This window comes from Protopterus annectens, chromosome 3.part0 (genome assembly GCF_019279795.1).
Source record: "Protopterus annectens isolate FY-2018-M chromosome 3.part0, PAN1.0, whole genome shotgun sequence".
Classification (NCBI taxonomy): domain Eukaryota; kingdom Metazoa; phylum Chordata; order Ceratodontiformes; family Protopteridae; genus Protopterus; species Protopterus annectens.
The window spans coordinates 273,996,464-274,140,642 of NC_056731.1; positions in this window are offsets into that span (position 1 = coordinate 273,996,464).

Here is a 144,179-nt window from a genome sequence, read left to right on the forward strand (position 1 = left end):
AGGGATTGGGATTTCTTTAAGTGGAGCATGTCCAACAGCTCTGAGTTTGACATAGCTTTGTATGTTAGGCAGAGATCACCTCTGAGTAGGCAATATGCAACGGAGTACAGCTAGAGTTTTTTGAGAAGGTCTGCATAGGGCATCTGTTTGAGGCCAGTAATCCTCTTTGTGAGGTATTTCTGTGGCCTTTTCAGTTGTTGTAGATGTCTTGTGACGTACATACCAAAAGGGGCATTGTACTCTATAATGGGTCTAACGAGTGACTTTCAGTGTTAAGTAGACTACCACCTATGTGGTAGCTCATGGGTACAGAGTTTTTACCAAATGGGATGACATTGCACTTTTTGGCACTGAGCTTGAGGCCATGGCTTTGATACCAGGCATCTGTCTCAGTGAGGCCCTTTTATAGGATGTCCACACCATTATGAGTTTCGGTTAGGGCTCCTAGTTTGCAGTCTGCGAACTTTGTTAGCCAAAGATCTTCTGTGTTAGCCTGTACTTCAGAAAAGTAGATGCCAAACAGGAGAGGACCCAGGACTGAACCCTGTGGTACTCCACTTGTCACTGGTCTGAAGTTGGATTTGGAGTCTGCTACTTTCACAACGTGGGTTCTGTCAGTGAGCCAGTTGGCAACCCATCTTGTGACATAGGGATTTATACCTAGTTTAGTTAGTTTATCTATAATTCCAGAGTGGGGGATGGTGGAAAAAGCCTTGGCGAGATCTAGATAGGCTGTGAGAACCACCTTACCCTCATCTACACCTTTGGTGACTGCTTCAAAGAAGTCTATCAAGTTCAGGAGACATGATCTGCCTTTCACAAACCTGAACAGGGTGGAGTCCAGAGTTTGGAGATTACCAATATCTTTGTTTATAAGTTCCATAATGATATGTTCCATGGCCTTGCAGACCAGGCTCGTTAGGATAATGGAGTGGTAGTTGCCATGGTCTGTGGTGGCTCCCCCTTTGTGGAATGGGATAACCATCACTGTGTGCCATTCAGTGGGCACAAAGCCTGAGGAGAGGCTATGATTGAACATGGTGCTTAGGTGGGGTGCCAGTTCATTCTGTAGTTCATGTAGAATGCAGCCTGGGATGTTGTCAGGTCCCATGGATGCTGTGTTCTTGGCTTTAGAGAGTGTGGTATAGAGATTGACCCTTTAGGAGGTGAGAGGGGGTAAAGTTAGCACTAAACCTATCTGCCAGGATGTTGGCAATATCAGTTAGTTCTGTATAGTTAGTACCATTGTGCTGTAACTCAGAGCAGATCTGAGTGTTGCCATCAAGATTCTTGACATAGCTATAGAATGCTTTGTGGTTGTCTTTAGAATCAGTGGTGATTTTGTTTTCATAACTAGCTTTGGAGGATTTTATGAGGGATCTCAGCTTCTTACTGAGGCTGACCAGGGAGTTCATCCAATCATGGGATTTTACTCTTTTTTGGAACAAGTTCTTTCTTCTGTTGTAGAGTTTGTTTATGGCAGAGGACCACAAGATTGGCTTCCTTTTTTGGAGGATAGCATCTTGGTTCTGTTAGGGATAGCACGATCCATGCACTCATGTAAGTGCTTATAAAGTGCATTTGTGTAGGATTCAGCAGTCATACCTCTATTGTCCATCTGCATGGGTGTTGTGAAGTTTGCCACTTCTGTCTTAAGAAGGGTGAAGTTGGCTTTGGAGAATTATTTTACATTGGTTTCCGTAATGGGGGGTGAGGGTGGGATGTGGATGTCTAGGGTGATTAGCTTGTGGTTAGATCTGACCAACGAGGAATTGACTTTTGGTGTGGAACACCAGTTGCCCATGTTGGTAATGACCAGGTCTAGGATATTGCTGCCCCTGGTGGGGGTGTGGATAAGTTGATCCAAGGTGTTGGAATTTATGAATTCCAGAAAACGTTGAGCAAAAGAGTTGGAACATAAGTAGTTTTCCCAGTTAATGGTGGGGTAGTTGAAATCGCCCATTATTAGGGTGTTGGGTTGTACCCTAATATTTTCCAGTGTATCAAGAAATGAGGAGTGGGAATCCTGGGGCATGGTGGGGGATCTGTAGCAAGTTAGAATTTGGATTGCGGTCTTGCCCAGAGTTAGTTGCACTTGGATAATCTCGGATGCATTATGCTGAGAAACTTGCCTGGAGGTGTGGATATCCTTAATGAATATAGACCTCCACCTTTAGAGTTTCAGTGTAGGTTAGGTGGCTGAAATGTGTGGTATGAATTATAGCCTCATAATGCAGGGGGTGCTTTCTGGAGCCTTGAACTAAGTCTGTGTCACTGCACAGATGTCGATGTTCTCCATTTTAAGGAGTGCCTCGAGTGAATGCATTTTGAGGTTTAGACTTCTAGCATTGAGTAGCATTACCCTCAGATTTTGCTTGCTTGTACCTGTTGTGGTGGTGAATTTGTCATTTGAAACTTCCCTAAAAAAAGGCGCTATAGTGGTACTAAGAGCCTTAGCCAGTATCCGGAATCCCAAGGGTGACAGGTGCAGGCCATCTCTGGCAAAGCATCGTGGTCTGTTGATCATGTCATCCCAGGCAGACAGATACTGGATCCCCTTAGAATGACACCAGAATCTTAGCCAATTGTTGAAGTCAATCATTTTGTCCTTGTACTGTGGTATCATTCTGGGTGATGGCAGGATGCTGCTCAGGGCTAGGGTCATATCTGCCTGGGCTACAAGATCAGAGAGATCCTCCATGTCTCTTTTCATGTAGTCCAGGGAGGTACATCTCAGGTCATTCACACCAACATGGACAATGACAAAGTCATATTTGTACTTGTTGTGGAGTGACCTGAGTGTGAGTTATGTGGTGGATCCTGGCTCCTGACAGGCAGATGACAGTAACTTTCTCCTTGTTTAGCCTGGTGAGTGGAACATCAGTGTGCCTGACTATAGAGTCACCTATGACTAGAGTGTTGGGTATGTTGTTATGCCTTATGGGCTTTGGTTGAGTGGCACACTGAGTTTGTGGGCTATGTGTCATTTGGGTTGTGTTGAGGGGTGGAGGTTGCTTGTCTTTCTGCTTTGGCGGTCTCTGTTGCTTGAGCAGATTTTTATTGAGGGCCTCCGCAAATGTAGGTGTGTTTTGTATTTCTATGTGTGTGTTTTGGTGGTATAGGTTTTGAGGGACTATGTGATGAGTGTGGCATGGTGCAAGTGTTTACCTTCTCCTCTTGACTGTCTAGTCCAGTCTTAGGTGAAGAAAGCTTTGCTTCCAGTTTGGCTATATAAGTGCATCTCTCACAGGTTGTAGTGTTGGGTGGTAGGCGGAGAGGGTTCTCTGTGTACAAGAGGCAATTGCTGCATTGTCCCAAGATGTCCAGATTCATTAGGTAGTCAGGAGAAAATACCAGGAGCTGACCCTTAGACATGTCTGGATAGGTGCTTATTTATTAAGTACTAAAAGCTGTTTTCCTCTAGACAAGTGAGGAAAGTTGAGTGCTGTAGTAATTTGTAGCTTATTTAGTGCTTACAATGAGTTCTGAACAAGTACTGAGCTCAAAGAAACAGATTTGAGTGCTAAAACTAAAAAAACTGGCTAGTTCTAAGGGAAAATTTGAAAAGCAGACTTTATGGCACCGGGAATAGTTTAACCCTAGCTAAACAGCGATGCATAAAGTGTATTTTTTTAATATAAAAGTAGCAAATAAGCAAACTGATTTAAACAAATTAACCAATTAGCCAATAAAAAGCTAACAACTGAGCCTCATTCCAGCAGTCTTGGATCAGACAATTTCTAACTGAAAACTCCTGCCACTAGGGTGCAGGGGAACCTTCTACAAAAATAGATGGTCTGGATTAGTGCTCAAGTTATACACAAAGCTAGATTCAGCATGTCTGAATTTAGTCTATGCTACAGCAAACAAGGCATACCAATTTCAGAAAGAAACAGCTCAAATAAGCAGGCACAATAAGCCTTTAACCAGAAACTCCCAGCTCAGAAGGGCAGAATCTACCCTCTCCACCCTCAAGAGTGCAGACCACACCTCCTTAATGTAAAATAACTAGCCTGAAGCCCAAGTGCTTAAACTAAAACTAATACCCTTTTAGAATAACAGACACTAAGCCTTCAATCAGCAACACCCAACTTAGAAGGATGTAAGCTACCTGTCCTGCCACAACAGTGCAGACCACAAACCTTCTTAATGTAAAACAACTGGTCTGAAGCCCAAGTGCTTTAACCAAAGGTTTAGAATAATATTTAAAATTTAATCAGGCTACTAACAAGCAGTAATAAATGCAGCAGAATAAATGCAATTAAGTACTTTTAAGAACAAGCAGCAAAGGCAAAATAAAGTAATAAAGTAGGAAGAAACACAAATACAGTAAAAGCAGATTAATAAAGTGCATTTTTTATATAACAATAGAAAATGAGCAAACTGATTTAAACAAATTACCCAATTAACCAGTAAAAAAGCTCAAAACTGAGCCCTGTTCCAACAGTCTTCAATCAGACAAGTTCTAACTGCACACTCCTGCCACTAGGGTACAAGGGAACCTTCTCCAAAAAAGATGGTCTGGATTAGTGCTCAAGTTATACAAACAAAGCTTGAGTCAGAATGCCTGAATCAAGTCTATGCTACAGCAAGCAAGGTGCACCAATTACAGAAATAAACACTTCAAATAAGCAGGCACAATAAGCCTTTAACCAGAAATTCCCAGCTCAGAAGGGCAGAATCTAGCCTCTCCTCCCACAAGAGTCCAGACCACAAACCTTCTTAATAAAAAATAACTGGCCTGAAGCCCAAGTGATTAAACCAGAATTAATGCACTTTTAGAATAACAGACACTGAGCCTTCAATCAGCGATTCCCAACTTAGAAGGATTTAAGCTACCTGTCATGCCACAACAGTGCAGACCACAAACCTTCTTAATGTAAAACAACTGGTCTGAAGCCCAAATGCTTAAACCAAAAGGCTTAAAATAACAGAATTTAATAAGGCTACTACCATGCAGTTATAAATTCAGCAGAATAAATACAACTGAGTACTTTTAAGAAGAGACAAAATAAAATAAAGTGCCTTGCTTTTCTTCTAAGAAAGCTTTGATAATGTGTTTAATATAGATAAATAATTAGTTTTTAGAGTACATGATTTACACATGAAATGTTTTGTTTTAAGCTGTATAATAACTCATTTATACAGTATTTATGATCATTTTCTTAAAGAAAGATTTTTTTTTTAAATCTGTGGTAATACATTTCATAAAAATTAACAGAGTTAGCCAGGAACCTCGAGCTACACACAAAGATTCAAAAGCACTACATATGCATTCTCTAGTTTCCTGCTGGAATCGCAAGCTGATTATACTGCTCTTTTTTGTTTTAGAACTCTTCACCTAGCTTCATGAAGCAATTCTGAAGCATGGGTTTTCCCACAGTCAAATAGAGGCACTAAAATGAAAGTAAAAGAAGCATGGTGATGTCACTGCTTAACAGCACTCAGATATAGTTGTTTCATCATTCTAAGTTCTTAAAGTGACACACTATCTCACTCTACATATACTAATAGTTTACCACAGATTATAATTTAATGATTTAGTATAACATACAGTAAAAATAAAGAAAAACAGTTTTGCTTAACAGTTTTCATGTTAGGTCTACACATTTACTGATTAAATATCTACTTTTTCATTACAATTAATTGATTTGAACGTTTTCTGTCACAAAAACAAATAGTCCAATAAGAGGATGCACTTTCATTCTGTAGTCCGAATATCTATTCCACACTGACACTTATCTGCAAACCATAAGAATAGAAGTCATGTATAAGGAAAAGTTGCTGATTACAGTTTCTGTATTTGCTGATGTTTCTTGTTAGTCTGTGAAGGATGATGTGAGTTACAGAGTTGTGTGGTCCTTTTATACTGATAGAGGAGTCATGGCATTAGATAAAGGCAATACATCTAAGGCTACAACTATCTGTAAAAGGGTAACTTTGAACATTAAAATAAGATCACATACAAGTGAAACTTTTAAAACAGTTTTAGTTTAATACAGATTGAGTTACTTAAGTAAATGTTTCTCAGTCTGTTAACTCAGAAAAGGAAACTTGCTCAATTCCACACCTTTCTGCCCCAGAACTTGAACCAAAGCTCCAAAGGCAGTGGTGTTTCCATATTAATAAAGGATGCGCACACCTCCAGACTGGAAGCCCAACATAATTCATCTGGGATACTTCAGGTGCAGCTAACATTGGGTAAGACAGCGATTCAGGTCGTAGCCTGCTATAGGTCCCCAACCATGTCCCAAGACACACACTCCATGTTCCTAAGCACCCTAGAGAATACTAGTTTCCAACCTAACACTCTCATACTCGGCAACTTCAACTACCCCTCCATTAACTGGGAAAACTACTCATGTACCAATACACTTGACCAACGTTTCCTGGAATTCATTAATTCCAATGCCCTGGACCAGCTTGTTCTTACCCCCACTAGAGGTAGCAACATCCTTGACCTGGTCATTATTAACATGGGTGACCATTGCACTACACCAGTAGTCAACTTCTCCCTGGTTAGATCTGAGCACAAAATAATCACCTTGGAAATCCACCCCCCTCCCACCCCCCCATCCCCCCGCAAAGGTAACCACCATGAAAAACTTCTCCAAAGCAAACTCTGGGCTCCTAAAAACAGAAGTGGATAACTTCACAGCACCCATGCAAATGGAGAATAGTTGCATGACCACCGAATCATACATCAGTGCACTGTACGAGCACGTACACAAATGCATGGATCTCACCATACCTAATAGAACCAAGACATGCTCCTCCAAAAAAAGGAAGCCAATCTGGTGGTCCCCTGCCATAAACAAACTCTACAACAGAAGGAGGAATCTGATGTGGAATAAGGAGAAGTCCCAAGACTGGAAAAACTCTCTTATCAGCCTCAACAAAAAGTTGAGCTCCCTCATCAAATCCTCTAAAGCTAGCTATGAAAACAGAATTGCAGCAGATAGTAAAGACAGCCACAAGGCCTTCTATAGTTATGTAAAGAATCTCCATGATAATACCCAGATTTGCTCTGAGCTACTGCACAATGGTGCCTCCTATACCGAGCCAACGTATATTGCCAATACACTGGCCGACAGATTCAGTGTCAACTTTACCCCCCCCAAAGGACCAATCACAATACCAGTAGATTGCCAGGCACCCGGTATTACTGCAGCACAGATTAAAATAGCACTGTCCAAGGCCAAGAATACAGCTTCTATGGGACCTGACAATATTCCAGGCTGTGATCTACATGAACTACAGAGTAAACTGGCACCTCACCTGTGTGCCTTGCTCAATCACAGCCTCACCTCAGGCTTTGTCCCTACCAAATGGCGCACTGCTACAGTCATTCCTCTCCACAAAGGAGGAGTGACTACAGACCCTGGGAACTATTGCCCCATTAGCCTGATGAGTCTGATATGCAAAGCTATGGAACTCATCATCATGGACCTAATAAACAAGGATATAGGGAATCTCCAAACTCTGGATTCTACACAGTTTGGTTTTGTGAAGGGTAGATCATGCCTGCTCAACTTGGTCAACTTCTTTGAGTCAGTCACCAGAACTGTGGATGAAGGCAAGGTGATTCATACAGCCTACCTTGATCTGGCCAAGGCCTTTGATACCATTCCCCACTCAGGAATAATAGAAAAACTCACTAAGCTAGGCATCAACCCCTATATCACTAGGTGGGTTGCAAACTGGCTCACAGATAGAACCTACAGTGTGAAAGTAGCTGACTCCAAGTCAGACTGCTGAGCAGTCACAAGTGGAGTCCCACAGGGTTCAGTCCTGGGTCTTCTCCTGTTTGGTATCTACTTCTCTGAAGTCCAGGCCAACACAAAGGGACTCTGACTGACAAAGTTCGCAGACGACTGCAAGTTGGGAGTTATTATTAACTCCACAAGTGATGTTGACATCTTACAGAAAGGCCTCACTGAGACCAACGACTGGTGTCAGAATCATGGCCTTAAGCTCAATGCCAAAAAAATGTGTCATCGTCCCCCTTGGGAAAAACCCAGTTCCCATGAATTACCACATCGATGGTAGCCCACTGAACACAGAAGGCATTATAAGAGATCTGGAAACACAGGTTAACAGCAACCTCTCTTTTGACCACCACATTGCCACTGTGGTCAGAAAGTCCTTCTATGTGGCACATCTCATTACTAAGGGTTTTGCATCCAGGAAGAAAGAGGTCATTGTCTCCCCTCTACTCCTCCCTCATTAGGCCAATCATTGAGTACAATGCCCCATTTGGCATGTACCTCACTAGACACCTGCAACAACTGGAGAGGCCACAAAAGTACCTCACAAAGAGTATCCTAGGCCTTAAACACTTGTCCTATATGGACAAACTCAAAAAACTACAACTATTCTCTGCCTCATATCGCCTAATTAGAGGCGATCTCTGCTTGACTTACAAAGCCATGCCTGACTCAGCTCTTTTAGAAATGCTACATCTAAAGAAATCCCAATCCCTCTGCACCACACACTCCAGAGACCTCAACTTCATTACCACAATCAACAGAACATGCTGGAGGGACAGGTTCATAACCTAGAAACTGCCCATGCTATGGAATAGTCTTCCCATACATGACAATCAGATCACCTTACTGGCTGTCTTCAAGAGAAATCTTGATGAGTGAATGGGAAATAGAAAATTCACCCCAGGGATCACTCCAGTGGCTCTACTCAACAGAGGCACTGGGAACTAAGGTCGGATGGCACGATGCCAGGGTAATCCTATGGGCTAGGCTTGTAAAGGCTCCAGGGCCGTTAGCCTAGTACACGCCTATGAACCTTACTGTTATCTATATCTGTTCAGTTATGTTGACTGCAGCATTGTTATCTGACTTTACAATTCAATGTGGATTGTTAGTGTATTAAATAATATTGTATATAAACCAAATCTTTCTATTTATAGGGTTGTTTTAAGCTTACATAAGTTACACTTCACCTTTTCAGGACTTTTAAAATGTATATAATTAGATACATATGACACTGCTACAAGTTGTATAATAACTTTTAAATAATCTACCCTAAGTAAACCAGAGAAGCAATATCCAAACGTAAGTTATACAAGCTAACTAACATATGGATTTTCATCTTGTTTTTGTGTTGCTTACACTTAGAAATGAAAAAAGAGAAGGTTTTAACACAAGAAGGAATGTTGAAAGATTTGCTCATAGTAAACATGCATTATAAAATTCACAAGTATAGCAGTGTAGCCTATATTTAAGCATAACTGTAGGTTCATAGGTGTATACCAGGCTAATGACCCTGGAGCCTTTACAAGCCTAGCCAGATAAAAAGTTGCCCTGACACACTGCCACCTGATGTTAGTCCACACTGCCTCTATCCAGTAGGGCAACTGGAGTGATCCCTGGGGTGAACATTCTGTTACCCATCCACTCATCAAGATATCTCTTGAAGAAGACCAATGAGGTGCTCTGCTTGATGTGATTGGGAAGCTTATTCTAGAGTATGGGCAGTCTTTGGGAGATGAACCTGTTCCTCCAGCATGTTCTGTTGATTGTCATAATGAGGTTGTGATCTCTTGAGTGTGTGGCACGGGGGATTGGGATTTTTTTAGGTGTAGCATTTCAAGTAGGACTGGGTCAGACATGGCCTTGTAAGTCAAGCAAAGGTCACCTCTAAGTAGATAATAAGAGACTGAAAACGGCTGAAGTTTCTTGTTTGTGTAGGACATGGGTTTAAGGCCCAGGATCCTTTTTGTGAGGTACTTTTGTGGCCTCTCCAGCTGCTGCAGGTGTCTGGCCAGGTACATGCCAAACAGGGCATTGTATTAGATGATTGGTCTAATAAGGGATGAGTAGAGAGGAATGATGACCTCTTTCTTCCTGGATAAGAAACCTTTGGCTATAAGATGTGCCACATAGAAAGACTTTCTGACCACAGTGGCAATGTGGTGGTCGAAGGTGAGGTGGCTGTCAACCTGGGTGCTGAGATCTTTTATGGCCCCTTCAATGTTCAGTGGCTCCCACTGATGTGGTAATTCATGGGAACTGAGTGTTTTATAAAGGGAATGATAACACATTTTTTTGGCGTTAAGTTTAAGGCCATGGGTCTGACACCAGTCATTGGTTTCAGAGAGGACCTTTTGTATGATGTCTGCATCACTCGGGGAGTTGATGATAATGCTTAGCTTGCAGTCATCAGCAAACTTGGCCAGCCAGAGTCTCTCTGTGTTGGCCTGGACTTCTGAGAAGTACATGCCAAACAGGAGAAGGCCCAGGACCGAGCTCTGTGGGAATCTACTCATGACTGACCGACAGTCTGACTTGGAATCAGTGACTTTCACTCTGTGGGTCCTGTCCATGAGCCAGTTTGCAACCCACCTAGTGATATAGGGATCGATGCCTAGTTTGGTGAGTTTATCAATGATACTCGAGTGGGGAGTGGTATCAAAGGCCTTGGCCAGGTCAAGGTAGGCTGTATGCACTGCCTTACTCTCATCCACAGCCTTGGTGACTGCCACAAAGTCAACCAGTTTCAGCAGGCAGGATCTCCCCTTGACAAAGCCAAGCTGTGTGGGGTCAAGAGTTTGGAGATTGCCTATATTTTTGTTAAGCAGGTCCATGATGATGCACTCCATAGCTTTGCATACCAGAATTGTCAGGCTAATGGAGTGATAGTTCCCAGGGTCTGTAGTTGCTCCCCCTTTATGGAGAGGAATGACTGTGATCATTGGTTTCCTTTTTTTGGAGCAGAGTGTCTTGGTTCTGTTAGGTATTGCAAGATCCATGCATTTGTGTATGTGCTCGTACAGTGCATAGGTGTATGATTTGGCAGTTATACAGCTATTTTCCATTGGCATGGGTGTTGAGAAATTAGCCACCTCTGTTTTTAGGAGACCAAAGTCAGATTTAGAGAAGTTCTTCAGGGTGGTCACCTTAGCGGGGGTGGGGTGGGGGTGGGGTGTAGGTGAGATGGAGATTTCCATGGTGATCAGTTTGTGATCGGATTTAACCAGGGAGGAACTGACTATAAATATGCAGCAACAGTCTCCTATGTTGGTGATAACTAGGTCAAGGATGTTGCTTCCTCTAGTGGAGGTCAGAATGAGCTGGTCAAGGGCATTGGAATTGATAAATTCCAGGAATCGTTGGGCCTGTATATTGGTACTTGAATATTTTTCCCAGTTGATGGAAGGATAGTTGAAGTCACCCAGTATGAGAGTATTGGGTTGGACTTTGACAGATTCCAGGGTGCTTAGGAACTTGGAATGAGAGTCTAGGGACATGGTTGGGGTTCTGTAGTAGGCTATGACTTGTATCGCCATCTTACCCTGTGTTAGTTGTACCTAAAGTATCTCAGATGCATTATGTCGGGCTACCAGTCTAGAGGTGTGCATATACTTTATGAATATGGAAACACCAATGCCATTGGAGCTTCTGGACATATTCTGGGGCTGAAAGATATGGAATGAGTTGTATCCTGGGAGTGCAGGGGTGCTTTCTGCCTCTTCAAACTGGGTCTCTGTTTAAGCACAGATGTCAACATTCTCCATTTTGATGACAGCTTCGAACGAGTGCATCTTGAGATTTATACTTCTAGCATTGAGCAGCATGACCCTCAGATTGCATTTGTTTGTAGCTGTTATGGTGGAATTTTGGTCTTTGGAACACTGTTTAAAAAAGGCACTATAGGGATGGCAAGAACCTTAGCCAGTAGCCAGAATTCCAGGGGCAACAGATGCAGGCTGCCTTTCTCTCTGGCAAAACATCAAGGTCTGTAGATCATGTCATCCCAGGCAGACAGATACTGGATCCCCTTAGAATGACACCAGAAACTTAGCCAATTGTTGAAGTCAATCATTTTCTGCTTGTGCTGTGGTATCATTCTGGGTAATGGTAGAATACTGATTAGGGCTAGGGTCATACCTCCCTGGGCCACATAATCCGAGAGTTCCATCACATCTCTTTTCATGTAGTCCAGGGAGGTATGTCTCAGGTCATTTACACCCTCATGGACAATCACTGAGTCATATTTGTACTTATTGTGGAGTGACCTGAGTGCATGTGTTATGTGGTGGATCCTGGAACCTGATTGACAACTGACTGTTACCTTTACCTTGTTCAGCCTAGTGAGTGGGACATCAGTGGGCCTCACAATTGAGTTTTCTATGATTAGTACATTGGGCAAAGTATTTTGCCTTAAGGGCTTAGGTTGAGGGGCACACTGTGGTTGTGAGCTATGTGTTCTGGGGTTGGTGTTGTATTGTGGTGGTCAAGTGTGCTTCTGTCTCGGGGGGTCTCTATTGTTTGGGTAAATGTTTATTGAGGGCCTCTGCAAAGGTGGGTGTATGGCTTGTAGTGAATTGCAGGTGTTGACCTTCTCCTCTTGACCAGCTAGTCTGGTCTTCGCTGGAAAGTGCAGCGCTTCCAGTTTGGTGATATAAGTGTATCTCTCAAATGTATGAGTGTTGGGAGGTAAGAGGAGAGGGTTGTCTGTGTACATGAGACAGTTGCCACACTGTCTCAGAATGCCCAATTACACCAGTTTAGCAGGAGAAATCACAGGAAATTACCATTCAATCATACCAGGAGGGGTAGTCATAGCTAATAGGTATTGGTATTGTTGCTGCATAGGCACAGCTAGTGTTGATATCGCCTAAATATGCTACAAATAAATGCTACAAAAACCTGTTAAAGTGCTATTCGATTAAGCTAATTGAAGTGCAAGAGTAAAAGAACAATCTTATTCTAAGGGAAAATTGAAGAGCAGACCTTCTGGCACCACTGCACAGTGTGCAAACCTGCACAAACATGGGCTTTTAAAACAGAAAGTTGAAAGGAATGGAAAACAGCCAATAAACTATAATTCTGGGCCAGAAACTACCCCTCTTGTGGTAGATAAGCTACCTAGTACTTACCACTCCCACTGATAAGCTAGAAGGCTTCCCTACAACACAGAAAAGTCTTGGGAGCTCAGAAACTTACAAAACAGTACTGGATACAGCAAATCTGTATCTGGATTAGACTAGTTACATGGAAGGTGGGACACAAGCTTAGAATATTTTTATTTATGAGAAAAGCAGTTAAAACAGTAGCAAAATGCTTTAAATGCAGTACAAGCTAGCACACTTGAATGGGTAGCAATATTAAAGCAAATGCAGTTTAAATAAATGCAGATAACTTAAAAACAACAAAAACAAGTGCAGAGAGCAGTAAATTATGAAAACAATCAAAATGGAAGCATTTATTGTTTCTCTTTCTCCTTTCTGTTACTCTTGTAGTCTGCAGGATGCCAAAACTGGATCTGTGGAGCTTAAACAAGCACAAACCCATGCAAACACAGGCTTTTAAACCAGAAAGTTGAAAGGGATATAAAAACTGCTGAAACAGTTAATAAACTGCACAAACATGGGCTTTTAAAACAGAAAGTTGAAGGGGATGGAAAAACTGCTCAAACAGCCAATAAACTACAATTCCTGGGCCAGAAACCACTCCTGTTGTGGTAGATAGGCTACCTACTGCTTACCACTCCTACTGGTAAGCTAGAAGGCTTCCCTCCAACACAGAAAGGTCTAGGGGGCTCAGAAACTTACAAAACAGTCCTGGATACAGCAAATTTGTATCTGGACTAGACTAGTTACAGGAAAGGTGGGAAACAGGCTTAGAGCTTTTTTTTTTTTAGCAGAAAAGCAGTTAAAACAGTGGCAAAAGACTTTAAATGCAGTACAAGCTAGCACACTTGAGTGTGATACAATATTGAGATAAATGCAGTTTAAATAAATGCAGATAACTAAAAAAAACAAAAAATAAGTGCAGAGAGCATTATATTATGAAAAAAAATCAAAATGGAGGCACTTAGAGTTTTTCTTTCTCCTTTCTGTTGCTCTTGTAGTCTGCAGGATGCCAAATCTGCATCCACGAAGCTTAAACAAGTAAGACAATTTCTTTGGTTAAAGATGGTTCATATCAACCTGTATGATTTCTTGATATGTTATTGGGATTGCTAATTCTTGTCAACCTTAGTAGACTGAATTTAGAACATATCAGACTGGATAATAATCATAAGTTTACTATTATAATTATCCTATAGAATGATAACACAATTTCTGACTAACATGTAATGACTTGTCAGGCTTGGAGTATAGTGCCTGTGAGAGGAACACTTTGATGCTTTGTCATCTTAAGTGTAGGGGTTATAATAACCCCATGGATAGAAAGGGGTTCTTGGTTCAGGTTTTGATATTACAGTGTTTCTTATGGTTTTTTTTTTACTTGCCTAAGTATATTAGTTATACTAAATGGAAACTAAAGCAGTTTTTTTATTCACAGCTGTACACAAACAAGACCTTTTATACATTATTCTGCCTAATAGAATGCAAGTTCAATTAAATTTACATATAGCAGTATTTAAATATGAAGGTGATCTCAATTAATGTTAATGGGTTGAATAATAAATGTAAGAGACTAAATTTATTTAAATATATTAAAACTATAAACCCACAACTGATATTTCTGCAAGAGACACATTTATTAACTGAAGACCTTAATTTACTCAGCTTCAATGGTTATACAGTATTAACAAGTTCATCACATAAGAAAAAAACAAGAGGGGTAATTATTTTATGGAAAAATTCTGTCATTATGCCAAAAATAATAAGATCATATCAAGATTAATTTGGGATATTTTGTATGTCAACTATCTCAATAAATGGTAAACTGTATACTTTTATTAACTTTTATTGGCTACATGGCCTGAGTATAAGTATAGTTAAACAACAGTTAGAAGAAGTAATCCAGTCCTTCAAAGGGAACTTGATAATAGCTGTGGATTTCAATTGTATACTAGATGATAAAGACACTGACTCTATAAATACCAAAAGGAAAACTGCAAAATCAAAAACACTAGCAGAATTTGTTGAACTATATAATCTTAAAAATGTTAATGAATATGCAGACAAAGATTCTCTGCATTATACATATTTTTCACATAGGTATGACACATACTCAAGAATAGATAGAGTGTATATATATATATATATATATATATATATATATCTCAAAGGAAATAACCACCTTTCTTAGCAATGATAAAGTAATCTATTGTCTATTAACAGACAACAATACTATTACCTTTGAAGGAGAAGTTCATAACAAACAAAAGGTGACAATCACTAGAATACCATCCTATATAACAAATCGAAAAGAGTTTAACAAATTTTATATAAACGAATTACAACAATTTCTTGAATTAAACATAAATGAAGACAGTTATAAATCTATGTATGGGATGCACTAAAAGCATACATATATGGAAGAACGTTAACTTGGTACAAAAATAAAAGGAACCAATAGGACAAGCAATTAATTGAACTTCAAAAGGAAATAGATATTATTAAACTTAATATACAAAAAGGAGATAGTCAATTAACTAATGATTTAGCACTGAAAAAATAAAGAATATACTGAAATATTACATCATAAAATGATAGAATTAGAAAAAAATCAAACTTCCGAAGAATCAAAGGAAAATAGCAAATAGAACTAAGAAAGTTATTAAAATGAATCAAATAAAAGAAATATATAATCCCAACATTAATAAGAAAACCTCAGACTTAAATAGCATACTAGAAACATTTCAGTCACACTATCAAAAAATTAATACTAGCAACATATAGATGAAATCGGAAGAAACAATTAGAAACTTCCTTCAGACTAATATAAATCTCAAGATATAGTAACAACAGAGCAGACACATTGACAAGCAAATAACAATGTCCAAGTTGCAGAATCAAATTAAAAAACTGAAGCCCAATAAAGCACCAGGAAATGATAGCATAACACCAGAAATGTATAAGCTATTGCCCAAATAAGCTAAACAGTTATTGTTGAAGGTGTTTAACCAGGTTAAACATGGAATATTAGTTCCACCTTCTTGGAAATATAGTTTAATCTCACCTATTCTGAAATCTGAAATAAAAATGCCTCAGAATGTTCTTCCTATAGGCCCATTTCATTGTTAAATGTAGATTACAAAATGTTTATGGCAATACAAACAGAGAGAATTAAGCATATATTACCATCATTAATTGATCATGAACAGACAGGTTTCATAAAAGATAGAAAGACCTACAATAATATTAAAAGAATTTTTGCCTTGATAGATTATGTTGATTTAAGTACAGGAGACATGACTGGTGAGTCTAGACATTAATAGCACTGGTGGTACTAAAAGAATATGTTTTCACAACAATTCACATTCTTAATTAAAACACTTTAAGAAAATTCTCTAGCCTATGTTAAGATTGGGTAATGTCTTTCTACTTCTATAACTATTAGAAAAGGAATTAAGTAAGGATGCCCACTTTCACCTTTACTATTTGCATTAGCAATTGAGCCTTTTGCTAACTATGTTAGAATGAACACAAATATTAAAGGCATAGTAATTGGGAATAACTTAGAAATTAAAATACAATTATTTGCTGATGACATCCTGTTGACAATATCTGATAAAGATAAATCATTAACTGAATTATTCCAAACAATGACCTTCTTTCAAACTATTTCTGGTCTTGTAGTTAATGAAATCAAAACTAAATTTTTATTAATTAACTCAAATAAAAGGGAATTAAATAATGACTTTGTTAAGTATTTAGCACCTGATAATAAAATTAACTACCTAGGAATCTTACTAACTAGCAACACTAGAGAAACAATAAATATTAACTATAGTCATATACTAAGTCAAATAAAATCATTAATGATGAAATGGAATAAGATGTTTTATACAATGGAAGATAGGTTGTATATAATTAAATAAATAATTTGACCAGAATTGTTATGTTATATACAATCCTTTTCCATTCCTCCTACTAAGAACATTATACAGCAATACAATAAAATGATGCTGAATTTCCTTTGGTTTAACAATAAGCCTAGAATAATGTTTAACCATTTAAAAGGGTAGGAGAAGGGTGGAATTTATCTACCAGATATAGAGATTTATTCATTGGCATCTATTACTCTATGTCTGAACTCAACCTATACAGCCAAATGGAAATTAATTCATGAATCTATATGTAATATCATTAGTAACTCAGCCCATAAACAATATAATATAAATCCAACAAAGGTCTTTTATAATGGGATAAGAGATAACATAATATTTAATAAAAGTATAAAAACAAAGTGTGTAATTATTACTGAAACAATAATATTGTTTAGAAAATATATAAACATGAACCCAGATATAAAGACATGTTTTTTATATTATATTTATTATACTTTTATATTATATCCTATAGCTTGTACACAAGAATGTATAACTACCTTTGATTCAAATGTAATTAAAGAGCTTAAAGAAAAAGAAGATATTTATTGGTATCAAATACTCAATGGCAATACATTACTCACACTAGATCAAATCAAAAGGACATTTGAGTTGGATGATAAATTGTGGCTACCAATACAACAAATAAGATGGTACATCATAAATAAGCTGGAATTGATCACACCAAGTTTTAAAAATAATATTCCTAAGTTCATAGATATTGTGATACTTTTAATCAATAATACTTATAAAAGACAAGGATATCTATCCAAAATTCATAAGACATTTAAAGAAACAGAGAACTACAACAATAATAGTTATTGGAAGTATTATAATCAGGTTATTCAAAAGGATCCTGATAAAAATGAAGACAACTCATCCTTTTATCACCAAGCCTTACCACAAAGTCAGTTCAGTGGAAACTATATGCATGGAAATTCTTACATTAATCCTTTCTAACCCCTTATAGATTAGAACTAATATATAAGAAACATATTGATTGTTGTAGGTGTAAAATGCATACAAAAGCAGAATGGGAACACGTGTTTTTGATTGTCATTCACTGAATAAATATTGGTTTGAAATTAATTATTTCTGTCAAACAATTTTTAATGATACTTTTCCATTAACCAAGTAATTAGTTTTGTTTAATGTACCCATACCACAATGTGTCACAAAAGTAAAATATCCTTTACTGTGGACATTGCTTGCCATTGCACGTAAAGAAATAACTTACTGGAAAAATAAAGCACCACCAACTTTTCAAGAGTTCAAGAAAATTGTAGTCTTCATGTCTCGAATAAAAGTAGCAAACATAAAGAAAAGAGCTGATAAGACAACATCATACATCATTTATTGGCATAAAGTTGATGAAATATTGGACAAAACAAATTGATCTGATAAGTCAGCATAGCATCTTAATACAAATTGCATATTGTATATGGAAACATGATGTTATAGATTGTATACTTAGGCAATTGCATATAGTTTCTTTTGTAAATAGTTGACTGGTTGATTATGTTATATTATTTTATGTTTCACTATTTATGGTTCAATCTATTTGAAGATATGGAAATAAAATTAATAAAAATGTCTTTGAGTAAAAAAAAAACAGTATCTATATACCAGATTCATATTTACAAGCCTCATCTCTGAAAAAAAAAATGTAAGAGTTGATAAGAAGACCAGTGTGTTCATTTCATAACCTTTCGTGTTTAACTCATCACATCTGGTATACACTGAATGTTATTTGACTATGGGAATAAAGATGTTTTTATGTCTGTTGACCTACTGTCATCAGCACTGGTTTCTAAATCAGTTAATTTCCATTTACTCCATTACCTTAACAGAACATAAAAGACAAATAACTAAAACATTTTACTGCAGACAGGTTAACATTTTTTTCTTATTCATTAGAATAATACTTTTCTCATCTTATCATCTTTAAGTACTAGTCCTGCTGATCCATCTATATCCTTTTTTCTGACCAGCTTCTTTAAGGAAAACCAGACATGAAATGCTTTCAGTATAGGTTGATCATAACATTAATATGATTATTATATGTAAATGAGTCCTAGCAATACAAATAAAACTGTATAACTCATAGAGTTCAGTCCCAGTAATGCATACACACAAACTCCAACTGCACAGTATGCATTTAGATGCAACTATGTCTATATTATAATAACCAGAAGAGATAGATCTAAAAAGGGAGGAGGGATAGCTCTTCTATATCCCTCTGCACTCAACATCACACCCTACACCAGTAATATACCCTTTTCCAATGCTGAGGTACTAATCTCCTTTTTGAACCTCAATACATCAAAAAGAATTTGCATAATAATAATATATATCCTACCAGGTAACAATATACCAGTGTTGGAAAATATTTTATCCTGGATATCCCAAACAATAAACCTTGAAACAATAATCTTAGGAGATGTAAATATAGATTATCAAACCATAGCTTCCGACTCCCCCACAAATAATATAAATCTGTATGTTTTTTCTCAGTTTATCAATGCTCCAAGAAGATACAAAAAAGATCTTACCTGCCAATCTACCTTAGACTGGATTTTAGTATCCCACCCTGCCAATTACCCCTCTTCTGGTACACTGTCTAACTCCCTGAGTGATCATCTACCAGCTTATTCCCTTAGAACAAACTCCCAACAACTATAAAATCGGTTATCAACTCAACAAATTTTTTTCAGCATAAATTCAGCAATCTCCTACAGGAAATAGACTGGACTTCCCTTAAACAACTACCCCTTAATGCTGCTGTACTACATTTTAATAACCCCTTCCTTCACATACTTAATACACCAGCTCCCATTCGTATGAAAAGAATCAAAAATAACTCTGCACCATGGCTGTCTAAGGAATGTAAACACGTGATGAAGCAAAGGGACCTAGCCTGGTCAACCTGGAAACAAAACAAAAATGAACAAAATCTTGTTAATTTCAAAACACTACGTAACAAAGTGACAACACTAATCAACAGAGATAAGAAGTCATATTATTCCCAGCTTCAACTCCAGCATAAAAATCAACTCCAGTAAATTTTGGCACTCTGTATCTTCTCTACTTAACCCTGGAAGAAATGGAGAGCACACCCTATCACCAGATACCCCTCTATCACAAATAGCCAAAAACTTTAACAAGCACTTCATAAAATCAATTTTGGACTTATTAACTAACACTCCTAATGCTGGACCCCCCCACCCACCATTCAACCTATTCAGACACCAACCCCAGGCCATCCACTACTTCTAACCCTGTCATAACTAACCCGTCAACTAAACAAAATGTCATACAAATACCATTCTCATTTCAGCCCATACCCACTGACACCATTAAGAAACTGCTACAAAAACTAAAACCCTGCTCTACCTCAGCTGATAATCTCCTCCCATACTACTTCAAACTGGCTGCTAACTCAGTCACCTACCCAATCAGTATCCTTATAAATAGGTCTTTATCCAAATCAGAAGTACCTACCATATGGAAACAGTCTCACATCACCCCCATCCACAAAGGAGGCAATTCTTTTGATCCATCCAATTTCTGTCGTATATCCATCTTGTCACCCATATCCAAAATTCTCAAGAGAAGTATCCATCAGCAGATAATGCAATATCTATTGCAAAACAACCTTTTAACAAAAACCTAACATGGCTTCCAACCTAGACACAGCACAGCTACAGCCCTATTATCTTTTACAGACACCGTGAACAAGGCCAGAGATGCAGGAGGCTATACAGACTCAGTATTCCTTGATCTCTCCAAGGCCTTTGACACAGTGTTTCACCCATTACTTTTGAACACACTGTCTAATCTAGGTTTCTCACATAACACAGTAAAATGGTTTGAGAGCTACCACAAGGATCATAAATAAGCAGTGATATGGTCCAATGAACTCTCACCCTTCCTCCACAACCCTACTGGAATCCCCCAAGGCTCCATCCTAGGACCCATACTCTTCAACATTTTCACAAACAACCTTCACACTGCCTCTCATCTTGGGACCCTCATTCAGTATGCTGATGAGTCCACCATAATCTGCACTGCTCAGTCACTACCAGAACTACTGTCAAAAACTCAACAGTCCTTTACTGCAGTCGAATCCTGGCTAAGAAATGTCCAACTCTTTCTTAATCCAAAGAAGACAAAACTAGTACTCTTTTATCCCCAAAATACCCCCCTGTCACTGATAATTTCAACATCCTTGCATCTGACAACACTGTCATTGAAATAGGGCAGAAACCAAACTTCTAGGTGTTATCGACAATACATTTTCATTTGACCCCCATATACATCAAAATATAAAAAAATCTCATCAAAAACTGGGACTCTTATATAGAAGCAAACATTCCTTTACTGCAGGAACCAAAACTACCCTTGCAAAAAGATTTTTTTCTTCCCTCCCTTCTTTATGGTGCCCCTGTCTTAACTAACTTACAAAATTCTATCCTAAGCAAGTTGGAACAGTGCTACAACAAAGTTGCAGTTTGCCACAAACTCTAAATATCACACACTCCCTTGTAAACCACTCCTGGAATTAAACTGGCTTGAACTCCCCAACCAACTTGCCTTTATTCAGCTATGCACCTTACACAACCTTATTTTCAAGCCTACTGCCTGCCCTGCACTAACCAGTCTAGTCACACCTTACACACCAAATTGATCCTTATGATCAGAAGACAAAAATCTCTTAGCTATCTCAAAACCCACAAGAAAACCTGGTCACTCTCTGTATTCATACTCTGTCTCTGTGCTTTGGAATTCATTACCTCTAGCTAGCAGGTCTATGCCTGGCCTAACCCATTTCAAAGCCTCTTTAAAAAATCATCTCAAAAATACATGTATCTGCTCTTGTATAAAGCCTGCCTAATGCTCAGGCCTTCCTCTTTCTGTCACATTTCAATCCCTCACAGACTGCAAGATCCTAAGGCTCTTCTAACTCCTTCTCTGCTTCTATACCATGTCCTTAAGCTACTGCTCAGGCTTTATTGCTTCTACTCTTCTTAACTCTCTCTCACTATCTATCTGCATCACTAACTTTCTGGCTGCTATTTTCCTAACTGAAACTAACATTCTATTTTGCTTGTACTGTTACAGTCAATGTCACACATTGTACTACCTGCGTACTACTTTTTTGGACAATGTCTACATCGTGTATGGTGAGAGTGACTATTATTGTCTGTAGTGTTTTAACTGTATAGAATAGTCTAGATGTGTAGTAATGTATTTCAACATCTTGTACCAGTTTGTTCTTTCAATTTATTTTCTGTACAGTATTTCTAATGTAATTTTTATTGTATTGGATTATACTGTATTTGTATTGTACTGTATGTGGAGCTTTTCTCCCCAGGCCTCTGCTGAAAATGGTTTCTGTAGAACCAGTCAGACCACCCCGGTAAACAAATGTCAAATAAAATAAATAAAATAAATTATTACCATAGGATAATAACAATGCTTGACAGACTTTTCTGTTTCCTTGGTCACCCCTACTATTTAGAACACAACAGTATTGGCTGTAATAAACAACAATAATCTGTTATCTCAGTAAACCTCACATCTTTCCATATTCCAGAAGATAGGTTCATGTAGACTAATTTAAGGCAATCATACTATAAATACAACAATAACCTAGCACCAAATTACCACCTCACATATCTTTCTAGATGACCTTTGGCAAACAGTCTATAGCTTTCAATTGTCTTATAATGTTTATCACATCCTGTGCTCAACATTTTTATATTCCAGTCATTACCCTCAGAGAATACATTTAGCAATGCTGCATCTTTGGTAATATTCTACTGAGAATCAATTATCTTATCTTGGGCCTAAACTTCAACTATTTTTTTGTACATTATTTTTCTGTACATTAAATCTTGATCCCCCTCAACTACAATAGATCTGCAAACTACATAAGAAATCTCACTTGGATTCTAGATCTTTACCAGTGAAACAGTTATTGGGTATCCAGACCTTTTCAAAATGGCCAAGACCTGCCATAAATCTAGGCATACATTATCATAGCAAAATCATTTTAGGGCCTGTATTATCTACACTGCATTTGAAATGTGCCAAAACGCCAAGAAGTGATCAAAAGCATTAATCAAAGTCATTAGTTTCCAGTGTGAATAAAATAACAACATATTATTTTTATTATTGCTTATATTGTTTATTTTCATCACCTTTTACTTATGCCTTAGACTACCACTACATTCTGCATAATAAATCCAGCTACAATTTCCAGCACTGCCCTCTGCTACACTACAGATTTGCCACCTTTACATGTAGTCACCCCAGTGCTTTTGGTGAAAAACGTTATATTACAGCTCTTATGTTAACAGACTTGCTATAACTTCTTGCCACTACTATGTAGGGCTTAGCTTTCCACTGTTCAGTTCTTTCAGGAAGTTACCTTAACTGCAATCATACTCATAATACATCTAAATGCCCATATCATTTCTTTATATACTGTATATCAACTGGGCTATTCACCACTTCCATCTCTAGCTTTCACTTACCAAATAGTTCACTTACAGGGGTAACCAAATCAGTTGCTTTGAACAAGGCAAGGTACATTACATTTATACATTCATCATTATAGTTAATCCAGGTGGCTGCTAATGGAAGTGGAAAACCATGCACATCTAATCTAATTAATCAAACCATGAAAACACTCCTGCACATTTCCAAGTAATTCATGCTTAGACACCACATGACACCAATAAAAACACAAAGATCTAATCATCTTAAGTAGTCACACAAGGCTACCAGACAGTTCTGAAGCAGGTTCAACAAGTATTTGTTATATGATCTTAGGTTCCCAAACCAATCTGAATATGCCTTCTTCCAGATATGCAAACTACCTGACTCTACCCTCTGTCATTTTGTGTTCTCCATTCACAATCCAATAGTCTTTTTAAACAATTCCTGAATCTAGAGACTTAAAATGTTTGCAACAATGCAGTACCTAGCAGGAATAAATAGGTATATATTCTTATATTACTCTTCTGCATGTGTTATTCAGCAAAATCTGTATTGTCAATGTACCATCATAGCTAATAAAGAAACAAAATAAATGAAATCATAAGATGAAGGCATAAATAGGGACCATAGAATATAGGAAAAAAGAAACACTGCTTAATTAATTTAATTTTGCATGCATACCTCTCAGCCCAGGGTATGATAAGTGACTATTGTAATATAACAATCACTTAAGAAATAAAACACTTTTCAGTTTTATATGAGACATGTATGCAAGCAACACATTTATCACCGAGATGAATAAGTATAAAAAATTAACAAAAGTGGGCATACAAAACATTATGATAAAGAAAGAATGTTACAAAATGTAATGCTTGGTCTGAGTCAAATGCTGAACAGTCACTCGCTATTTCTGAGAATACCTTCCTCCAATACCATCTTCTCTCTCTCTCTCTCTCTTCTAGATCCTGTGCTAGACAAATGGAGACTGGTTCTGTGCCATTGATCTCCACTGAGATTTCTCTCTCAGGTGCAAGTTAGTTTCTCCGGTCTTTGGTATTCTTCAACATAAAATCAGTAGGGACTTTCCCAAGGCTCCAAGCTAATGACATCTTTCATCTCATCTAGCTTAAAATTGCATGCACATCTCAAAACATTTTACCTATCAAGCTGTTCCAGTTGCATAGAGGGATAAAGCCCTAACCACAGCCCAGTCAGCTTGGGTATGAATAGATGATCAGGTAACTGATGGAGCAGCTGGGAGGAATGAGCATAACTGTCATGGGTGGGAGGGTGTTTATTGTTGATGGTCCCTGAAGGGAGGCACAGTCCAAAGATGGGAGTTGACCTCTGACAAATGATTGAGCTTAGAAGATGGGGCAGTGGGTTGGATACAGCATACAAAAGAACCACCTGGGACAGAAGCAGAGATGGGTAAGCCCTCAGGATGCTAATAGAATCCACAATCAGCCTCAGCAATACCAGAGTATATCCAGGGATAGCAGACAAGCTGGTAGATCCATTGTGGGTGTGGGACAGTGAGTCAGTGAAGATAATGTCCCATGGAAGGCCAAAAAAAAAAACAAACAAGCAAAACAATCTTAGCCATCAGCTCTATTGGTGCAAAAACAGATAAACCTCTCAATATGACCCAGGAGACCCAAATTTGATTAGTAGCTGAAGCATCTATTGATGCAGGCATGGCAGGATAGGTGCACCTATCCTTGATAGGGAAAGGGCAGAACTGTACCAATGTCACAATCACTTGAAGGAAAATGGTGACAGAGAGGATGACAGTGAAGCAGGCATTCAGACACCAAGATGTGTATGCGGTAGCCTTCATCCTGGGTGCACAGGGACATACACTCACATGGGGAGGCATAATAGCCCCTCAGGTCATGTGGGCCAAATGCCCCCTGCCCAGGAAAGGGCTTACGGCTTACAGAGGATGGTCTCATTTCTGCAATGCCAGAAAAGGCACAAACCTCCATCATGGCTGTCTGGATGATAACTCTTCCAGACAGTTCTTGTTTTAAAACACCTTTATTAAATTATCACTTATGACATAGGCAAACATACCTTAACATAAAAGAAAACAAACCATTTTAACACTTTTCTCATTTACATACATTATACATCACATAACTTTTCTTTCCTTGTACCTATTATTGGTCCAATATTACATAAATTGATGAATTCCAGCATTCCCTAAACTGCACTCCTCCTGAACATTCTGCATGTATTGTTCCCACAGTTTCCATTTATTTCTATATAACTTGCTCATTCCCTACTCTTCTAGTTCTTTCATCTCTTTTAGAATATTAAATACTTCACATGGATTTGGCATAGAGTTTGATTTCCATTTTTTTAGTAATTGCACTTTGCATTTCCTAATATAATTCAGTACTCTTTCTCTTATGTCAATACCTGTAAGGCCATTTACATTCTAACATATTATGGATACTGTAGCCATTATAATAAAAAGCTGTTGTTCCCACCTATTATACATGTCAGTTTTTTAATGTGCATTTCCAACTTTCATGTTACATGCACACACTAATATTTGGCAGACTGATGTTTCATACAGATGCTTTCTCATCTCCATTTGAACCTATGTCATATGTTTCAAGAATTTTTGTTTTAATGAAAACTCTCAAATGAAAAAACTAAATATATTTTCAGTGCACTCCATCCCATATTAAATTAGAACAAAACAAACAAAACTATGTACATCTTCAAAAAATGATCATTAACACTCACCCAAAGGCCAAACCTAAAATTAAGGGTACCCATACTAAGGCACATGCTACGGCCTGTGTTCTCACTTACACTGATTGCTGTTAGTTCATTTTTATATCTCTATCCCCCTTCCAGATGTGGGAAACAGCTTGTATGCTTTCAGAAAGCATTAACTTTTAGCCCAAAGAAAAAAATGTTCTGGCTATCTTTAAACAAATATAAATCATACACTCCTATTAGATGAATTAAAGTATTAAAGTTGCTAAAGATGCTACTATCTCTTATTCACTTCCCATGATTTTAAATTTTATTTTTCACTGAACAGCTTGTCATTGTACCTTGAAATTTTGCATTTCTGTCAACAACAAATACTCAGAACTATCAAGATTAATTACTTGACTCTGCAGATAGTTAATCTCCATGTAAAAGTAATCAGCAATGAATCTTTCTAAATTTCAGTCAGAACAAAATACACAGCTGCCTTCATCTGCAGACTTCTTGACTGAAAATTTGCTAATGAAAAATAAAAACAAACTTATATTTTTATGGATGTAAGAAACTCTTCACGGTTTTCATTATTATGTCTTATTTTTCAAGCCTACCTATGTACAATCTCCCCCCACTTGCTTATACTTAAGATGAGGGCATTAATTTAGATACTCACCCTTATAAAATATGAGAAAATAGCTTAATTATACATATAAAGAGTACACTTTTATACACCCACCCTCACCCCAGCAGCCTAAGATCACAGCATATTAACAATAAACTTGCTTTTATCCAGTGTTTCATCTCTTGTTATACTGCAGTCATACTCATAATACAACTAAAGAAGTACTTGTACTTGTTTACTTTAATATCTTTAGCATATACAAGAGACTCTCCCCACATTTAAAATACCACTTACAAGACACTACTCAAAACTCCTTTACTATATATAGCATGCAATAGTTACTTTTTCTCTTTTAATGTCCTTCTAAAAATTAATGACATAAAGTGAGTTATATGCTTTATAGTCTACACACAAGTTTAACAAAGTCAACAGAAGTCCAGTCTTTCTCAGCTACTTTTCTTGCAAAATCATAATGCTCTGTTGCCTCTCATTTATTCACTAATTTCAGCATTGCTTGTCTTATTCCTGTTCATCTCCATCTTCCAAAACAGACTCTTCTTCAGGTACAAAGTACTTATGATTCTTCTAATTAATGCCTGTGCTTTTTCTGTCTCCCAAGCATTTTCCTTTGGAATATTGGAAAATATTTCATTGGCAAAGTTTCGCTTTGAGCTTTATTGTTAGAAGAATGAGATGCAGAGTCTCATTCTATTTGCTGGCTCACTTTTTGTTGGATAAACATTTTTTATTTTCTCCTTAGCCTATTCTGCATTGAAAAATGTCTTTAATGCTCCAGGAAACAATATTCTGAAGGCAACTGGATAAATCAGCTTGAATCTCATGCCTGCTTCTTAACATTCTCTGATTGCTAGGAAAAATGTGCATTTATTCTGCTTAATGCACAATAAATAATCATTTTTCCACAAACACTCAGCTGTCTCAATTTTTAATACTTTTCCCCTCTGCCATAGTTTTGTCAGGATGAACTCTTTCTGCTGGTATGATTGCATTTTTACTAATATAGGTCTTGGCTGCTTTCTCATGGCCAGGTTTGGCATATACACTAATTTTGTCCTTTCAATTAACTAATCCTGCTGTGAAATACCAGTCCAGTTGCTTATTTGTATTTTAATAAAATTTATACAGTCGGTTCCTTTCAGTTTCTCCAGTAAAACAGAAAATCCCATGTTTTCTCTATGCATTCTGCCTTCTAATACTACTATTTTTTGAAACAGCTCTTCTTGAGAAGTTTCATACTCAGCCATCCCTTTCTTCATTTCAGACTCTGTGTTTTTCAGATTTATCAGTTTCTCTGAGTTGCTAGATAAAGCTTCTTCTATTTTTTCCAGCCTTTTGTTATTTGAGTTGATATGCACTTTCATTGTTTCATTTATTTTAATTATCTCTGAATACATTTGATTTATTTTTCCTCTAAATTACTGGAAGCTGTCTCTTGTACCAGGTGAAGCTTGAATTGCTTTTCACAGAACAGCTGCAGGATTCTTCCATGCCAATGTTTTGTCTTCACCTTTTCTGGTTGATTTTCTTTCAAGTTCTCTAAATTTCTTCTTTGCTGACTGACAATATCACTGCTTTATATCTCTCAGTTTCTTTTTCCACACTGGGGAAACTGAAATTAAGTTGTTGATCAGTGTGCAATCATCTTAGAAGTCTCTTCCAGACATCTTTTGTACCCTTCTTGGGGATTCCATGTATGAGTTAACAAAGGGGTTTCTAGTCAAATTAAGAGTGATTGATGGTTGTCAGATCTGGGGTCAGAAAGCATATAGAAAAAACATCTTGCACATTAATAATGGTCTTTGATGCTGTGGAAAGAAAAAAAATGAAAAAGGCTCTGAATAATATCTAGTACTCTTCAACTTCTTTATTTGATAGTCCCACATAACTATGAGACTTTTGCATTTTTTATGTGTATGAACTGAGTAGTTTTATCAAGGAAGGTTCTGTTCTCATTTATTTTATAAACTCTGCCTTGATTCCAGAGCAGAGACAAGTTTTGGTTCTTTATGTATTGAGTCTTAAGGCACACCATAACATTCTCAGGATACTTAACTACTACCATAAGTCCTAGACAAAAATTCTGCTGCGCTTTTTTAATTCTCATCCAATTTGCAGAGGGTAGCTACTTTATTTCATGAATGTGATGCAGTCCTTCCCTTCTCCCTCTCTCTCTGATTGGAATTCCAGTCACTTGCATATTCTTTTTCCTGGTGCCTTCCTCTTACTCCTTCTGCCTATATCCAAAACATTTCCAGTGTCACTTTCAAAATAATTAGTTGATCCTTCATCACACTATACTCATCCTGCTGCATTACTAAGGTGACATCCGTAGGATGCCAGCCTCATTCTTACGCCTGGATATTTTCTTCACAAAAATCCTCCTATTTACTGTCAACCTTCTGAACATTTACAAGGAATGACAGTTGTGGGGATTGATTAAACCCTGAGCATTCTTCAGAAAATGCCCTTTATCCATCTCCCCTTCAGCCATGTGATCAATTAACACTTCCAGGTTTTCCACAGTTCTGGTCTCCTTCCCAATTTTACATCTATGTTGGAATTACATATCCAGTGAGCTAGAACTTTATCAATATTTATTGACTTCCATAATAAAATAAACAATTATCTAAACTAAATATAGGAACATACTGGGAATATGCCATTTTACTTAAACACTGTGAGAGGCTACAAAGAAAGAAAGAGGTTTTGATATTCTGTCTCTAGGCTTGTCATAAAAATCAAAAACAGAAAGAGAAAGTCATGTATCATTGCATGTTGTATTTACTCTGTTCAAAAAGTGTTGTGGAATTGTTTCAACACAAAACATGCATTATTTGTTGTGTGTTAATTATAATTCTAAATGTCCAGAATTCTAAATGTCCAGAAGTCATACAGCTGAGAAATGCAATAATTCAGATGTAAATAAATGTCCTTAAATCCATTTCTAAGTGTCATGTGATATCAGATAAGGTAGTCACTGACAGTGTACAGCAGTTTACCAGTAATGAATTTCACATATTTGAAAAAGTCTGGAAATTTAAATATGTGACCTAAGTTCCAGATACCTTCAAATTCATGAATAGTGTATGTTTATGGTACTATAATAAAATCTGATAACAAAAAGTGAACATTCAAGTAGTTATGATTTTTACTATTCCAACTTGGAATATTACAATGTCACATTACAGCCAACAGATAATTACCTCAGCTTTTAGTGGGTATATATCTGAAATATGTCTCTGATCTATTACCAGATGGTAAATGATCTGCAATTCAATTACTACAAGAAAAAACAAAGTAAACAGGAAATTTACTTGGACTGAACAATGAAAAATGTGTCTGCTAAAAGAATGGGAAATATATAGCATAAACATATTGGATAAAGAATTTGGGAATAAAGAAAGAAGGTTAAGTATTTTAAGTTCTAAACTTTCCTTGCTCAAAGTGGATGCAAAGTCAAGATAACAATATCTAGAGAAGTAAGAAAAAAACTCTTTCAACTGTCTGACTCAGAGAACTGCAGAATGCTGCACAGAGAAATAATTTAAAGAAGTCTTAAAACTCTCTGTAGACATAGCATAATCTCTGCTACTCCTCATAAAACTGTTACTAGTTTTTGAGGGGGATTCATGTAGGTAACATGATATGTACACATCCGTATAGATCTTGCAGTACCTTTCTCTGAATCTGCAACCACCTTAACTTGGTACCGCATGTTCCTCTAACAGGAAGACATGCAACACCATGAAGGGCTGGCCCATTAGCCATGCTGAATGCTAAAGAAGGATTCAGGGGCAAGAGGCTTATGCTAATTAGCTATATGCTGTCTCCCTGGAAACAACAGGGATTACTGTTAAAGTGATGTAATAGCACCAATGTCACCACGGGGATTGTGGGCTGGGGAGGTACGGGAACCACTAGACACCAGGAATACATATCTTGAAGTGCCATAATAGCACCAATATCATCACAGGGATCTGGTGGGGGGACAACTAGACACAAAGTATAAATTAAAGAGTAAAGTGCCATATCACCAGCAACAGCAGTACAGGGATTGGAGGATGATGAGATACGCTAGGACAGCAGGGCCTAATAGATATGTGTTTAAAAGTAAACAAAAATACTGTAAGAAATAAAATAAACCACAAACAAAGCCAGGTCACCAACTTTAATAAAAAGACAAAAACAATCTCTAGCGCCTCAGCTATCAAGAAGCCTTCCAGGAGTAAAATACAATAACACCACTTCCTTTATAAGAACCCTCCCTATTCATCAATCATATAATTAAAACAGTCAATCAATTAATTTAATAATTAAGCTACACAAAATATTTCCAGCAACACTCAGTATTCAGCCCACCAGTGGTCAATGTAGAGTAGTTCAAAATTAACAAAGCTTCTTTATAAAGCAATTTTGTTTCATGTCACAATTTCCCTGTTTACCTTCAATTTTTTAAAACAGTTGCCTTCAAACAATGTGGGTTACTGTCATGAAAATCTTTAAAATGCTGGGGTAAATGGGCTTTCAAGTTTACAAGATTTAATATCTCTAACATGCTCTTATAGTCGAGACTTTTAGGCACTTTTAGTCTCATCCACATAAAATAAACCACAGTCACATCTTATTGCATAAACTACACACTCTGTTTGACAACAGTATTTTCCAATAGGTCTAAATAACACTCCATTTTTCCTGTCAAATGTATTAACTATATACTACAACTTATACATATGCTAATTAGCCATATGCTGTCTCCCTGGAAACACCAGGGATTACTGTTAAAGTGTTTAATAGCACCACTGTCACAACAGTGATTGGGGGTAGGGGATCCACTAGACACCAAGAATAACATATATTGAAGTGCTGTAATAGCACAGATATCATAACCGGGATCTGGTGTGGGGGACAACTAGACACCAAGTATAAATTAAGGAATAAAGTGCCATACCAGCAGCAGCAGTACAGGGATTGGGGGATGAAGAGATACTCTAGGCCAGCAGGGCCTAATATATATGTGACTGCCATAGTGGCACTTCCACTATTATGGGTGTGGGGAGAAAATGGGAGGGCAGGTAGCTTAGGGACAGGTACAAGGGTGTGTGTGTATGTGTGTGTGTGTGTGTGTGTGTGTGTGTGTGTGTGTGTGTGTGTGTGTGTGTGTGTGTGTGTGTGTGTGTGTGTCCATGTGTGCGCATGTTTGCGTTGTGTGTGTGTATGTGGGAGAGTGGGTGGGGGGGACTGCCACTGCCTACAATGAGCAGCAGTTTGCTACTATAATGCGCAGATCATCAGTGATTTGAATGTCATGGTAGTGTATGCAATTTCAAGACATGCAAATTAGCCAATAATAAGGTCTTACCTTGTTGTGGATAAAGTGTCTTTGAATCAAAAATGGGCACATCATGGGCATGAGAGAAGGGTTTCTCTAGCATGCGGTACCCAATACAATGGTTTGCACATAGTATCAAATCATATGCATGCATGCGCACAGTATCAAACCTTCATCATTGCACCAATATTGACTGTGTTATTTCACAACAGCATCTGAGAACACTGCCTATATATGTGAGTGGCTGTTGCGGCAAATGCCTTTTATTTCATGCAGTGTGGACACTGGAGTCTGTGTCAGCAATAAAAAGGTCTGAGGTTGTCTATAACTTCTTAGAGTTTTGTATTTGGAATAGACAGAAAAACCTAGTAAACACAGAGAAATCATGGTCACAGGAATACAGATTTGGGAAAGGAGATAAATTAAATGCTCGAAAGGAGAAAGCAGAAACAGAATGATAAGGCAGTGACAGAGAACAAACTGCACTTTTGGAAATAAAATAATTTATTAGAGAATTTCCTTTGTAACACCTTTCAGAAATTTGTAAGAGTGATAAATGGTAGCAACACATTTAGAAGCATATATTTAATATCCACAGGACATACTTTTAAGACTTTTTAAGAATGAACTACAGTCTGTAAATTCATCAAACTTACTTCCTGAAATATTATTGATTCTTTGACTTCTGCAGTATAACTGCAGTTTTCCAATTATCTCTATCATTCAAAATATTTAGATTTGAATAGTTCTGGCGTCTATTTTCACAATTAATGATTATATTGTTATCTTGATCATGCAAGATAGTTTCATCCAGTGTATCAAATACCACTGTATCATTTGGCACAACTATTCTGAGTCTTCCATGGTAAAGGATAAGAATTTTAATATTGTCAGCATGTTTTATTTTTTTTCCCATAGTTTTAATGAAAAAGTCATGAATAAAAATTTAGGAAGATGTGTTTATGAAATTAACCCTACTGTTGCTCTTCATTTTCTCAGGAACCCCATAAATTCTCTGACTGTTTCCTTTTCCCAGTTCTTTAAGTCGTCTAGTATATCCAAAAGCCATATGTTCTGTTTTAGTAGAAATTCATTCTGTATTTCTTTTTCTTTTAACATTTCATCAGTACCATTTAATAAAGTCTCAATGTCTTATATTTGAACTGTTTTGCTGTTGTGTCATGTTTCTATAAGTTTTAGTTGTATGAAATCCAGTTTGGAATGGAACTTTTCTTTTGCGAATTCTTGCATATAAGTATCTACTTGTGTAATACCTTTTATCAAGGACATTTCTTGCTGACAAGATTTGAAGGGTTTCATTTTCTTTGCTGATCCAGACAAACAAGTTGTAGGAAGGTTACGAAATTAGTCACAATGTCACAGAATTCCACTTTTGATAAATAACTAGAACAAATGAAGCTCGTAGAATGATATAGCTCCTTTTTATTCAAGTAGTATGAAACTTTCATGCCATCTAAAGGGAGGTGATGTAACAACACTCATTTGGGTCCCTTGTAGTGACCTTGTAGATCTAAAGTCAATGATAGTAACCGGAGTGATACTCTCAAATACTCACATTTTGTTAGACCATTTTAGCAGATTGATTAAAACACAAATATTAGGCTTTACATAGCTGAAGTAATATGAATGTGCGTGTTGAATTTTATTATCAGTAAATTGTGTTTCACTTGACTAGGACATTTTGTACACTCTGTATACTTGAGTTATATTTAAATTATTATTTTAAAGTGAGGGTGTGTCATGCAATGTAATATCTGAAGCTGTAGTAATTTTAGTAGAGCTTTTTAAGAGATCTTAGCATAGTCGAATCAGTGTGTCATGTGAGATTGCCATCTGTTCATTCTGTAGAAAACTGTACTGTTGTCACCAGCTCAGTTTGTGATAACTCCTCTTTTACTTGATTAACTCCTCTTTCATTTATGTCCTGTATCTGTAACAACTATTTTAAGTTAAAGATATAGCATGTATATAAAAAGCAAAATTTGCTTGTTCACCTTACCATTACTGGGGGTCTAAAATTTAAGAGACTAAAATATGAGCATCACTTTAAAGTCTTACACTAAGTCTATTCTTTACTCCCAATACAGGCATCTGGCCTTTAGGTCTTTTCTTACTTAGTATTCCCAATTATGGCACCTCAAATAAGAATCACTGTATCTTGCTTAGACACCAATAAAGTGGAGTTGATTTAGAACTAAAGCGATGCCTAAAATGTGGAATAATTTTCTTAACAACTGAGTCAAATCACAGAGGAATCAATTTCAAGAATTGTTAAAAATCATCTTTCCACAAAGTGGATATCTAATTGTAACATCATATAACATATGCCTCTACTTTTCCTTAAAATTTCAGGAAACTGACCACTAATCTGCTCATAGTAGAAAAGTGTAAATCTTCTAGTTTATATATTTTCTGTAAACTTTAAGATCATATTAGGTTTCATGTTTGTAGAGTATTTAATCTTGGAATGTAATTAGGTAACCATTTCAAATTCTGAGAGTCATTGGTACAAATTATGTAATGACAAGACTGAATGAGTGCAAATGTAGACTTGTATGTAATATATACAAAGTCACCTCTATGGGAAAACATTAAAAGTTAATAAATAATTTTCAACATTTGCTGTTATCTTATATTTCTGTATTTTTCTCATATTTCCAGGATTTGCAATTATGAGTCAATGAATTCCAATAGAATTATAATAGATGGCTTCCTATTAATAGAACTGATACACTTTCCTAAATAATTTTAGCTATGTTCACATCCAATAAATCTATACCATCAACTGCTCATTTCCCTTTGAAATGTGAGATATGTGCAGAGGTTTATTCATGGTTTCAGTGAGGGAAATCAACCTATGTTCATTCAACATGAAAAAAATGTAATCAATGATGGTTCCATACACTTAAAATATTGTTGATAAAGAAAGGTATATTCCCATTCTGCAAGAATAATATTAACAATAGATGGGTCCATCTTGGTTCCCATAGCTACTACTGTTAGATGGTGAAATCACTTGCCTTCAAAAATAAAATAAAATAAAATAAGATAAATAAATAACAACACCAATTCTAATAAATCACAAATTAATTCCACAGATCTACTTGCCAGGGTGGAATTTTTACTTGATTAGCAGCATCCAAAGTTGAGTGAAGCAACATCTGCTACCCCCAAACCTTTCAATAAAGCAGAATAATCAACTTCAGATCCAAGCGCCTCCTTTTGTAAGTCCATTGACTTTTGTTTCACACTGTTAATTTACCACATTTTACACTTCCCGTTTTTCTCCCCTGCAATAACAATGTTCATGTTACTGTCACATAGTCTAATATTTGATTAAACAGATTATCTTTTCTTGGTAGTTATATATACATATAATGCTATAATTTTATAAGCATGTTCTCTCCACCTAACATCCACAACAGTTAAACTTCCCATTCTTACAATGTTGCATCTAGTATTTTCACTGCTTTTTTACACAACACAGCCACTTCAGAATAGCGTTCACTTCCTAAATTCTATATTTCCTCCCCACAATCTTTCTGTTTGCAGTCTTTCTTCGTCTTTCCTTACATCCTCTAACAGAATACAATCCACATCACATTTAGTACACCATTCCAGTATCCTTATCCTTCTTATAGTGCTAGTAATACTGTTCATATTTACTGAAAGTACTCGAAAGTTGTTGCTTTTCCTTCTTTTTAAGTTTAGTGGAAACAGTCTTTAAATTTTTGTTCTTATTTTTACCATTTCCCAAACTGAATATTTTTTCTTGGGGTTATGTACAAATAATTATTGATCCTCAGATTTTTCATTGGCTAGAACTTCAAAAAAATTATTAGTATCAGTCTCCTTTTCTGACCTCTCTTCCTGCATGCACTCCCTCTTCTCATTTTCTGTTCCCTATTTTTTCTTCATAGGATCATAAGATCATAGGAGGTTACTAGGCTATTGGTCCTGAGGCCCTTATAAGCCTAGTCAAGAGTTTAGCCCATGTTTAGATAAGTCAGCACCCAATACCCCTTTCCAGCAGGGACACAGGTGGAATCCCAGAGATGCATTTTCTGTTTTAACACACCGAAATAAACAGAAATGCAAAGAAACATAAAAAAGGATATAAGCACCAATATCCACAACACCATAGAGTACAAATAGGGCACCTAATGGTACTGCAACTTCCTGCCTGAGTTCATGTAGGATGCAACCTGGGATGTTATCAGGTCCCATGGAGGCTGTATTTTTTGCCTTTGAGAGAGCAGTGATGACCTATTCCCTAGCTATAAGGGGAAGGGTGAAGGTACTGGGGATGTCCTGATGTCCTGATTTACTGATGGGGGAAACAGAGGAGTGAAGTTTTCACTGAATTTGTCAACCAGCAAGTTTACTATATCTACGGCATTTGTATATGTACTGTCCTTGACCACCAGTTCTGAACAGATCTGGGTCCTTCCTTTGAGATTACAGATATATATGAAGAAGGCCGTATGATTGTCTCTAGTAGATGTGGCCAATTTGGACTCAAAGTTTGCTTTGGAGGACTTCACTAGTGCTCTTATTTGCTTGTTCAGGCTAGGGAGAGATTGCTTCCAATTGGGCACCTGCTCCTTATCCCTGGACAGCAATTTTTTTCCCTTTGTTATAGAATTTATTTATTGCAGATGTCTACCAGACAGGTTTACTCTTCCTTGCGGAGGATGATTTAGTCCTGTTGGGGATTCCTGATTCCATGCAGTTATATAAATGCTTATATAGTGCTTTGGTGTAGTTTTGGATACTGGGGCCAGTTCCTAGAGAAGGGTAGGGGACTGTGAAGCTGTTTATTCCATATTTCAGGAGGCTATAATCAGCTTATGAGAAGTTTGTTTATTTGACCTTAGCTAGAAGAGGGGTCGGGGGAGATGGAGACTTCAAAAGTGACTTCTTTATGGTTGAATCTTACCAGGGAGGATGATACTGCAGGGACGCTCTAGTGGTTATTCCTGTTGGTTAATACCAAGTACAAGATACTATCACCTCTTGTGGGAGTATCGAATAGCTGTTCCAAGGCATTTTGCATTGACAAAATTGTTGAATCTCTGGGCATTTGTGTTCTGGCATGAGTAGTTATTCCAGTCTATGTTTGGGTAGTTAAAGTCACTCAGGATCAGGGTAAAGGGTTGAATCTTGATAGATTCAAAGAGGTCCAGATAGGCGGATTGTGCATCTTGAATCAGATTTGGGAGCCGGTAGCTAGCTATGATTTGTATAGAGGTCATGTCAATGGTTAAATGCATCTGGAGTGTCTCCTGTGCGTCATACTGTTTGACCAGCCTGGAGGTTTGCATGTCTTTAATATATATTGAAATTCCACCTCCTTTCACTTTACTGCTCTGAACCAGGTTTCTGTGACTGACCATCATTTTCCAGGGTTAAGAATGCTTGCAATGAGTGCAGTTTCATGTTTAGACTCCTAGTGTTTAGCAGCATGACCTTTAATTTGTGTTTTGTTGAAAGTTTTATGTTGGTAGTTTTAACCTCATCACTTTTCCTAAAAAATGGGGGAGGCAAGAGCCTTTGCCAGAAGCCAGAAGCCTGAAGCCCAAGTGATACAGATGCAGGCCATCTCTGCCAAAGCATCATGGTCTATTGATCATATCTTCCCAGGCTGTCAGGTACTGGATCCCCCTGGAATGACACCAGAAACTAAGCAAATTGTTAAACTCAATCATTTTCTGTTTGCATTGAGGCATCATTCTGGGTGATGGTAGAATGCTGCTTAAGGTTAGGGATATACCTGCCTGGGACACATATTCAGTGAGTTTAATCATGTCTCTTTTCATATAGTCCAGGGAGGTATGTCTCAAGGCATTCACACCAACATCGACTATGACAGAATCATAACAGTACCTGTTGTTGAGAGACTTGAGTGCGTATGTGATATGGCGGATTCTGGCCCCTGATAGAATACTAACCATGACTTTCTCCTTATCCAGCCTGGTGAGAGGCACATCTGTGTGTGTCACAATAGAGTCTCCTATAACTAATATGTTGGATTTATTGTTAAGCCTTAGTGGCTGTGGACACAGGTGTGTGGACTATGCATGGTATGTGCTGTGGAGGGCTGTGGAGATTGGATGTGTTTTTGTCTCTGAGGTCTCCTTTGTTTGGGTATGTTTTTGTTGAGGACCTCCACATATATGGGTGTGTGCTGTGTAGGTGTGGGTGATGTCTGAGGTGTAGTGATTGTGTTGACAACCTTCTCAGTGCCAGATAAACTGGCTTGTGAGGGTGAGAGCAGAGACTCTAGGTTCCTAATGTAATTGCATCTCCCGCAAATGGTGTTCCTAGGTGGTAGTAGTAGATGGTTGTCCATGTACATGAGGCAGTTGCTACACTGTCAGTTTCTTCTTTATCCTCTCCCCCAGCCTCCTGTTGTTCTTCCTTGTATATGGTTTCTTCCCTTTCCTCTTCTATTTTCATTATGTATTGCTTGCTCTTTGCAATCCATCCAAAAGTGTCCCTTTTTTTACACAACCTGCATGCAGGCACACACATTCTTGCTATTTGTCCCTTCTCCCCTCAATGGATACATTGATTCTTATCACACTCATTAATTCAAAGCAAAAAGTCCCCACAAAATAAACATGATTTAGGCTGGCCATCATACCTTAATGTCCCTCTGTGGTCAGTCACAAGAATAACGTTTGACAAGTGTTTAGCATGTTTCTTCACATTTCAAAACAGCTTCCAACCTCTGCCCTCTATTCCATATGTTTTTCTCATCTGTAACTTTTAAAATACTATCAACAATTTCACAAAGACCTTGCATTCATTTTTTTAACATTGCCTTCTTTCCGTTCATCAGTCATGAACTGCAATGTAACATTTTTTTAACTTTTAAGTTACTACCAAAAAACAAATATTTTTTTCACAAATAAATGTCATTCTTTTTGTTACTTAGTTCCAGAAATGCCATCATCACTCCATCAGTTTCAAATGTTAAGTTACAAAAAGTTTCTGTCCCATTATGTATAACAGACTGAATTTGTTGAGCTTTAAAACCCAGAACAGATACCAAATTATCCCATATGTAATATGTCTATTACAGTGTCATTTTGTTCTTACTCTCACAATTGGTCTTCTCTTCTTTTTAAAAACAGTTTTACTTACAGTTTGTTGCTGCTCTCTGTTTTTGCCTGCAGTCACTGTTGTATAAGTTTTAGTTACTGCATTATTTGCTGCCACAAAACCACATGCCTTCTCAGTTTGTTGCTTCTTTCCTCTTTTACTTTCTGTCACTGCTGCAAAAGTTTTTAACTGCTGCATTCTCTAATGCCACATCACCTGGTTCCTTTTCCACATTACCATCCTTAGCACTTCCAAAAAAGTTATCTGCCATCTCAACCCATGAAATAGCAGAACTGTCATATGGATCATGCTATGCAATTATTTTTAACAGGACATCATCTGCAAGTCCTCCTGATGTCAGTTCTGTTATGCGCACCACTGCAACAGAGTTACTTGCATTACATTACAGTTACTTAGATAAGCACTGCTCATTTGTAACGCCCACCACACAGGAATGTTTATTTACATGTTGAAGCTCCATATTGAACAATGTTTTCTAGAAATTCTCATTTTCCACCTCTAAACTCTCCATAGCTCTTCTCTCCTCCTCCATGTTGCTGTATTTCATATACTTTTTTCTTACTGCTGTAGGAGCTCTCCAGTGCCATCTAGCAGTTCCAAAGTGTAGTTTTTTTTAACTGATATATACATTACATATTATTTACATACTTACATATTTACATTATTTGCATCTTTTTACAAATCCATATATTATAACCTTCAATTTAAGCATTCCCCCAACTCTTTTATCCACAACAAAAACATTATTTTCTCCAGAATCTTTGTCAAAGTCCATTTTCCATTGTACTTAATTTCATGTAGTCAATCGTTCCATATAGTCCATGACACATAAAATGTTACTCTGTCCGTGTTCTTCACTTCTTCCTGTTTTCATTCACCATAATAACCAAACTCTATTATGTCCATATTTATTTAAGTTTTAACAAACTTTTCACCTTATTATGCTTACATATTTCTTTCCACAAATTATGAACTCTTTCACATTTCAAAAACACATCCTCAGTCGTCTCAAACTCTCCACATTTATTACATATTCTGTCTTGTATGGCATATTTGCCTTAACTGGCAATTTTCTAATAGACAATCTCTGTAAAAAATCATGACATTCTTTAATCTTTTTATAATTATTATATCTCATCATTATGGCTTTTTTCTTATCTATTTCTAAACCTTTCCATGGGTCAAGGCAATAAAATGCTTTCATAATATTAAACTACCATTCCTTTCTATTTTTCTCACATATATTCTTTTTTTATTTTCCACAACACAATTTTGTTTTGGTAATCTTTCATTTCTCCATTCACAATGCTTTTACTTCTTTTTTAACTTCCATTCCTTCCCCTAATTCTTTGTATTTATAATGTAGCACCATTTCTATGAAATGTTTATTTTCCTTCATAATTCCTTTTAATACTTTATATAACATTAAAGATGCTACATGTACTATTGGGTTTATTAAACCCAAGCCTCCTTGCTCTTCTTTCATATATAGAATACCTACATATCTTGACTGGATTCAGAAAAAGTCCTGGGTTTATATTAGCACATTGAAAGCACAAGTCAGCAAATGCCTGTTTACCAAACAATAAAGAGCAAACTATCATTTCTGCAAATGGCCACCTCAGCAAATTTTTCCTAGGGGAAAAATCGCTTGGTAAAGCAGAAACAAGACCAGATTACAAACCTATCAAAGTAGGGGCTTTGCCCCCCACACCCCTACTGTGCCCCCACACCCCCTAACTAAATATACCAACTCTGAGATTGCACTACAGTGGGGAAAAGGGCAAATCCATGATGATGGCCAAACGATGAACAAGCATTTTTTCCCCTAGGAAAAAAAATCACTGTAGTAGCTGTTTGCAGAAATGATGGTTTGCTCTTGATTGTTTGGCAAACAGGCATTCGCTGACCTGTGCTTTTGATGTGCTGATATAGACCCTAGAGCCTCATATAAAAGAAAATATAATCATCATTAGTTCCTTTTCATACTTAATAAACTAAAACAATAAGTGAGAAGGTCACTGAAAAATCAATCAGTAAAACAAAATGAAAACTCCAGCAAAGCTAGAACCTCCACTGAGTAAACTCCCAAACCTCTTGCATCAGTGGTACATGGGATATATGCAAATGATAACCAACAAAAAGGACTAATGGTGCTCACGGTAACTAGTAAATGAAAATAAGCACCACCAACCAAGTTGTAAGCACGAACAATTTATTGTATCCACACTAACGTTAAAAAAATACCACATTTTCGTCTTCAACTTCGTCAGTAAATGAAAAACCACCACAACATTTCTGTATTCATACCCTCCCTTGTTAAAAATTAATTAAGGATCTCCAATCAGCTTCAAAGAGCAACAAAATTGATTAAAATCAATTAAATGCACAATAAACCATATAATCATAAATATTCAAAATGTTTAAAACCTCCTCCACTTAAATAGATATATAATATAAGATAAATATATTTAATGCATTCGTCCAACTTATAAATCTTTCAAAATCCAATCATTTGATTAATAATGACATATTTAAAATAGTAAAAATATTTAGAACCTATTTTAGCACATTAATCAGTATGTCTCTATCTAATGGTGAAACTGAACACAACATGTAAAATGCTTTATAAATGACACCCAGTGTATATGAATAATCAGTCTGTAAACACATGAAAATAAAAAAAGTAACCCATTTTTTGTCTCAATATTAAACTAGTTCTTTTTCTACTTCAACTGGTAAAAAAATATTACTTGTTAAAGTTTAGCAGATCTCATTTTGAGCACTGGTGCTAAAGATACCATTTCATTGAGACCTGGGGATTTACTGGAGTCTAACACTAGTTGCCAGTATAACTCCCTGTACTCAACCAGTGTTTCCCACATACCACCCCTAGGACTCACTGTAACCACCTCCAAAATAAAAAATTGAAAACCAGAAGTCTTACAGGTGGTAGTGTGTTTATACAAAGCATTCTTCTCGTTCTTTGTTCTAATCTCATATAAATGTTCATATATTCTCTGCCTCAACTTTCTTTCACTTTTTCCTATATAAAATAATTCACACTCTTTACAAGTTGCAATGTATATAATCCCTTTAGTGTTACAATTAGCATACATATTTAGTATTAATTTCCTTTTTCTAGCTTGCAAGTATATAGAATCTCCAATAGATAAAAATGTGCAATAACTACAACTCCCACATTTGTATAACCCCTTCTTTTCCTTCTTAGTATTCTGTATATTGCCTCCATTGGAACCTCTCTCTAATATATTCTTGATACTGTTTCCTTTTCGATATGTATAGGTCAATCCTTTATCAAAATGTACCTTAAGTCCGAAATCTTAGAAAAATTGTTCCATTCCCTATCAAAAATTCTCCTAATAAGTTTTGAATGGCCATCATATGTAGTAATTAAACCAGAACTATAATCTTCATTAGGTTTATTTTCTTGTTTCATGTCATCCAAAATTTGTTTTTTACCTAAAATTGGGGCAAATTTGTCCTTTCTCTTTTCATTCACTTCATCCAAAATTTTATCAAAAAATTCTCTTGGATATCCCCTATTTAAAAACAATTCTCTTAATATACTAACCTCACTCAAAAAAATCTCATCATCTGAGGTCATCCTACTCAACTATACTAGTTGTCCCTTCACCACACCTCTCTTCTGGTGTGGTGGGTGGGAACTAGTATAGTGTAAGTAAGAATTCAAAAAAGTCTCTTTTCTATAAATCTTGGATGTAAAATTACCATTGTTTTTCATAATATGAACATCCAAGTAAAATAATTCATGTTGGTTGAAATTGTTAGTAAACTCAAAAAATCTGTCGTATTGTTCACATATTGTACAAATTTGTCAAAATCTTCTACTTGTCCCTTCCACAGAAAACATAAGTCATCTAAAAATCTACTATACAGTATCCAATAACATTGATAAGGTGAATTCAAAAGGTATTTGTTTTCCCAATAAACCATTATTATGTTGGCATAAGTGGGAGCACAATGTGCCCCCATAGCCACACCTTTTTCTTGTTTAAAATATTCACCCTGAAAGAATATATAATTATTTTTCAAGACTATTTCCATAAGAGTTAAAACTACTCTAAAGTCTCTGTGAGAAATTTTTTTGCTGTCCACTAACATTTCTTCAAACCATTCCATACCAAGTTTGTGTGGTATACTTGTAAAAAGATCCACAACATCTAGTGTACCAAATGCTACATTGTCACTGAACAAAGAAGGTTCCAATTTCCTCAAAAAATCCCAAGAGTCAACTAGTACATTTTTGTTTCCCTCCAACACACATTTTACCTTCAAGTCCACAAATTTTGCTAAAGGAGCCATCACAGATCCCTCAGCTGAGACAATAGGTCTCAGGGGTGGGTCCTGAGAATTTTTGTGCACTTTCGGAATTCCAAAAATACAAGGTACTTTAGGCTTCTCTACATGCAAAAATTTGTATGTTTCCATATCAATTGAACCTTCTAACAGTAAATCATTTAATGTAACTTGTATTTTTTTGTATGCAATATTAATTTCATTAATGGACGCTCTAGAATATTTATCAGAATCATTGAGAATATCCATCATTTTCCCTTCATACTGTATGCTGTCCATTAACACCACACCCCCGCCTTTATCAGGTTTCATAACTCTTACATTCCTGTTGTTACTAATATCTTTTAAAACCTCCATTTCAGCAGTGGTTAAGTTGGGGTGTACATATTGCTGGTACAAACTTGATCTTAATTCCCTTTTTACTTTTAATTCAAAATTTCTTAGTTGTGGGTGTAATGGTGGGTTAAATGTACTTCTACGTTTCAAACATTCACTTTCAGTGTTTTTACTTTTCCCATTGAAAAACAATTCTAAATTTTTCTTCCTAATAAATAATTTTATATCCACAAGCAAACTAAAAATGTTAGTTCTCCATTTGGGAATGAACCCAAAACCTTTAGAGAATAAATCAAAAAACGTTTTGTTAACTGTAACATTAGAAAAGTTAAAAATATTGAGATCTTTGTATGTCCATTTATTCCCTTCATGTGTTAGACCATTCATTGGTTCCAAACTTGCCCTTTCCTCCCCTGTGGCCTCCATCCCCTCCCCTTGTAGTTTTTTGAATAATAATCTACTGGTTCCTTGTCCATCAATCTTTCGGACCTTCTTAGTGGAGGGAACTCCGACCCATCTAAATTATTATCAATATTAACAGTTTCTTCCCATTCTGTTTCACCATAGGGTTCCTTAACCCATCTTCCAAAACCTTTTCTCTGTGATAATTTTGGTTTTGGATAGTGGGTTTTATTTTTATATTCATTTAAATCCCTTTCAATCTTACCAAGTTTCCTATTTTGAACCTCTTTACATCTAAATTCAACATTCTTTAATAATTTGTGGTACTTTTCATTTTCTGTTTCAACTGTAAACATTAAATCACTTACAATAGCCTTATTGATATTATCAATATCCATATGCAATTTCTCCATCTCTCTTTCATTATTTGTAATAATTGCTTTCATAATTTCAAATCCACAGTTATCAAATGCATTAATTAAAACATTACAAAATTCGGTGCCTTCCATAACATTGTTTGGGTATTTGCATACCCTAAGGCCCTTAGGCACTATTTTTAATTGTAGGCAATACCTTAAATATGAACAATCCATGTCCAACATTTTGTAGTCTTTCAACATAGTATTGTAACTAGCGTTACTGTTAGTATTCAAACTGTTTTTGTTGTTAAAGTCAAATTTAACATTTAAAAAATCCGAAAGGTGTATTTTACTACCTGGAAGTACTCTATCACAGTCCAATGGTGCACGCGAACCACATCGTTTGTTAGCACCTCTCATTTTTTCCGCATCAAAGTCATTAGTATTAGGAAAAGTTATGTGAGGAATACCATCCAAACTGCTGTTTGCATCACTGGTTTGCTCTTTATCCTCCATAACGCGTGTTTCGTTGCGTACAACCATAACTCCACTCACACTCGGTTGCTGAGCCTCTTCCTGGTTCCCTGGTATCGGCGGTGATGATAGCAGCGTGGCCATGGATTGGCTGATGGGGGTCAATAGTGCGACCAGCTGCGTCAGCTGCCCGAGAAGCTCCCCTGTTTCGGATCCTTTGATGTGATTGTCCGTGCCAGACCTGGAATCCATCATGAACTGGTAACCAACAAAAAGGACTAATGGTGCTCACGGTAACTAGTAAACGAAAATAAGCACCACCAACCAAGTTGTAAGCATGAACAATTTATTGTATCCACACTAACGCTTTTAAAAAAATACCACGTTTTCGTCTTCAACTTCATCAGTAAATGAAAAGCCACCACAACATTTCTGTATTCATACCCTCCCTTGTTAAAAATCAATTAAGGAACACCAATGAAATTATTGCACATTTCATTGTGTTATACATTTAACTATCACACCCTACACCAAGGGATTCAATTAGTGAAAACAGAAAATGATTAGTGCTTTTGATTTGAAACTTAATGATGGTATAAAAGTTTTTCAGTTGTTGGGCATGCTCTGTTCTTGAAAAAGTCTCCTACACAGGAGACAAAAGTGCTTGGATTTGACTCAGTTGGTTTAATATTATTCATTTATTTCATTTTTTTCCTCTTGTGTGTTGCTAATAAATTGCTTTGTTACATATTATATGTCTAGTTGATCGATTTTTCACCACTGAAGCCATTCTGGTTCATTTGCATATATCCCATGTGCCTCTGATACAAGAGGTTTGGGAGGACACTCAGTGGAGATTCTAGCTTTGCTGGAGTTTTCATTTTGTTTTTTCATACTTAACAGGAGTCATATAGATGTTAGCAACATAAGCAATTTTTCTTATTACCATGGTGTTCAAGTGTGCTTTTTCTATATGAAAATCTATATGATTTCCAAAAAATAGTCATATTCTTTACTTCTTTGAGTACATCATCCCATTGTTGTTGTTGTATGTATTCATTCCTTCCACATATTATTCCTAATATATCTATATATTTTTCATTGAACTCAGTACCTCCTATCATACCTTCAAAACCAAATCCTTTACTTTTCTCTTTATTTATACGTAACCGTTTTTTAATTTATATTTAATTTTTCATTTACTTCTTCCTTTCATACTTTATTTTTAATAATTAATACAATATCATCAGCATAATTTTACATTATTGGCAGTTGTATTCCTTCATCATTTTGTATCCACTGCTACTTGACATTTTATAATTTTTTCTCACTATTACATTCATAACTAATGAGAAAATACATTACTAGCTGGGCAGCCCTGCTTTATTCCACATTCTATTTTTATTTTTCCCCAATCGAGCCATTTACATTTAGTTTCACATATGTCCTTTCATAAACAGATTTTATTACTTGTAATATGTTTTGCTTGCATTATATGCCTGCAAAATTCCCCATAATTATTTATATTGAATATTATCATAGGCTTTACTGATATCCCCTATCATAACCTTCGCTTCTACCTTTTTATTTATGTTATCATCAATTATTTCTCATTATGCATAATAACTCTTGACTTCCTTTTCCTGTTTTCTGAATAGATTTTGGTTATATATTCTATCAATTTTTTGTAACTTTTTTTGTTATTATTCTCATAAAAAAATTATAATCTGAATTATTCAATGTTACAGGTCTCCAATTTTTTATCTCCTCTTTATTTTCTTTTTTAAAAATAAATTTTAAAACTCCTGTAGATATTTTTTTTCACTTTAATTCCTGTTTCTAACCATTCATTCATGACTTCTATAAAATAATTTTTTGCCACTCCTTCATTTCTTTTTAGATACCATATTCAATTTCGTCCATTCCTGCTGCAGAATTCATGTTAATATCTTTTAGATGTTCATTCAGTTCTTTCATAGATATTTTTTGTTCTAAATACTCATTGGGGGGAATTCAATAAAGCCTACACATTTTTTTTTTTGTGTAGGCATCACACCACGATGCACACATGGGCGTGAGCATTTTTAGATCCAGTAAGCGCTGCTTAGGGGCTCACACACATGCTCAAACACAGAAACTTCTGTGGCATCCAAATGGCCTCATAAGCAAGTGAATATTATGCAAATGAGGCAGGTAAAGCCATCCAACATGCAGAAAGACATCTGTTCAGACCCCGTGTCAGTGTCCATAGTGTGCTCACAAAAATTCCATGTACAGAAGTCTAGACAGTCAAAAGGAGGTGAAAAAGTGTAGAAATGTGGACATAAACCCCCTGAAAATGTAAGCACATATATACATATGATCAAAATTATTATTCTGTAGGTCAGAAAGATTAAAGGGAATAACTTAAATTAATATATTTTTTAATAATCATGGCATATTTGCACTATGCACCACAGTGTACAAATGAGCTTAATAGAAAAAAAATAGGAAAAAAAAAGAACTTTATAGCATGTGACAGAAATGTATTAAAGGAGCTTGCGTGGGTACCCTACAGTGATGCATTGCTGTTGTTGCTAAGGTAATAAGGCTATGAAGTGTGTAATTTCTAGGCTGTCAGCACAGATAAGTATGAAAATGAGGTGGGGTTATTGAATAGCAGAAAGGAGTAATCATGTCTGCATATCTGCTTCGTGTAGGGTCTTACACCATGTTGATGTTTACAGAGGATGTGGCTGACATCAAGGGGGTGTGCCCCCTTTCTTCTAAGCTCTTTTAAGCTTACGTGCATGTGTTTGCCTGAATGAGCATGTTCTCAAAACTAGATGTATTTAATTAGACACTTTGACCTTTGTATAATTATGCTGTGAGGCACAGCACTGTGCACAGCATCACACACTGAAATAGGGCCATTAAATGATGTTAATTATATTGTAGGCAGGTGGAATGCATCATAATTAGCCAATCCCACATTCTGCACCTACAGCAGAGCTGTATAAAGTATGCATACACCCTACATTCTGATTTTCCCCCAGTACTCTGGACCATTGGAATACAGACTTGGGAATTTTAACTGAGATAATGATAGGGGCTGCTGCAGGTCTTCTACATCTGCATGTGCTAGATGCTGAAGGCAGTGCTGCTGGTGATGCTGACAACAGGCCTAGGCAGAGAAGCAGAAGAGTGTTCAGGCCCATGGTAACCTTCCAGGAGCTACATGAGCTGGAGATTGTGGAGCACTACATGGTGGACAGGGACATACTACAGGAACTCACTGAGCTCTGCTTCCCTCAACTCAGACCCAGACCCAACAGAGTGGAGCCATCCCAGGGGAAACAAAGGTATGTGTAGCCCTTAGGATATTAGCTACAGGTACTTTCCAAAGACCAACTGGGGACATGATAGGGGTCTCACAGGCATCTGCATCCAGGATACTCCTCCAGTTCCTGGATGCCATGCTACCATATGCCAGTGAGCACATATCTTTTCCCCTCACCACTGAGGCAAGGGCTAGCAATATGCAACACTTCTACCATTTAGCACACTACTCTGAAGTACTGGGTACCATAGATTGCACTCATGTACACATCAAGGCACCACCTGGTGAAGAAGGTAGAGTCTATGTCAACCACAAAGGGTACCACTCCATCAACTGCCAGGTCATGTGCAATGCCCAGGGGATTATCCTGAATGTGTGTGCTGGCAGCTCTGGCAGTTATCATGAATGCCATATCTGGCAGGCATCACAGCTTTACCAGATGTTTGCCAGGTGGCACATCCCACATGACCATTTATTGGATTGCCAGAGGCACATCCCACATGACCATTTACTGGGGATGCTGGCTATGCTCTGTAACTGTGGATGATGACACCTATCAGAAATGCACACACACCCATGGAAGAATGCCATAATGAGGCACATGCACATACTAGGAACATCACAGAGGATGTATTTCGGCTTTTGAAGTCAAAGTTCTGGTGCCTCAATATATCTGTTGGAGTTCTGCAGTACTCTCAAGCCACATGTGCACATATGTTCACAGTGTGTGCTATGCTACACAGTCTGATCCTGTGAAAACAGCTGCAGCAAGATCAGCAAAAGGAAGAAATGCACAGCCCCCCACCAGTGCTTAGGTCACCACAGCCACAGTCACAGGAGGACTCAGAGGAGGAACCCCCTGCTGATGTCCCTGTAGACAGATGAAGGCATGCTCAGTATGCCCTGCCTTTGGCTAAGAGACAATGCATAGAACATTCACTGGCAGCCTAGGGACCTAGGGACTGACACTTTACTCCTACTCAGATACATATATTCGACTTGATGCCAGGCAAGCCACACAACCAGTACCTATCCATGTATTGGCTGTGTACTGCTTGCATCAGACAAACTCAACCCTGAACTACAGTTCTGTCAACTGCTGCATTTGCAAAATAAGTCTCTAATCTACACAGTACTTGTAAAGATTAGCATGATATGGTATGGTACATATGGAGCTGCTGCATTTATGCACGTAAATATAGTGGGCTATTTGGACAAAAGTAACATCCACATGGGACTACAGATACCCAGACTACAGATACCTAGTCTACTATCATGTGTCCTTTAATAGTCACTAGGTATCATGCATGGAATATTCACTGCTTCAGTCAAGGAAGATGTTAAACAGAAGGGTTACATGATATTTGGACTACTGTGTATCCCAGCAGAACATGCAGTTCCCCCCACCCCCAACACAGCAGTGTTCCCATATAACTGCTATAACAGTAACTCATCAATGGTATATCAGCAATCCAGGCAATCATAGGGAAGTAACATAGAAACTGATCATACATTATATGTCTCATTTAATGCAGGAATAACAATGTACATACTGATGCTGTTGACTGTGTGATGCATGACTACTCTCTGTCTGGCAGCTTGTGTAGCTCAGTGGACTAGGGAAGTTAGCATGGGTGATGGCATTGATGGTCCTAATCTGGAAGTATCCATGGCTTTTTAAATGTGAGGTAGTATTATGTTGGTTTTAACAGACTGTCAGTCTGTGTGTGGTGTAACATTACTAACCTCTGTCACATATTAGTTATATCAGACAGCTGAAGAATGCTGTGGACAATTTTGGTGAAGTGCAGTACAGCAGACACAGGGACAGATGTCATTGTCTGTAACACACAAAATACTAGACTGCAGTACAGGTAGGTGTGGCCTGGAGTCAGTTTATAACTACTGACAATCACACTGGGCATGATCATACACTTAGTTACACAGAGCACAATTATGTTGCCCCTTTCCCAGAATGACCTGTTATGTATAGATATGTCTATACATACATACGTATATGTATACATATCTGTCACTCTCTCTCTTCCATATATATATATATATATATATATATATATATATATATATATATATCTGTGAATATACAAATGGAGATATTCCTATATATACCTATATATAACTATATATAAAACACACACAGCTACATTTCTATATACATCCCTATTATATACATAAATATGTGTGTGGATATCTGTGTTGGTCTACATACCCTGATAATGGTGAGTAATGCTTCACTATCACACATCTATAATATTGCTCAAAAGATCCAAAGTAAGGGCTCAACAGTACATAATGCACTAACCTACAGACCCTTGTGGTTGATGGATGTCACCACACATACACCAACAGGTGAGTAGGTGGTATAATATATAATACTGTCTATGCATGCATGGACAGGGCACATAGTTTTTGCCCACATGCATGCCCATCCAAATGCAAACAATCACTTATGGCCAAACTGATAACTGTACCCACAGAGCTAGGATAAATAACACTTATCTGACTGCTAGGCTACTAGGTGCAGGTAACAGTATGAAGCAAATTCACTCTGCATGCCACAGATGCTGTTCAACACAAGCCTAGTTTGTGTAACCAACAAGTAGTTTGCCTGTAGTCATGTCAAAAACAGACATCAGCCAGGGTGTGTGATAAGTACTGTGATCTATAATATGTAAGAGTAGTTAGGTAAGAGTTCTAATCTCACTGTAGGCCACTTGTGTGTGTGTGTGTGTGTGTGTGTGTGTGTGTGTGTGTGTGTGTGTGTGTGTGTGTGTGTGCATGTATCCCCCTGCAAAACAACTGAGAATTCCACATTGACTATGAAAATGCAATAGGTCTGCACATTTTGGCCCTGTAAGTTGCTGCTCGTGTCCAAATCACCCTCTTCTACAAGGCCTGCTAGTGTCATCAACCTTAAGACTCCCAGCTGCCATTGTAATGTCAGACTTAAGCTATGATGCATGTGATAAGTAATATAACCTATAGTGTGTAAGAGTAGTTAGGTATGGGTTCCAATCTCACTGCAGGCCACTTGGGGTGTGTGTGTGTGTGTGTGTGTGTGTGTGTGTGTGTGTGTGTGTGTGTGTATCATTGTACAACATATATATGATCACCTGGGTACCTTAGAATTAGGGTTTTGCAGTATTTTGGTCATAGCAGGTGATGTGGGCCTCCAAGTGCCTGACCAAAACTAGGCCTGTTGATGCCATCAAGCATGAGATGTCCTAAAGAGATAGTAATAACATACTTGAGGTGCAGCATGTGCATCACATACTGTTATCTGTAGTGTGTACCATTAGATAGGTCTATGTTCTAATCTACGTGCAGCCAGCTTGAAGTGTGTCTGTGCTATGCTGTGTCCTGTCAACAGTAAGTGGACATGGTGCTATCCTCAATGTAGCCAGGTTTGTGTGTATAACTGTTACAGTATTTTACATCAGCTTATGGAATCATAGTTTCATAGTTTCAAAGTTTAGTACTAGGCTATCTGCCCTGGGGCATTTGTAAGCCTAGCCATAGTGATGTGGCTTTCGCCACCCCATGAAATGGTACAAAAATGCACAGAATAGATTTAGAATACTGTGCCTCTGTCTAGTAGTGACACAATGAAGGCCCCCTTATATAATAGAATTAGTTTACTGTGCCCCTGTCTAGTAGTGACACAGATGTGACCCCCTGGGGTAAACTTACGATCTCCCATCCACTCATCAAGATTGCTCTTGAAGAGAGTCAGTGAGGGTCTCTGCCTAACATGAACTGGGATCTTGTTCCAGAGCATAGGAAGCCTCTGGGTTATGAATCTATCCCTCCAGCATGTCCTATTCATACTTGTGCTGAGGTTTAAGTCTTTAGCTCTCGTGGTCCTGATGGATTTGGATTTTTTGAGGTGGAGTATGTCCATCAGTTCCTGATTGGACATGGCCTTGTACGTCAGGCAGAGATCACCTCTGAGCAGGCGGTATGCTACTGAATAGAGCTGGAGTTTCTTTAGTCTGGCAGAATAAGACATATGTTGGAGACCCTTGATCCTCTTGGTGAGGTACTTTTGTGGTCTCTCCAGCTGTTGCAAATGCCGGGTGAGGTACATACCAAATGGGGCATTGTACTCAATCATGGGTCTGATGAGGGAGGAGTATAGGGTACAATGACATCCTTGGATCTGGATGTGAATCCCTTCATGATAAGGTGTGCAAGGTAGAATGTTTTTCTAACCACTTTGGCAACATGGGTGTCAAATGAGAGGTCGCTGTCGACTTGGGTCCCTAGGTCTCTGATTACTTTTTCCGTACTCAGTGGGTTGCTGTCTGTGTGATAATTTGTGGGTACTTTGTTTTTCCCAAAGGGGATGACTATACATTTTTTGGCATTTAGTTTAAGGCCATGACTCCGGCACCAGTTGTCCGTTTCTGTGAGGCCTTTTTGTAGGATGTATGTGTCCGCTGGTGTATCGACTATGGCGCCTAGTTTGGAGTCATCTGCGAACTTTGTCAGCCACAACCCTCCCATGTTTGCTTTAACATCTGAGAAATAAATGCTGAACAAGGGGGGTCCCAGGACAGATCCCTGTGGGACATCACTTGTGACTGGCTTTGAGTCTGACATTGCTCCAGCGATTTTAACTTTATGGGTTCTGTCCTTTAGCCAGTTTGCAACCCATCTAGTGACATAAGGGTTTACGTTTAAGCTGTTGAGCTTATCTATGATGCCTGAGTGAGGTATTGTGTCGAAGGCCTTAGCCAAGCCCAGGTAGGCTGTATGGACTGCTTTGCCTCATCAATGGCTCTAGTGACTGTTTTGAAAAAGTCAACCAGGTTCAAAAGGCAGGATCTGCCCTTTACAAAGCCAAACGGGGTGGGGTCAAGTGTCTGTAGGTCCCCTATGTCTCTGTTTATGAGTTCCATAATGATTCTTTCCATAGCTTTGCAGACCAGGCTGGTTAAGCTTATGGGGTGGTAGTTCCCAGGGTCTGTAGAGGTACCCCCTTTGTGGAGTGGGACCACTGTTGCTGTATGCCAGTGTTCAGTTACATATCCTGTAGTAAGGCTAAGGTTAAATAGCATTTTTATGTGCGGGTTTAGCTCCTCTTGGAGTTCACGTAGCACGCAACCCGGGATACCGTCAGGTCCCATTGATGCTGTGCTTTTAGCTTTGTTGAGGGCAGTTCTCACTTGGACATCTGAGATGACAGGGAGATTACATTCAGCTGGGATAAGTATTTCTTCTTTTAGGGGTGAGGGAGGGGAGAAATTTGCACTGAACCTGTCAGCCAGAATGTTGGCAATATCTGTGGGTTCAGTGTATTTTTTGTTGCTGTGAACTAACTCTGAGCATATCTGAGGGTTTCCGCCCAGGTTTCTAACATAGCTGAAGAAGGCTTTGTGGTTATCTTTAGTATCCTTAGCGATTTTTCTCTCAAAGTTGGCCTTGGATGTTTTTATGAGAGAACATAGTTTTCTGCTAGTGTTGATCAGAGATGTCTTCCCTTTATGGGATTTTGCTCTATCGTGCAGTAGCTTTCTTCTTTTGTTATACAATTTCTTAATGGCTGAGGTCCACCAGACAGGATGCTTGCCTTTGGTGGAGAGGGACTTGGATTTATTTGGGATTGCATGATCCATGCATTCTTGGAGATGTCCATAGAAAGCATTTGTGAAGGATTCAGCATTGTGGGATGTGGTATCCACTGGCCCAGTGGGCTTAAAGGATACTATCTCAGTCTTAAGAAGAGTGAAGTCTGCTTTTGAGAAGTTTTTCACTGTGGTCTTTTGTGCTGGGGGTGGAGGTGGGATATGTATATCCAGGGTGATTAGTTTGTGGTCAGATCTCACTAGTGAGCGGTATACCTCTGGTGTGGAGCATTTTGTCCCCATGTTTGTGATGATCAGGTCTAGTATATTATCTCCCCTAGTGGGAGAGGTGACTAGTTGTTCCAGTGCATTTGAATTTATGAATTCCAGGAAACTTTGGGCTAGGGTGTTAGGGCTAGAATAATGTACCCAATCTATGTTTGGGTAGTTGAAGTCTCCCAGTATGATGGTATTTTGTGATACATTCATATCCTCCAATGTCTTCAGGAAGGCTAAGTGGGGTTCCTGAGATTGGGAGGGTGGTCTGTAACTTGCTACCAATTGTATAGCAGTTTTGCCTATGGTTAGTTGCACCTGTATGGTCTCTGATTCTTCATGTGTTGCTATTAACCTGGAGGTGTGGGTGTCCTTGATGAATATGGACACTCCCCCTCCCTTTGTGGTTCGGCCCGGGTTTTGGGGCCGAAAAGCATGATACGAGGTATAGCCTGGTAGTGCTGGGGTGCTCTCAGGAGCCTTGAACCAGGTTTCAGTTACTGCACAGACATCGATGTTCTCCATACTGAGGAGTGCATCAAGTGCCTGCATCTTGAGATTTAGACTTCTGGCATTGAGCAGCATTACCCTTAGTTTTTTTCCATTTTTGTTTTCTAAGGAGGTGGGTTTGTCTTTTGAGCCTTGCCTAAAAAAGGCACTATGGGGGTGGCAAGATCCTTAGCCAATATCCAGAAGCCCAGTGGTGACAGGTGCAAGCCGTCCCTTGCGAAGCAGCGTGGCTTGTCCAACATGTCATCCCAGGCAGACATTGGATCCCCTTAGAATGACACCAGTACTTGAGCCAATTATTAAAGCTGATCATCTTGTCTTTGTATTGTGGCATCATTCTTGGTGAGGGCAAGATGCTGCTCAGGGTCAGGGTCATACTAGTCTGGGCTACATAATCAGAGAGCTCCTCTATGTCTCTTTTCATGTAGTCCCGGGAGGTATGTCTCAGGTCATTCACGCCAGCATGGACAATGATGGAGTCATATTTGTACTTGCTTTGGACTGACCTGAGTGTGTGTGTTATGTGGCGGATCCTAGCTCCCTATAGGCAGCTCACAGTCACCCTCTCCTTGTTCAGCCTGGTAAGCGGGACATCAGTGTGTCTGACTATAGAGTCACCTATTACTAGTGTATCAGGCATGGTGTTTGGCCTAAAGGGCTGTGATTGATTGACACACTGATTTATTGAAGTATGTGTTGCATGTGTTTTGTTTTGAGGTGGTGGATTTTTGGATGTCTGCTTTGGGAGCCTCTGTTGTTTTGGTAAGTTTTTTATTAGAGCCTCCAGTATGTCTTTGTGTTTTATGTGTTTGGTTTGCAGTTGTGGTAGGTCTATGTGGGACTGGGTTTGTTGTGTGTGTGGTTACCATCTCCTCCTGTCTGGTCATGCCAGCCCTGAGTTGAGAGAGTTCAGCCTCCAGTTTGGCTATATAGTTGCATCTCTCACATGTATTTGTGTTTGTTGGGAGGAGGAGAGGGTTGTCTGTGTACATGAGACAATTGTAGTATTGTCTCAAGATACCCAGATTAACCAGCTGAACTGGAGAGGACGCCAGTAATTTACCACTCGACATGCTAGAACAGTATAAGGGAGTGCTGTGCCTTTAAGGGAAGTGGATATTCACAGGGGTGGGAGGTGGATGTAGTGCTTTCTTAGTACGAGAGTGCTTACTTAGTAGAGAAGTTTTGAGAACAAGTGCTAGGCTTATAATATAGCGAGTAGTCTGATTATACTAAGAGTAGAGCTTCCTTAAGGGAAAATTTGAAGAGCAGACTTGGCGGAGCCAGAAGAAGTTTAACCTTGTTTAACCGCGCAAAACCGTGCAAATGCGGATTTTAAACAGGGAACTTCAAAAGAGCTAGAAATGGTCCAAAACAACCAATTACTACAGCTCTTGTGCTGAGGTCACTTCCTACAGGGACAGGTAGGCTGCTCAAGGCTCCCACTCCCACTGGTGAGCAAAGAAACTTCCTTCTATCCAAGTAAGGTAATGGACAACACAGGAACTACACCACAGCCCAGAATACAGCAATGCCTGTAAACTGGTCTAAACTAGTCGAGGAGAGGAACTTTGTGCTTTATTAGCATAATGGTCTTACAGCCCTCACAATGTTAGTGAAGTTTATACCCTTATTTACATGATCAGCACATATTGCTCCTGTCCACAAGGGACACAGGCAGATGCCCTGTGGTGAAATGACAGTCACCCAGCCAATCATACAGATGGCATATGATGAAGTACACTGAGGTGCTCTGTTTGCCACTAGTCAGGATTCTGTTCCAAGGGTGTGTTAAACTGTCCTAGACAGATCACGCCCACCAGCATGTATTACTAATGACCACTTACCACATTAATATCCTTACAGTGAGTAATCCATGTACTATGCCACCTACAGATATGCAACATATCCAGTCAAGTAGGGTCACACATTGCCCAGTATGCAAGGCAGAGATCACCTCTGAATAGTCTATATGCCACAGGCTACAATGACCACTGATGTCAAGTGAAGCCCATTGGACAGATACTGAAGATGTGAAGTTTCCTTGTGAGGGGTGATTGTGTTGTGTACAATTGCCAATAGTGCTTGGAAAGGTACAGTACCAAATGCCCATTGCACTCCCATATTGGCATGCTGAGTGAAGAGTACATGGAGGTTATGAGTATGTCAATTTCAGGTGACTGTACCCTCAGTTATGACATATGATTCCTGTCTTATCAATGGGGAGACAGTGTAATCTCAGGTACATTAGGTGTAAACCTGTGTGGCCAGGTCTGTGTGCCCATGTCTATCACACCTGAGTATGTATATCACATGCTGTGACTGATGTGCTACTTACCAGGAACATAGGTATTACTGATAGAAATGATACTACATATATATTTGCATGGAGTTTACAGTCAGTAGTATATCAACATGCATTTGTTCATCAATACCATCTTGTACGATACTGACATAATTTACAGAGTCTATGACTGCTCACAGTTTGCAGGCATCAGCCAGCATTTCTAGCCACACACAGTCAGTATTCACTTGTATCATGGTGAAATAGATCCCAAGTGGTACAGGACCCAGAATGGAGCCCTGTTGAACACTGCTAATTAAAGACCAACTATTCAAGCCAGATTTCCCTATTTTGAGTATGTGTGCCATCAATGAGCAACTTAGCAACTATCCCTATGATATTACGTGGATGCCTATGTGGGTGCTTTTGTCAATGATGCCTGAGTGGGGGTACAGTTACATGGCTTGGCTACATCCAGAGGGTTGCATGCCCTGATGCCCCCTCACCCAGGTCCTTGGTGACTACCTTGGACATGTCCTCCATGTTTAACAGCCATGACTTGCCTGTCAGACATCCAAACTGTGTACAGTCAACTGTTTGTAGATCACATATATGTTTGCTGATCAGCTCCATGATGATTTGCCCCATGGACATACAGATATGGCTACTCAGACAAGTAGATCTATAGTTCTGGTGGTTGGTGGAAGCACCACCTCTGTGCAGGGGGAAAACAATTGCCATTGTCCAGTCAGCTGGGTTGCAGCCAGTGGTTACAGTATGATTGCAAGGAGTTCCCAATGGTGTTAGCAATCCTTGGTGGATCCCATGTTAGGGATGTTAGCAAGTCCAATAGATACTGTGCATACCCCCATAGAGAGGGCAGTTATGACATGCTCTGTAGATATGAAAGGTATGGGACAGGGTGTAGGAATGTCATGTGACACGTGTGGTGGGGACAGGGAAGTGAAGTTGACGCAGACCCTGTGGGGCAGTTAGCTATGAGTACAGACCCAGTATATGTGGTATCATTATGTACGAGTTCACTGACAATCTGGGCCTATCCTGTGAGGTTACGCATGTAACTACACTGTGCATTGTGGTGCTCCTTTGGGGGGGGGGCTGATTTTGTCACATACTGTGTCTACACAATGTCACTTAAACACTATATGGTTGTTTTAGCTGAGGAGGTTGTGCCTCCATTTTAGGAGGTACACTCACCCAGCTGGCACACAGCAATGTCCATCTCTTATTGTACAGCCTCCTAATGGCAGTTATCTGCCACACAGGTTTGCTGTGCCATGAGGAGCTTGTATAACCCCTGCCAGGTATAGCCGAGTCTATGCAGTTGTACTGCTACTTAAATAATGCATAGGTGTAGAACTCTGCATACTTGCCCATCCCATCTGAGGAGAGAGCTGCAGTCACACTATGTAAACCATCCCATAGGGGTAATACATTGCTTTGTTGAAGTATATTTGTGCATAGTCTGCAGGGGGGGTTAGGTCTGATAGTTTTAATGAGACTGATCTGCATTCAGATCTCACCAGGGAGGACCTTACAGTGGTGGGCTGCAGTGCTCACTCATATTGGGATATACATGAAGCACTGTGTTGCCTCCTCTTGTGGGGATGTCATGCCACTGGTCCAAGGCATTGTAGTTAAGGATGTGGAGTAACCTTTGGGCAAGTGAGCTTCAGCATGCCTAACCAACACAGCTGGTAGTTACTTAATGTCACCCCAAACCATGATGTACTGATATATCTTGGCAGGCACATATACATGCAAATAAGCACAATGGATGTCTGAATTCATGGAGCTGCCCCTATAGCTGGCAATGGCTTTATTACATGCCATTCCAGCAGTGAATAGCACCTGCAGTGTCTCTGGGAAAACATAGTGTTTCACTAAGGCTGTATGTGTATCTATCCTTAATGAATATGTATACGCTACCTGCATTACCTTGCATACTGTCAGTTTGAGATCTGAACATGTGGAAGGACATGTAGTCTGGTATGCCTGTGGTGCTGTCCACAGCCATGTACCAGATGTCTTTGCACAAATGTCTGCATATTCCAAGGTGGGGACACCTTCCACAAAGTGTTTAGCAGCATAACTGTGATGTTGTATGAAGATGGTGTTCTCATTGAAACATTTTCCCTCTAGATAGTGCCTGTAAGTTGCACTGTGGGGGTGTCAGCAGCCTTGACAAGTACTCAAAATCCCAGGGGTGAGAGATGAAACCATCTCTGGCAAAGCACTGACATCTGTTGAGCAAGTCATCCCAGAAAGACAGCTAGTTGATTCTCTTACAATGACACCACACACTAAGGCAATTATCGAAATCCCTCATGTTCTGTGTGTATTGAGACATCATCCTAGGTAAAGGTAAAATGTAGCTGAAAGCTATGGGCATACCTGTGAGAGATACAGAGTGTGTAAGCTCAGTCATGTGTCTGCATACAGTCCGGTGATGTATGTCTCTAGTCGTACACACCTGCAGGAAATATGATGTTATCATTATGTCACCTGATGGCATATTGTGTCAATCCACACACAGCTAACTGTAACATTTCCCATATGTAGCCTGGTGACATGGACATCAATGTAAAAAACTCTAGAGGCACACCATGACAAACGGAGCCGACCTGATGGAAAACCTTTTTATTCACACAAAGATATTTGTGTGAATAAAAAGGTTTTCATCAGGTCAGCTCCATTTGTCATGGTATGCCACTGGAGTTTTTTTTCATTGAATTTACTCTTTTGCTTATCGGGGCACTTTATCCAAAGCTGTGTTTTGTTTGCCATGGACATCAATGTGCCTCAAGATGTAGTCCCATATGAATAATAGGTATGCGTCTGTGATGTGTCTCAGGTGTGAACTGGTGAGACCAGTGGTGCATGCACAATTATGTGTACTGTGCTCTCCAGAGGTAGTTTTTCTGAGGTGTCTGTTGTTTTGTGAATGTGTCTGGTAAGGAGCTGCAAACATGCAGGTGTGTGTGTTGTAGGTGCGGGTGGTACATGACGTGAGCTGTGCATACTGGTGAAATGATTATTGCCATATGTACTGACTGCTGTGTGAGACACCATGCAATCAAGGTTTGCAGTACAGTCACATCTGTCACACATGTTTGTGTGGTATAGCAGTAGAGAGGTTGGTACACTTTCCACATGTCATCAGCAGTCATTGATAGTGCCATTAGCAATACAGTCATGCTTGTGTGTATGTCACAGCATGCCATCATTAGGTAGTGTCATGACAGATGGTAAAATGTAACATGTCACCTATATGTAAGTCCCCTAAGGTAACACAGCACCTGTCAGTGTGCCATATGATACTTTGCCAGCCATGTGGACCTTGGATTGACCATACACCTGTCATTAGGCATGGTCACAATACCATACGTACAAATGTGACACTTTGCAAGTCCTGCAAAGTTCAGGTTATGCTTCCATGCCCTTGGGGGTTGACAGCCTGAAGCACATTGTTTGTAGGCACACCTTGCAGTGAAGATGTAGATGCCCATGCATGCACATAGGACTTGTTCAACTTTGCTGACAGTACATTGCCCTTGCAAGCATTCAATGCCTGTCAAGCAGCCACACAGCAAACTGGTTGCTGTGTGACATGATGTGAGAACACAGACATATGTTCCAGGTTCATAACTGTACAAGGACATACCTAGGACATGTGGCAGGTGGACACACTTTGGGGAAAGGTGGCCATTCTTCTGCAGTAGGCCTCACAGCCATGTCATGAAGCTATCCACCATTACTCTGTGGAAGGGCAGGCTGCATGAAGTGCTGTGAAAGTGTCACCTAAGATGGATCACCACCACTGTGCTGCTTGTTTCAGAAAGTGTGGACATCTATGTCACAGGACATTGCACATTATATTGTGATGCTGCACTATTGTTCCTAATTACCATCTGGTCAGTTCCCTAGTGATGTACCACCAACAGAAGGCATACTACCTGCAAAAGCCAACTGATCACTCAGGTTGCTAATCAAGGCATCTACTTGGAGGAGGGTATGTGAAGCCTACAGAGCTTTTCATGATGTGGGACAACCATGTGGAGGAACAAGCAGGCTGTGTCCTGCTACTCATCATGAGCTTCTTAGTAACATTTTGCATGTGATGACAGAAAAAGTATTGAAGCATTGTATCCCATGACAGAGTAGCTGCGGTGAGACCAGCAGTAGTAGTAGTAGTAGTAGACAGGCACCAGCAATTCAGGGGACTCCCCTGCTTTCCGCATTCTTCACAAGGTAATTGTGTCCTTGCAGTACAGACCAGTTGAGTAGTGTCCAACTGCAGAATACCTGTGTAAAACCTCCCACCTTACCTTCCCAGGGTATACATATTACGCTTTCCTCCATTGTTTGTCTGTGCTCTGTACAGACATCTTGGATAACTCTTTTCTTGAAACATGATGGAAGTAGCTGCAATACTTACTTGCAAAGATGACAACTACCATGCAGTGCAAGCAGTGTCCTCAGATCTCTCAGCCATTTGTAAAGTCATGAAAGGAGTTTGCATGGATACAATCAGTAACAATGTTGTACACCTACTGACACTGGAACAAACACAGTTTTTTTTGCTGAAAGGCAAATCATTCCTACCTACCTGAACTGGTGGACCTCATTGAGTTTTACAGTATGCAATGGATGATGGAAATGGGTCTCACTCCACCTACCATGGCCTGACAAGGTGTTTGAGAATATTAGACCAGCAGGCCTTGCTGGAAACTGCATAGGTTATTTACAGAGTGGTATGTCAGCTGGTGGATAGCCAAGTGTGTGATAGTCATAATCTGGGAGGATAGCATTGGGTAGACCTACACTACACTGTTGCCAGTCAACAGTAGATTTCCCTCAGACATAATTAATAATGTACCCCTTGCAGCCATTCCCTTCTCTGCAGTCAGGGCCACTGTCAGTGACCTATGACTAACCACATTAGCAGATGAGTGCATATAAGGAGGTGTCACTGAATCCAACACAGAATCAACAGTTATCCAGGATGGCCTAAGACACACATTCAGTTGTTGTCAGAGCCACTGACAGATAGTAAATGCCAAGGACCACACAATACTATCCATTTGGAAGTCATCCACCCCTGGAAAATATAGTAGTGTCCGCACACTGCACACAGTTGAACTAATACCATGGACTTATGGACACAGGGAGTAATCTGGCCTTTGACTTTTACTGGTCAGTAAGATGTGGAAATCCATTCAATTTTGTATAACCTATACAGAAAGGTATGGTATGTAAATCCCAGACTGTCATTGTCACACCTATCATTGAGTGCAATGGCACCTTTGTTATGTCACTACACATGCATATCTTATAACTGTAGCAGCCACACAAGTTCCATGGTAAACCAATACACATTGCAGATAACATGTCCAATGCAGTCCTTGTCAAGAGTGTACATGTATAGCCTGTCTTCTACATGCTTTGGAAGAGATATGTATAGCTGACATACAGGAAGATGTCATATTCCAATTTGTGCCTCCTGCTTATCCAAGACAGAACTAACACATGTATTACCTGTTCTACACACCTACACCATCACTGCAGTATAAATAGTACATGTTGGAGAGACAGGTATGTAACACAGACACTAAACCCTATATGTAATGGGCTCTCTATGCATGTGAAACACATGCCTGCTGTAAACCACATCATGTGCAAGTTACACAATGAGATGCAGAACAAGACAATCATAACTGGTGTAGGGCAAATGTGTATAATGGACTCAGGAAATTTGTAGATGGGTCATCTCCATCACCGCAGCTTGTAGATGTGTTAGGTCCAGAAATCCTGGTGACACGTATCAAGGGTATCAGAACTTGACATAGATGAGGGATGCATGAGTAGGCTGCGTGACACCATTGTGCTTGTTAGACTTTTCTACACATATGACCATATGGAGCCATGCACCTATACTGCTGTACCTTGCTGGAGACATATGTCTTCTGTGCTGATGTTCCATCCTGTACAGTAATGTCTGTGGGTTACTGCTATGTATCCATAGGTGTCCCCTACAGACTCCTGCAACTGAACTGTAAACAGGTCCGTGACACACCTGTCATTGTGGAAGTATACAGCAATTACAACATCATACAACATAAGGTACACAAAATGATGTGACTTACTCATTACAAATGTCAGCATACAGTTTTTGTCAGTGACCAGTACAAGTGGCATGGCAAAGCAACACTGCATTACACAATTAAATATTAATTTATGTAGTCACCCTGTGCATCAGATACATAGCTTAATTTCCCTGCATCAATGATGAAGATAGCAGGGATGTGGCACAGATATCATCACTTGCACAGGGTGTTGTGTGGGGGTGCAAGAGGCATAGGCTGACCCAATAGGTTGAAAGCATGTGTGACAGGTAGGGAAGCAGGCAAGATGGACCATGAAAATGTGCCCTGTGTGTCTGTAGGTGACCTGATTTTAACAGTGGTGTGTGTTTGTGCATGAACACAGTCAAGTTCAGTCCTTGCCCTATATGTGTGTATGTTAGACAGCTGTGAACAGTGCATGGTAGATCTGACAGTTCACTGTCTCTGCCCTTGAATGCAAGAACTGGCTCTGCCAGCAGTTGTACTGGGACCTCCATTTCCAAGGTCAGAAGCATTGTGCTAGTTCCTGACAATGCCTGCTGTCTGCTGGGACCATGTCCTCCATGGGAATGCCCAGGATCATGAGCCCATGGCCTGCCATGTCTTGGTGTGGACAGCATCCTCTCCTCTGGAGCAGTGGATGTACTTTCACTACAGGAGTATGATTGAGTATGGACACGTGGACTCTCAGCAGATGTAGTTGCTGACCCACATCCATGGGTTCGATGCTCATCTCCAACCAGATGTTCCATCACAGACAATGTGCGTTCCAAGACAGCTATTCTGTGATCTGTCTCAGACTGCCTCTTTCTATTGCATCAGTGAACTTATCCAGGGTATCACTAATATGGTGGAGGCAGTCATGGATGTCAGAATGTGCTACATCCATAACCTTGAGCATTCATCTGGAGCTCCTTTTGGAATGTGCCTCTGCCTCCATGATGGCCTGAAACATATGCTGAATGACCCCATGATGAGACACCTGCGACAGTAGATGGAAGGACAGTAGGTCCCCTATGAGCACTCTTCTCAATCTGCCTGTGTGGAACCTCACCAGCTGTCTGGCTGTGGCCAGTGTGTACACTCACTGGAGCCATAGTTGTCACACTTTCCTGTTCAATGCCCCCATCCTCTGACTGTCTAATATCTGTGGCCTCTGGGGATTGGGTATGTGTAGGCATACTGAATGTGTGTGGTGATAATGAGGGCAGAAGAGGAATATAAACCTCTGGGATATATTCAGCCCCTGAAATCCCCACCTGTGCCTCACTTTGGCCCACCATCATCATCAGAGTTTGAAGAGACACTGACATCAGGTTGTATAGGGGACAGAAACCAACCCCCAGGTCACCTATGTTAAAGAAAGGAAAAGCACTACATCAATACCTGAACTATTATGCTCTGCAGTACTATGTTGCAATATATGTAAAGCTGTATACACTGGTGTCACTATTACAGAACTGTTTAACCCCCAACCGCATATAGTAGGGCATGAGGACATTACTTTTCCAAAAAACATCTGCAGTTACTTAAAATAAATGCTGTTTACTCACAATCACATCAGCAACAATGAGGTACACTGTTGACATTTGTAAAGACCCTGCACAGTTGACACATATAGCAATCTGTAATGCCCTGACAATACTGTCACATCTATCTGTGTTGTCACACCTACAAGGCATAGGTATGACTCTCAAGTGTGTACAGTCAGAAAATATCTGTGCAGTTGGCAATCATGTCGACAGTACAGCAATCCAGTTGTCAGGCTTGGGATGACATTTTAGGAAAAACATTGAGTAAATCTATGTCTGTAACAAAACAGTGTTGTGCTTACTAGGAGCAGGACCACAGCCTTGTCTGATTCCTGAGGGACCTATGGAAGGTTGAGGGAGAGGTAACGTAAACACCAATGCATGTTGCACTATAAGAGGGTAATACATTGCTATATCTCACATTTACAGTATTTAGTTTGTTAATTGATTAGTTGGTCACAATCTGAGCATGAGATTCTAACTGCAGTTAAACTCCTCTCCCTCAAAGAACAGACACCTGACACACATGTAAATGTATCTACACCCTGACATACTGAATTCTACAGTATTCCAATACTGATAAAACAAAGCCTACCTTGACTCTCCTCTGCCATGGAAACTGTGGCACCCACATCCACCATATATGGTGTGATGGATGCCTGGGAGCTGTTGTGTGTTCCTAGGTTTGCCAGGAATTCCTCTGTGGCTAAGAGTGGCTGTTTTGCTGCAGGTCCTCCACCAGTGACACCATGATCCCTGGCCACATCTGCTGCTCTTCCGGGTGCAGCATTAATCATATCCATGACACAGCGTCGAACCTGCTCATATGTCCTGTTCTGGTGGTCTATGGCATTCACATCATGAACATGGTCAGACCACAACACTGACTGCTGTTCCCTATTTTGCCTCCCCCTGGACAGTAGTGTTGCTATAGGGATATGTCAAGTGTCTTTCTATCTGCAAGGTTGTGACTTCCATTAGTGAAAAGCAGAGATTTCATTTGAAATTTATTGTGTGGTTAAACAGAGCATGATTCACTCATTCATTGATGGCTTCACAATAATGTAGTTTAAATGTGACATACCAATGGATTTGAATCCAGGACTATGTGTGGCAAAATTTACTGTTTGCAAAGCATTTAACAGACTGAGCTACTAAGTCACTGTTACATCATGTGTATTTGTGATGGTATGAATGCACACATACAGTCTGTGACATACCTTCATTATATCCATTATGTGCCTGACTTTATAGGGATGTATTTCTCCACCAGAGTTCCAGTTGAAGATGCATTTTCCATTAATGTTGTAGCAGATGTACTTGTACATGTTGCTCTTAAAAATGTCCATTTACCCGTTACTAGAGACCTTTGTTAGATCCATAAGTGTTTGTCTGGCTTTCTAGTGGTGTATTCCTGCAACACACTGGAGATTACACTCCCAGTTTTTCCACTACTTTTTCAGCAAGTTTGTGCAATGCAGCGCAATGCACAGCTCTGCTTACACGTGCTTAATTACGGTAACTTGCAATTATTATGTTTTGATTAAACCACCTGTTGCAATTAACAGCTGTGTGGTGTGGCATGTTGATGCACTGGCCTGCAGGTGTGATGGTCTTGGGATCGATATAGGGGACAGGTGTTTTTTGTAAGTGTTTATTATCATTTAAAACACATATATTAATATAGCTCCATTTAGCTGAGCTTACTGCAGCATCATGCAAAAAATCTTTAAAGAAAAGAAGAAAGGGAAGATAAGAAAGTGATTAAATGGTTTTCAAGCAGGGGAAACATAATGAAAGGCAGACAGGTATGAGCAGGAAGGGTGTAGGGAAGAACCATAGCTATCCATTTCTTGCACAGCAAGAACTGTGCACTTTGACAGAATTTGTAGATGAATTTGGACTGTTAACCCCCAGAGAGGGGTGAGGACAACATAATTGCTTTGTCAAGCCAATTGGACCACATTACATGTGTCCAGTAGACACATTTGTGAAATGGAGAGCTATGTATGGGATGATATTTTTTCTTGGGACAGGTGCCCATTTTTTTAATGTGAGATTGGAATATTGGGGAAGGGAAATATGTAAGTGTGGGGGAGGTAAGTTGGGAAGATGAAGCTTTTGCAAGCAGACAAGACAGATAAGACAGCAGAAAGGGGTGGTGAGTGACACAAGGGGGAGTGAATACCTTGGATGGGGAGGGTATTGTGGAATCCCAGTCTCAAGTATCTCCATAAGTTAGCAATGTGACCCAAGTACCCACCCATGGGAATTTCGGCACTGATCCTTCACTACCCCTGGGGTGGCAGTGGTGGAGGCTGGGCTCCAGGGTGAGCCTGCCCCAACCAGGTGGCCAGCATGCTCTCCCATCTGATGTAGGTAGTTGGCATCTAAAATCACGGCACACAATCCTGTGCACCAAACCTGGCAGTCAATGGTGGGTGATAACACCCCTTCCATCACTGCTTCCAGAACGGGATGAGCCCCATCCTGTAGGGGGGAACTACCTGATGCTGCAGGTAGTGCAAGGGCAACAGAGGGGGCACAACCAGGCTGGATCCCAGATATGCTGGGCCCAGGTGCCACAGCCAGAGGAGGCAAGGTACGTAGATCACCTAAAAACATCCTACCTTGATGCCATTTGGTAAATTAGATAAAAACATGAGTTAATGTTAGTAATAACCAAACCGATGTTAGTATTAACATAATGGAACATAATATTGATTAATCCAAATACATATGAATGTATATTATGTGGAACACAACATCAAATAACATAACAGTAAGTATGTTAGCAGCAAACTAGAGTGAAATAACCCATAATGACAGAAAGCAGTTAGTTTAATAGAATATATTAATATTAAATTATAGTAATAAATAACACTAATAAATTAAAGAAGCTAAGGGTGGGGAGATAGAGAAAAACCTACCATTAGTGAAGTTGCAGATTATATTAATACACAGATGGCTAATATATACTTCTACAGGTGTGCAGTGTCAGTGGTGAGTACAGTGGCTCATCTTCTTTTATACATGCTGTAGCACGTACATACCTTTCAAGCTGTTAACATGGTACAGTGTGGGCCAAGCACTAACAAATGCAGGTGCACAACTACATGGAACTGTTTCACATAATGTGCACACACATAACTACCAAGGTGTTCTGTAAATGGATTTGCACATACAATGCATTCCAGGTAATCATTTATCTGCCACTCACAGACTAGAGAGATTGGGCAGTTGTCATTACTTATGAAAAATCATGACACTTGACAGGTATGCTTGTGTACATTAAGTAGACTAGACAGATATCATGTCTTAGTTGGTAGGCATGGGAGTAGAACCCAAAAGCTGTGACTGTAGGGGACATGTGCACATTATGTAACAATTGGCTGCAGTGACATTAGAACAGGCATGCAATGAATATAGCACTACTGGACTTATTTCAACATAATCTTATGAAACAACAATCCTGATTTATTGTTATTGCTCCTTAGAATATGTAAAGTCCACATATGATATTTGCACAGAATATGGGCTACCTTATCCATATACCTTGTTCCTGGAGTGGGAGAAATAGAGAGAATTATGTGACTGAAAGTGGGCTGCTGACAGTCCTGAGATGTACTTTGGGTTGTGCAATAGATTTATCAGGCAATTGCTTTTGGATCTGTTATTTATTTCAGTTTTACAATTGACTGTAGTAACATTAAAACAGACATAGAATGAATACAGTATTACTGCACTTATTTCAACATAATCTTATGCAACCACAGTCCTGCTTTACACTTTATTATTATTGCTTCTTAGAATCTTTGAAGTACACACATGATATCAACCTAGAACATAGGCTACCTTACCCATATACCTTGTTCTAGGATGAGGAAGAATAGAGAGCATTATGTGACTGAAAGTGGGCTGCAGACAGCCCTGAACCATACTGTGGGTTGTGCAATACATTTATCAGACAATTACCTTTGCATCCTTTATTCATTACAGTTTTACAGTTGACTGCAGCAATATTACAACAGACATGCAATGAATACAGCCCCACTGCACTTATTACAACACATTAGTTATCAAACCACAATCCTACTTTACACCTTATTGCTTATTGGTATTGGTACTGTTTACTGATTATTGTACTACAGTCATCAGAAAATATCAGTACTTACCACACTCACAGCGCATCCTGACCAGATGCCCGGCATGAGACTGGACATTGTGAGTCCATTCAGCTGCAGCTGTTGGAAGAGAGGCACACCATTATGCATACCAGTTTTGCAAAGATTCAGCTTGTATTTTATTAAAGTAGTGATAAACATACTTAGACATCTGTGAGGCATGCCTCTTGGACTCAGATGTCCAAGGTCCCCCTCTTCCTTCACTACAGGCAGTCATAGTGGTGATGACACTGCTCACCAGTGTGGGGAATACTAGTAGCACTGATAAAATCCCTGGCCAACTGATCCCAGGCATCACCTTTACATTCTGAGCCCTGGTAATTGTCCTGCAACAGCTGGGGCTGAACCAGGAGTCCAACAAACATTCTGGACTCCTGCACACCCCACCTCTGCCCCCGAAAGCATGCACCCTCACCAACATCACCAGGCATACTGACAAGTTAATGAGACTTCAATGAATGCTGCAGAATTCCTGGCTAGTGCCCTTAATATACACTGTTCTCCCGCCCTTGCACATCATACTGCAACATTCAAAAAATGCTGTGTTGCTTAGCATTGCGCAAACCTGCGTACCATCATGCAACATATAAAGCTTAGCAACACACAAACTGGAATGGCTGTTAACCATATTTAAGCAGCATTTAGCACCACACAGCTTTTTCAAATGTAACAAATATGTTTTTACATTAAACTGCCCTTTAGGTTAGCTGACACATTTCCACAGCAATAACTCTATTAAAAAACTATGAGAAATGGGGACTTGAACCCAAGACCTACAACACACCAGGCCGTGACTCTGCCTATTCAGCTACATGGATACTATGACAACTAGTATACCTTCACATATACTACTAAGCTACCTTTCATAATATAAACCATTCATAATATAAATACATGGTAGACAACAATGCATAATCAATTACATCCAGTTTCTATTTTTAAATGTTTGGAAAATGTCACCTGGGCATGTGCAAGCATAGCACAGCATTGCTGCTCTCTGTGTCACCCTGCACAAATAAGCATTCAAAGAAAGCAAAATAAATAATTAATTACATCCGATTTCTATGTTTTGATGTCTGGCAGGTGTCAGCTGTGCATGTGTAAGTGTAGCTCTGCATTGCTGTGCTCTGAGCTGCTCTGTGGAAATGAGCATTAAAAGAAAAAAATACAATTCACACATATTTCTAGACTACCAAGGTACATTACAGGTATGTGCATTATCTTGTACATAACAAGTGTCCAGTAATTCCCTGGACAATCCGCATCCACAGGACACTACATTGCTGCCTACATGGATTCAATATCCTTGTTTCTGTGATCTCCCTCGGCGGCGAGCCATGATTAATATGCATGGTGGTCTGCCAATGGGGAACTGTGGCCATGTACACCAGTGCAGTCAGTGTAGGCTCTACACAGAGCCTACACATATTTTATTGAATCCTGGGGATTATCTTTGTTATTTAATTTTTCACCTTTATAAATTTGTTCTATGTTTTCTTGTATTTTAACAAATAATTCCAGTACATATTCTTTAATAATTTCATATATACCTTCTTGCTGTCTTATTTGCTTACCTTCCTTAATTTTTTAATTCTTTTATTATTTTCCTTCTTTTATTATTTTACTCAAATATGGTTCTACCGCTTCTTTCTTTCTTTGTAAACAATATTTTTGTTTATATAACAAGTTGTTAATTTTAATTTGATTCATGTTATATTTTTCTCTTTCTTTTCCATAAAAGGAATTTTTCTTCTCTAATAAATCTCTGAATGTTTCTTGACTTAATATCTCTCTTTTTCTTTTCTTCTTTTCTTTCTTATACATTCTAAAACACTTTTTTTATATTTCTCTTTAAAATTAAGCCACAAAACAGTCCAATACTCATAAAACTCTCTCATATTCATATGATTTTTCCATAATTCCATAAGTCCTTTTATCTCTTTTAAACAAAATTCCTTTTCAGTAATTCTCTTAATTCCTTTTACTCTTTTTTATATATTCTTAATTTTCCTGTACTTTAACCCATATAGCCACATAATCTGAAAATCCAGCATACTCATTTTTTTAACTTTTAAACTATCAGCTAGTAAAACATAATCAATTTCTGTGTTAATTTCATTCCTTTTGTAGGTTCAGTGGTTATTCTCCCATATACTTAACTTTCCACTTCTCATTATTTCTTTAACCATTTAACATCACAATTGCTTTTATTTTTTTCTTAAATTATAGTTAAAATCACCCACCCCTATAATCTCCATATTTACACAAACATATTCAGGAATATTTTTAAACATCATGTTTTTATTTTATTTTGTTACATAAGCGTATAAAGCTGTAATTCTATACACATATTTTTCTATCTCAAGTCTATTACTGTAATTCATCTTAGTTCCACTATGGTTACATTTAATATTTTAATGCTTTCTTGACATAATATACATCTTCCCAAGTATGTTTCTTTCCCCATGTTCCAAAATACCGCACCATTCCAAAGTTTTTCAGTTTGTGTTCTTTCTTCCTCTATTAATAATCTATCTTCTAAAACAATAATATGCACATCTATTGCAGCACACCATTGTAATATACTTATTCTCCCCTTAAGATTTGCATACTGTTCACATTTAAAGCTATTTTCAACTTTTAAGTTAGTATAATAAAATGTTTCTCCCTTTCCTTTCTTATTTCCTCTAAACGTTCTATTTTTAAATTTTCTTTTCCTTTAACTATTTTCCCTATCAAATTATTTTTATTTCTTATTGTGCACCAGTCAGTTTCTTCTTCACTTGTCTCCTCTGTTTCTTTCTCCTTGTTACTTTAACTTCATGTATAACCTCTTTATCAGTCACATTTTTGTACATTTTTTGTATAACACATTATTATATCTCTTTATTCTGTATAATTTAATTTTCATTTTCTTGGACATTCATTTCACATTCTAGCTATGAATGACCAGTATTGTCATTTTTTTGCACTTTAAATCACATTTTTTTGCATTATGCCCTGTTTTACCATAAATAACAACTTGTGTTATCACATTCATTGATTAAATGATCTCATTTTCCAAAAAAATAAAAGTCTTTGTTTGACCCCTGTATTTTACAAAACCACTATTACCATGAACATTAATAATACTAGGTACATGTATAACATTATCATTTTCCATTTTCAGTATTACTCCACATTCCCATCCCCCAGTCCATAGTCATCTTTCATCATATATTTTTGTAGTATCCATTACTTCTTTACATATAGATAATAAATGTTCTTTCAGTTCTTTTGCTTCAACTTCAGTTGTAAACTGAATCATTATTCTTTTTTTTTGTCTGTAAAAAGCTTGCACCAGATATTCTGACCATGGGTAAATATTTTTCTTTTGTTCATATGCACCCCAAAAAATTTCAATGACCTACCCAGTCTCAAATATCAAGTCACAAAAGTCTCTTTATTAATTAAAATAGATGCTCTTACCTCTTTTACTTTGACACCCCGAGGTGCTATGACAGAGTCCCAAACCTCATACCTGCCCAAACTTTCTTCTTTTTTACTGCTCAAATGTACTGTATACTTCTTTTTTGTTTCTTTTATTTCTTCTTTCTTCTTTGTTCCTTCCCCAGCAGTTTGTTCTTAAGTTTTTGTCTCTGGAACCTTTTCTGACACAGTCTCTTCTTCTCGTTTTTCTTCTTCTATTTTTCTCCATAATGTCACTCCATAAAATTGCTGCTCCACTTTCTGGCTCACTTTGGTTTATCATTTCTTCCAAATAATCATCCCTCACCCCCCCCCCATTGGAGGGTTGTAAGTATGCATTTTTCAGAGGTAACTGTCTCTCCTTCAAACAATCTTCTCTGAAAGTTTTTCATTGAATCCATCTCTGTTTCAGCTATAATCGCCTTTTCCTTCACAATATCCTTTTTCTCCAATATCACAAATTTTTTTCTATATCCACATAATCAGAAAAAAACTTCTGGTAGTGATTCTACCATTTCAATTACATTTTCAGCAGCTTTCATTCCAGCTTCAGGACAAGCTGAATCAGCCATGCTTTCAAACTGTTGCTCCAGGCCACCTCTGTGTCTGGAACAAGAACAGGAAGTCTATTGTGTCACACACAATTGTTTCCCCCTACTACCAAGAGTAGAGTAAGGTCCCCGATATCCTGGCCAAATTTCCTGTAGTAGTAAAATACCTCTGTGGGTCTCCCCTGAAAAGAGGTTTCTAGCCTATAGTAACTAACCCAGTCAACTAGATAAACAAATAATACCCTGACATGTACTATCAGATTCATTATTCTGCATTTTAGTTATCACATTCATTACCTACAGTCAAATAGTTTCCCCGATTCCAAACTCCCTGCAAAACTTAGCCTATCACAGTTGCTTCACTAATAAGCTGCAAAACCCTAACTTTAATGTTTATATATATCTACTGCTCTCCCCTATGGCAGATTATTATTAATTACATTTATGGTTGTACAACCATGGTGAAAGGGTGACAAAACTAATGGCAGCAATTGCAACACCAGCAAAAGAAGAGATAGTAAGTTGGGAAATTGTAAACCTGATAAGTTGCATCTTGATGAGTCATTGTGCTATAATTCACTGATATGCAGGAAAGCTGGTTCTGAATAATCTGTGCTGACACCTTTTGCTGTTTGAACTTTCTGGAAACTCTTCATGTAAAAACTTAACCTTAATACCCACTTTTCATTTTCTTTGTAAGATACTCATTACAACTAATAATGTCTTCATGGTATTACTTGCCATTCAAGTGTTATACGTTTTAGAGGAGAATATCAGTAAGGCTTGGAGCAATACAGCTACATAACAAATACATATACACAATATGAATTTACCTAATTATCACCATCAGTAATATTCACACATTTTTTAATGCATTCATGTGATGGGATACAAAAATGTCTGCCCTTCTGTGAGTCTACACAAACTGATATTGTCTGCCACCTTCTTGTTATATGACATGCTAGAAGGACAAATGAGAAAATGTTGCCATTTAGACAACGTCTAATAACATTTAACTGTACTAGTCAAATGTTTTGCCTTTTGTTGTTCTCCTATCGTTTTCAGCAATAAATCATACTTGGTATGAATAATGCTGTGTCCACACACAACTGGGATGGTCTTGTCACTTAAGTGAACTGTATATGTACATAACACATGCTACTCCTAAACCTGATTTATTGTTTTTATACAGAATTATTTTTGCTATACATTTATTGGTTTGAGGTTTTAAGTGTTTAGTTTCATTTTATATTTTTTTTCCATTCATGAAGAAATATTTTTGTTTTGTGCCTTGTTTTATTGCTTTTTTTTTATTTTATAGTTTTGCCGATTACAACTTTTTCATGCTTTTAAATGATATATAGTCAGCACAAACAATGTTTCTGTTTTCTTTAATTATTTTTCATTTTGCTATGTCTTGATGTGCATTGGTGTTGCTTTTCTTCTTTTTTGTACTGTATTTCTTGTTTTATTAACAAATAAAGCATGTATTAATGTTCTGTTTAATAGTAAATTAATTGTTTTGTTCTATTTAATACTAATTTAATATTTTTATGATTTTAAATATACTTTCTAGCTGATTATTTTTATAAAGTAAATATGATTGTTTCCTAGTAGTTTGTTAGATTTATATCATGACAACGATGAATTTTAGGGTTCTCTATTGAAACGTTGGCACTCATAATGCTGTGTCAACATGCTGAAAAAATCAGAAATACAGGAGATAGGTGTATCACAAACATCACTCTTTTCCTTTCAAATTCTTTTTTGCAGAGGTAAACTACTCTGCACACCCTAATGTTGGGGTGTGGTGGGAGTGCAAGCCCTCCACACTGCCCAAACTTATACATACCAACTCTGAGATTGACATACCTTGGATAAAAGGTAATATTTCAGAAAATGTCAATCTCGGACTTTGTAAATGTAAGTTTGTTTGTTTTTTTCTCGCTATTCAGTCTTCATATTTTGAAACTCACTGTAGCAGTTCCCGACCATACCTCTCAACTAAGCAGATTTTAACAGAATGTTCAAAATTTTGTGTCAGATTTTTAGTGTGTCCCTCATAAAATTTGTATTTTTTTGGCAAATCACCGAGGATTAAAGTCACAAAATAATAACATACGTTTGAGTTTCAGACTTCATATCCTTTAGAAAATACATGCCAACACAAATCCTTTTATTCTATCATATTTCTAAGTTTATAAGAGCAATATTTAAAATCTGTCCTTATTTTTGTGCTTTTGTCCCCCCCCTTTATTTTAGACTTTGCCGAGATTTCTTGTGCTACGAAACTGAGAGTTATAGTCCAGACATTTTAAATGGTCATTAAATTTTCAATGAAACTTTTAAAATTGCAGGTGGGAGAATTTTTAAAATGGTTTGCAAGCTTTACTGCTTAGTGGCATCAAAGAAATGACTGGCAGAATTTTTGGGTGTTTTAGTAATCGTACTAATTTGTATTTTCGTATGGATACTGAACTTGTTGTCAGTAATATCCATTATAGATATAATACAATCGTATGTTCAATAACTGTTTGCATTTTGGGCTATTACATCATCATCAAAACATAACATAAAATATCCAATGGCTTTAGCTGAGACAAATTTTATATTGCTGAGGGTAGATTGTCTGCTTTCATTGCATCTACTACTGTGGGTTCCTATCAAATCATGGAGTAAAAGACCTAGTTAATATCCTAAGTTAAAAATAGTGATAGCTATTAATTACATTCATGATGAGAATATGTATAATACTTGGAAAAATGTATGTTTTCCCACACTTGTACTTAACATAGCAGCCAGCTGTGGCACAACTGCACAGTTCCTGTGTGACAGTACTATTAAAGTAAACAGATGTGAAGCACTCATACAAACACCGTTTTTGTTTATAGTAGACACAGAGGGTAACAGGACAATAATGTACATGATGAGTATTTCACCAGATGTGGCGCCATATGTTACCTCAAAGAAAAGCTTGGTCAGTCAGTAAGTACTCTAATGATGTTCAGTAAAAAAGCTGTGAAAATAATACAGTTTTAAAGTTAAAAAAATGCAGCTAGAATGACAGTGGTCTAACAAATTATACAATTCATGGGCTTTATCAGGCAGGATGCATGAAGTATCTTTTGGCACACCTTTCATGATACTCTCCTACCCCCTTGAAATGAATTGGCATGTTTACTTTCCCTCTTTCTCTTTCTACCTGCAAGCAAAAACTTATCTTTCTCTACTTGCCATGACATTTTTGATGAACTCTATCTCTATAATAGCCTTTGGTACTACAGTGTGCAATCCAGTAAAACCACAAAATTATGTCATTCAGTCCTGTAAGAGAGAACTGTACCACAAATTAAGGAACACAAGTCCTGTAAGAGAGAACTGTACCACAAATTAAGGAACACAATGCAAAAAGTGCAACATTACTGAATGCCCTATAAATGCATGTGCATAATTATATGTGATCATAAAAAGTGTTACACCAAGTTACTTCTGTGCAACAGTTTGCTGATCCTAAAACAGTGTGGATCTTAAGATGGAATCATTTGTTTAGGGTTGCATCAATTGACTTGGAAAATTTCAATTTCTTTTTGTGAGTTTAAAGCATGGCACAATGTCTCATTATGCAATTAATGTTACTCTACAGCTGTTGAAAGAGGAACTCATAAAAATATTTAAAATTCCAAATATGAAAACATTTTTTCTTATTTCTAAATTGAAGAAGCACAAAATATATACACTTAACCAGAATATTTCTTGAACAAAACAACATCTATATGGAATGCAGCTTCTGCACAACCTGTAACACTATATAAACTCCAATATATATATATATATATATATATATATATATATATATATATATATATATATATGTATAAAATAAAAGTCCAATGTTAAATCTTACCTTAATGCTAAATTTTACCCTAAGCCCAACTCTAATCCTAACTAATGATATATTAAACCTTTACAGTAAATCAAATCTTAAGCTTAACCCTTACCATAACCCTAATCTTTAACTAACCTCAGTGTAAGTGCATCATTTGTAGGAGAAAAGCCAGTACAAACTGATATCTGATGACTTTTCAATTGGCCTAACCCCATTCAGAATATATGGCTGCTTACACCCCTTAGGACCTATGTACAGTGAAGCTGAAGACATCATTGTGTAGGGCCTTCCTGGAATGGACCCCCTCCCAACATGATTCATATTAGTGAACTACCACTGGGTGGGTAATTACCAATAAACATCTGAGAGGTGGTACTACAGGAAGCCTGAAATCAGTTGCAACAGTGTGAAAAACAATAAACAAACAAGCAAACAAAAAGCCCCCTCCTAGCACCATCTTAAACATAAACTTTTATCTTAAAAACTCAGACTTCTACAGTTTCTAGAAGTATGACCTTTGATCAAATGGTATTTCATTCATATAATTTAAACTTCATTTTAGAGCAGCATTTCTGAAATGTCCTTCAGTGTAAAGGACTTGATCAATCTGTTGTTAATTAAACAAGTAAAAAAAAGGACAATGCTATCTGCAATTATTATATACAGGGGCATACATCATGTCTCTTAAGGTGTATGGTATTAGTGTTCATTAGTAGTGCTGATTTCAGTTACCCAACCTGTGTTTAACAACTTAATATAATTAGTTTGATATTTTATGTATATGTGAATATATGGGTCGTCAAACTGTTGCAAATAAAGAAACCGGACTGCTATAGTTTTCTGGTAAATTTCAGCTACAAATGGTAGTAATAGTGAACAAAACATACATTTAAGAAGTGATTTTCACATAACAGTCCAATGTACATTTGTTTCACTTAAAAACATAGCTGTTGTAGTAACTACAGAAATAATAATTTAGGCATTCAGTGCTATGATTGCATAACATTATTTTGACAATTCTATTTTGTTTTAAACAATGCAGCTTCTTGGTAATGTAGACTAATTAATCAGAAAGGTGTGGGCGTTTGTGGATGTTTTAAGCAAACTGTAACAGAAAAAAAATCCTTTATACATTGTGGTTAATTTTTTTAACAAATTAAAACTAATAACGCCAATGTTTTGGAGCCTTTGCAATGCAATTATATTACAAATGTATAGTTTTAAGCAGAGTAATATTAAAACTGAATTGAACCTTTTCTCTGTTCAGTAAACCATCTTATACTCAAGCATTTAGACAGTGTCTTGTTTATCTGGCTCTTAAACCACACTGTCATAATGCATTTCCTCTCCATGAATGACTGCTGCCCATGAGCCTCAGTCTGTGCTCATTTCTTAAGCAGATAAACCCTTTGACACTGTGTTTTTTTAATTAAAATTTTATTAAAATTAATCAGCCAGAAAGGGGGCTGCTGCAGAACAGCCTGTGATGGACCCATACAATTGCCAAGTTGCTAAAGATGTGCTGGAAGATGCTACGCTGTCCATAAGTAGTGTGTCTGCACAGCAAAACATATTAAGAGACCATTCTTGACACTCCCAAACAACAACAACAAAATATTTAGAATAACTTCAGAACAGGATTGTCAGACTCTGCTAGTTTTGAAATGAGGACAACTGATCAGGCAATGCTGATGTGCCACGAATTGTCTCTTGACTGTTTTTAAAAACTTTATTAAGCAGCTCTCTATGTAAAACTGAAATATCTGCAGAAAAGTTTGCAATTTAGAAAATAAAATAAAAGAAATGTAGTATGATATGGTATCTTGCACTGTGCTTGTAAATATTGAAGCTAGTAGTAGAAAAAGGACACTGCTCTGTCAAGAGTGACAGGCTTGCTAAAGTTAACTATACTTATGCTAATATAACATTTAACTGTCTATTGTCATGTTACTTGAAAATGTACTTATATTGTTACGTAAACACAAAAAGTAAAATCACTGCACTGTTGCATAATGCTTATTGGTGCATCTATGTAATGAATTATCAGAAGAAAGAGTTCTATCTGAATGCAGAGCTCATGTGTGTCAGGGAGCATTTTTAGTATATTCCTTTAAACAACATCAAGTTGCAGGAGAGTTTAACAGTAAAATAGCAAAATGGTAAAAATCATCTTTGTTTTACAACATGAACTTTTAGAGGATATGATTGTTGTTACTAAGGTAGGCTCTAATGGGATACTGAAAAGGAAATACACACTTATTACAAAGGGAGTATAAAAGACTAGTTGTTACTTTTCCAGGTGGTGCAGCGGTAGCATTATTGCCTCACAGCAAGAGGTTCTCCCGTTTGATTCCCGGCTGGAGTCCCGGGAGTGCCTTCTGTGTGGAGTCTGCATGTCCTCCCCGCGGTTGGGTGGACATTCGAAAGACATGTGTAAATGGGCGTGCCTTCGTTGAAGGTTGAACATCGAGCTGGCACCTCGGCGTTCGTCAAGATCTACTGCCAATCATTAGTGGACAGGAGTTCCGCTGTGGCGACCCCTAACCGAGGAAAAGCCGAAAGACAACAACAAATAACAAAACAATAAAAAAATGAAAATATTCACTAAAGCACTAATAACATTGACAAATAACGAATCCTAATTAAACTGTGTACAGAAATGTAAGTAAGTTTAACAGTATGATACAGGAAGGGCTCTGTGTGTTTGGCCTTATATCGTTACACTGAACATTTAGTTAGGAGGGTTTGCATTGCTGAACTGCTGGTTTATGGTAGGATATCAGCATTTATTTTGTGAGAGTGTTAGACAGTGGGGAGTGAGATTTTGCTCTTTTCCCACTATTTTGTGATTTTAGAATTGGTATAAATAATTAGCAGTGTGTGTGTGTGTGTGTGTGTGTGTGTGTGTGTGTGTGTGTGTGTGTGTGTGTGTGTGTGTGTATGTATGTGTTTGGGGGGTATGAGGGGGCTTTCCCACCAGCAAAAAATAATGTTTTTTGATTGTTTGAGTTTTGACAATTTATGGTCGAGGTAGTGTATGCTAATTTAATGAGTCGGAAATTTACTGTCATATTATTCACAGGAAGGTTGTATAACATAACATCTCATGACATTGTCATTTAGACACTTTGACAGACAAATACAATTTATTTCTAGAACAGTCCAACAACCAAAAAAATAAGAACTAGAGCCCTATGGACATGCTTTTTTTGGATTGCAGAAATAGTCTTGAAACTGTACTATAGAGTTGGCCCGCAGAAACATGAAGGGTATAAAGTAAGTTCTATACTGGTGATCTTAATTAAAAGCTGGACCAGACTATTGTCATATATATTGGGGAGGGAAAGTATGCTATTGGACTGAACACTGTAGCTTTTGACAGCAAACAGCTAACTCTTCAGTGAAAAGGTTTGTTAGCTTTCCAGTTAACCTACTCTACAGTAATTTTCTATCAATGCATCAGAAAGGAAAGTCTGTTAAATGTAAGTATGCCATGTTATTGGATGCTGAATGTGAGCAACAAGGTTCAGATAGTGATGTTGTTTTAGAGGAACCCCTCCCTAATTTGTTTTTCTTGGATAACAATAATTTATTTGTAGGGCGGCCACGGTGGTGCAGCGGTTAACGTTTTCACCTCATAGCAAGAGGTTCTCTGGTTTGATCCTTGGCTGGGGTGCCTTCTGTGTGGAGTCTGCATGTCCTCACTGTGGTCACATGGGTTTCCTCCGGGTGCTCCAGTTTCCTCCCACATCCCAAAGACATGCTGTAGGTGGATTGGACACTCTAAATTGGCCCTAGGCGTGAGTGCTTGTGTGTGTGTGTGTGTGTGTGTGTGTGTGTGTGTGTGTGTGTGTGTGTGTGTGTGTGTGTGTGTGTGTGTGTGTGTGTGTGTGTGCCTTCTGTGGAAGGTTGGGCACTGGGCTGGCAACTCGACACCGTAAAACTCCACTGCCAATCATGAGCGGACAGGTGATCCGCTGTGGCGACCCCTAACTGGGAAAAGCCGAAAGAAGAAGAAGAACAATGATTTATTTGGGCAACACAATCTTTCTGAAGAAAAGATAATGCACCGTTTGCTATCCATTCAAAGAACCAAGTTGGAAGGTCACCTAATTCAAGAGCGAGCAACTACTGGTGTTTCAGCCATAGAGGCAAATTTGAAGGACTCACATAATATTTGTGTGCAACAGCCTCAATCTAGTTAAGATTCAGAAAGAGCATTATGTATTGTAAAAGAAACTTCTGATGTAAATGATACGATTCCTATTTGGTCTAATGCTTTCTTAGAAAAGTTAGACTCACTTGCTAATACTGTTTTATCACTTACAATGTTAAAAGGTGAGAGAACTGAAGTTAAATTCATCTTACTAACTCTGGATGAAGAATTAAAAAAAATATAGAAATCTCATGCAAAATTAGAAGCTGATTTTTTTTTTTTTATCTCACAATTAGGTTTGATCAATTAAATGCAAATTATACTGAGTTCAGATTCAGCTTGATATAGACAGAAGATAAAGTCACAAATTTGGAAATCAGAATGTGTAAACAATGTCTACATATTGCAGGTATCCTCAAGCATTTAGATAATTCCCAGTCCTTATAATCAGTATCGACAAGTTTTGCAACACAAAATGAGCTATCTAATCAGGATTTGTTGGCTGCAATTAAACCGAATATTGCCTATTGGGTGGGTACTCTTAAACAAGACCAACATTGTGTGGTTATTCCATTTCAGACTGAAACCAAATATTTTTGTTGCTCTCAAAGACAGAATTTTTTTTTATTTAAACAATGACTAATTAATATTATTCAACATTTCATTGCAGAAGCTGCAGAAAAATGACATACATTTACAAAATTACTAATAATACAATGCAGCATAAGTCATTACAGCTGAGAGACACCTCCAGATGTTTTTGCAGTTACAGCCTACTGACTCCTTTGGGACTCCAATATTGCTTATGCATGTTTTCATTAATAATTCGTTGTGCGTCAGGGCCGGCAACCCGGCACGTAAAAATCTACTGCCAATCATTAGCGGACTGGAGTTCCACTGTGGCGACCCCTAACCGGGAAAAGCCGAAAGACACAACAATTCCAAAAGCATGCTGCATACAAAGAATTAAAATATTTCATCTTAAAGCTAACACAGTGATAAAGCACAACTGTATTTATAGTTGAACTCTGTCTAGTGCAGGCAAAGAAATATTAATTGTTGCTCATATAATATTTTTTTTATATTGTCATAAATGTCAGGTTTTTCTAAACACCTCAACAACCGAAAAGACAGCTAGAACGACTTAGCCTTGTATGACAGCTCTCAGCTGGATGAATAAAATGGTGCTGACAGTATTGTGTAACTTCAGTGTTTGATGAGATATTATAAGATGTTTGTAAAATATTGCAAACATAATAGTGTTCATAGTTTAAGAACTAGAACCTAAAGAATAATACCACTATAACAATTGTTTGTGCTGAAGAGTTGATATGAACATTTGTTTGAGATTTGAGGGTGAGGAGATAGTTTGATTCTTTCAAAAACTTTTTCTTCACCCATTGGAAGTTATAGTGCAAACTTCCAGAGCTCCATTGGAGGGAATGAGATAAGGGTGTTGCTGCAGTCTTCAGTTTGTTATCTTATGGGTGAGATGCTAACGTACCTCTCAACCTCTTAGCACAAAAAATCTGGACAAAGCCTAAAATAATGGGGGGATAAAGGCCCAAAAATATGGACAGATTTTAAATGTTACTCTCAGAAACTTAGAAAATTGCCAGAATAACAGGTTTTGTGTTAGTCATTTTCTTGAAGGCTTTAATGTCTGAAATTAAAATTTGTGTCATTATTTAGTGTTTCAGTCCTCAGTAATTTGCTAGAAAACCACAATTTTTATGAGGAACAGATTAAAAATGAGGCAAAAATTTGGACATCCTGAGAAAATCTGGTCAGTTGAGAGGTATGGATGTTAAACTCAGGCCCCATCTGCATGAGTTGGTGATAGCTCAGGTGGATGTAAAAGATCCCACGGCACCTATCAAAAAGAGTAGCAGAAGTTACTTGATGCCCTGGCTAGACTTCCCCTAGTAGTATAAATACCACATTGGGTCCCTCCTAAAGAGGCTACAAGCCTAGTGAGACATTAGTGGGACCACAGTGGAATTAACCTGCTCAAAAAAAGGATAAATAAATAAATAAATAAATAATAAATTAAGGAAACAGTTATGGGTAAAGGGAATTTCTACAAAACTGTTTTTCCAACAGTATTAAAATTTTGCTACCAATGTTTGCCTCTTTCTTCTTCTTCTCACAAAAAAAGTATAAAGAATTCTACCCCACCAAACACTGCCATAATCTCCTCAGGATGGAGACCAGTCTACATTAATATATTTATTTATTTTGGGGGCTTCTTGCTGCTGTATTTTTCTGCTTGGAGTTATTTGTAAGCTCTTTTCAAGGATATGCTTATTCTAACCATAAACACAAACAGTTTGAACCACCAAGTGAAAAAGTAAGTTAGAGAAATTTATTCAGCTAGTGAAATATAATTTAATATGTTTACAGAAAATATATCTTGCTGAAACAAAACATGATGTCTTATTAAAAACTAATTCTTTTGAATACGTTTTCTGAATTATCATAACAATATGGTGGGAGGGGTTGACCTTATTTCTACATTTAATTATCAGATTTTGGATACTTATCAGAATGTAAATAAATTTTATTAGTTAATGTCTGTTATGACAAATTTGTTGCAACTATCTGATCTGTTTGGCCTCCTTTTTCTAATTATTCTGTTTTTTTTACAAGATTTAAAATATGGGCTTCAAATTTTCAATGTTCATTTCATTATTCTAGTTGGTGATTGTAATATTGATTTTTCTTCAGGGGGAATAATTACAAGACAAAAAAATTCATTTGCAAAAACATTGAACTTGAATGTGAAAGAGTTATAGAGCTATAAGCATTCTAAACAGATAGGTTATATGCATGTTGATTTTAGATTTAAGTAATTAAACAGAATTGATTTATTCTGGGTGTCAATTGTTTACATTTTTTTCTGAAATCAAGCTATATCTTTGGGTGTCATCAGATCATCAGATCATGCACCTGTTTTGGTAAAGTTTTTGCCCCTGCAAAACATTTTGTTTTCAAAACACTATATTGATAAAGGAATTTTCACATTGTATGGCCAACAGATTAAAAATGACATTTTTGGCAAAAGAATGAAAATCAGTCAGTGAACCTTACTATTATATGGACTTCTTTTACAATTTATATTGGTGGTCTGTTGCACCAACTCACTTTACAGGTGTAAGAAAAAAAGCTTTTTCAAATTCTTACTAGTCAATTAGAATAATTGGATATCCTGGTGGGTATGAACTCATCCAAGTGTATGTATAAAAGGGCTTAGGTTTTTCTTCAATGGTTATCTCTGTTAAAAGAATTGGGTAAGAATTTTCTGACGGCAAATTTAATGGTAAAAATTATAAAGCAGAAACCCATGGTTAGTATTTTAAATATAATTTTAAAAGGGTTAGAAAGTCTTGCATAGCACATATTAAGGAGAAATAGTGAATGATGTGAAGCACAGTGGCTATATAGGCTTGATCCACTATGGCTGAGCCCTCAGATTTCTTACTTCATGTCACACAGTCATATCAAGTGACAATGTCATTATAAGTCATTAATTGGGCTCCCTATTGAAATGTTGACACTTGAAACACTGAGTGCTGACAGAAAAACGAAAAAAAAAAGATTGAGAATCAAAGAGAAGAGTGAATCTCAAACATCACTCGTCTTCTTTAAACTTATTTTTTTCTGCAGGAGGCACCACCATGCACTCCTCAATGTGGGGGGTAAGGTATTCTCACCACCTGAAGTTATATATATATATATATATATATATATATATATATATATATATATATATATATATACCAACTCCAACATTGCCATGCCTTGGAGAAAAGGGAGTATTTCAGGAAATGGATGCCTAGGACATGGTATATGTAAGTCTGCTTCCATTTCAGACGGTTCTCATTAATTAAACGTTCGAGCATGGTAAGTTGCAGTATGGGCCTGGTGATTTGTGTTACATAGCCGTATATCTTACGTATGCCATTCTAAACATGGATGATTTGCAACATTACATGCATTGTGTCATTATTTTACTGCATCATGTTAAATGTGTGATAGGATATTGATGTACAGAATGTCCCATGAATATGGACAGTATAAAAAAGGAAGAGGATTTAAATCTGTAAAAACTAATGGTCAGCTGGCTGTTTTGAGGATTAAGTGTCATAATGTACCTTGCTAATTAGGTATAAGTGACAGAATGGTCACAAACAAAAAGTTGTACAAGTTTTCTGATTTGTAAAACTGCTATGTGTTTGTAAAGCAGAATTATGCAGCTCACCATTTGTGCAGTTTCTGGTCAGTATACTGTAAAGTGCTGATTACATATACTAAATTGAATATTTATATAAAGTTCCCAAAATGTTATCAAGTTTGAAAATCATGTCTATTAAGAATCACTTAAACTCCCCATTTTTCCCCATACTAAAAACAGATAAATGGGGCTATATTATTTCCATACACAATGTTCTAATACAATGATATAATCCCATACTTTTATTGATTTCAAAGCTCCAGTATTCTACACTCTGAGTGGTATATTTCCCCCACCTGGTGAGATGATTTGAACAGAATGTATGTACTTGTTAATAAGTTGTGAGGAGGTAATACAACCCTGAAGCTGGTTTCACAAGAATGTCGACGTGTCAACTTCTGTATTTTGTGTGTTAGCACTGCATTATTAAGCAGTGATGAGGTATTTAGGATGGAGTATTCAAGTACTATAAGACAGAGATATAATGTAAAACTCTAAAGTCACATTATTTCTGAAGTACCAATAATGATTTGTCTTTTGGTATTTTAAGTATTTTCTTCAGTTATCATTTTTTCAATATGGGACAGATATCTTACAAGAGAAAATTCTTCAGATAAAAATTTTTTTATTTTAAAGATATGTTATTAATTTGACTGTTGGACAGCATTGCTGCTGCCAAACAGTGTAGCATTTTTGAGCTATTTGTTATAAAATGATCCCATACAAGCAGTTCAAACAGCACCATAGACCTACTGAGCTATTATCTGATAATCCTACCTTGAAGTGGTGTACTAGTCATTTGTCCTCATTGATAAGTCTGCAGCATTTCGTGTACCAGCAATGTGATGTATGCAATGGTGATACACTGTTGTGGGTAGAATTAAGTCATTAAAATGCATCTTCATGAAGACTGATTCAGTAAAAAATGAAATTCCAACAAAAAGCACTCCCAAAATACAGCAAACCAGAATTTCTGAGGGTGGCATATCCTGTCAGAAAACTGTAAAGGGCCTGTTCTCTCAGTGCTCCAGATAATAAACTGTTATCAACCCTGAAGAAAACACAGGTTATGGAGAGTTATTTTTACAACTGATGAAACCACCACCTCTACTAACAAATATATGTGACATGCAGAAATACCATTTTTGTGCATCTACATTGGATTCATTTTTGGCCAGCAGTAGTACTATGATGTAACCGAATGCCTGCTCATGTAACATGTTGGTAGTGTACAAGTCTCAAGATTGATAATAATTACTTTACAGCTTTTCTATTTTTTTGTGATGTGAAGAAGATAAGGCAATATATGTTCTACAGTTATTGTGTATGAGGAATGTTACAGAGCAAGAACATGATTATAAGTACATAGCAGATATGCAGCAAGGGAATTTGGCTCCTTGAGTAGCACACCTATTTGGCAGCATCTTTAACTTATTGCAAAGAGAGACACGTAATAACCACTTGCAAACTGTTAAACCTTTTTAAAGAACAGCCTGGTACTTCACCAGATGTCATTAAGTAATCAAATTGTGATTGCTTCATACAGCTTATAAACTGCTTATCTACTGGTCCTGTTTTTTTTTTAAGTATAATTAAATTAACTACCTTTATAAAACAGAACCAACAGCTAAACAGTTTACAAGCTGTATATTAAGTGATTGCAGTTATAATCAGTTAATAACATCTTGTAAGCTGTCAACATTTTTTTCAGCATGTGGTACCTCTCACAAGTTGATGCCTGGGTTATTTTCCTGTTTATAGCAACATTGCTAGAGCACTGGTACATAACAGATTTTTCCTCAGAACTGATTCAGTATCAAATTGTGTACAGATGAGTATGAAAGTAAACATAGATATATCCCAGGTCAAACTGTAACAGGGATGTCGGCAGCACAACTAGTCAATGCCCAATGCCAAATGTTTAAAAAAGAGGGCAAGTGAAATCCCTATTCCATGTGCCCAAGATTTTTTAACTAGACCCATTGAATTGTTCAGACCATATTTACTAAATGAGACAAAGATTTTTTTATGTTATAAAACTGAGGTAGTAGATGTAAAATTGGGAAAATTTGATGCCAACCTAAAGACACTTCATTTTGCCATCAATATGGTGAGGGCACTACTAAAATGGTAACTGCATCTTCATCAATTGCTCGAGAACTAGGTAACTGATAGTCTTTCATTATAAGTGGCTGGCATTGTCAGATTTAATAACTTCTTTTTGTGCCTTATACAGAGGAACTGATGCCAATAATGTGTAATAAGAGGAAGTGTGTGCTCTGACTATTCTTGTTGGCTCCTCAATTTTGTTTGTGCTGTGCAGTTTTAAATGTCCATTATCTGTCTCTCTTTCTGGGATACATAAAGGAATATTGAAGCTTGTTGCAGTTATCAATAACTCAAAATCATTGAAACTGCAATAATTGAAGTTTTATATAGCACTGTAAGCACCATAAGCAGCCATGAAACAACAAGTCTTATGTAGTCTGACAGAATAATATGGCTTGTGTAACTGAAGTGTGGTGTGTTTATTAGTATCATTGCTTTCAAATGTCAACACATAGAATGGCTTTTTTTCTCATTTCAAATGTAAAAAAGCATGTTTCATTGGTAAATGTGTTTTAAATCCTTAATGTATAGTTAGCAATTTTTTAAGCTACTAAATAAACATTTTAAACTGTATGAATCTTGCTGTGTTAACACAATGCCATTAATCTCAACTAGGGGGGTGTATTGGTATCAACTTTAGAAAGAAAAGTTTATCATTTTCTAGGGGGATCTGTACCCACAAGTGCAGCTATTCCCCCTCGATAAGTATTCTGATTTAATGGTCATGTTACCCTTGAATAAGGGCAATACTTGACTTTGTTTGCCAACAGTGTATTTCCTTGATTTTCATCCAGAGAAGGAAGAACACTTTAACTATTCCAGACTATGGTTTTAATTTGCACACACTGCTTCTGTTTGCTCCTTGTGCTTGTCCCCAGTAGCACTGTTCTTGGAAAAACATTATATGTCGGAAAGGAGGATCCTAACCAATACCTTGGTACACCAGGTCAGTCCTGGTAGTAATTATGAGTTGCAGAGAAAGGACAAATTTGATTGAGATATAAAATGGACTCTATTGCTATTGAGCGACTGACTAATCAAGTACAGGAAACATGTAAGGCGACTCCTACAAAGTTGTTTTGATGGTGCAAACATCAGTGAAAAATTAATGAATATTTACAGGTTTACTGCATTCTTCACATATTAAAAAAACACAGATATGGTGCCATGCCAACAGGAGAGTATTAAATGTACAAGACTGAATTTGCCAATCTTACTACTGAATTCTAATAAGACCGCATCACCTGAACATTATTTCTTTGCCTTTTTATCCAGTTCTTTGAAAAATATGCCCCAGTTCAGTGAAAGAAAAGGCACTACAAACTGAAAGGGTATAAGGTTATGCTAAGTGGTGTGACATGTAAGGTTTCTGAATCATAATTCAACAGACATGTATTTTGCACTTAAGTCTGATAAAACCTAAAGCAAGTAAACTAAATATATATTATTTAATTTGTAATATGTGTGTTTTCAATGGAAATAATATGCGACTGAAGTTGTGACCTTTTTGTATGACTGCAAAATAAAAAAAAAATGTATAAAATGTGTAACTGAAGATAGTGTGTTTGCTGTGAAGCCTGTTCTTAGGTATAGATGATGAAGGCTCATATCCAGGGCAGCAGTGCATATTTCCTGCATACTTTTAAAGCTAAGATGCACTGAATTGCTTAGCGATTCCCATTATGTGTCTGTATTTAAAGCTAAACGTATTTGTTTCCAGTGGTTTGAATCAGTAAATCATACTCCTGGTGGCCATTGGATTTTAAGATTTTTATTTTAAAGATTCAAATCTAGTGGTGGGCAGTGAAGCAGATGGCAGTACTGTAACCCATTTCTACCATCTTATTCATTACTGGGTGCATGGAATACAACCCTAAGGGTAGAATGGGGTTAAAAAAATTATAGAAAAGTCATCTGAATGTCTTGAAATTAATTTTTGTTCAAATAACTATTTGACCGAATGGATTTGACAATGGTTCAGACTACAACTGCTTAAACAGATACATTTTTCACTAATTGTTTTATTTTTATGTTTATTTATTTATTTGTTATTTTTACAGGGAAGTGAACTATATAATTAGAGCGCATCTTTATTCATGATCTAGAAATGATTAAAAAAATAAAAGCAATAAATGCATACACTAAACAGTATTAGGTTCAATTTACAGTATAAAGATAAAGAAAAAATTGCACAGCTACATAACACTGTTTTTTGACTGAAGGCTAAGTATATGACGTTGTCCAGCCACACATAGACCCATTTTGTTTACTACTGCATGTTAAGAATATACATATTTAAATACAATACCAGAAGATTTGCATTCTGTTTCAGCATGAAGTACAATTTTAATTCTTTAAAAAATGAGTCTGTGTAGGTAATTGCAGTACTGATCAGGGTAGTTTTATATGTCTCCCTATATTCTTAGAATTATGATAACTGAGCCCAGCAAATGAGAAAAAAGACAAAAAAGCTGGAGACCAGAGAATTTTTGAGCATTGCTTTTCTCCTTTAAGTGTGTTTATTTATTTTTTTTATTTTTATTTTTTTTTTAGGGAGCACCTTCACCCCTGATATTTGCATATGTGTGTATGTGTGGGGCAAGCCCACACCCTGCAAACTTATATATACCAACTCTGTGACCTCTATACAATGGGGGAAAGAGAAGAGAGGAGACTATTACAAGGAGCAACAATCTCAGACTTAGGCCACTATTCATAGTCATTGTACAAATGTGTAATGGGTGTCTACTCAGTCTGGAAACATTTAGGGAGGTCACTTTTCATACAGGCCAGTTATGTTAATAGGCAATGGCCAGAAATAAGTGCAAGCGAATTAACTATAATGACGTGTAATTGAAACAGTATATAAAGTGGCATATATTAGTGGTGTTCTTTTGCCCACTTGGGATTCATAGTCAGATTTTTGCAGCATCCACATATCCATTGTTAAAAGCATTGCTGCATCTATTATATCTACTTTGCAGTCTGCGAAGCTACTTGCTGACCATGTAAAAATGATTTAAGTTGTCCTTTCTCTGTCTTGATCCCTTCTTCAGTACCATCACTGCACATAAAATGTCACAGTTATATGCAAAAAAACATTTCACATAATGATTAGTCAAACAGCCTATGCCATCCTCAGGAAAAAAAAAACGTTATTTGACAAAACCACCCATAATGATATACACATGCAGAGTTCAGCCAAGTAAAGTTGTGCTGAAATAATATTTACCCTATCATGAATAAATTCACAATAGTAAATAAAATAGTTTGTTAATACATCTGTCCTTTCATTAGGCCTTACCATATTCTTGGGACTATAATACAGCCAGTGACTCTCAAGAATGTTCCAGTAAAGACACGTGCAGCCAACAAAATATCCTTGCCACTTCAGTATTTCTACCATCATATGCACATTTACTAAAAGACACTAATCATTTCCACTGCTGCTGTAATGATTTTTTCCATGTACAAATGGCAGCTTACCCCATCATATGAATAAAACAAGTATTTCTTGAAGTGAACTCAATAATCTCATCCCATTTTGAACTTTTTCATATGAATTTCCCATATTTCTATTTTTTTCTTACTCTAAAAAGTCTATGGTTTCATAATTAATTTGCAGTCTAACTCCAGTAATTCTTAGGTAACATAGTGCTGTTAAATGTACTCAAGAAATTCAGGCTACTTTACGCATTTTGTAATTTGCCAATGTCTATAGCACCTTAGCCACGTGATAGGTATCTGCTTAATGCTTGTCCTGAAGTACTTTATCCTTTTGCTGTAGATAAGTGTGTGTATCAAAATGCATGTGCATTTCTGTAGTAAGTGTGAATAACCTCCACTGATATTATTTGCATATTGCTGTAGTGCAGCTCTTTGTGGATTACCATTATGCTCAGCCAAAACCCCGGACTGGAATACCAAATTTAGCATTTTTACACTAAGGCCCTACGTTCTATCATTCAGTCTCGATGTTCTGGAGCTCAATGAATCTGTGCATTTCAAGTGGTTACAGGTCATATCTATTAGGCTTAGAATAAAAAGGCCTTGCATATATAAGGCAACTCACTATTAGTAATAAAATAACTTGACCTTAGAGTTCTAGTAATAGGTTTAATTCTCGGAGATTTATGGAGTGACTTGCAGTGTTCCAGATTAAGGAATTTATAAAGCAATGTATCAATGATGAGTACACCTCTGAGGGTTATGGTGAACCAACCTGTGTAACTAAAGGTGAGTAAGTGAAGCTGCCTCGTCTGTGTATCTTTCATGAACCTGCAGACACAATTTTGATCAGTCTACAGTATCTACAACTTGCAAGCACAAGATGCATGTATGGCAGGATGTGAAAAAAATAATATGATCTTTAGAACCACTTTGTATAACTCATAGCCCTTTCTATATTCACTTAGGATGAGGGAGCATCTGCAGTTTTCATGGGATTATTACCTTACTGTAATGAAAGGCTTTTGTGGGCCCCTGTGATCCATACAATGATGTTGATTGGAGGTTTGGTTTTCTGGTAAAGTTGCAGACTGCTTTAACTGGAGTTAGACACAAAAAATTAGTGACCCGTGAGAGATGACTGAAAGGATAAGACAACGTTACCTAACACAGGGATACTGGGACATGTTAATGGAGACACGTCTGGAGATTGGTATTCACCAGCAAACACCTTGGTACACAGGTAAATTTGGCATCAATTTAAAAAAAACTGAGCAGTGCTACATTCACTGAGCAGTGCTACATTCTATGGTCTCCATCTACAAAGTGAAGAGCGGAGGTGGCAGTATGACCCCAAACCCATTGGTAATCCATCAAGCAAAATGGGCAACTGAACATGAACTGTGACCTCACTGCTGACAGCAAGCCACAGCACTCAGCATAGGCTGTGGAACTACACTTCTTGATTTGAGTTGTTCACTCTGTACAGACCCTAAATATATTTGAAGATACACAGTCATGGCTGGCTGATAATGCAGTTGTAATTTGTGTCATTATACAAAACTGCCATCTTGAAGCAACTGCAACTTGAAGTAAGGAAGTTGTTTGCTGTTTAGATACTGGGAATGGTGCTGGACAGGGAACCAGCTATAGGCTCTGTAGTACTACAGAGTCAACAGGGAAACAAGTATAGGCTCTGTAGTTCTAGTGAGACACTCAAGTACTCATGGGGAATGATGGAAATGATACAGAAACTTGAAGGGTTGTGCCTAGTAGGCCTGAATTACCTAATTCTAACTGAGTGATGAATTAATAACAGATTTCTGTTTTTGTTATGGATGAGCTGTTAATCAGTAACATTTTCTATCACAAGGTGACTTATAAGTTTGCTTGACGCCAGATCACCTCATTAACTGACTTTGTCATGTCATCAGAACTGAGAGTATATTTTATGGATACTCAGGTCAAGAGATATAGTGAGCAATCAACATATTATCAGTTGGTGGTAAGCTGGGTTAGAGTGCTGGGAGAATGTCTGGCTAGACCCTGAAAACTCAAACAGGTAGAAAGAGTATCTTAGGAACACCTAGCAGATGGATAGGTGTTTTCCTTGACAGTGTCCTGGTATACTTGACATAGCTGAATTGTGGGTTTAACAATCTACAACAGACCTCCATTGCCATTTCCTGGCTGTAAGTATATGTTTAATGCCAAAGCATGAAGAGACATGGTGGTGACACAATTTTGCTACTCAAAGACTCATTCACCAGTAATATCTGCTCCTAAGCCACATTTGCTGGCTCTCTGATCCTAAATGGAAATGACTAAAACCCATATAAATAATGGGAACTATCTCCACATAACTCTCCATAACTCTCACATATGCTCTGCTAACAAAAACAAATTTCAGTCCCTCATTTTAAAACTCTTATGGTGCATCATCTTACACAAGTATCATTCTTCTTGGTGATTTTATAATTAGTTTACTAGATAAGCAAAATAATGGGATAAAAAAATCTTGCAAGAGCAAAAGCTTGTTCAAATAGTGGAGAAGATTACTAGAATTAAGCTTAAAACTCACAGTTATTATCTCCTTCAACTAATTATAAACATTTAACATAAAATTACCTTACTAGTTATTCAGTTCCCTCCCCTCAGACACAAGTCCCCCAAAATGTTATACCTTATTAAATTCATGCTCAAGCCTTCTCCACACAAAATGTCATTGAGCTTAACATTTTAAAATAGCTTCTTAAAGTTCAGATTCCACTGAACACCCAAACTGATCTCTTATACGCAATAATTTGGATAGAGAAAATGTCACTACAAAACTTAACTAAACTACTTCACTATCTCCAAACTCTTGCTTCCCAATTGTTTACAGGCTTTTAAGGCATAAAACAAACCTGTAGCTAACCCCACAGCTAAAAATCTCTGTATGATGAAGGCTGTTTCCTTTATAATCACTGCCAAGCTACCACATATATAGATAAATTCATCCTGGTCAATATGTTAACCAAAAAAGGCCTTACAGCAATACAAATCATACCTTTGAAGGGATGAACAAACATCACTGCTAACAAAATTCAGGCATTTCTATAAACATGAACAAATTTATAGGCCGAAAAACTAAACATAACTCTTCAATCATCAATTTCCTTCAAACCTATTGTTCTTTTGCACTGGTGATTTCTTCACTGAATTATTTTTATTTCCTAATTTCACTAACTCCAAGCTATGTTCACCAGACTCAGTCTTACCACCTGCCTATATCTTCCTCTTTTATACTTCCTGTATAAAAAAAAAAAATGAACTAGACAAAATGCTTGATAAAATCCCATGCAGTGCCCCAGTGGAATGATAACCTGTATCTTTGTTTTTTGTCCGACACCACATCCATAGCCTATTACTATCTCAAAATGTTTTTTAAAAATTTTGAAAACAATCAAAAATTGCCCCTCTGCCAAATGCTTCTCATCCAAACCTCTCATCTGACTTTCATCCTATCATTATACCTCCCCACAAGACAAAAGTACAATAAAAGCTAGTTTACTCACATCTCTTTGATGATATATTTAAAAATACAGACTCCTGTCCAGACACCAGCAGTGCTTCTGGATAGGAAGATGAACTATCATTGAGTTATGCATTCTAAGCAATGATATTTTAAGGCTAGCTGGCTATGTTGATATTTATAGATCTGCCAAAACTGTTGGCCTAATCACTCCCTTCTTCTCAATGTTATGTTAGTTGCTGGTTTAAGCTCAAAAACCCCAGAATCATTCAGACATTATGTCTCAAACTGGCATTTCAGCGTTACAAATGGTTCTTCATTCTCCAGCTTCTCCTTCCAAAAATGAGGAGCTCCATGACTTTCTCCTCTTATTCAACTTCTCTTCTCTTTTTTAATCAATGAGCTCCCTGGTGATCATGCCATGCTAGTAATACTTTACACTAATTGCATGGTTATCTACAGATGCAACCATCTCTGAAATTATTAACAAAAATATTGAATTATAAATACATAAATATATTATGAAAAATATCAAATCCTCCCACTTTAATATGATCTCCTCCAACTAAGTGAAAAAAAAAGAAAGCTATGATTTTTGGTACTTTACAAAAATTAAAACCTGTTCCAGGTAATAGGCATTCTGTAACAAAAAAAAAATCCCCACCATTGAAACAATCAAAATCTTCAGATATCTTAGAATCTAGCTTAACCATAAAGCAGACTTTTATTTCCACTTAAAGTAGACAAAAAAAAACAAATCAACAAAACGTTTTTCTAGGCTGGAAAAGTAGACGACTTCCTCACTCAGAAATAAAAATAGAAAAATAGTCCTTCTCCTACAGCTATAATGTGGTCTTTCCTACTTGTTGCCTGGGATGATATTGATAATATTGTGATTCATGCAAGTACAATTGTGCCTATATGCAAAGTAGATACATTCAAATGAACGGTGCTGATTATGTAATAGCATGTCCACATCCTATTGTTTGTCTCCTCTACAGTATATGAGAAGTACATATGTTCCTCCCCATGCTGTAGTATGACATCAATAAACTGGTGTAGCATCCATGAAACAGTTGCCTAGGATATACCCACTGTGTCTCCGTTAATGGTCACTGAAAGTCCCTGTAGCAAGTATTGTCAGTGTTATACATACCTTGTTGTTCACTGAATGTATATTCCATGCATTCCATTAGCATGCATGTGGGGGAGCACATGTGTACCATCTCCTTTATGATGTGTCTGTCCTCATGGCAGTGGTCCACTATTTCCATGTTGCAGTTATGATGGAATGTGGAGCATGGTCAGATCCTTCAGTGGTATGGAGGGTAATGATGTACATTCATATGCCTAATGGCTGAAAGAACAGCACTGAGCATACACATTTCTGCTAATCCTGCTACTACCATTAACATCACAACTTGGTATCTCTCTCTGTTTATCAGGAATTTATGGCATATGGCTACACTGACAGTTGAGTCTCATTGTGAAATTTTATATATTTCTGAATCACTTTGCTATGTCATTTACCCTCATTTACATTAGACATTGGCCTCATTGTCATAATGCTGCTCATTTCCATCTTATAGTATTGTCATTTGCATAGCATGTTGGCCACAAAGCTTCATGGCCTTGTGTGACCTCACTAACAATACGTCTGACTCTTCCCCACCATACACACTACTAATAATTGCATAAAGTTACATTATACATTCTGTTACTTCTTTCTGAATCCCGGCTGTAGTGTGAATAACAGAAGCCAGTAACATAACCCTTAGTAGGTCTGCTATCTGTACAATCCCACATTCAGGGCACTGGACCCTACTGCAACACTGCCTAATGTCAGGAGCAAAATAGCGCTTTTAATGTGCTCCATAGTTACATCTTGCAAAAGAGTAGGCGATCTGTAGATGACCATGACAATAGCACAGCACAGTGATGTGCTATGCATGCATGCAGTTGTGGTGTCTTCATTATACATATCTCTAAGACAAGCTACCTACTTCTAAGTGATGCATTGGCAAGCTTCAAATCCCCACCAAACCCACTTAACTCCACTAAATATACAGACATGTACACCACTATACTATACCAGCATGTAAGCAGGTACCCAGATGCAGCTATACCCTGTAGGAACAAGCTCAGGGCAAACTTCAGAAACAATCCCCTTTGTTGGAACTATAACATCAGCAAGCTTTAAAATAAAAGGATGAGAATTTTAACCAAAACTAAGAAGATAATTCCTATAATGATAGAGCTCTTGTCATTGAAATAAATAAACAACTCAGGAGCTTAATAAAATCCGCCAAAGTGAAGTCTGAAGCTAAAATTATCACCCAAACCAAAGATAATCACAAGACTATTTTTAGTTATGTTCATAATCTCAAAAATACAACACAGGAATATGCTGAGCTAATTATGAATGATGTTTCTTGCACTGAGTAGATGCAAGGTACAGGGTTTGATTCTGAGCTCAGGTAATTGGTTAAGCTTAAAAATGCCCTTCAGGGCCATTAGCCTAGAATTTACCTATGAATCTGTGAATTTATGAATCTGAGGCTGAAGATATAGTTATTCTACTGGCCAATAAATTCAGCTCAAACTTTACCCTTCACTCATCTCCATCTCTCCCAAAAGGTGTACCTGAAACCAACTCTCCACCAGCTATCATAAAAGACCAAGTCCTATAAGTGCTATCAAAAGTTAGTGTCCTAAGTCCATTCTCTTCACTTGATTCACATAGTCCACACCTGACTGGAAAAAAACGTTTCCCTCAAGGGGCACCTACACAGCACCTTATTCAAACTGTTAGTTAATGTTTGTGTTTTATTTTTGAATTATTTTCCCATTAACTGCATCAACCAGTGGCTAGCTACAGCACATCGCAATGAAGCCCCCTTCTCCTCCCCATTGAAATGTCTCTCCTGTACTATTTGTCCCTAAAGGCCTTGCAGTCACACTATTCCATACTATAGTATATATATATATATATATATATATATATATATATATATATATATATATATACACGGAAATTTATTTCCCTGCATCCTGTTAGCTGTAATTGTCATGCACACTTTATGCTATTGCACTGCAATTTCTGTGATTGCCTTCTCCTCCCACATGTTTTCTATTTTCCCTTTAATTTACTCTTAGCCCTTCCACCCAGCATTAGTTTTACTGACAATTTATATTAGCTCCCCGACTACTTTTTTCCTCATACTGTTGTCTGGTTTATCTCCCTCTTACATAGTACTGCATTTGTACTGTTTAAGCTTAATGAAGAGACACATACACTGCACTATTCAAAAATCTTGCTGATAGTTTTAACATTCAATAGCTTACTGATAGTTTTTTTCTTTACTGTCTCACACAAGTCCAGACCACAAGTCCAGACCAGGTCTAACCTGCTCTGTTTGCACTTGCTATGCTCAGGCTCATTCTGCTCTCCTACCCTACCACCAAATCCCACACACCCTCAATGCACCTACATTTCTTTATCCAAACCACACCTGCCCAAACTAATTATCCAGTCACTAGCACCACTGCAGAACCACTCACAATCAGTTGACTAATTACATCCCTTCTGACCAAAACTCTATATCATTCTGCCTCTCCCATCCTATCATCTCTCTATCTAATACATCACATCACAGGCTCATCCCACTCACCCTACACATAACACTCCCAAGTAAAATACAACTCTGAACATCCTACACCCTACAATGTTACTGTTTTACACAATACTCCTAATTCTCCTAATTTCACCCTTCTAACATCCTATCACAATCAATCATTAACAAATCTGGTTTGTCCTACCTTTCCACTCTCACCTACACCCCACAATACACACAAACATCCCCATAGCACCAAACCTCTTTAATACCACCAAGATAGAACTTTTTACATGCAGATATGCACATTAACTGTCCATTTCATATCTACTACATAAATATACTAGATTGACACTCAGACTTTCACCCATTCCTACACATAATGTCTCATCTCAAACTTAGCAATGACATTCAGCCTAACCCAGGCTCTAAAACAACTCAAAAAGAACCACATATACCACAAAGCCCATACTACCATAACACCACTAACCTATCCCCCAATGGCTCTAATCTGTTATTCATCAACAAGAATATTAGGAGCCTAACAGTTAAAAATCACAAATTTCATGCTTCTCTTCCACACTACTCCCCTGACATAGTAATTTTGACTGAAACCTGGCTGAACCCTCACATAAGTAATAATAAAATATTAACCCCTGGCTGTAACATCCACAGACTAGACAGACTACACAGATGCGGTGGAGGTATAGCTATAATTTATAAAAATACATTCAAACTAGAACTCTTAGAACCAAACACTCCAGAACTCAATAACGCCAATATTATTTACTCATTTCCAACGTAGCCCCAATACATACATAATCATTATAACAATCTACATCCCTCCTGCCACTAACCTTTCCTTAATTGAGGACTTCCTTCACTGGATGTCCTCAACATTTAATCAGGAAACCATAATAATAGGTGACTTCATTACTGACTGGCTAACTTGTTCTTTAGATAACCCCTCAAACTTCAACCTGCATGCATTTTCCCAGCTAAAGCAATCCCCAACTAGAATAGACAAAAAATAGTAATAGACATTAAATTCTAGACTGGTCTCTTACCAACAAACCTTCACTGTCCCTTCAATTAGGCTACCTCCCTGATAAACTCAGTGACCATCTACCCACCTACCTACTTCAACAATGTCTGCACCCCTGCAAAAAAATACTATAAACAGACAAATATGCAACACCTCATACTTTTATATTCATCATACAGCATTCTGACTGGTTCTCACTAAAGCTACTCCACCTAGATTCTGCCATGCAATACTTTAACAACTAATTCCTAGACATACTAAATAGCCTAGCACTGTGTAAAAATGTCGGGGTAAAATCAAACTATGTGTCATGGTTGACTAAAGATACCAAACAGTTACTCAAGCTTAGAGATAAAGCATGGGGACAACATCGGGCCAACAAAGACAAAACTACACTAGATTATTACCTGCAACTAAGAATAATGCCAAAAAACAGATCAAGAATGAAAAAAAAAAAAACAGATTATACTCTCATCCAACAAAAACACTGAAAAAATCCTCAAAAATTCTGGTTTACCGCCAGACAATTATTACAACCTGGTCAATCCTCAACTAATACCCCTACCACTACAAATACTATAGATAGCACAGTTACCCAGTTTAATACATATTTCATTAGCTCTGTGCTATCACTAGCCAGAAATAACAGTAATGCTCCTCTATACATACATAAAGAAGCTAATATTACCCATGCCTTCTCCATCAAGCCTTTTCAAACCAGCACCACAAAGAAAATGCTAAACAAGCTCAAAAGCACATCTCTCACTGCCAACAAACTGCCTACTGAATGCCTAAACTGGTAGCTGATACTATCTCTTATCCTGTCTCTATCTTAATCAACTGAACTATCTCAGAAGAATATGTGCCCAAACTATGGAAAACATCCTATATCGTTCCACTGCATAAAGATGGAACATCTTCAGAATTCTCTAACTACAGGCCAATAGCAATATTATCTCCACTATCAAAAATTCTAGAAAAATATATACACTTACAGTTCATGAATTACCTACTAAGCAATAATCTATTAACCCATACCCAACACGACTTCCAACCCAATCATAGTACCACCACTACCCTCTTAAATTTCACCAAGAGAATCAACCAATTCAAAAAATAATGGACAACTAGTATCTTCCATCTTCCTAAACATGTCCAAGGCACTGTTTCCAATCAAATGCTCTTTAATGAAATCTCAGCCCTACAATTAAGCCAAACTGTCCTCTCATGGTTTCACAACTACCTATCTGACTGACAGCAAGCTGTCAGATGGCAATGTGACCTCTCCTCTCTGTTACCTGTCACAGCAGATGTATCTCAAGGTTCAATCCTAGGTCCACTCCATTTTACTATCTTCACCAATAAACTCCATACTACTACCCACCTTGCCACTGTCGTACAATATGCAGATGACTCCACTCTCATCTATGCTGCACCTTCACTTCCACAACTCCAAGAAATAACCCAACAATCCTTCATAGCTGCAGACACTTGGCTCTCTATCAATTATTTATTAACTGCAATAAAACTAAACTGATGCTATTTTCAAACAGCAAAACACCTAACTCTATCCTCCTTTCCTATCTGTTCATTAAACAAAACCAAGATTGATGCGATATCTCAGACAAAACAGTTTGGAGTCACTATCGACAATAACATGAAATCTGTCAAACACCTATCTCTAATAATTAAAAAGGCCCACATAAAGTTAGGCTCTGTATATAGACTAAAGCCATACCTCACCCACACCATCAAACAATCTACTAACAGAACCCACCTACTATCTACTCTGCTATATGCCTATCCCATCTTCACCAATCTCAGGTATACAAACCTAACCAAACTAGAAGCCTGCTACAACAAGATTGTCAGTTTTGCCACCAACCTTCCATATTGATCCCACCACTGTATGGCTCTCTGCCAACTCAGCTGGCTAGAACTACCAAATCTCTTAACCCTCACCCACCTTACAACTGCCCATATCACAATATACCAGCCAGATACATGCACAGCACTTCAAAACATACTACAACCCTACTCCAATACCAGATTGTTGAGATTGTCTGACAAATTTCTACTGCTAAGTTACAAAATCTAATAACACTTTTGGGGACTCACTCTACTCTAACCATATCTCTAGGACTTGGAACTCTATCCCTTAACATATCCTAACTGCTGCAAACCCCTCTAAGTTCAAACAACTTCTCAAATCTCACTTAACTGACACCTGTCTCTGCACATGCTCATCTCCTGCCTGAAAACCATCTCATGTCTAAACTTCACATCTTTACCTCTTTCACTTCCTTGATTAACAATCTCAGTGTACTACTCCAATCTATTTAACAATCTGAGGGTGTTACTCTAATCTCATACTCCTGTCCAGTCCTGTCAAACTTCTCCAATTTCCTCAATATATTCCAATACTTCCCCTTTATCCATTATCCGTTGTATGCCTACCTATATTCAAATACATATGTATAGTAGTACTAGCTACTTCATTGTATACTGTATATTGTAATTCTGTTATAACTCTTAACAACTGTACCCTGTAGAAAATTAGGGTTTTTGTTAACTTGTAAATAATGTGTGCTTGTTAACTGTCTTTTGGAGCTTATCTCTCTGGTCCTCTACTGAAAATGGACTATATGTCCAGTTGGACCCTCCTGGTAAACAAATGTCAAATAAATAAATAAATAAGCTAATAATACTGCATTGCTGGGTCCTGATAGTATTCCTGGATGCATCTTATATAGCATGAAATATGATTTAGCCACAACCCTAACAACATTGTTCAACCTCATGCAGGTTTCTTGCCAAGTGAATGGAGAACAGCTGAAGTCATTCCCCTGCATAAGAAGGACCATCCACAGGCACAGGCAATTATAGACCCATAAGTCTGACCAGTATCATAATCAAAGCCATGGAATGACTTACCATGGAACTAATCAATAAGGACATAAGGGACCTCCAAACACTGGTCCTGTCTCAGTCGTATTTGCCAAGTGCAGGTCATGCTTACTCAACCTGGTGGACTTCTGTGGAAAGGTCACCAAAACAATGGATGACGATAAAATTTTACACAGTGCATACACGATCCTGGCCAAGGCTTTTGACATAATCTCCCAATTGTGCATAGTAGAAAAGCTAAATAAACTGAGAATAAACCTCTACATCACCCACTGGATTGAGAGCTGACTCACAGATTGGACATAAGAGATAAAAAAAAAGAGTAGCTACCTCCACACGGAGACCGGTCACCAGAAGTCCCTTAGGGTTTAGTGCTGTGACCTACTCTATTTGCCATCTGTTTCTGTGAAGTAAAAGCCAATACCAAAGGTCCCTGGCTGACTAAGTTTGTAGATGACTGCACATTAGGAGCAGTTATGGAATTCCCAAATGACTTAGGTATTCTGCAGGAAAGTTTGTCCAAAACAAATAACAGATGCCACAATCATGGACTGAGACTAAATGCCAAAAAGTGCCTAATCATATCCTTTGGGAAATCATCTGCCCAGGGAACTACTACATTGACAACATGTCCGTGAGAACTGACCCAGTTGTTTGGGAGTTGAGAACTTATGTGGAAGGTGACCTAACTTTCAACCAACACATATCCACTGTCATAAGAAAGTATTTCTATACTATGCAGTTTATAAACAAAGGGATTGCAGGCTCTATATCGAGATGTCATTGTCTCCCATTACTGAGCCCTCATTAGGTCATTCATTGAGTATAATGCTGCCTTTGTCATATATCTGTCCAGCTACATGCACAACTGGAACACCCACAGAGATACCTTACTAAAAAGATACAAGACCTAAACAATATATCCTACATGGACCACCTCAAAGCCCTGTCACTATACTCTGTATCCTACAGACTGCTAAGATGTGACCTGTGCCTGGTATACAAGGCATCCTCCAACCTAATACTGCTGGATCTACTGAACATCAGCAAGTCAACTTCTTTTGCAACATCAACTGAAAAGTTTGGAGGGGCAGGTGTATCTCAAAGAGGATACCGTCTCTCATGATCAGACTCCCCAACCATGTAAAACAAAGCTCATCCCTGTCCATATTCAAACACAACTTGGGTCTATGGATGGGAAATAGAAAAATGTCCACAGGACTGCCCCTGAACTACTAATGTACTGTACAAAGACAGCTCTTAAATGTTTTATCCCACTCTAGGTCCCCTGAAATTATCTATGGAATGATCTTAGTTATCCTTAGTAGGGGTGTGTGTATGTATGTATGTGTAAATATATATATATATATATATATATATATATATATATATATATATATATATATAATTATAAGCCATGGGATGGGTCCAGCCAATCTAACGCCAAATTGATTAGGTTAATTAAAGCACCAAAAGGGAAACTGTGTTTAAAATTGCCTGCAAGAGTGACTAGCCTAATACTTACCTTTGTAGCTATGAACTTGTGAACCAAGCATATATTCACCACAGTGCAGATCCACAGGCATTCCCCACCTCATGTGCATTTCCATCAGGTGCTATGTTATCATCACACAATAACACCATAGTGTTAGGCTTCTATTAAACAGCATTCCAAACATATGTCAACATGCTTCTGTCCTTAACAGGATGAGCATCATCAAACAGCAGCACTAAATGCTGCATTATTACATGCTGTCACTGGTACAATATTTATATCATCATCATCATGCGACTCCCTCTGTTCATGGGTTGTTATTCTGTATCTTCAGTGAAGCATGAACAGTGCATTATGGGTTCATTGGTAGCTATGTATCTTTAGGAAGTATCAGGATATGTATGTCACTATTGATATTACAGAGAAGTATTGAAATTTATAAGAAATACACGCTGCAACAGTTACAAAAAGAAAAGGTACAGTAACCGGTCTGTGTAAAGAATATCCTTTTCAGCAGAAAAAAATCCTTTGTGTAGATCTTAATGCAGTTAGTCTTTTATGACCCTTATGTAACAAATCATTTCAATTAGCTATGTGGCACAGTTGGTGACAATGTGGTGTATTTATTACAGACACCATCATGCATATGCATGAACATCATTAGTATTTTGAGAAATACACAATTTCCTGCAAACAGAAGATTATATAATTTGTTAGTATTAAAAACTGCATAATATTATTATACAAACCAGAACTGTATTATCTCATTTTTATACAATCTTACATCCCTGTAACGCACACTCACCAGTTGACGGTAATAACAACACAGGACTAAGACAGCAATTTCATATGTTTTATGTTATATGGTGTGTGAATCTTACAGCACACATGATATGTGGTACTGGGGTTCTGTAGCAATTTAATCACTGTGGTGTACAAGCTGCATTATTCATTTGGAAACAGCATGCAATAATACATCACTGTTTTCTGATAACGTGTGTTTCATTACATTTATTGCTGCTTCTTTGTAGCGTTTTAGAGGAGGTCTAGCCTGGTCATGGTATGGCCAGAAGTTTAGAAAATTGAAATCAGCTGACCTTTCTCTTAGGTGGGACAAGAAGCATGTTGATACATCATTGGGAGTTATGGTAGATAATAACAGACCTTTGATATCCCATGAGTTAGGAAGAAACCCAAAACAGAGTTAAATCTTGTTGGACTTATAACAACAGGTTTTGTGTATGGCCATCATGCTGTTTCATGCACTTGTGTTTTCATTATGGAAAATGGTTCCCAGTTCTGAGGTGTTGGTCTAAGGAAATGTTGGTCTCAGGGAAGATTCTCCTTTTGAGCCACTCACTGGAGATACATGGTGGACTTTCCCAGTAAAAGCAGAGGTTTTGGCTGCTATTTTATCAGATTACCCCAGCATTTCAATTAGGCAGGAGCTCATTAGTGGGTTTTCTGTTGGCTTTCCTTTGAAAACAAGTTTAGTACCCCAATTTCAGTGGTATTCTAACCTTCACTCAGTCACGGGTAAGTTGGAAGTGCTTGAGGATCTAATTGGTATAGAATTTGCAATGGGTAGGGTGGTAGGCCCATTCTAATTCTCGCCTTTCACTCATTCCAGGTTTCATCCCTAGGATTGGTCCAGAAAAGCATTCCAGGACACTACAGGGTCATTTACTGTTTGTTGTTTCCTGCAGACTCATCAGTGAATGATAGCATTAGTAGATCTGATGCCCAAGTTAAATACTCAATGTTTGATGATGCTGTTAATAACATCCTCAGATTCCCTGATCCATGGCTGACTAAGGCCAACATTGTCAACCTATTGTATGTTGCCTATTCAATCAGAAAACTGATCTTTCCTTGGCATGAGCATAGCAGGGACCTTTTACTTTGACATGGCAATGCCAATGGGAAGGTTAGTGGTCTGCTCCAACTTTGAGAAGTTTAGTTTGGCACTTCATTGAGCTTGTCAGCAGCAAGACATGGCCCAACTAGCAATTCACAACCTGCATGAATTTTTGTAGGGGTAGGGCTTCTACTTAGGGTTTGGCTAATTTGTTAAAGAAGGGTAAGGGCACCATTGGGTACATGCTAGCATCGAATAAAGGTGGATATGGCATTTCTTTTTGTCAAATTCCAATGGTATTGTTTATTGGCAGAAGGACTGACCATCTGTATCCCCATAAAGACTGTTCACTGATGCAGCTAGATGATTTATCATGGGGGTGTACTTTCATTCAGGCAGTTTTCTTCCCCTTGGCTGGGGTTTTGGGGTTCTCTGCAAATAAAAGATATATCTTACCTTGAACTGATACCTATCTGGGTGGCCATGGTTATGCGGCAAGACTAACTGTGGAATTGTAGGTTAGTGTTCCATTGTGACAACATGACCATGGATGGCATGTGCTCTCTAGGACAACCTCCAAATCCAGGAGAGTGCAATCTTTGTTTCAGCAGCTCATCCTTCATAGTTTCTAAGGAAATTTTCCTTTTAGTGCTTTACACATCCCAGGCAGAGCCAACAACAATGTCGACCGTCTTTCTCATTTTCAGATCAACAAGTTCAGGGTTCTGGTACCAGAAGCTCAGGAATTTCCTACAGCCATCCCAGCATCCCTATGGCTGATTGGTAAAGAGATTCAGCCTTTTGGTTTTCACAGCCATGGTCTCCTAGCACTAAGATGGTGTACTGGGCATCCCTTCAAGAATATTTTCTATTTACTAGTGGCATTTGGGCTATTTACTTATATTGATCCCCTTTGATTATTTGCCAGTCCTTAGTATGGTGGTGTTTCCACAAGGAGGCAGTTAAGACAGTTTGGATTCACCCTTCAGCTCTCAGTTTTTGCTCTAATGTGGTACAGTTATCAGATTTTACTAAAGTTTGGCTGGTTCCAGAATGATTACGGGCTAGGACAGAGTACTGGACTAGTCTTCTGATGGTCGACATCCTATTGACCAACGTTTGTTGTCTAGCCTCATCAGAGATAATTACAGGTTAATGCAAAATTATCTGTTCTATACCATTTACGCAACCCTCATAACTTAAATGTTTTGGGTGGCTTTTCAGGTTGCGAATTGCTTATCAGGCTAATCTACAGAGACATTTATGTCTTAGAGTATTCTGTTCGTTTTGGCCCTGGCACTTGAAGACTGATCAGTTTTCCTGTTATAGGTTAGTTAAGCTGACAATGTTCAACTCCAGCTTATTATGATCTCTTCTACTGGGCCAGAAGGTTACTTAGCCTGCATGCCTTGACCTCTCCATATCATATGCTGTTATAGAGATCTTTACAACAAAATGCTTACACTTAAATCTTCTGGTACCCTGCTAAACAGAGCTCATTAGATTCAGAATCTTCCATGTGGGTATCATTCCCCTTTCCTTTTGTATTGGGAGAGCAACAGAATTGGATAGGGAGGGGCAAGCCATAAAAGTTATTAAATGAGTGGGATGGTGGTCTTCCTCTGCCTTTTTGAAGTACATCAGGTAATACTGTATAACTTGAATAATTGTTAGTTTCCTTTGCAGTAGTAGTTCACGTTGTCATCCTTAAACATTCCTTCATTGTTTGTCAGCCAAAAAAGGATCTGTCAAACCAAATTAACTGAAATTGGATTTAGACCTGGCTGGTGTGGAAGTAGTTTGGAGACATGTTCTGGTTTGCATTGCATGTAATTGGTACCCAAGCTGTGAAAAGTAATCCATGGGATTGGCATCCCCTGTTTAATATTGCTGCACTTGGGTGGCAATAATGTTGGACTTCTGCCTAACAGACATTTACTTTTTGAGATTTTTCACATTCTATTTTTAATTCAGGGTATGTGCCCCTGACTGTTATATGTTGGTCAGCTATCATTTCAAGATTACAGTGGATTAGCTTTTGTTCCTTCAGTGCAAGAGAAGCAACATGTACATTTGTGAATCACAGAGTTTACAGGGCAACTCCTGCATTGACGTTTCATGAAACTGATCACTGGGACTTTCAGGACAAGGATCCAATATGGATATGGACAGATGGTGTATATTTATCAGATATTAGTTATGACTTTGGCAATTTAACAGCTGTTGTGTACATGTTGGCATATTTTGGTTCAATAGTGTAATTGTTTAATATGCATTTAGATATTAATGCCTAATTAATAAAAAAGAAAGAAAGAAAAAAGAAAATATATTTATATCAAAGACCTTGTTGGTGGTAGGTTATGGCCAGGAAAAGTGATGAATAGTCATGTCTGCCTGGGGGCGGATTGCTGCTGGGTGGAGCATTCCCCCTTTTTGATTTTCCCCTGCATTCCTGGGTCTTTAGTGGTCTGTTTTTTAGACGTTAAGGGAATATGAGCAGAGGCAGATACTATGCTCTCATAGGGACATGTGCCTTAGATGGTGCTTGAGTTGGACAAGGCCTTCAGGAGGTGGCGCACACCTCTCAACTGTCCAGAATTTCTCTGAATGTTCAGATTTTTGCAAAATATTTTTGGTCTGTTTCTCATAAAATTTGTGATTTGCAGCAGATCATTGAGGTCTGAATTCACTATATAATGATAGGCATTTTAGTTTTAGACTACATACCCTTCAGAAAATATAGGGTAACACAAGACCTTTTACTCTAGCAACTTTCTAAGTTTATAAGAGCAATATTTAAAATTTGTCCCTATTTTGAGGACTTGTCCCCCCATTATTTTTGGGTTTGTCCAGATTTTTTGTGCTAAGAGGTTGAAAGGTATGAGGTGGTAATTCCCACACCCCCTGGTAAAGGTGTTACAAGATATCACTTTAGTTATACTGTCATTGCATTGAGCTGATATTTATATGTTACACCGTGCTGATATGTTTTCAGTAAGAGGTCACAATGGTTATGTGGTCCAGTTTGTTTATTATTTGTAGGCATGGCACAATTCCTTTAGCTCCCTGGGAGCAATTTGTGCAGAGTTCACAAGATCATGAGGCATGGCTCAGTCTAGTTTTAAGGCCAGGGCTGATGTGACTTCTGTCAATTTTGGTATAGCATCTGGAGTATTACCCACCCACCATCCCACAGGATGGCGTTATTGTGAGGTGAAGCATCCCCCTTTTTTGTTCCCCCTGCTTTCCTGTGCCTTTGTGGAACAGTTCTTAATGGTTAAGGGAGTATGAGTAGACACAGATGCTATGCTGCTGTGGGGAAAGATGCCAAAATACTGCTTGGTTTGGATAAGGCCTCTGCGGGTGGGGTGGGGTGGAGTGAGGGGTTGTCACACAACCAGAAACAGGCGGTATAAGATGTCAGTTTGGTTATATTGTCATTGCATGGGGTTGATGGTTCTGTGTTACACAGTGCAGATGCATTTTCAGTAAAAGTTTGAGATAGCTATATGGTGTGGTTTGGTTGTTGTTAGCAGACATGGCATCATTTTAAGCCCACAAAGATAGACACTCCTCCAACAGAAACACACACTGCTAAAGAGCTTACAGCAACTGCATATCTAGAGCAATACATTTTTCCTTTTCCCAGCAAAGAAAAAAAAAACAGCAGTTTTCAATATTATTTGAGCTAACTCAATATTAGCACACAGCCAATGCAAACACTTAGGGCTTCAAGCCTTCAGCAACTAATTATTTAGAATAGCGCAGTATTCCTTTCTTCATCTAGAGAAAAAGCAGCCAAAGTTTCAAAAAAAACAATTACTAAAGAGAAGAAAAGTCCTAAGTCACTCTCCTGGTGATAGGGCTTGCTTTATAATTCTGTCCAGTAAAAGGAGTACAAATGCAAAACATCGAACAGATCAGCAAAAAAAAAAAAAGTTAGGTCTGGCTTCTTTCTTTTATGCTAAGTGTTTCTTACTATACAATTGGTTCTATGTCTAATGCAGCAACATGTATGGGTGTTGGAGAATTTTGGCATTTTTTTTTTTTTTAATTATCTGTGTAGGGTAAGTATTTTGCAGGTAGGTTTTGTCATGTGTATGTGTATCAGTGATGTGAGTAGCTGGTATATACCATATGGTGTTCTTCAGGGGTTTTTTTGTGTTGGATTGAGTGGTCAACAGCAAGCTGTGTGTTTATGTGAACTGATAGTGTTGTGAGACAGTGGTCAAGTGTATGGTGTTGTTGGTTATATATCTGATGGCCTGAGTGATCGTGTGCTGTCTCTATATATTAGTATGGGCTGCTATGTGTGCTCCATAGTATAACATTGATTCAGTTTTATATGATTCACTCAGTGGTCAGGAGAATATTGCATAAGTGTTTGGTTTGAACTGTATTAAAGAGTGGGAGGTGGCTGTTCTACAAGATGTGTGGCTGTGTGGCTCTAGCAGCATGTTCTCCAAGGTAAGTGTGATCTTGGAGTTGGTTATAAATGTTTTTGAGTGGTAGAAGGCTTTCCTCACAGTGGGAGGTGTAGGATCTTGACCCATGTATTAGAAGTGCATGTACTGTGTGTTTGTGCATTTTAAACTGTGTGATGTGTTATTGTGGCTGACTGTTGTATAGTGTGTGAGCTTTGCCGGGTGTGTAGGTATCTGTTTGTGCTCACCCATATGTGTTTGTTGGGATACTGCATCAGTAAGCAGTCTACTCTATGACTATACTTTCTCAATGTGTTTTTTATGAATTCTTCATTAACTAGTCTGCTGCTGATATGTGGTGTATGGTCTGCTCAAGCTATTCAAAGAATTATAATTTCATATTTTCATAGATAATGAACTTTTACTATGAACAAAATGCCTAATGTAGACATAGGCAGGGAGAAAACAAGTATGTGAAAAACATGTGACCATTATTGAATTAACATATTGTACCACATGTAATGATACTATGAATGTAATCATTTCCAGAGGAGTAAATTGGAATTTTTTTTTTTATAAGAAGAGTTTATGAAACTTGAACAGAGTTAAGCACATTAAACAAAAATTGTTACTTAGTAGCAGACTTCAATATCTCAGACATTAAACAAGTGCAGACATTTCCAATATGCCTTTTTTTGCACGTTTGAATTCAGTTTTCAGCATGCAGTGATTTCATAATGGTTAATGTTTTACGCCAGACTTATATTCATAGTGCTTTAGAAAAGGAAATGCACAATGCTTTTTTACTAGGACAAAACACATAAAATATGAAACAATATCAGTGCCTATACTCCTCTGTGTCTTCTGGTGATATTATGGTGCTAACAGTCTGCTACAGTAATGTCACAGTCCATCCTAGATGTTACTAATCTAATTAGCAGGTGGCGTGGAAGCTGCATACAAGCATTTAGGGTACAATGATTGACTACCATTGCAGGCCTGTAGTTCACTATTCCTTATGATAACTTGCAGCATTCCCCAATTTTTTGGCCTGATCCCCCTCACTGACCATTGAGCCTCTTCAATCCTAGCTGTACCTAGACTAATTTGTTTCCCCTGGACAACAGCCCTACATTCCATTCACTCCCAGGAATGGGGGAGTCAAGCTAGCCAGTAGTGGGAGCCATCATCCATGCACTTAGGGAGAACAAAGTTTTTATGATAAGGCCTAACCTTTCTCTGCAAATGTAGTCTAGGGCTGATGAACTCAGTGATTGATGTTTACATCTCTGTGTGTGATATAATCAAAGCTCTGCTCCTCCTTTGCAAACAGCCCCTCTGTTTGAGATTTTGTCTCAACTTTGACTTCATTGATGGATAGTCTGCATATGCACTCACTCCGTGACTATTCAGCAGGAAGCTTCATCATCCTCTTACTCTTCCATGCCAGCTCCTAAAGGTGTCTGAGCCACTCATAAAACTACTCACTTGGATCGTAGCTAAGGCTTTACTCCTCTATGCCAATGGATCTGAGTTTTCCTCAGTATTTGGGGGTGAACTGTTATGTAAGACACACTAGCACTGCTACATAAACTATGCGCTTCTGGTGCTGAGGAATGAACACTAAGTTATGTAATAATGTAGGTTTTGATTTAATTTAAAATATTTTGAACCTGCAGGTAACATATGTTTATGCTACTTGTGTGATGGCACTTACCAATTAGGCCATATACACAAAGGTGATTGAATGCTTTATAACTGTTAGCATCATGGGTGTACATTCATATTATTAAACACACTGTCAGACATTTTATAAACAACTTTCTCAGGCTTTCAGTACAGAAGTAGGAAAACAACGTATAGCTGTAGCAATAATCACTAAAATTTCTAAGCTTTCAGAACAAGTATCCTAGGAACATGACTTACAGCATCAGCTATTGTGAATAAATTTACCAAGCTCTTTTCAGAACAGGCACATTAGGACAGAGCCGACAAAGTACCATACTGTCCTGATGCAATTCTTTGCTGCTTTGATTCCATTATCAAAAGCAGAAGCTGCGTACTGAGGTAAAGGGCCTTATTCTAGTGTGCCTAGATTACTGCTTTTCATTGGAACATGAAGGAACTGCATGCGCCTCTAACTCGTTATTTATGTTCAGGGCTCCCTGGCTGATATTCCTCTGCTTGTTGATAGGCACCATCTTGCATTACAGAGACAAAAGCTGTTCCTGGGTGCCAAGAAGACCTGCTGCAATGTTTCTACCTAGAAAGGTGCACTATATTCTATGAAGCATTAATGCTGTTGTCTAGCCATTGGTTCATTTTCCTAGATTCTTGGGCCTTTAAATACTGTCTGCTGGTGAAGTAATATTTCTACTATCTGTACAAAACACTAGCTGAAAGGAGTTTCTTTTCTAACTGAATTATTGAAATACAAGCTTTTTTTTCACACTGAATTATTTTTACAAACATACTTCAATTAACACTTTGTTTCTTAAAATAACATGTGCCTTATTAGCACTGGTAAAATTAAAAGGTATACGTTTAATTCATTGTTACATAAGGATTTAGGGCTTAAGAATAGCAGCCTACTTGTTTTGCTATAAATGGCGCATTTAATAATAAATTTTATAAGAACTTATCAGTATTGCATTACATGCGATTGTCTTATTTGTCATATTCCCCAGATGAGTTTTAAGAAAATAAACTAGAATGATAATCTGCTATCCTGTTTATATGAATTTAAACAAAGCTTAAAACTTATTCTGTGCATATCAGATTAAAGTAGGTTACAGTTAACTAAAACATACTCAGTGTGTGCCTGTAACAAATGATAAATGTTTTTTTGTCACTAAAAATACTTGTCGTTGAATACAAAATTTTAATCCTTTCAAGAACAAACATTATAATTTTCAGAGTGTGTTTCAATTTATCTTTGTACAAAGCTCTCTGCTATCACTTAACACACATTAATGAGTTCATTAAAATCAAATCAAATGATAGTGTAAACCATGTTCTTCATAAACTTTTTTTTCTTGAGACAGTTATTTAAATATTTTACTCTTCTATCTTTTCATCATATGTAACGACTGGTGGGTCATGGCCAGCAGTTGCTTGGCACTTGAAGACTCTCCTAGGCTCTAAACCTCCTCCTCTAGCCTCACTTATGTACCAGTTGTCTCTGCTCTGCACATCTCACTTGTCAAATTTGGATGCAGCAGCAAAAGTCAGTTCCTGCTCCTTTATCAGCATTTTGGGTGTCATTTCTCTGACAAGGCTGTATCTGTCATTCATTTCTTGGACACAGGTCAGATCCTTGGATATTTCTTTACCTTTGGGTTTGAGTCGCTTAATATAATGTAATTACTTTGATGATTAGTGTTAACATTCCCAGTTAGGGTAGCTGTTTTGTAGCTGGAAACAGTTTACTTTAGGTAAACTTGTTCTACGTCTGTTTGAGCTGGTACACTGGCTGTTTAAGGTCATTCTCTTTGATTGGTGCTCATTTCCAACTGCATTTTCACTATGCATAAGACCTCAAGTCTAAGAAGAGGTTCAAAATGTAATCACAAAATTCCTACTCAGGATGGACATGAGCTTTGTTTTATATCCCAGTGGACAGATCATTTGCAGACTAAGTACGGTATTTATAATAAGTTTTACCTTAATAGACAGAAGAAACAACTTGGTTTTGAAAGCCAGTTTGCATTCTAGTGCCGTTAGGACTGAACTCAGGAAAGATAAACAGAAAAAAAAAAGGGAAAAATATATGGATTGCCTAAGAAATCCTCTCTTATGACCAGAGATCGTAAAATTGAGGTATCCCTTCTTCAGAACAGTTCTTGCCATCCTCCTCAGGATCAGCAAGGTTTCATAACTTGAGATTTACCCGGTTCTTGTCTGTCTGGATAGAAGAAGAGTTGTCTCCTACCTAAAGCTGAGTCTTTCTTCATCAATTTCGGTATGTTCTTCCAGATGTACTCGCAGTCCCTGGCTTAATGTTGACTCTGGAAGAAAATAATGAGGGCTGTGGTGAAAGCATAGATTGAAATCGGCATCCATTCTTTTTCTTCTTTTGCTTGGGTGGCAAGAGAATGCCCCTTTCCTATAATTTTCACTGCTCCTTCCTCGGGCCCTGTTTTCTCACAGTGAGTTTCTGAGCTGTAAGTACCATGTCTGTTCCCTTTAAATGTGCAAATACCATCCTTGGAATTGACATCAGTTTGCTCTTCTGCATTAGTAAGCTTGATATCCAGCCCTTCATTGTCAAAGGTTACTTGGGTCTTGTCTATGGGCATTGATGGGTCACCCCAAATTTCAATCCTAGACCTATTGTCACCGTTAACCATTTTGGCATTCAGTGCCTTGGGACTAAAGCCCTCCTCAGCACTGATGGTGGCCTCAGTGCTGTGACGTAGGATGGCTTTTTCGAGGTCAAATTCTGTGCCATCAGTATTGAAGGGAGCACCGGCTTCCATGGAACTGAGCATTTTGCTACCAATATGACAGGATCAGGAAATGATAAAGAGGCAACCTTGAAGTTTGAATGATATCTCTGGATTCAGTATCCACCCTTTGATGTTCCACAGTCTAGTACTTCAGCCTTATCTTTTTACCCCCAGAGGTAAGTTAGTAGATAACCACCACAGGGTCAAGGGGACAGGGGGACAGCAGAATGGAGACAGAAGGGACAGGTTACAGTTTTTTTTCTGAAAAATCCTTCTCCTCATATTTAGACCATTCCCTGAGTGTTCCCAGGAAGGTAAGGTCTAAGAGGAAACACTAAAGAGTCCCCCATGCAGTCCCCCCAAGAATACTTAGGTAGAAAGGCTAGCTTCCCCACTAGTTCCCTATGATCCCAAATTAGAAGAAATGTAGCTGAATGGACAGCTTGGGTCTTGGTCAAAAGACCCTGTCTCTTGGAATGAGGGAATCCTACAGGAGATTTTCTGCTCTACACAGTTGACATCCTGGGTGGTTCTTAGTACAGATTGCTTGGTCCTCATGGGGTTGTAGAGAGCTTGGCAAGAGCCACATGTGGTGATGTCTATCTCTAAGAGACAGTACAAGATCTTTCAGTCCCCCCTCCAAAAAAAAACCATAAACAGTGCAGCAAGCTCCCTTTAACCAATTCAGTCAAAGTGATCACTACCCTGGCAAACAAGTCCTCTGAGAAGATCCCAGGAGTTCAGCGTCCCAACAAAGAGTTCATTGAATTAGACTTTCTAAGGAAGTGTATGCATGCAACAGGCACCTTCCCAGTTCAGACTTTGAATTACCTGATGCGCATCACTAATTCACAGTACAATGAGTGGGAAAACACTATCATTGACAAACAAGTTGCCTCAGTTAGAACTTGGAGAAAATGAGTCTCTTATCTGGCAACTGAAGGTAAATAACATTTATGTGAGGCTGTGGTGCAACGCAGTTGGTGCACTAGCCAGAGCAGCTTTGGTCACTCATTGCTATGCACCGGAATTTTGCAGACAACTTTAACCTATCATTCTCCAATTTTCCTTTTAATGGCTTATCCTTGTTTGGGCCGCAGGTGAAAAAAAAAAACACAATAAAGTGAGAAAGATGGAAACACTTGTAATTGTTGAAGCAGAGTTTGCACATCCACAGATAATAATTTCAAATAACCAGAAAAGGTACCAAAAACCCGTGGTTTAAAAAGAAACAGTAGCTACATTTTAAGCTATGTTCTGTAAGGAACCACTGAGGTTGTAGTGATTTCTGGAATGGCCACCTAACTATTAACAGGGGAGGTCTAGATAATCAGGGATTCTATAATGCCTCCTCTAGAGGGCAGCCACAGAATCTCTGAAGACTTGTTTAATTGTCCCTCTCTGGAGGCAGTTTGAGGTCAGAACTCCATGCACCATCCTGTATGGCTGCCTATTATGCAGGACAAGCGGATCAGAAGAATAGTATTCAGATGCTCCAACATTGCTTTTATGACACCATCTTGGCAGCATCCTTAATTTCAGACATTATGCCCTATCAAAAGCAACTGACCAGCTGAGAGGTAGAATGTTTCCTGTTGAAAGAAGCCTTTCAATAGATCTGATTAGATTAGAATATCTGGTGTTTAGTCTAGGTCCTTTTTGGTGGCCAGGAAGACAATGAACCTCAGGCCCATAGTTTATCTAAGTGGCCTAAATCAGGATCTATATTAGATCATTGGATGCTTAGAAAAGCGAATGATGATTTATCGACCCCATGAAAGCTTACAAATTCGAAAGCTTAGAACAGAGATTTTTTTCCAAGAGAAAAAATATCGCTGTTCCAAAAGAAAAAAAATACACTTAAAACATAACATAAAGTGGGGGGCTGCCACCCCAACCCCCTACTTAAATATACCAACTCCGAGATCGCACTACAGTGACAAAAACGACAAAGTAAGGGATGCGGCCAAGTGATTTCTTTCCCAGGGAAAGATTTCACTTATATGCTGCTTGGTCATTTTGCTTTTCATCTTTTCAAGTTCGACCAAGAAGCATTCGAAAGAATGCATCTTCAGTCATCTAATAGGAACCCCCTAAATCAGTACAGTAGAAACATAAAGTTATGTATGGTCACAAAGCAGTCTTTCCTTCCATGCTTGCAGGATTGAGACTGAATTGTTATTTACTTCTCTGAGGCACCAGTTCGCACATCAAGATAGTCAAGCAATCTAGGATATTCCCGTTTCTTGTATTGGCTCTGAAACCTTCAGTATGGTCTTAAAATGCCCCATGGGAGTTCACCAAATGTAGGTTGGTTAGAGCAGCCTATTTCAGCCCGAGATGTGTTATTGTATTCCTGAAATTAGATCACTTGATACTTTTCAGCTAGTGGCTGCTAATGACCTTGGGGATATCAGTGAATATAACAAAATCACAGCTGGTGCTATAACAAGCAAAGAACTTTATCAATTGCCATCTGTAAATAAGCATCTGCAAGTTCACTTTATCACAGCCAAACTGTCAGCATTCAGTCATTCAGTTACATTTTCTTTGACATCTTCCAAACTGAGTCTGGCAGTCAGTGTGAAATATTAAGGTTGTGAAGTGTAAACACACTACTTCCTGTGTTCAGGATCTGATTCCCTCAACCTTCATTTACCTACTCTGTGACTTTGAGCAAGTTGCTTAACCAGACAGTGCTTTGGGTAATTCAGAATTTGGACTAGCCTCCTCAACAGACTCCAAGACTGCATGCATTGTAACTACCTATGACATCTATGGTGTGTCCCAAAGTGATGGGTCTAATGGCTACAATTCTTAGTTCCCTTTGTAAGATACAGAATAGGTGCACTTCAGGGATGAATGAAATTGAGATTTGGATCCAATGTTCTTTGTGATGTGACTATTAAAAACCTTTGATAGCTTCAGCAGGATAACCTCCCTCAGGCCTGCTCATCTTTCTTCTTTCCCCAGTGTGAGTGTCACTACAGATGCATATAACCTGGGGCAGAGGATACTGCTTATTACAGACTATCATAGCGGCATGGTCATAACAGAAGGCCTCTTTGCACATCATTGTCTTGGAGATGACAGCAGTCCTCCTAAATGCACAAGTTTTATACAACTCTCTCCTTAAGGTGTAATTACCATCTACTCCAAAAACATGACAGTGGTTTTGTAGACCAGCAAGTTGGGTAGAACCAGCAAGTTGGGTAGAATGCTCTCTTATCTCTTATGTCAGGAGATGATGAGGTTATTTAAATAGGCCATGCCAACAAAATGATTTCTCACTGTAATGTGCATTCCTGGATGGGCCATCTATCTAGCAGACAGCCTCAGTCAATGTGTACTGATGTCTCATGAGATTTTCCTTAGTCAGTCAGTGGTGAATTCCATTCTCCTTCTCTGTATAAGGCTTTGATGTCAGCTGTTTGCATCACTGACCAATGCCAGACTGGTCTTCTTTATACCTTTACCCCATTTTCTCTCATAGTGATGTCTTTGCAGAAGGAAAAGATCCGTACAGTCCAAGGCCAAGACATGTTTGACTCCCCCTGTTACGACCTCTCCTGTTAGAGAAATCTCTTCTCTTCAGAACTCTCAGAGATCTCATATCTTATCTGTCCAACAAACCTCACACAGATGTACAGAACCTCAGACTAAACACATGACTTCTCAAGTTTAAAGACTCAGTGTTCCTTTCAACAGTAGTCCAGATCCTTATGGTATCCTCATAACCACCTAGTAGAAAAATCTACAAGAATAAGTAGATTATTTTTCACTTTCAGCAGCAGAACAAGATTTAGGCCAATACTCAGCCCTGGTTCTAGCAGTTTTGCAGTTTTAGCCAACATGGTCAATAAAAGATCTGACTTCTTTACATAAAAGGATTTACTTCCCACTCACTCACTTCTAATGTTCATCAAAGTATGTCCTCTTCTTCCTTTGCTTGAAAGTATGCAAGGACTACCTTCCTACTCAAACCTCCCACCAGGTAATCTGCCCTACCATGGGACTTGAACTTTATGCTGAAAAAATTGACTATACTGCCTTTCATACCAACAGCTGTGGTAGGTCTCAAATTCTTGTCATAGAAGACTATTTTTTTGTGCGGTGCTGTCTGCTAAGAGAATTTCTGCAATTCAAGCTCTATCTTCAAAAAATTTACATTGCATTTGACAAGAATAGGATTTATTTCCCTAAGGTAGCACTGGAACTCACCTTTAATCAGACAGTCTCCCACTTTTCTTTCTTGAATATTCCAACAAACGAGGGTATCTGTTTATTGCACTGCCTAGATGCCCATCATCAGCTGCACTTTTATCTAAACAGAAGACAGGATGTAAGAAAGTATGTTGTTTTTTTTTCATTTGTTTCTTTAATTTCAAATAAATTGGGGATAAAAGTTTCAAATGTCACCTTGTCCAGGTGGTTAACAGATTGTATTATTCATTGCAATACAAAATACAAGAAAACTTTCCAGGTAAACTTAACGTGGATTCTGCAAGAACTGTAGCTACATCACAGATTTTTTTCAATAACATCAGTGAAATGGGCTTCACTATGAACTTTTGAAAGGCACTATAAACTGGATAAAATCTCAAGGTCAAGGTCTACCTTCAGGTTCACTATACTTTGTGACCATCCAGGAGGTTGTTACTGGGAGCTTTCTCTTGAGGCTTAAGTGGATGGACTGGATCACATTAGATACACAAATTATGTACTTACCATAAAGTTAGCTATTCATGATCTACTTCTGTTCACTTAAATAAACCTGCCCACTTTCCCTTTTCCATGTAGTTTTTCCTTATGTGCAAATATATGGGGGAATTCCCTTTTCATTTAGTAGATCCTGTGTATATTTATGATAAACCCATCTTGGAATGAAGGAGAAGTGTGTTGCATTTTGGAGTTACAGGAGGAGTTTTAGAGCTGTGAAGAGCCTTAAAGATGAGTAACTACTGCCTGTGGTATCCTGTCCTGAGGTTGAAGTTAAACTTGATGGACATGGATCATAAAAATCGAATGTTATGGAAATAAAGAAATTTAATTTCATTGAATATCTTTTTCAATTAAATAGTTTCATAGGTAGATGCTAGGCAATTGGTCCTATGGTCCTTTGTAGCCTAGCCAGTGCAATTTCCACTACTTGTGCCCTAGCCACAAAACACAAATTGGTGAGGAGAAGAGTGAATTTATAGATCACAATCTACTCATCAAGGTTATTTTTGAAGAGAGTTATGGAGAGAGTTATGGAGCTGCTGTGTTTGATATGAAGAGGAAACATAATCCATATATAGAAGATTCTCTGAGAGAGATATGAATCCCAGAAACAGTTTTTGTTGAAAATATGATCTAAGGTTTGGTCCCTAGAATGCATTTTTCTGGTACTGCCAGCTTTTTAAGTGTGCAAGAGGTTAAGCAAGACAAAGTAATTTGGTGCCTTCAGGCTAAGCAAAGATTGCCATGCAGATGTCTGTAAGAAGCATAGTACAGATATAGAGCTTTTCAATCACTCTATACAGCTTGGAGAGCTCATACCCGGGATTTTCTTTGTGTGGAAATGTTAAGTTTTTTCCTGTTTGGTGATATGCCTGGATAGGTACCCACCAAGGGTTATATTTTTGATGTCTAAAGAACAGCTGCTGAGACTCCCCTATGGAAAGGAGGTCTTGCAGTGTACATGGGCAATTATAGGCCCCACGGCCTTATTAGCATTATATGCAAAACCATGGAACAAATATCACAACACAAATATAGGCACTTTAACTGATCGAGATCCTAATTCCTTCAGTTTTGGGAAGGGTAAGTCCTGTTTCCTGAATTTAGGTAGCTTCTTTGAAAAGGTTACAGAGGATGTTGACAGTGTTCACTCAGTGTACAGGCACATTTGACACTATCCTCCATGTTAATATTATTGAAAGTTTGATAAACTTAACAAACTCCTATATTGTCCATTGGACTACAAATTGGCACTTCAGCAGATCATAAGTTGTGAAAGTTACTAGTATCCTCTCTGAAAGTAAATAACATTATAACTACTGGGTTACCACAGGGTTTTGTGCTGTTACTTCTCTTCTTTAACAGTTTTTGCAGATGTCCAAGCCATTATCACAGAAATGCAGCTGACTAAGTTTTCTGATAACTGCAAGCAGGCCACTATAAATACAAATGTCTCCAGCAAGGATTGGAATATGCACAGACTTGGTATAATGAAAACATTCTCAAGCTAAATGCCAAAAAAGTTTAGCATAGTAATGTTTGGCCAGAAAGCAGTTCCTACCTCGTATGTTATAAACGTTACTTTTTTCAGACAGATATTGTCATGAGAGACCTTGATACCTATGTGGGCAACTGTTGATTGCCACAGAAATATCCTCAAGATCCAAGGAAGTTGTCATATAACTATTTTTCCTTATCAGATCCATCATGAAATGCAGTGTCCTCTTTGGTATGTACAAATCCAAGCATATCACTCAAATGGCAAGACCCCAAAGACTTCAAACTAAAAAAACAGTAAATAAATAAATAATTAAATCCTTCAACTACTCTTCTAGACTAGCATGGCTCTTCTTGTACTTAATAGTATACTGTTCCCCGGTGACCTAAATGCTACTTTTTGAGCTACAAAAGCCTTGTCCCTGTTTGACCATCTATTTCTTTGCAGAACCAGTATCTCTATAAATACCAGCACTAGGGACATAAATCTAGTTCAACAAACAAACAAATGAGACACATAAGGGATAAGTTCCTAAACCAGTGTACTCCCAACCTATGGAGTAAGTTTCTACGGTAAGACAAACACATTTCAACTTTGCCTACTTTTAAGGCTAGTCTTGATGAATGGTTTAGTAGCCACATATTTATGCCATTGCTATATATGACCCTGCTCAGTTTGGGAGGTGAGCACTATTAAGTGCCCCAAAAGAGTGGAAAGCATGATACCTCTCAGTCTGTTAATGCAAAAATTCTGAATAAAACAAAAATTAATGAGGGACAAAGACCCAAAACCAAGGATGGATTTTCAACATTGGTCTCATAAACTTAGAAAGTTGACAGAATAACATTTTTTTAATTCACATATATTTTCCTGATCATAGGATCATTGGAGGTTAGTAGGTTAATGGCCATGGGGCCCTTACAAGTCTAGCTAAGAGTTTATCCCAAAAAAAACCTCAGTCAGCACCTGTCACCCCTGTCAATGGCGGACACAGGTGAAACTCCTGGGACAAATTTGTGGTTTCCATCCATCCATCAAGGTTGCACTTGAAGAGGGTCAACGAGATACTCTGTTTGACGTGTATGGGAAGTCTATTCCAGAGACAGGGCAGCCTCCGGGAGACAAACCTATCTCTCCAGCAGGTTTTGTTGATGTCACATATTAGATTCAGGACTTTCAAGCATGTAATGTGCAAGGGGTTAGACTTATGGATGTGGAGCATCTTTAGTAGGGCAGGGTCTGAGATTGTCTTGTGGGTGAGACACAGATCACCCCTGAGCAATCTGTATGATATCGAGGAGAGTGATAGTGATTTAAGCCTGTCCACTTAGGACAGGTGATGGAGGCCATGGATTCTCTTTGTGAGGTATTTCTGTGGCCTTTTCAGTTGGTGCAGATATTTGGAGAGGTACATACCAGATGAAGCGTTATACTCAATTATTGGTCTAATGGGGGAGGAATATAGAGAGCTAATAACCTCCTTTTTTCTGAAAGCAATCCCTTTACTTATGTGAGAACCAAGTAAAAGGCTTTCCTGACCACTGCTGCTACATAATGGTTGAATGTAAGATTGTTGTCAACCTGAGTACCCAGGTCTCTAGCCAGAGGTTGTGTACTTAGGGGGTTGCTGTTGATGTGGTAATCAGTAGGGGCCATGTTTTTGCCAAATGGTATGATGATATATTTTTTATTTTGCATTTAACTTGAGGCCATGACTTTGGCACCAGTCATTAGTTGCTGTGAGACCCTCTTGCAGTATGCTAACATCATTTGAGGAGTCAATGACAACACCCGACAGTCGTCCGGAAACTTGGTCAGCCACAGGCCTTTTGTCTTTGTCTGGACATCTGAGAAGTAGATGCCAAACTGTAGGGATCCCAGGACAGATCCCTGGGGAACTGCACTAGTGACTGGTCTGCTATCTGAGGTGGAGGCACCTATTTTGACCTTGTGGGTCCTGTCGGTGATCCAGTTGGCTACCCCACTGATGAGATAGGGATTTATGCCAAGTTGTGTTAGCTTTTCAATGATGCCTGAGTGGGAGATTGTGTCAAAGGCCTTGGTCAAGTCAAGGTAAGCTGTATATACTGACATTCCCTCATCCAGGTCCTTGGTAACAGTCTCAAAGAAGTCAATCAGGTTCAACAGGCAAGATCTGCCCTTGATAAATCTGAACTGGGAGGGGTCAGGTACTTGGAGATTGGCTATATCCTTGTTTATGAGATTTTAATAATATGCTCTATGGCTTTACATATCAGACTTGTCAAGCTAATTTGGTAATAGTTTCCAGGGTCGGTAATAGCACCACCTTTGTGCAAGGGGATGACAATGGCAGTTCTCCACTCTGCAGGAATGAAGCCTGTAATTAGGCTGTGGTTGAATAGGGTGCTCTACAGCAAAACTAGTACTTGCTGGAGATGGTGCAGAATACAGCCTGGGATACTATCAGATCCCATGGAAGCTGTGTTCTTTGCTTTGGATTGGGCCTTTAACACTTGATCTACAGAAATGTGAGGTGCGGGACAAGTATCAGGGATGTCAAAAGGGCCTTTGGGGGGCAGGGGAGTGAAGTTTGCCCTGAACCTGTCTGCTAGCAGGTTGGCTAAGTCAACAGGATCACTGTAAGTGATAGCATTAAGTACTAATTTGGAACATACCTGGGCTTTGCAATGGAGGTTCCTGACATAACTGAAGAAGGCTTTGTGGTTTCCCTTTGTTTCAGAGGCTAGTTTCAATTCATAATTGGCTTTGGAGATTTTCACTAGTGACTTAATTGCTTGTTGAGGCTAAGGAGGGAGTTTTTCCAGTTTGGAATTTGTTCCTTTTTACCCTTGGACAACAGTTTCTTCCTTTTGTTGTAAAGCCTGTTGATAGAGGATGTCCACCAGACAGGTTTGTGTTTCCTTGAGGAGCAGGATTTAGTTCTGTTGAGTATGGCTGAGTCCATGCAGTTGTGCAGGTGCTTGTACACTGCAATGGCGTACTGTTCAGCATAGTTGTCTGCATCCTCAGAGGGGGGTAGTATGAAGCTACTGATACCCTCCCTTAGGAGGTTGTAATCAGCTTTTGAGAAGTTTTTTAGCCTGATTATGGTGGTGGTGGTGGGGATTGGGTGGGAAACTTCGAACGAGACAGACCAATGATCAGCTCTCACCAGGGAAGAACATAATATGGGTATGGTGCAGCAGTCGCCCATGTTGGTGAAAACCAAGTCCAAACTGTTATCTCCCCTTGTGGGGGATAAGATGAGCTGGTCTAGTGCATTAGAACTGATAAAGTCAAGGAATCATTGGGCAAATGCATTAGTGCAGGAATAGTTCACCCAGTCTATGGTGGGGTAGTTGAAGTCACCAAGGATCCAGGTGTTCGGGGGTGCCTTGAAGAAGTCAAGTAAATCCAGGTAGGAGGAGTGGGCGTCCTGAGTCTTGAAGCGGGGTCTATAGCTGGATATAACTTGGATGGGTGTCTTGCCAACTGTCAATTGCACCTGGAGTAGTTCCAGTTCATCATGCTGGCAAACAAGTTTGGAGGTGTACCTGTCCTTAATGAAGATAGAGACTCCACTCCCTTAGTCTTCCCAATCTCATTTTGGGGTCAGAATGTGTGGAATGAGGTATAGCCTTGTAAGCCAGGGGTACTCTTTGTAGCCCTTAATAAAGTTTCCATGACTGCACAGATGTCGGCATCTTCCAGTGTGAGGAGAGCCTCCAGTGGGTGCATTTTCAGGTTAAGGCTCCTAGCATTAAGCAGCATGATCTTCAATCTGCTTTTTGACAGATCTTTTATGTTGGAAGATTTGTTGGGACATTGCCTAAACAAGGCACAATGGGGAGGCAAGACCCCTGACTAGGATCCGGAATCCCAGGAGTGACAGGTGGAGGCTATCTCTGGCAAAGCATCGAGGCCTGTCAACCATGTCATCCCAGGCAGACAGATACTGGATCCTCTTGGATTGACACCAGAAACTAAGCCAGTTGTTGAAGTCAATTATGTTTTGTTGGCATTGTGGTATCATTCTTGGTGAAGGTAGTATGCTGCTTAGGGTTAGGGGTCATACATACCTGGAACACATACATTGAGAGCTCAGTCTTGTCCCTCTTATAGTTCAGGGAGGTACGTTTCATGTTATTCCCACCAACATGGAAAATGACAGAGTTATACTCGTACCTGTTGTGGAGAGACTTAAGTGTGTGCCTGATGGACTGGATTCTGGCAGAAGACAGACAACTGACCATGACCTTCTCCTTTTCGAGCCTAGTGAGGGGGACATCAGTGTGTCCCACAAGTGAGTCACCAATGACTAATATGGTTGGTTTATTCTTATGCCTTTTGGTCTGTGTATGTGAGACTCTGGTGTGTTGTCTGCTGTATGTGATGTGTTTGGTGTTGTGTGTGGAATGTTTGTAAGTGTGCTTTGGAATACTCTTCTGTTTAGGTAAGTTTTTATTGAGGACTTCTGCATAGGTGGGTTTGTGTTGTGCTTGGCCATGTGATGTTAGTGGTGTGGTGTTTGTGCTGGAAATCTCTTCTTTGTCAGGAGTACTGACTGTGGCATGAGGGAGCATGGATTCTAGATTACTGATGCACATACATTTTTCGCAAGTAGAAAAATTATGTGCTAGGAGAAGAGGGCTGTCAGTAAACATGAAGTAGTTGCTACGCTGTCTCGTTATGCCCATGTCAACCAGGCTGGCAGTAGAAACTAATTGGAATTGTTCAGACATAGTGTTCCGAATACTTGGGCGGACTTATGGAGAGAAGGTTTTGATAAGGGTTTGTACACAAGAGTGTAGACCACAAAAATCTTTTTAAATGTAAAGTACCTCACCTGAAGCCCAAGTGGTAAAACCAAAACTAAGATGCTTAAAATATCAGATCAATTTAATCAGGCTACTAACAAGCATTAATAAATGCAGTAGAATAAAAGCACTTGAACACGTAACGGCAAACAGCAAAAATAAGGTAATAAAGTAGGAAGAACACGATTACAGTAGAAGCAGCTGAATAAAGTATAATTTTTTTGTAGGTGGAGAAACAGAAGATAGTTGAAGATTAAGAAACTAAGGGGGTTGGCCTTCCTAAATGCTCTCTCTCTGTACTCAGTAGACAGAGCTGATGAGATGGGACTGGGTGGAGTCTCCAAAATCAAATTTACAGTAGGGACGGGCAATTCCAAAGCCAAAACAACAGTTGGGTGGGGGTAGAAATAACAAACCAAATGCAGACAGACAGACAGAGGCCAGCAATAAACAGTGAAGCAAATAAATAAATGCAGTTCAGTTTTGTTAACTCTCATTGAAACAGATCAAGTGCAAAAACTATATTTATATCAGTTTGGTATATCCAGATGGTTATAGAATCAAATGCAGCCAGGTATTTAGCTCTGCTATATCAGCTCTGCTACTGATAGATATGAAATCTGAAACTCAAATGTCTGTTATTATTTAGTCAGTTCAATTCTCCATGAAAACCACATATTTTATGAGGCACAGACCAAAACATGAGGCAAAAATCTGGACAAACCATGGCATTCTGGACAGTTTAGAGGTATGGCAAACACTTTTAAATGTGCTTGCTTAAACCTATATATAGCTAGGCATCATATGGTCCTCATGATTGCTTGTCTGGTTTTGATCCTATGTTCCTAGGTTCCAAAGGGACATTATATTCAAGTATAGGCCTGATAAAAGAGGTGTGTAAAAGGATAATGACCTGACGATTACGTTTAGTAATTAGTTGGAGTAGGTAAAAAGGTTTCCTAATAACTTTATATATGGCAATCAACACAGAATTCGTTGTCTGTTTATGTGTCTGGGTCTCTATTTACATCTACTTTGGGGGGGGTGTCATCAACATGAGCCCTTGGGGATGCTACAGATGATAAGCCACTTGGAGGAAAGTGTGCCGCCAACCCTGACTGAGTGAGTTCTGTAAGCCAGTTAGACTTCCAACAAGTAATACAGAGGTGGGCTATAGTCAACTGAGTCATTTTCTTTATATTGCTAGTGTGTAGAATAGTATCAAATAACTTGGTCAGATTCAGGTAGACAGTCTGCACATACTTGCCTTTGTCCAGAATGTCTGTGACCTTCTCAAAGAAATTTTGTAGATTATGTAGGCAGGATCTAACTTTCAGAAATCCAGAATGTTCTGGGTCAAGAATTTGCATACTACCAATAGCCTTATTTATGACTTCCATGGTTATATGTTCCATTGTTTTACAAACAATACTGATAAAGCTAATTTGTGAGTAGGGCCATGGGTCAGTAGTAAGGTTGCCATTGTCGAGTGGTATCACAACAGCTATTCTCCAGGCCTTGGTTACATACTCACTGGAGAGACTAATACTGACTAGATTTGTGAGGGATTCAGTGATGCAATGCTTCATACTAACAGAGAAACAATCTGGTATGTTGTCTTGACTCACAGAAATAGCTGTTCTTAGTTTTGGAGAGGGCCTTTAGGACTTTTTAGCAGTAATTATAAGTGGGTGCTGAATGGAAAGTTTAAGGGGAAACACGAAGGAAAGAGAGCAGATGTTTGAGCTAAATGTGTCTGCTAGTATATTTGTGGTTTTCCCTAGGTTTGAGTGTGTAGTGCCATTGCATATAAGCACAGTGCAGTTTTGAACATTGTTTGTAAGATTAATGACATATTTAAAGAAGGCTTTGTGGTTGTCCTTGGGGTTATGTAGCGATATTTAATTCACAGTTTACTTAAAGGTTATGGTATTTCATTTTAGTCTTTTACTTTCTCTTTTGAGGTCACTTTAGTGCAGATAGTTTTAAATTTGCTCTTTATACATTATTCTTTTGGGCTAATTTTTTTTCTCCTTGCATAGTTTATCGGTACCGGGTTTCTACTACAGGGGGTTATTTTTAAAGTTGGTTTTATAGTTCAGGACAGAAGTTTCAAAGGAGAAATTGAGAGAAGAATAAAAATCCATGGCATAAGCAGCTGTTTTAGCAATGGGGTCCTCTTGGGCTTCAGAAAACTTAAAACTCTTTAGGTTGTCAGCTGGTTGTAGGAAGTTAGCTTTAGAAAAGTCTTTGAAGACAGAAGTATTTGAATACATCTGGGGCCGGGTTATTTATTTATTTTTATTTTGCATTTGTTTACCAGGAAAGTCCGACTGGACACAGGTCCATTTTCAGTGGAGGCCCGGGGAGAAAAGCTCCAACAGACATTTTACACATAGTTAAACAGACTCACTGTATAGTGTAGATTAGCATCTCAGAAGGTGTCAGTGCAAAAAAGTTCAGAACAAATGACACAATGATTAAAATTCATACATATTTTACAGGATAATGCTTGCCTTGCTAGTAGATACATACTTTTGATCAGGATAAAACACACATTGGTAATAGGATCTTGATCTATACAATATTTAACTACAGTAGTGACTTTTTTTAGGCATGTTCAGTATAATAAATTTTACCAGGGAATTGGAATCACTTGCCAGTGCTGTGTCCACTATGCATTTTTGTGTATTAACCTGGTGAGTAACAGGAGCATAGCCAGTTGTTGGTATAGTGGATTTTCAGGAGTCTTTTAAATTGTGTGGTAGAGATATTAAAAGTAATGTGGCTAGGTAGTTTATTCCAGATTCTTGCTATAGTGCAGCCAAAGTGAGACTTGCCAGCATCATTCTTATATGTGTTGACATTTATGAGGTTCTGGAAGGTAGATCTTCAAGTTCTAGTAGTAGTAGTATAGGGTTGAATTAGATCCTGGAATGCAGGGGGTTTGTCAGGAAGGTAATATAATTTGTTTGCTACTGACAATTGACTGAGTAGCAGTAGCTGAGGGAGCTCAAGCCAGTTAAGCTGTTTAAGGGATAGACAGTGATGGGACCTGTATGAGGATTCAGTAGCAAACCTGGCAATCTTGTTATAGCAAGATTCCATTTTGTTTAGATCTGTCTGGTGGAGATTAGTCAGGATTGGAAAGGCATAGAGTAGGATGGCTAACAGATGAGTCCTTGCTGTTGTCACTTTGGTCTTTCTAGTGATAAACTGTTTGTTCCTGTAGAGGATCCCAAGCGTTTTGTTTACTTTCTTGATGGTTTGAGCTATGTGGAGGTCGAATCTGAGGTTGTTGTCAATTTCTACACCTAGCAGTTTAGTGTGTGTGGTTGGACTGATTTGTATGTTATCTTTGGACGTAATGCAAAAATTGTTGCCTGTAGGGGGGGACATACCTGTTTTTTTGGGGGTTAAGAATACGTTTTGTTAGTATACCATGTTTCAGCTAAGGTAAAGTTATTTTGGGTTTGGGTCAGCAGTTCTGTTATAGTGGGAACAGCACATATAATGGTGGTGTCATCAGCATATTGTACTACTGATGCAGTGGGTGTAACGGAGGAGAACTGGTTGGTAAAAAGAGAGAACAGCAATGGGCCTAGGATGGAGCCTTGAGGGACACCTAAGGATACTGATAACAGAGGGGACAATTGGTGTTGCCATAGGACTGCTTGTTGATGGCCTGATAAGTAGCTGTTGAACTATGAGATAGAAGAGGGGTTATGTTCAGGGTAGATAGCGTTTTGATTAGCATAGTGTGAGTTATGGCACAGTGGTTTGGTGTCACCAGTGATTAGGAAACAGTAGGTGCGCAGCATACTGAAACTATATTTGAAGAACTAAATTCAGTAAATTTGTGCCATTAGTAGGGAAGGGAGTGATATCTGTTCTGGAGAGTTTACATTGACAAACTCCAAGAACTGTTGCTTATCTTTACTGTTTATAGTGTACTTTTTACAGCTTATGGATGAATAATTAAAATCTCCCACAATGACTGTATTCAATTTGACAGTTAGAGATTATAGTTTGTTAAGGTAGGCAGTGTGGCCTACAGAGGTTAGGGAGGTAGCTGTATAGTTAGCAATGTTACAGGTGGGCATTCTTATCAATAACAAAACATGCAGGGTCATAGGTGGTTATCTTATTAAAGTATTCATAGGTTCATAGGTTCATAGGTAAGTACTAGGCTATCTGCCCAAGGGCATTTATAATCCTAGCCAGAATGTGTTGGCTTTTGCCACCCCCTTAGATTAGTTCCCTGTGCCTCTGTCCAGCAGAGTCATTAGTTCCCTGTGCCACTGTCCAGCAGAGCCACTGCAGTGATCCCTGGGGTAAATTTTCTGTTTCCCATCCACCCGTCAAGGTTTCTCTTGAAGAGTGTTAGTGAGGTGCTCTGCCTGATGTATATTGGAATCCTGTTCCAAAGCATGGGGAGTCTCTGGGACAGGAATCTATCCCTCCAGCATGTTCTATTTATCGTTGTGGTGAGGTTTATATCTCTAGAGTGTGTGGCTCTCCGGGATTTGTTTTTTATTTTAGGTGGAGCATGTCCATCAATTCTGGGTTGGACATGGCCTTGTATGTCAGACAGAGATCACCTCTGAGCAAGCAGTAAGCAACCGAGTACAGCTGGAGTTTCTTAAGTCGGGCTGCATAGGGCACCTGTTTGAGGCCAGTAATCCTCTTGGTGAGGTACTTTTGTGGTCTTTCCAGCTTTTGCAGGTGTCTTGTAAGGTACATCCCAAATGGGTCGTTGTATTCTATGATGGGTCTAATGAGTGATGAGTAGAGAAGCACAATAACCTCTTTTGTTCTAGATGCAAACCCTTTTGTGATTAGGTGGGCCACATAGAAGGATTTTCTAACCACCTTGGCAATATGATTATCAAAGGAGAGATTACTATCTACTTGGGTCCCCAGATCCCTTATTACATTTTCTGTATTTAGGGGACTACCACCTATGTGGTAGTTCATGGGTACTTTGTTTTTTTCCAAAGGGGATGACTATGCACTTTTTGCATTTAGCTTGAGGCCATGATTTTGACACCAGGTATCCGTCTGAGTGAGACCCATCTGGAGGGTGTCTGTATCAGCCGGAGAATCAATTATGGCCCCTAGTTTGCAGTCGTCTGTGAACTTGGTCAGCCATAGTCCTCCTATGCTTGCCTGTACCTCTAAGAAGTATATTCCGAACAGGAGGGGTCCTAGGACTGAGCCCTGGGGGGGGCGCCACTTGTAACCGGTTTAGAGTTGGACATAGAGCCTGCAACTCTCACTATGTGGGTTCTATCCATGAGCCAGTTGGCAACCCATCTCGTGACGTAGGGGTTTATGTTCAAGCTGGTGAGCTTGTCTATAATACTAGAATGGAAAATGGTGTTGAAAGCCTTTGCGAGGTCTAGGTAGGCTGTGTGGATCTCCTTTCCCTCGTCTAATGCCTTGGTAACCATCTCAAAGAAGTCCACCAGGTTTAGGAGACATGATCTGCCCTTAACAAAGCCAAACTGGGTAGGGTCTAAGGTTTGGAGGTTCCCAATTTCTCTGTTAATGAGTTCCATGATGATGCGTTCCATAGCCTTGCAGACCAGGCTAGTCAGGCTTATAGGGTGATAGTTCCTGGGTTCAGTTGTGGCTCCACCTTTGGGGAGTGGGCTAAATGTTGCTGTGCACCACTCTATGGGTAGGTAGCCTGTAGAGAGGCTGAGTTTGAACAGTGTGTTTAGGTGAGGGGTTAGTTCATTTTGGAGCACTTGTAAGACACAGCCTGGGACACCATCCGGTCCCATTGAAGCTGTGTTTTGGGCTTTGGATAGGGCTGTTTTAACCTGTGTGTCAGTGATTGCTGGGGCTCTATATTCTTCTGGTATGGTTATGAGCCTTTCAGGGGGTGAGAGGGGGGTGAAGTTTGCACTAAACCTGTCTGCCAGAATGTTGGCAATATCAGTCAGTTCAGTGTATTTTGTGCCATTCTGCACTAACTCAGAGCAAATCTGAGAGTTTCCACTTAGGTTCTTGACATAGCTAAAGAACGCTTTGTGGTTATCTTTGGAGTCATTGGCAATTTTTCTTTCAAAACTAGCCTAGGATGATTTAATGAGGGATCATAGTTTCTTGCTGATACTGATCAGGGATGTCTTTCCTTCTTGAGATTTTACTCTTTTCTGTACTAGTTTCCTCCTTCTGTTGTATAGCTTGTTTATGGCATGGGTCCACCAGACTGGTTTCCTTTTCTTGGAGGAGTGAGTCTTGGTTTTACTTGGGATAGCATGATCCATGCATTCCTGCAGATGCTCATAGAGTGCCTTTGTAAAGGTTTCAGCAGCTTGGACAGCATTGTCCTTTAGCATGGGGGCTGTGAACCTTTCCACCTCTATCTTATGTAATGTGAAGTTTGCTTTTGAAAAGTTTTTCATGGTGATTTCCTTGATTGGGGGTGGAATGTGGATATCCAGAGTGATTAGTCTATGGTCTGATCTAACCAGCAAGGGGTTGACCTCCGGTGTGGAACACCAGTCGCCCATGTTGGTGATGACCAGGTCCAATATGTTGTTCCCTCTGGTGGGGGTGTTGACCAGTTGATCGAGGGCGTTCGAGTTTATAAATTCTAGGAAGCGTTGGGCAAGGGAGTTAGTACTTGAGTAGTTCTCCCAGTTTGTGTTTGGGTAATTGAAATCACCCAGTATTAGGGTGTTTGGTAGGACCTTCATATTTCCTAGTGTCTCCAGAAATGTGGAATGGGGGTCCTGGGTCATGGTGGGTGATCTGTAGCAAGCTACAATTTGGATTGCAGTTTTGCCCATTGTTAGTTGCACATGGATGATCTCTGATGCATTGTGCTGCACCACTAACCTGGAGGTGTGGGTATCCTTGATGAATATGGATACACCCCCGCCTTTTGTGTTCCGGTACTGGTTCTGTGGCCGAAAGGTATGGTATGAGTTATAGCCTAGTAGTGCCGGGGTGCTCTCAGGAGCCTTAAACCAGGTTTCCGTTACTGCACAGATGTTGATGTTCTCCATACTGAGGAGTGCTTCGAGTGCGTGCGTTTTGAGGTTTAGACTTCTGGCATTGAGTAGCATTACCCTCAGTTTTTGGTTACTTGTGCTATTTATGGTGGTGGGTTTGTCTTTTGAGCCTTGCCTAAAAAAGGCACTATGGGGGTGGCAAGAGCCTTGGCCAGTATTCAAAAGCCTAAGGGTGACAGGTGCAATCCATTTCTTGCAAAGCAACATGGCTTGTCGAGCATGTCATCTCAGGCAGACAGATACTGGATCCCCTTTGAATGACACCAGAAACTTAGCCAGTTGTTGAAATTGATCATTTTTTCTTTATACTGTGGCATCATTCTTGGTGAGGGCAGGATGCTACTCAGGGTTAGGGTCATACCGGCCTGGGCTATATGATCAGAGAGCTCTTCCATGTCTCTTTTCATGTAGTCCAGGGAGGTACATCTCAGGTCATTCACACCAACATGGACAATGACAGAGTTGTATTTGTACTTGTTCTGGAGTGACCTGAGTGCTTGTGTTATGTGGCGGATCCTGGCGCCCGACAGGCAGCTAACTGTAACCTTCTCCTTGTCCAGCCTAGTTAGTGGGACATCAGTGTGCCTGACTATAGAGTTGCCTATCACTAGTGTGTTGGGTATGTTATTTTGCGTTAAGGGCTGTGATTGCGTGGCACACTGATTATGTGAATATGTGTTTCATGGTTGGTGATGGGGTGTGGAGGTTGCTTGGATGTCTGCTTTGGAGGTCTCTGTTGCTTTTGCAGATTTTTATTTAGAGCCTCTGAGTATGTTTTCATGTATTCATGTGCTTTTTATTTGCGTGTTGAATAAAGCAAAGATTTTATCCAGTTCGTGCCTGCAGTCTCAGTAATCACAGCATTTCTTTTGTATTTATTTATGTATTCATGTGTGTTATTTGCCAGTGTTGGTTTATTAGGTCTATGTGAGACTGGTAGTGTGTCACAAGTATTACCCTTCTCCTTTTGACTGTCAGTTCCAGTCTTGGCTTGAGAGAGCTTTGCCTCCAGTTTGGCTGTATAATTGCATCTCTCACATATATTAGTGTTTGGTGGTAGGAGGAGAGGGTTGTCTGTGTACATGAGGCAGTTGTAACATTGCCTCAAAATGCCCAGATTCACCAATTGGACTGGAGAGTACACCAGAAACTGCCCTTTAGACATGCCTGAATATGTAGAGTAAGCTGTTTTTCCTGATTGGCTGGTGGGGACAAATAGAGAGGCTTGTCCTTCTGGACAGTATAGGGGAGTCTAGTGCTAGGGTTAATTAGAGCTTGCTATAAGTTTTAAGCAAGTGCTTGACTGTGAAATGAATGGTTTGAGTGCTAAATTGAAGGTTTGTCTAGTTCCAAGGGAAAAATTGAAGAGTAGACTTCGTGCAGCCGAGAATAGTTTAAATCTAGCTAAACGACACTGCCCGGTGCACAAAACCGCACAAATGCCTTTTTTATAGCAGGGAAGTGAAGTGAGGGGGTTTTGAATAAATAAGAATATACTCCCAATGATATCAAAACCACCCTCAGTGGAAGGTCTAAATATGTGATAAGCATTAAACCTAAGTAGAGATGGAGATGCAGTCACTCAAGTGGAGCCGTGTTTTTATTACTATATAAATGAAAATGTTTTCAAGGTTTTGTAGCTGTGCAATGTTTTGTTCAGGCTTCTAGCACTGACATATGCAATGTTAATACTGGTTTGACCTGAAATGGTTAGGCTAGTTGGCATAAAAGTCTGACTCTTCTTAAAAAAAAAAAAAAAAAAGGCACTATGGGTATAGAGAATATTCCTGAGGAAAAGGGGAGGATAGGAGAGTAGAGGAGAGAGCTTTCAAAGCTGTAAAACACTTTGTTCCACTACATTTTTTCTTTTACTAGTATCAGAGCAGTTGAAGCTCTATGTACTACAAAGAATCATGATTGGGATACTCAGATGATAACTAAGTTGTTAGGTGTTCATAATTCATCTCTTGTGCTTCATTTTACTATGCTAGGAGACAGTTATAATCATTTATGTTATCATTTCACCATATATGAATATTTTATATACATTAATATGCATTGTGCCCTGTTGATGTTTAAGCATGTTATTGGCATTCATTAAAAGAACAAGCCAAAAATATTTTTACTATTTACAGACAATCGACCAGATGATGATACTTTTTCAAATATACAGTATGACTAATATTATTTCAAATGAGGAATCATACAGGACCAGTACTGACTGTTGTCCTCCTGCTTCATCCTGAACTCATGAGAAAGGGATAATACTCCATAATCAGACCATAATGTAATTTGGGAACTTCAAATCATGAAGGCTATGGGTCAGTCATTAAGGGAATTAAATATACTCAGCCAGAGTCATTTGGCATTTCAACCAATGACAGCTGTCTTATATCTGATACCCATCAACCTACACACGTTTTAGCCCCCCCCTACCTCTTTCCATGCCAATGTGGTGAGTGAGAAAGGGAGTCCTTGTGATTGGGTACTCAATAGCCAAAGGTATTAAGAGACTTAGCAAAGGAAGCAGTGGGAGACAAGACAAAGTTAGAATTGTTCTCAAGGCTCAGACCAAGCAAGACATGGGACAAGGTAACAAATAGTTCTGGTATCACAGAAGTATGGACCATCAAAAAGAAGGGATGGGACACTGAAGTGCCTAGATACAGGTTATTCAGGAATGATAGAGAATGGATGGATGGAGACAGGGTGGGGATTTACGTAGAGAAAATCATCAATAGTGAGATTAGTGAGGACAAGGAAGACTGACCCTAAAAGGGCGGAAGGAATGGAAAGAATGAGAAGCTGAAGTAAGTTCTTTGGCAGTTAAGGCAGAAAGGGGGGAAGAGCTAGTACATTGTTACAGTGTACAATGCCCAGACACATCAAGAGTGGATGGGAGAGGGAAGGCCAAATAAGGAAGTGGGATAGGAGGAAGAGGGTCACAAGCATGGGAGGTCTGAGGTTTTCAACAGTAAACAAGCTCCAGCACAGAGGGAGAAAGAGAGAAACAGAAGGAGAAAGAGAGAGGGAGAGCAGAGGGAAAGGGAGAGAGGGAGTTAGAGAAAGAGAGTTGGGGGGGGGGTGACGAAGTATTAAAATATTGGACCATGAAGGGTTCAGCCTACTAGTACTATACTGCACCCAAAAGAAAAAAAATCAAAATGTGGTCATAACCAAGGTAGAGGGGCAGAGATTTTCAAATTAAAGGTCCTTTAGCCAACAGTGACCATGCCACTATGTGTTTCATAAAAGGCGGATGGGTATGGTTACAAACAAAGACATTGAGCATGTCCCTTTAGGAGAACGGTTGATGATGACTAGACGAGTTACTGCATTAGGGAGAATCTGAAGGAGTAAATAAGGCATGTGAATGAGTAGAAATGCAATGCTCAGGGAACCTTGATAATCTTTTGTGCGTAACCATTTGAAATGTTGGGACCTGCTAGAGCGAGATCTGAAACATGGAGACTGAATGGATGAAAGAATGGAGTTGTATATACTAAGTCTGAGATACTACTTCCCTGAATATTCCCTTTTCTTCGAGGAATGGTGAGCTCAGAGTTGATATATATATATATATATATATATATATATATATATATATATATATATATATATATATACATTCGGGGAGTATGGGAGGTTTGCACCTCCAGTTGGGGTGGTGTGTGGGTGCATGCAAAAAGAAGTTTTAAGAAGAAAAGCAGTTTGTGAGAATCAATCTTCTCCTGGTTTTCAGTCTTTTTTTTCTGGCCTCAGTATTTCAAATGCCAACATTTCATTAGGGAGACGTATTTGAGAAGGAGGTTATGAGAAGGTGACACTAGCAACTAAGGAAAGAACAGGACATGTAAAATGTAAAAAGTGGTGGTGAAAGGGAGGACAGGTGGGTCAGACATGGTATAAAGAGGTAAGCAAATGGATATCAAAGAATGTGTAGGCATGTGGGCAGCACCAACCTGAAAGAGATTTGGCAAAAGGAGTTGAGAGGGGAACAAGTGCTTATTCAGGTATACATCAGAAAGAAGACAGGGAATGAACAGTTGCTTAGGCTGTGAAAAAAATGGAAGGATATCATGGAAAACTTACAGATTAATGAATAAATGTTTTGCTTTATTCTTCACAAAGAAAAACAAAGAGAGGGTATCATGGTAGGAGGGAAGAAGGGGATGAGTGAGGAGGATGGTGGACAGACACCAAGACAGAGAGGGACTAAGCTGAGAGGCAACTGGTTTCCCTATGCACATGGACTAGATGTTACTTTCAAGAGTCCTCAGAAATCTGTCTAGTCAGTTTGGAATGCTAGCAAAGCAAGGCAAGGTAGTTCAGCTGGCACCCTGGGCAGTTCTGCAGACTGGAGAACCCCCCCCCCCAATTCAATGCAAAACTGAACACAATAAATAAATAAATAAATAAATAAATAAATAAATAAATAAATAAGTCTTTCTTCTCAAAGTTTAAAATTGTGGACCCCCCCCCCCCCCACTGAAAAACACCTCTTCTCAAAGTCTATAACGTCCTTCTGTAATTTTCAATAATTACAGCAAGCTCTTTGCTCCAGTTACTAACTTACGAAATTGATGAGGTCCTAACTACATCACCATTACAGTATTGGCATTCATTCAGGAAGTAGCAATATCACCTTCAGCTTATTAATGAATAATGGCCCAGCCTTCAAACCCCAGCAGCATACCTACCACTTTCTTTATTTAAGAATTCTGGGGCTATGCCAAAAATAATGGGAGGGACTAGGACTCAAAATCAGGGACAATTTTTTAAAATATTACTCTAATTTACTTATAAAGTTAACAGAATAATAGGTTTTGCATCAACAGGCATTTTCTGACCAAAAATAACTATGAAACAGAAATATCTGGCATTATTGACTGATTGACTATCATCTTTAATAATTTACCAGAAAATCTAAAATTTTATGTGAGACAGGGTAAAATGTTGACATTAAAACAGGAATGTGCAGAAAATCAGGAAAAATGAGAGGTATGCTCACTGTCTATTTTCAATTGCAGCCTTATCAGCTTGCACCTGGAAAAGCCACCCCTTCGACCCACCCTAATTACAACTGTACTAGGAAATCTCATGAATGAGGTTTATAGCAGAACATTGGCCATATTGTGGAATTTCTTGAGGACCAATAAACAGTAAGTTTGGTGTCTTTCACTAGGATGATTAGGACAAATCCAGTGAGCTACAGGCCTATTAGCCTAACAACAGTAGCAAGGAAAGACATGAGGACATGATTGCTTTCCAGAAGGATAACAACATCCAAGTAGGGTTTCCACCTGCCCCACTTTGTGAGGGACAGTCCCTCTTTGGGCAGTTGTGTCCTGCAAAAAATTGTAAAAATGGCAAATGTCCTGAGATTTTAGGACAAAATTATTTCCTATATTTTATGTAATAGTTGCATAAAACAGTTATTCTGTATTTGAAACACCTAAATGTTCTAAGAAACAGAATAAGCAACTAAAATGCTACAAGAATAAGCTTTTATTTAGGCAAACAAGTGAAGTGCTGTCCTTTGTACTGGCCGTGGATATGATTCGGCCTGCAAAATCTGATGTTTGTACCAAAAATGTCCCACTTTGGGCATTTGAAAAGGTGGCAACCCTACATCCAAGTCAGCAGCCAACATGGGGTTATAGCCAGAATGATCTGGCTAGCAAATCTGATTCAATTTTATAACTGGGTTACAAGATAGCTTAACAAGAAAGTACCAGTAAATGTGATATACCTAGATTTCCTAGGAAAATTGGGGGAAGGGGTTTAAGAGTTGGATCACAACTAAGAAACTGCATTGCTGCCTGATTAAATGGTAGGAGACAGACAATTGCAGTGAGATGGCCACACAGGAAGTTATCTGATCTTTGTGGATGAGCTTATCTAATAAGGAAAGTGTCTAGGTGATGTGTACAACCATAAATATTTGATAAATATGTTATGATTTTTATAATTGTATATTTTTTGCAGAATAATAAGTCTATAAGCATGGGGTCCCAGATCTGGCTTTTTAAGTAATAAGAGCACAGCTGTTGTCGCATGCCACCATTATGAAGGAATGGAGACCTGCTCTTAAGCTTCCTGAAAATTTGCTTTTAGGTATGTTAATATCATGATATCAATGTGTTTAGAATATTTGAAAGGAATGTGTTTTCAGAACAAATAGCTACATTTATCTCCACATCAATTACTGGCGTGAATCACTTTGTGACATCATCCTCAGAATCTTTATTTATTCAAAGTTATACTGCTCAGGAAGGCCTCTTTCTTCTATGCCCTCTCCAGTACAGATACTGTTTATACAGATTGAAAGTTCTGATGGAACTCATTCGATACTAACTTACCCAAGAACTATTTTACTAGTTTGCAGATGGCTGCAAGCTAACACCAGTCACTGAATCTCTAAATGACTTAGCCATCCTGCAGGAAAGTTTGTATGAAAAAAAATAATTGTCAAAATCATGGTCTGAAACTAAATGCCAAAAAAATACATTATTGCATCCTATGGGAAGTCATCTACCCCAGGGAACTACCACATTGATAATATGCCTCTAAGAGATGACCCACTTGTTTGGGATTTTGGAATTTATGTGGACAGTGACCTAACTTTCGACCAACATGTGTTTATTGTTGTAAGAAAGTCTTTCTATATTGCACAATTTATAAACAAAGGGATTGTCTAGATGTAGGGATGTCATTTCCCCCCTTTATTCAGCCCTCATTAGGGTAGTCATTGAATATAATGTTCCTTTTTGCATGTATCTATCCAGGCACATGCAGCAACTGGAATGCACACAAACATAGCTTACTAAAAGGATAAAAGGCCTAAACAACATATCCTACACATAAAGCTCTGTAACTATACTTGGTATCTTACAGACTGTGAAAAGGACACCTGTGTCTGGCATACAAGGCATCCTCTGACCCATTACTGATGTATTTACTGCACATTAGCAAATCAAATGGCATTGGAAATACTCTGTCTAAGGATCTAAATCTCTTCTGCAAATCAACAGAATGGCTTGGAGGGACAGGTATATTTTGCAGAGGATGCAGCTGCTATGGAATACACTTCGCATCCACATAAAACGCAGTTCATCCCTGTCCATTTTTAAGCGCAACTTAAATCTATGGATGGGAAACAGAAAATTTACCCCAGGACTGCTCCCTGTACTATTAATGGACAGATGCAGTGCCTAATTGCTTTATCACATGCATGGGTCCCAGCAAATTATCTATGGTATGATTCCCATTATTCTCATATTCTTATTAGGGTTATAGGTTTCATAGGTTAATAGGTAGGTACTAGGCTATTGGCCCTGGGGTCTATATAAGCCTAGTAAAAAAGGTTCCTTGGCTTTCTCCACCCAAGAAAATTATTTTCCTATGCCCCTGTCAAGCAGTGCTGCAGAAGTGATCCCCAGGGTGAATTTTCTATTTCCCATCCAGTCGGCAAGGTTTTTCTTGAAGAGGGCCAATGAGGAGCTTTGCTTGACATAATGGGTAGTTTGTTCCAGAGTATGGGAAGTCTCTGGGACAGGAATCTATCCCTCCAGCATGTTCTGTTTATTGTGGTGACAAGGTTTAGGTCCTTAGAGCATGTGGTTCGGAGAAATTGGGATTTCTTTAAGTGTAGCATGTCCAACAACATTGGGTTTGACATAGCTTTGTATGTTAGGCAGAGATCGTCTCTGAGTAGGCGATATGCGACAGAGTAGAGCTAGAGTTTTTTGAGACGGTCTGCATATGGCATCTGTTTGAGGCTGGTAATCCTCTTAGTGAGGTATTTCTGTGGCCTTTCCAATTGTTGTAGGTGTCTTGTGAGATACGTGCCAAACGGGGCATTGTACTCTATAATGGGTCTGATGAGTGATGAGTAGAGAGGAACAATGACCTCCTTTTTTCTAGAGGTGAACCCTTTTCTGATGAGGTATGCCATGTAGAAGGATTTCCTGACTACTGTGGCAATGTGGTTATCAAAGGAGAGACTACTGTCCACCTGTGTCCCAAGGTCTCTTATCATCACACTTTCAGTATTTAGTGGGCTACTGTCTATGTGGTAGTTCATGGCTACCGAGTTTTTCCCAAAGGGGATGACAATGCACTTCTTGGCACTGAGCTTGAGGCCATGACTTTGACATCAGGCATCTGTCTCTGTGAGGTCCTTTTGTAGAATGTCTACATCATTAGGTGATTCTATTATGGTTCCCAGTTTGCAGTCATCTGCGAACTTTGTTAGCCAAAGACCTTTTGTGTTGGCCTGCACTTCAGAGAAGTAGATGCTGAACAGGAGAGGACCCAGGACTGAACCCTGTGGTACTTCACTCATCACTGGTCTGAAGTCAAACTTGGAGTTGGCTACTTTTACTGTGTGGGTTCTGTCAGTGAGCCATTTGGCCACCCACCTTGTGACATAGGGATTTATGCCCAGTTTAGTGAGTTTATCTATAATTCTAGAGTGGGGGATGGTATTGATAGCCTTGGCGAGGTCAAGATAGGCTGTGTGCACTACCTTTCCCTCATCTACGGTTCTAGTGACTGCTCCGAAGAAGTCAATCAGGTTTAGTAGACATGATCTACCTTTTACAAACCCAAACTGAGTGGGGTCCAGGGTTTGGAGGTTACCTATGTCTTTGTTTATAAGCTCCAAGATGATACATTCCTTGGTGTTGCAGACCAGGCTCATCAGGCTAATGAGGCAGTAGTTTCTGGGGTCTGTGGTGGCACCCCCTTTGTGGAGAGGGATAACCACTGCTGTGCATCATTCAGTAGGCACATATCCTGAGGTGAGGCTATGATTGAACATGGTAGTTAGGTGGGGTGCCAGTTCGTTCTGTGGTTCGTGCAGTGCACAGCCTTGGATCTTGTCTGGTCTCATGGATGCTTTGTTCTTGGTTTTGGAGAGTGCGGGTCTTTACTTGTTCATCTATGACTACAGGGGCTTTGCATTCTTCTGATATTAAGATGGGCCATTTGGAGTGTGTGGGGGGGGGGGTAAAGTTAGCAGTGAACCTATCCGCCAGGATGTTGGCAATATCGGTTGGTTCTGTATATTTAGTGCCATTGTGCTGTAGCTCAGAGCAGATCTGAGTGTTGCTGTTGAGATTCTTGACATAGCTGTAGAATGCTTTGTGGTTGTCTTTGGAATCAGTGGTGATTTTATTTTTATAACTGGCTTTGGAGGATTTTATGAGGGCTCTCAGCTTCTTGCTGTGGCTGACCAGGGAGTTCCTCCAATCTTGGGATTTTACTCTTTTTTGCAACAGCTTCTTCCTTCTGTTGTAGAGTTTGTTTATGGCAGGGGATCATCAGATTGGCTTCCTTTTTTTGAACGATAGCGTCTTGGTACTGGTGGGGATGGCGCGATCCATGCACTCGTGTTTGTGCTTATACAGTGCATTAGTGTAAGATACATATATATTATTGTCAGGAAGAAAGATCAAATTAATGCATTATATAAGTATTCAATAATATTAGTCATATATGTTGGGGTATCCTCTGTTGTAGTCTTCTTTTATTTTTATCACTCCAACATTATTACAGTCAAAACATTCATTATGTCAGTACTACTTTGATAAATTGAAACATTAATGTATGGACCCTCACAGACATATTTATAGTATTTGCAAAGACATAACTTACTTAGTATTTGGACTAGGGAGATCATTATCTAACAAGGTTAACAATGACATGAAAAGATGTGGGGCTTGTTCCTATTGTAAATACATTAACCAAGTTGATTAACTCTGAATTTACAGTTAGGGAGCAATATGAATGTAATAGGTAAGACTGAATCATCACTCAAAATGAGAATCTACAAATATTATTCTGATATTAGAAAGTGAAATAGCAACAACACACTTTTCAAACACAAGCTAAGTTGTGAAAAAAAGTACTAGTTAACCCCGGGGGATGTTCCTGGGAGTTGAAACTTCAATATAGGGAGTTGATGTGGCAGATCAGACTGAAAGCAGGTGTGTTTCTAGGACTGAATGATACTATCTCTATAAGGAGTGCTCTCAACATGAAAGCATCGAAGGTATAAGTAACACTTTTGGTCAAGGACCTTTAAGAATTTTTATTAATCAAACAACTTTGTATGATTTTTATACTGCTGAAATTATCCCGTATGAATTTTCATTGATCAAATAATTTTACATGTATTCTTATAGATTGTTAAATTTTACTTTGATATCTGGTATTTGTTTTTTAAGGTGTAGTGTTTTTGATACTGCGGTGGTGGTGTGTTGTCCCCTCATAGCAATACATTGTCCCGTTCGATTCTCAGCTAGAGCGTCTTCTGTGTGGAGGCATACGTGAATGGGGCGTGACTTCGTTGAAGGTTGTGCATCAGGGCTGGTAACCCGGTACGTAAAAATCCACTACCAATCATTAGCGGACCAGAGTTCCGCTGTGGCGACCCCTAATCCGGCAAAGCCGAAAGACACAAAACAAAGTGTTTTTTAACTTTTAATTGTATAAACTGGTCAATTAAGTGATTGACTTCAAGGTGTATTTAAGAGTGGTAAATCCATTACTGATTTAGTTCTGATAAAGCCCAGCTCACTTTAAGGATGAAAGTGCTTAACTATCAGTAATAAAGGGCTTTTTATGCTTCTTTTATCTCATCTTGTTTTGGATGACCTAGCGATTCCTCTCATTCCTAGGTTACTATTTTGTGGTTGCAAGGTTTGCTCACCTGACAGAATATCTTTGCAGTCTGCTGCAAACAGTCATATGTGGCCCATTCCAGCAGACTACTTGACCACTGACTGGCATGTGCTACCGACTGCCTTCAAGTATTGTGACATCTCTACTAACCAGTGCATGGCTACTGTAATGCATCACACCTTACTGCTTGCTGTGCCCCACTTCTGCTGGCTTGTATTTGTTTACTCTTGCTCCAGCTGTGGTATTACAACTCTGCTAGCTTTGTATCTGTGCAGATTGTCACAGTCTGTATATCCATATATGCTTTATTCTGTTGTGTATCACAAATAAATGCTGCAAGCCTTGCTCAGGTGAGCAGTGCAGCTCTATGAAACTTTGACTTCATATAATGCAAATACTTTATAAATAAATTAATGACTGCTTTGCTAGGATTCCATATTACAGTACAGAATTTTTCATTAGAATTCTGCTACAAAAATGCTACATCTGGCAGAACAAACCTTTTCTTTCTTTCTTTCTTTCTGTTAGTCTAAAAAAGAAGAATTCTGAACTTACATCTTTGTGGACTATGAAGATAACTGTTTCAGTCACGTAAACAGTTGTTTGGAAGTGAGTATAAAGAAAGGAAATAATAACTTTACCCAGTGGCACAATAAATGTACAAAACTGCTGAGAAATAAAAGTATAGCGTTTGAAAAAATGTAATACTTTCACTGTCAGAAAGGCATATTATTTTGTGAACAAACAGCTAAAAAAATGTAATTCGGCTAAGAAGTTTCAAAGTAAATTAGCCTTGTCAGGGGCTAGTAAAAAAATTCTGTCACATAAATAGACACATTAATGTTTAATAACATTGGACCAGTAACTCACTAGGGCAAAACAATGCGTTTGGGCTTGGTATTAACAAAAATATTTAACTCCTATTCTTTTAGTATTGGTAAACAGGTGGAATGTTATACTCAGGTTCCCATAGTTAAAGTTAATGAAACTGCTTTGTGTGTAGTTTTTACAATGGATTTCATAAGTAAATCTATGGCTAAGATTAAAGATGATAGTAGTTCAGACATGACAACATTCCAGGTTGCTTTTGAATTACATTATCTAAGGACATCCTTAGTAATCTTACTACTTTGTTTAATTTGTTACTAACTTTGTATAGTTCCCATAAAATGGAAATTGGATAATGCAGACCCAATACACAAGGGTGGTGTTTTTGTAAGGTTAATAATTACAAGCCTATTATTTTAATTTCATTAGTTAATCAGTTAATGCTTTGAAAGATAACTTTCAACTATTATTATGGGCAATAGTAAAGCTGGGTCAGTACTGGATATTTTTCTGCATGGATTCACTAAGAATAAGTCCATTTTGGCTAATT